The following is a 144,179-nucleotide window of genomic DNA, read 5'->3' as shown; positions in this document are numbered from 1 at the left end:
CTGAGTCTGGTCCCTTCAGAACAAGCCTTCACCTCCCTGGGACCACCAAGAGAGTGGCGGCACACCACATCTGTTCACTCTGGCTAGAGCCTCCCAGAGCAGACAGCAGGGGCAGGCAGGGCTGGGTGTGCCTTCAGTCCTCACTCAGGGTCCCTATCTTAAATCCTGGCAGTAACGGGGTCACCTCCCTCTGCTGACCTGACGTGGCTCCTCCTCAGAGCAACGCTCTCACCTCCCTGAGAAGCCCTGCACAAGAATGAAGAGGCAGCACCTCTTGCCGCCTTTGCTAGGTCCTTCCAGTGCTGACAGCAAGGGCTGGTCCCCATCTGTTCTGTGGTAAGGCTAACCTCAATCCTTCCTCATGGCATTCATCCCTACTCTTGGCATGGCCCGGACTACCTGCTGCTGACTTAACATCACTCCCTTAGACTATGACCTCGCCTCTCTGGGACACCTCCCTCACCTTGGAGAAAGTGAGGGCGTGCCATATCCAGGCAACCCTGCTTGGGTCATCCTAGGGCTGAGAATAGGAGAAAGCCAGACCGTATGGGATCTCTTCTTTCTGGGGTGGGAAGTACCTTTGTTCCTCACCAAAGGCCCTTACCTTAACTCCTAGCAGAGCTTGGGACTCCTCCCTCTTCTGATCTGATGTGGCTTCTTCAGTTCCCCTGCCTTCACACTCAGACTAAGGACCTCAGTTCCAAGTCCCTCAAAACAAAAGTGAAGAGACATCACAGCAAGCCACACCTTCCCAGGGTCTTGCTGACATCAGGGGCGAGGCCTCATCTGCCCCAGATGCAGGGGGTTTCCCTCTGTCTTTCCTCAGGGTGTTCTTTCTTCCTGGTAGGGCCTGGGCTCACTTCCTCTGAAATCACCCTCTCAGACCAAGGCCTCACTTTCCAGAGACCCCCTCCACCCACCCCATGCAGGAAGTGAGGGTATAACACATCTGGGCATTCCTACTCAGATCCTCCCAGAGTGGATAAGTGGTGACAAGGTAGAGTTTCCGTGAGGCTCTTTCTGTCTGGGTTGGGGGGCACTCTTAGTCTTCCTTCAAGATCCTTACCTTACCTTGACTCGTCACAGATCCTGGAACTCTTCCCTCTGCTGATGTCACCAGCTCAGGCCAAGCTCTTCACCTTCCTGGGATACTCCAAACAAAAGTAAAAAGACACCAAATCCAGCCACTCCTGCCCAGGGTCTATTCCAGTGTGGGGAATACACCCAATCCTCCCTCGAGGTATTCATCTGTACTCCCAGCAAGGCCTGTCCTACCCTCCGCTGACCTAAAGTCTCCCCCTCCAACCAAGACCTCACCTCTGTAAGACACTCTATCCCCTCGACTCCTGGTAGGGTCTGTGGCAGAAGTGAGAGTTCCTCCCACCTGGCTACTCCTGCTCAGATCATCCCAGGGCTGTGATTCTGTGGGTCCTTCTTTTCAAGGACAGGGGCTTTCAGGCTTCACACCAAGGATCCTTACATTGACTCCTGACAGGGCCTGGGAATCCTCCTCTTCTGAACTGCTGTGTCACCTCCTGAGACCAAGGTCCTCACCTCTGTAAGACACTCCCCCAGACAACGTAAGGAAATGCCACATCTGGCCAACCTTGCCTGTGGACTCCTGGGGTGGACACGAGGGGTGGGACAGGGCTGAGGCCTCCCCTCTCTTGGGGTATTTTGAAGGCAGGCCAAGACCCCATCTATCTGAGGTGGAGGGTCCTCTCCATCCTCCCTCATAGTCTTCTTCTTAATGACTGGCAGGGCCTGGGACTGTACCCTCTAGTAACCTGATGTTACAACCCTCAGAAAAAGCCTCACTTCCCTCAGACTTCCAAAGTGGAAATCAGGAAACGCTCCGTTTGGCAACCCTGCTGTGTGGCCTCCCACGGCTGACAGCAGGGCTGTTTCTGTGACACCTTTCTGCAGGATGAGAGATACTCTCAATCCTCCCTCCGAGTCCTCACCTTGATACCTGGCAAAGGGCAGTACTCCTCCTGCTGCCCTTGGGCTACACCCATCAGATCAAGGTCTTCGACCTCCCTGAGACCCCGCACCAGAAAATACGGAGGAGCGGCCACATCCAGTAGCCACCGCCCTGGTCCTCCTGTGTTGCCAGCAAGGGCAGAACAGCACTGGGTCCCGTCTGCTCTGGGGAAGGGGGTGCCCTGAGTCCTTGACCTGACTCCCGCTGGGCCCTGGGACTCCTCCCTCCGCGAAGTTGCCCTTGCCCCTTCAGGCCTAGCCTTCATTCCCCTGACAACCTCCAAGCAAAACTAAATAGAAGCCACAACCTGCCACCCCTGCCCTGGGTCTCCCAGGGCTCCCAGCAGGAGCCGAATCCCCTCTGCTCTGCAGGGGGGCCATCGCCTCTGTGCTCCCTCAAGCACTCAGAATGCTCCCACAGACAAGGCCTCACTTCCGTGACACAGGCCCCGCGACTTCCTGGAAGAAGGGAGGGGACACCCCATCTGACCACCGATGCCCGAGTCCTCCCTCTGCGGGGACTGAGTGGGGCCCATCACGAAGCCTGCAAATAGTCACATTTACTCCTGACAGGGTCCGCATCCCCTCCCTCCTGCTGACCTGGGGACAGTCCCTCAGCCCTGGCCACCGTCCCCTAGAGATGCCAGGGACGGCAGTGGGGGGGGGGGGGGGGCCGTAAAGGACCGCCACCTGGGCTCCACGGTCCAGCCCGGCTCCTCGGGGCTGACGGGAGGCGCAGGGGGTTCTGGGCCCCCTGCGCCCCTCCCCCCGCGTCCGCACTGGACGGTCCGATCACTTGCCCCCGGGTCTGCCCCTCGAAGCCCGCCAGGGGCCCGGGCTTCGCCCACTGCCGAGCCGCAGCTACCTCGGCACAAAGAGCCGCCCATCCCTCAGCCGCCCCACATCCGGGGCCCCGCGCGGGGCCTCGCGGGGCTGCGGCCAGGGGCGGCGCACGCGCTCCGTGGCGGGAGCGTCGTCCCCTCGCCGCCTGTCGGGCCTGTCGCCGCCTGTCCCCCTGCCCCGCGAACAGGCCCCCGGCGCGCAGACCCCTCGGGGGAAGGTGCGGGCCCCTCGCCCGCCCCGGGTCCTCACCCGCTGCCCGGCGGCCGGCCCTCTGCTGGCCCCTGAGTCGGGGGGCCCCGCACCCCCCAAATGCACATCACCGCCCGCCGTATCCGCCCATCCCGCTTTGGGGCTTCCCCAGGGCGGCTGGCTCGGAGGGCCCTGGGCCGTCTCCCCCTCCGTCGCCTCACTCCTCACCCTGCAGCCTCGCAGAGCCCAGGCCTCCTCCCCCTGTGCCCTAAGGCCGCAACCCTCAGGCCAAGCCTCGCGTCCCCCAGACGCCCAAGACCAAGGTCGCCAAACGCCACAGCCTACCACACGTGCTCGGGGCTTTCCAGAACTAACGGCACCGGCGGGGCCCAGCCTGGCCCCCCTCCCTACGCGGGGCGGGGGGGGGGGGGGGGAAGCCTCCCGCCTCTCCCTCAGGGTCCTCACCTCCGAGCTTGGCGCAGCCCGCGATTCCTCTCTCTTCTGACCGGAGTGGGCTCCGGTCAGGCGGAGCCTCACGCCCCTCACGCGCCCGAGACGCAAGGCCAGCCGCGACCCGTACGGGGACCCTGCCTGGGGTCTCCCCGGGATGACCGCAGGGGCGGGGCGTGGCTAGACGCTCCGTATGCGCGAGTGGGCGGTGCCTCCGCGCCTCACGCCTAACTGCTCTGAAGCCCCGCCCCTCAGGCTCCCCGGATACAAGTCGCGAAGCAGAACATCCGGGGACCTTGCCCCGTCTTTTCAGGGTTGATAGTAAGAGCCGGATGGGAGTGGGGGCCCCGTGATCTGTGGTGGGGTCTCGCCTCACTCCTCTCGCGGGGTCCGTATCCATCGCTGGCAAGGGCTGGCACTCGTCCCTCCCCGAACCTGAGTCGGGCCCCCCCAGACAAAGCCTCGCGTCCCCCAGACGCCCAAGACCAAGGTCGCCAAACGCCACAGCCCACCACACGTGCTCGGGGCTTTCCAGAACTAACGGCACCGGCGGGGCCCAGCCTGGCCCCCCTCCCTACGCGGGGCGGGGGGGGGGGGGGAAGCCTCCCGCCTCTCCCTCAGGGTCCTCACCTCCGAGCTTGGCGCAGCCCGCGATTCCTCTCTCTTCTGACCGGAGTGGGCTCCGGTCAGGCGGAGCCTCACGCCCCTCACGCGCCCGAGACGCAAGGCCAGCCGCGCCTCGTACGGGGACCCTGCCTGGGGTCTCCCCGGGATGACCGCAGGGGCGGGGCGTGGCTAGACGCTCCGTATGCGCGAGTGGGCGGTGCCTCCGCGCCTCACGCCTAACTGCTCTGAAGCCCCGCCCCTCAGGCTCCCCGGATACAAGTCGCGAAGCAGAACATCCGGGGACCTTGCCCCGTCTTTTCAGGGTTGATAGTAAGAGCCGGATGGGAGTGGGGGCCCCGTGATCTGTGGTGGGGTCTCGCCTCACTCCTCTCGCGGGGTCCGTATCCATCGCTGGCAAGGGCTGGCACTCGTCCCTCCCCGAACCTGAGTCGGGCCCCCCCAGACAAAGCCTCGCGTCCCCCAGACGCCCAAGACCAAGGTCGCCAAACGCCACAGCCCACCACACGTGCTCGGGGCTTTCCAGAACTAACGGCACCGGCGGGGCCCAGCCTGGCCCCCCTCCCTACGCGGGGCGGGGGGGGGGGGGGAAGCCTCCCGCCTCTCCCTCAGGGTCCTCACCTCCGAGCTTGGCGCAGCCCGCGATTCCTCTCTCTTCTGACCGGAGTGGGCTCCGGTCAGGCGGAGCCTCACGCCCCTCACGCGCCCGAGACGCAAGGCCAGCCGCGCCTCGTACGGGGACCCTGCCTGGGGTCTCCCCGGGATGACCGCAGGGGCGGGGCGTGGCTAGACGCTCCGTATGCGCGAGTGGGCGGTGCCTCCGCGCCTCACGCCTAACTGCTCTGAAGCCCCGCCCCTCAGGCTCCCCGGATACAAGTCGCGAAGCAGAACATCCGGGGACCTTGCCCCGTCTTTTCAGGGTTGATAGTAAGAGCCGGATGGGAGTGGGGGCCCCGTGATCTGTGGTGGGGTCTCGCCTCACTCCTCTCGCGGGGTCCGTATCCATCGCTGGCAAGGGCTGGCACTCGTCCCTCCCCGAACCTGAGTCGGGCCCCCCCAGACAAAGCCTCGCGTCCCCCAGACGCCCAAGACCAAGGTCGCCAAACGCCACAGCCCACCACACGTGCTCGGGGCTTTCCAGAACTAACGGCACCGGCGGGGCCCAGCCTGGCCCCCCTCCCTACGCGGGGCGGGGGGGGGGAGGGGGGGGGAAGCCTCCCGCCTCTCCCTCAGGGTCCTCACCTCCGAGCTTGGCGCAGCCCGCGATTCCTCTCTCTTCTGACCGGAGTGGGCTCCAGTCAGGCCGAGCCTCACGCCCCTCACGCGCCCAAGACGGAAGGCCAGCCGCGCCTGGTACGGGAACCCTGCCTGGGGTCTCCCCAGGATGACCGCACAGGTCGTCCGAGACCAGGACCCGATGTCTGGGGTGAAAAACCCCTCAGTCCTAGCTCGGGGTCCTCGCCTTGGCTCTGGGCTCTGGCTGAGCCGCTCTCCTCTCTGGAGCTGAGCTCATTGGCTGCAGCACAAGCCCCTCCCCTTCCCGAGAACTTCAAGGTGGACGTGAGGAAGCACCGATGGCCATCTGCTCCAGGGCGACGGAGGGTTGACACCGGGCGCAGGGCAAGCTCCCTGCCACCACCCTCCCATCTGAGGCTGTAGGCATACCCTGGGGCATGTCCAAGGTATTTACATTTACTACTGATTGGGCTTGCCTGTCAGCCTGTTTGCGGACCTGATGCGGCCTTCAGTCCAAGGCCATTTCCCTGAGACTCCCTCTCTCGAAAGAGGAAGTCAAGGAGGCAGCGCTTCTGCCTGCCCGACCTGCCTGGGACCTCCCATTCTGATACCATGGGCGGCTTTCTGTGTGTCGCCCTGGGTCTGGGGACGTAGTCTTCTCAGTCCTCCCTCCAGATCCTCGGGGTGCCTAGCAGAACCTGGGTCCCCTCCCTTCTCCTGACATGAAGCTGGGCCCCTCACATCAAGGTTCTCACTTTTCCCTGATGCCCTAGTAGGGGCGTCAGGAGACACCGCGTTTGGCCACCAAACTCTAGGGCCTCCCAGGGCTGAAAGCAGGTCAAGGACTAGATTCTGTGGCGCTTCCTCTATTTTGGGGCCAAGCTATATAGTCCTCCCTCAGGGTCCTCACCTTGATGTCTGGCGGAGACCAGCTGCTCCCTTCTGAGCACATCCAGTGACCATGCCCTGGAGCGTCCCAGGGCTAACCACAGAGACAGGGCAGGCTTCTTCTGGCCCTCAAATCCTCCTTCAGGACCTCACCTTGTCACCTGGCGAGATCTGGACTCCTGCCTTTGCTGACCTATGTCTGCCACCCTCAGACCAAGGCCTCCACCTTCCCGAGACCCTCAAGCTGGAAATGAGGGGGCTGCTCAGCCTGGGACTCCTGCTCGGAGTCTCCCAGGACTCACATCAGCAGTAAAGCAGAATTCTGTGGGATACCCTCTGTTCTGGAATGGGTGGGCCCCTTAGTTCTCTCTTAAGGGTCCTCACCTTGTGTCCTGGCTTCTCAGTTAAATACCATGAGGGAAATTAGAAATCGTCCCTGCCTGCCAGCAACTCTTTGAGAATGGTTTCAGGTTCCAGGCTATTGCATTGTCCAGTGCAGTGATTTTCTTTTTTATAACTGTCATTCATAGCGAGAAATATATTATACATTGTGCATCTATCCAAAGTGTTTATGTAATATTTTTTTCATGAAAAAATACTTATCCTTACTATGGGTGATTCATTGTGATACTGACTATTCCGTTTTTAGTTCATACTTTATATTCTGCTAAACTAATTTTTTTGAAGATGAGTCCTTACTCATTAGCATGGTTTCAGATGATTATTAGGAGACTGGAGTCATAGTGCCTCAGTGAACCCCATCTTCCCTGCCATCTTGACATTGCCCCCCCCCGGGGGGCCACTGGCATTTGTGCCCTGAGGCACGGTCTCAGATTTCTGCAATGAAGCAGGAGCAGAAGTTGAAAAGGTTTGCTCCTCCCTGTCCTGCCATCTGCCTTCTGTTATTACAAGCTACGAAGTCTCCCCAGCTTAGGCCCAGAACTTCCTCACCCCAAACATAAGTACCTATTCAACACAGTCCTCAGTCTCCCCCAGGGGTTTCTCATGTTTGGTTGTTTCGATTTTATTGTTGATATTTGTTTTTATCCTCCCTTCCGTAGTTTTCTGGGCTTCATGCTGGGAGAAGACAGCAGCCCAAGCTCTGTAGTCATCTTGACATCTACAGGTAAGACGCTAAGTCTGTAAATACGAATTGACATCTTTACTATGATGTGTATTCCACCAATGAATATGCTATACTGCTCTGTTTGTTTGGGACTTATTTTACCGGAATCTATCAGTAAACTTTTATAGTTGTTTCCGTAAAGATCTCATACATTTTTGTGATGATTCGTTTAAGGTAATTTTTGGATCCTGTGGCTGTTGGGATGTCTTCTATCGCGTGTTCTAATTAGTTACTGTTTTTGTGTGACAAGGCTCTGGCTGTTTGTTAGAGTGAATTTATACTATCTTTCTGAGGTTTCGTATTCGTTTGAATATTCCACATGCTTATTCCTTAGAATTTTCTACATAAGTGATCATATCGCCAAATAGTATCTTTCTTATATATCCACAGCTCACTTATGTATCCACAGCTATGGTTTTGCATTTCAGTGTAGTTTTGAACAGTAGAGGTGATAGCATATACCTCTATCTTTTCTCAGACCTTACTGGAAATGCTTCTAACATTTCACACGAAAGCATGTTTGCTGTAGATTTTAGGAAAGGGAAATTCCCTTGTAATCTTAGCTTGCTAAAAGATTTAAAAAAAAATTCCCATGAACTTGTGCTGAATTTCTAAGTTTTTTATTTCTGTACCCACTGATGTAATAATGTTTTCTTTTCTCCTGTTACGGACTGAATTACGTACCCCAAAATTCGTACGTTGAGTTCCTAAATCCTAGTAACTCAGCATTTGACTGAATTTGGAGATCTCGCCTTTAAAGAGGTAATTAAGGTAAAAACAAGGTCATATGGGTGGGCCCAAATCCAGCATGACTGGTGTCCTCATGAGAAGAAGTTAGGTCATCCTTTAGATGACGCATAAAGGAAAGATTATTTGAAGGCACAGGGAGAAGACAGCCAACTGCAAGCCAAGAAAAGAGGCCTCAGAAGCAACCAACCCTGCCATCACATTGATCTTGGACTTTTAGGCTCCAGAATTATAAGGAAATGAAGTCCTATTGTTTAAGCCACCCAGCCTGTGGTAATTTGTTATGACAGCCCTAGCAAACGAATATACTCCTTTAATTTGTTAATGTAGGGAATTACAATGGAAAGTATTTTCTAATGTTAAATCATGTTTTCGCTCCTAAGACACAGTTTATTCATTTAATTCACTGCTATGCTGAATATGCTATTAATCTGTTTAAGATATTTACTGCTATGTGAGCGAGCTTAGCTCACGTGTTATGTTCATGGGGAGCCCTCATCTGGCTTTTGAATCAAGGAGAGCTAGCCTGGGAGAAGTAGTTGAATAATTGCCCATCATTTTGGGTGCTTTAGAAGAGATTGCATGAGATAGTGAATTACTTCTCCCTGACCATTTGCTAGAACTGGCCTTCAAGACTGCCTGACCTGGAGTATGTAAGGGTTGCCTGGTCTTTGAATAGTTTCAGTCTGTAGCACTTGTTAGAATTCTCTGTTTCTTGGTGAACCAATTTGGCCATTGTTTCCCTAAAAAGCAGTCTATTTCACTAAGGTTTCAAATTGAATGGCATATTTATAATAAAACCTTTCTTACAGAAGTCCTAAAACCTACACATCAGTAAAGAGAATAGTATACTGTACCCAATATGCCAGATACTCAACATCGACAGTCACCAATGCATGGCCAATCTGGTCCTAAATTATACCCCCACCTACCCCAACCCCCACCCCCAATTGTCTGTTGCTAGAATAATGTAAAGCAAATCCAAGACATCATACCATTCCTTCTCTAAGTTTTTCAGGATGCATTTTTAAAAGATAAGGACTCTTTTATAAAATATAAACCCAATACAATACCCCAAAATTAAACAAGTCATTGATATCAAACACCCAGTTGTCTCTCACACTTAACTGAAGGCCTTACATACTTTTTTAAAAATCTGTTTCCTTGAATTGGTGCCCCAATAGGATCATTTTTCCCCTAAATCATTTTAGTCTATAGGCCTATATATCACCTACACATCACCTCTTTTTTGCTGCAATTTTTATTGTTACACAGTAACAATACAGGTCTTCTGTTTTGTCCTGGTTCCCGTAGTCTGGATTTTGCAGACTCTAACACTTCGGTGTCCTTTGAGACTGTGTTCCTCTGCGCCCTGTATTTCTTTACATTGCTAATTAGAAGCAGAAGCTTGAGCAGATGTTTTTTGAATTTTTGTCTTTCGTTTTGCAAGACTACTCCATAGGTGATGCTGTTCACTTCCATTAGGAGGTACATGATGCTGTTTGTCCTTGTGCTGATGCTGGGTCATCAATGGTCATCGTGTTTATCCATTAATCCTTAGGGGTTGAAAAATGATCATTCTCTCATTCTTTCGTAGCTTAATTAACTGAAATACCTCTATATGTAGAAACTGTCCCTTGTCCACCATTTGGTTATCCTGAGGGAAAGATATTTGCTGTGTTCTTTTATAATATTTAAATCTCCTCTGCATCTATATTTTGTACAATTTAAGTTCTATTGTTTATTTCTGCCTTTCTCTTCAGTAACTGATATTTACAAAACTTGTCTAATTTTATAAGTGTTTCCAAAGAACTGGCTTTGTTTTGGGGCTCTATTTTCTATTCTGTTATTTATGCATTTATCGTCACTATTTCCTACCCTTTATTTCTTTTGCTTTAATGCTATTGATTCCCTAGCTTCTTGAATGGTTTACATGTTTTAAATATTTTTTTTCTAAGACGTTTATTTCAATTCTATAATATTTCCCTCTGAGGAGCACTTGGGCTGCATCACACAGGTAAGTTAAATATATCACCCTATTGCATTATTGGAATTTTTTCAATATATACAAAAAGTAGGCAGTGTAAAAACTTTTTGAGTAGGATATGAAAAGGATGAGAGACATAGAATGGTATTTAGAGCAGGTTTCAATATCCAAGGGTATTTTGGGTTTTGTTTTCTTTTAGGTATTAATTATAGGAGAAACTGAAACCTATTTAATGGCAGGTAAAAGAATTGACCTTGTCCCAGGAATGTGATGAAGTTTAATACTAGAAAATCTATCATCATAATTGGCCACACATGTAACAGTCAAGAATCATTCAGGAAAACAGAAACCATAGTAGACATTTAACACAGAAATGATTTAATTCAGGGAATTAGTTACATAAGTGATGACGAAGCTAAACAGGGGCAATCCAAGGAATCCAATAACCGGCAACATAAAGAAGTCATTCCCACTTCTAGGCTGGAAGAACAATGAGAAGAGGAGATAGTGTTTCTGGAGCCTTGGCGTTGGGTTCAACAGGATCTGGAGCCATGGGGCTCCTGACGGGGCTGGAGCCATGGAAAATATGTAGCCATTAAAGAGGAAACCAGCTGATGCAGAGGAAGGAGGAGAAAACTCTGGCTGCTCCATCCTCCTACCTTCTAATCTTCTGTTGGTCTGCCTTTGGCAGAACCCAGATAGCATTTGTTGACCAGCCCAAGGATTCAGCCTGTGTATACTGTAAGGCAGAGGACAAGTGAGGGATGGATGTAAGGGCAGATAAGTCTAGAACAAGCATGCCGCATTGACAGATTAAATGAGAAAAATCATACCCAAACCGATACGGAAAAGCATTCAATAAGATATCCTGTCCCCATCCCACACCTTCTCAAGTCCAGGCTAGTTTAGGCACCCATCTCTATGCTCCCGTACCCCTTTCGTGCCCCCCTCTCATCATAGCATTGATTTCCAAGCTGTAATTGATAGTTTACTCATCTAGCTCCTCCACTGGACTATAAGCTCTATGAGTGTAAAGACCATGCCACGTCTCCCACTATATCCAGTGTCTGCAATTGCTTGGATCAGAGTATGCACTGTAAAATATTTCTTGTTGAATCATTTGATTTGTTGATGCCTTTTAATTGTTAAATAAAATGTGTAATTATTTTACTTTATAATTTTTCCTAAGTTGAGTATCCCACAAAAGACATGATTGTACAAACGTAAACATAGAAATTGATCATGGTAACTGCTTCCATCTAGTCAGATTACACTCTTACTTCAAGTAATTCGCATCAACTATTATCTAACCTAGGAATTGCATCGTTCTTAATGTTTACCTGTCAATGTTTTAGAGACATAATCTTAGATACCCTTAGATACCTACGAAGACTGGGAAGTTAAGGAATCATGGAATGTATATGTTGATAGCCTCAAGGAAAAGGTCTTGAAAAGTTAGTTCTTTTTCCCCACAAATTACTTTAGTAATGGAATTTTCTCAAAAACAGTGAGTAGAAAATAGAACTATTAATCTCAGAGATTGACAGAATATATTTCACCCAGAATTTAATAGAAAAATAGACAAGGCCACCTAGTCTGGGTGTCCTAAATGACCTTAGTATTACATGGATATCTGGCTGGAAAGAAATTCTCTCCATAATACATCATTCCCAACCTTTAGATCTTATAATCATTGATTCACAGCATAGGAAAGGGACCTTGAAGGGGGCATCTAGTCTACTCACCCATTAAAGTTTTTAGACACACTGGTTGTTAGAAAGTTCTTTATATAATGTCAGTAACTGGTCCCTGTGTAACCATTTATTCATGAGTCCTATTTCTGCTTTGTGAAATCACAATGAGGCTGCCCAAGCAACCACATGACAAACCTTCAGATGTTTGCAAATAGTCAACATGTTCTCCTCCAGTCTTTCTTATCCAAAGTAAACATTTATTTTTTTCAGGAGATTCCCATATATCATGGTGTCTAGACCTTTACTGTTCATTACATTAGCACTAGCCACCTGTAGCTATTGAAATTGAAATTTAAAATATTTACTTCATCCGTCATATTAGCCACATTTCAAGTGCTCGATAGCCACACTTGGCTAGTAGCTACTGTACTGGAAAGCACTGATAAAGAGAACATTTCCATCGTCATCATCTTTGCAAAAAGTACTGTTCTTCAGCACTGGTCCAGGCCTTTCGTTATCTTAGTATCTTCCCTCTGGAAACACTTACACTTTGTGGATTTTCGCCCTAGATCACTGTATTCCTCACTGTTCAGCCAGAGAAACCGAAACATTAAGATCCAAGTCTTCATAAGGAAATATTCTTTTCTGTGAAATATGTTCTATCAATTTGATTTCTATTTCCAAGCCTGTGGATATTTGCTTTGCAGTGTTGCAGTTTTCAAAACCAGAAATTCTAAACTCCTTGAAGAATTCTAATAAGTTCCCGAAATGGTTACTACAATACATATCTAACTGCTTTTATTCTATGATAATTTATTCACATGTGCTGCTTAAGCACAGGCAACTCCGGTCCTGGCATTCAGGCCAGAGAGTTAATATCTGTGCACATGCTACAGTGACAGGTTATGAGGACAGATAGGCAAATTGAGCTCCCACCTCTGGTCCCCACACTTCACCCCTGTAGAATACCTCTCTCCCTGATTCACATCTGCTGCCATCACCGTTACTGCTTCTGCTGCCGCCGCCACCATCACTGCCCCCAGTAGGAGCTCAGGTTCCAGCTGTCACCCTGCTGAGGATCCATGGCACCCTGGACTGCACTAGGCGGCCATGCCAACTGCTTGGCGAGCACGCTGCCTACCACCCACTGAGCCTGTAGTTCTGAGCTCACGCCTAGCACATCTCCCTTCCTCATGCACAAGCTTCATTGCCCCATCACCCTCCACGTACAGAAAACAAGATCAAAGATAAAATTAAGAATTTTAAGATATCAACAGCAGAGCATTAAACCAAGAACAAGGCCCTTCTAAGAATGAGGCTTTATGCGTCTGTACGGGACACACATCCATGAAGATAAACCTGCAATAAAATGAAATACAATTAAATATTCACCTTTTCAGTGAACATGGGGAGGCTTGGCAGGCAACTATTTTAACAGTAGAAACACGAGGTCGTAGGCATATTAACTGGGCAGTAGGAATGGAAAGGAGTGAACAGATTAAGAGTGTTTTCTTCTTCTGAGAGTGAGATTCTTCGTATAAATAACAAACTCAAGTCTAACATTATACAAAACGGGAATGTCAGTGGTTCACATAACCAAATGAGAGGGTATGTCTGGTGTCAGAACAGCTGGAACTGAGACCTCAACTGCCTCCTGACTGCCCTAATGTCCCTGTTCTCTCTTGTGTGCCTGCCTCTGTGACCAAGGACACTTGGATGCTCTACTAGGACTATTGGGTTTGACTGGGAGGAAGAAGCAGTTTCCTTCCAAGAAGATGGAGATGTTCCCGAGAAGGAAAGAGATGCTGAGACAATGAGCCAGGCAATAGAAACTGCAGAAACAGTCTCTAAACAAATGTCACACTTTTTCCAATGTTTTATAAATAGAAATGGAGGCTAGAGGGCAGTACCTTATTCCTCCTAGGGGGAAGAAGCCAAATTTACATCTTGCTTTTCCTGTGCTCAGGCTTTTCTTCTGATATGAGGAAGGGATATGTCAAGAATGATTCCCCAAATCAGAATAACAGATGTCTGTAATTATCTCTTTGGGTTGTCCACCCTTTGTTCACCTCCATTAAATCTAATAACAAAGAGCAAACCACAGATGCCAAAAAATGTCCAAATAAAGCGCAAACAAAAAACAGTAGGAACTCCACACCCAGAAAATCTACATGAGCTGTATTTTCAATAATTCTTTTGTACATTGTTAATGTATTTATAGATGAGGAAGATGAAGTCTAGAACCAGGAACTTTGATCTTCCTGATACTTTTTTTTAATATTACACGATTGTATCTTTCCTCTTGGACTCACAGGATCCAGGTAAATGAGAATCTGAAGAATGTTCTAATGTGAGCATCTAATCAAAAATCAGATGCTAGTTGGAACAGAGTCTAAGTGCTATGATTTTTTTACTTGTCCAGAAAGTAAGCCAAATGGAGGCATATTGGGATAGTGGGTATGATAGGATTGGAGGGTTAACAGAAAAAGATTTCTCCAGTCTTACCCTTTCCCCAGTGTACTTCACCTTCAAGAGCATTCTTCTTAAAGCATAGCTCTTAGCATCTCTGTGTCTCAAAAATCAAACTTCTTGCTCTGGTGAGATGATCAAGCCTCAGGAAGCCAAAATGCCAGATGAAATAGCATTGTCACCAGACCCTGAGTGACTCTCATCCTTGAAGGATGATCAGCTCGGATGCCACCACTACCCTCAGTTCTCCAAACGGTATTCTCTCTTTACCCACATGTGCCGGCAGTACTCTGCCTTCTGTTGCCAATCACAGTTTGCCTGGGTTTGGCACGATTTTGTAGATGTGAGTCTTCCCTTCTAGAATTCCAGAATTAAGTGCACAGGTTGACACATAACTAGTCAGGGGTAGAAATAAACTGTGATGGGGGCACCGAAGATTGCTTTCGGCATCAGAATACCCATGCCTCTTCTTGCCAAAGGAATCATTGTGCTAGAAGTCTGAATTGCATGGTGGTAGCCAAAGGTGACTACCTCTGGTAGCTGGCTAGGACAAGCCAACTGAGGACAAGGCAACTTGGGAAAGACTGCATCCTAGCTCCACTCTGGCACTAACTGGTATTTTATTAGAAACAAGTAGATTCGTAAAAGGTGCACCCGTTGGTTGTTACAGCTTTTGAACACTCTACGCCAGATTTTCTCTATATACTAAAAAGTAACGTTTTCTGGTTCCCTTGGAGCATCTTGTGAAAAATCTGCTCTTTTCTCTCCCAAGTTCAGTTTCTGTAGTACACTTACATAATTATGCTCAATACATTTCACTTGAGTGTATTCCTTTCTCCTCTTATTTATTTCTGATATTTTATGGAAAATCACTTAAGTGATGAAACACTCTATTTCCAAGTGTATCTTCAGGCAAAAGAGGAAGGAGCAGATTTACAGACAGTGCATAAACCCAACATTATGAATATCTCCCAACAAACTGGTATTTACAACAAGCAGGCAATTTTTGCCATACTTACAAGAAGACATAAAATTTTCTAGAATCCATAACACATCATATGGACATCAGAAAGGAACTCCAGGCAGCTATTTCCTCATGGCAAAAGGACAAATCAACAAACCAAAAACCTGCTGGGATATCAAAGTAGTTACACCAGGACAGGATATTAATTTCAAATATAGCTTAAATGTTAGAACTGTTAGAATAATAGAAAGATTCTTGAGGTCAATGCTAAAGAATAACCCTGTAGTCGAGGCTACTTTTACTCTTCCATGTCATTTTCAATATTTTTAAGATAACCTTCTAGTTACAAATATTTATAGGAAATATGAAACAGGAAAAAACATGTAATGAAAAAAATGAAAAAATAAAAATTCACCTATAATATACCACTCAGGGATAAGGGTCTTGAAAATACTGATATATTTTGGGGCACCTGGGTGGTTCAGTCAATTAAGCATCCAACTCTTGATTTCGGCTCAGGTCATGATCCCAGGGTCGTGGGATCAGACCCCAGGTCGGGCTCTGTGCTGAACATGGAGCCTGTTTGTGATTCTCTCTCTGTGTGTGTCTCTCTCCCTCTCTCTTTCTCTCCCCCTCCCTCCCTGCCTCCCTCAACCCTTCTCCCCTGCACTCTCTCTTAAATAAATAAATAAATAAATAAATAAATAAATAAAATGTAAAAATATCGATATATTTCCTCTCAGTCTTTTATTCAATGTAAATATAGAAGACCTTATTTAATGTAAACAGTCTAAAGAGTCAGTTGAAACAAGAATCAAAAATTATACTAAATATTTTTAGTAGGCTTTATTTTTTAGAGCATATAGTAGGTAGCCTTTTCAAATTGGCTTCTTTCACTTAGTAATATGCACTTAAGATTCCTCCATAACGTTTCCTGGCTTGAGAGCTCATTTCTTTTTAGCTCTACATAATAGTCCATTGTCTGCAAGTATCACAGTTTATCTACCTATCCATTCACTTCCTGAGGGACATCTTGGTTAATCCCAAGTTTTGACAATTATGAATAGAGCTGCTATAAACATCCATGTACAGTTTTTGTGTGGACATAAATTTTCAACTCTATTGGGTAAATACCAAGGAGCATGATTCCTGGATCATAGGATGAGGGTCTATTTTGTTGTGTAAGAAACTGCCAAACCATCTTCCAATGTGGCTGTACCATTTTGTGTTCCCACCAGCAGTGAATGAACATTCCTGTTGTTCCACATCCTTATCAACATTTGGTGTTGTCAGCATTCTGGATTTTGGCTAATACTTGTGCAGTTCTGTCTCATTGCTTTAACTTGAAATTCCCTAGTGATATATGGTGTTGAGCATCTTTTCATATATTTATTTATTTATTTGCCATATGTACCTTTTCCCATGAGGTATCTGTTTAGATCTTTTATCCATTTTTTTTAATTGGGTTATTATTTTCTTCTTATTGAGTTTTAAGAGTTGTGGCATATTTTGGATTGTAGTTCCTTATCAGATACACCTTTTGCAAATATTTCCTGCCAGTCTGGTTTGCCTTTGCATTCTCTTGACAGCATCTTCTACAGAAGTTTATAATTTTAATGCAATCCAGGTTATCAGTTATTTCTTTTATGGATCATGCCTTTGTTGTTATATCTAAAAAGTTACTGCCATACCCAAAGTCATCTAGGATTTCTCCTACGTTATCTTCTAAACTTTATAGTTTTGCATATTATATTTAGGTCTGTGATCCATTTTGAGTTAATTTTTGTGTAAGATCTATTATCTAGATTCTTTTTTTTACATGTGGATGCCAGTTGTTCCATCACTTTTTTCTTAGTTTTTATTTAAATTCGTTAGTTTATCATATATAGTGTAATATTATTTTCAGGTATATAATATACTCATTCCACACTTCCACAAAACACCTGGTGGTCCACATGACAAATGCACTCCTTAATCCCCATCGCTTATTTAGCCCATCACCCCACGCACCTCCCCTCGGGTAGCTATCAATTTGTTCTCTACAGTTAAGAGACTGTTTCTTGGTTTTCCTCTCTCTTTTTTCCCCCTGTGATCATTTGTTTTGTTTCTTAAATTCTACATATGAGTGAAATCACCTGGTATTTGTCTTTCTCTGACTTATTTCACTTAGCATAACATTCTCTAGCTCCGTCTACGTCATTGCAAATGGTAAGATTTCATTCTTTTTCGTGGCCAAGTAATATTCCATTGTCTGTATATACCACCTCTTCTTTATCCATTCATCAATCGATGGACATTTGGGCTCTTTCCATCATGTAGCTATTGTTGATAATGCTGCTATAAACATCGAGGTGCATGTATCACTTTCTGTTGGAACTTTTCTCCATCATATGACCTTTGCTCCTTTGTCAAAGATCAGTTGACTCTATTTAACGGAGTCTGTTTCTGGGCTCTTTATTTTGTTCCACTGATACATTTTCTACTCACTTACCAATACCATGCTGTCTTAATTCCTGTAGCTTTATAGTACATCTTGAAATTGGGTAGTGGCAGAACTCCAATTTTGTTCTTCTCTTTCAGTATTGTGTTAGTATTCTGGGTTTTTGACTTTCCACGTAAACTTTATAATGACTTTGCTGATGTCTACAAAATAACTCCCTGGGATTTTAGTTGGGACTGCATTGACTCTATAGATGAAATTGGAAAGAACTGACATCTTGACAATATGGAGTTTTCTTATTCATGCACGTGAAATAGCTCCACTTAGATCTTTTTAAAATTTTTTCATCAGAGTTTTATAGCTGTCTTCATATTTTTAACATAAAACATGAAAGTGTACATTCTTTTATCAGTCCTTTGATGTGAAGCCAAGGTCTTCTCTTTGAGATGCAACCAGTGATTGGAGTTCTGTTCATTTTTTCTTGTGAAATGCATGCTCATAGCAAATACACTGTAATTTCTAGTTACATTTTATTTGAATTGGAGCAGTAACTTGGAAAATTACTTGCCAAGCAATCTGTGAGAAGGCTTCTATTGTTTATATTTTTTTTCCAAATCTATTCGTTATCTTGCTCACACTTAATTAATACAGATTGATTTTAAAGGCTCACCTTTATTGTGTCTGTCCAAGGCTTTTATCTGAGACTTCCTATACGAAAAAAAAAAAAAAACCCTTTCTTTTTACAGGTATATCTCATTGGTTTTCATGATATTTAATTAACCAATGAAGATATAAAGCTTAATTAACATATAAAAGGATTTGTGAACACATACAAATGATTCTTGGTAAGCATACAACTCAACTGGTAGGAAAAGGGCCATTTAGATACACAGGGATATGCCTATCAGCCATGAGCTCTACATGTGCTACAAGTATTACATGTTTCATAGAGTAACCAGAAGCCTCGCAGAGGCTACCTAATAGAACTTGTGCTGGAGATTTTTTTTTTATGAGACTGAGAGAAATCACAAAGGAAAAATGAACAAAAATCAAATTTGATCACTATGCTGCAGAAACTGTCAATAGAACAATCTTTATCTTAATAAAAGAGGCATTTTAAAGGGTTTGGGGGGGTTGCGATGTTTAAAGTGTTTTGACATAATTTCTGGTTTGTTTTTAATTATGAACTATTTTGTACATACAAAAAGCAGAGACTATTATAATGAACATCTATGTACCTATAACTTAGCATATTAATATGTGCTGTATACGCCTTAGGAAATATATATTACAGATATAAGTGAAACCTCCTCTTTATCCTTATGTGTCCATCTGGGTCCCAACAAGAAACATGGTGATAACACTCACTATAAGGTCATTCCAGGAGCATTCGATGGAGAGGGGACTATTTACAAAGGTGTGGGGAGTAAGAGAAGCACAGTGGATCGTATAGAAAGCTGGATCTGGTAGCAACCAAGCTGTTACCACCCCTAGGCTGTTACTACCCCCAGGCCCAGAGGGATAAGGAAGGGAGAGGTACCTAGAACCCAAAGAATAATCACGTAACATTGGCCACTTTTGAGAGTAGCAGAAACCTCTGGTCAAGGACACAGTATGAGGTGACCTCACAGAAAGAGAAAGGAGCCAGGAGATTACTCTCCTCCCTCTTTCTGATCTCCTACTGGCTTTCCCACTGTCTAAGCCCAACCTGACGCCAGAGAACTTGGAGAATCCATTGATGCAGTTCATATAGGTCAGCCCCTCCAGGCGGAGAGCAGAGTCAAGGAGGCTAGAGAGTTAACTGGGGTGGTGCACACCAGTTACCCAGCTTTCTCGTCCCATCCCACTTCCCTCCTCCCTTCCTCCCATGGAGGTATCACTAATCTACATGTGGTGTTCAATACTGCCATTCAAACCTGTATACTTTTACTATACTTGCATATATCCATATGCATTATAGAGTATTATTTAGTTTGGTAGTTATTAGAGTTATTCACCAAATATTTGGGGTGATTTTCTCCTCAAAGCACATGGTAAGATTAGACTTCCCAGTCCCTTTAAAGTTCAACGAGGCTATGTGACTTACTTTGGGCAATGAAAGATGAGTGAAAATGAAATGTATCGTTTACAGACAGGACCTTTAAGAACTACCACGCAAGGCACGTTATTTGCTTCCCATCCGTGAAGTGATCGTTGAAGCATTGATAAGATGAAGCTTATATCAGCCTGGGATTCTGAGTTACTCATGAACAGAGGCCCCAGATAAGCTGTGCTAGACATATGATGGCTATAAGCCATGGAGATTTGGAAATGTTTGTTAAAGCACCATAACCTAGCTTATCCAAATACGTTTTGCATGCTTTTAAACTTTGTAAAAATGGTATCCTATCATATTTATCATTCAACAGTTTTTTGCTGGACAGTTTTGAAATTTACCAATGCTGATGGACGTAGCTGTAGTTCATCACATATACAAATATATGTCATTTATGTATCTGTTCTCCCATTGAGAGATCATTTAAGATACTTAAAATTTTTTTTTTTTTGCTATTGCTAATAATGCTAAAATGAACATTCTGGTACATGTCTTCTGTGCAGATGTGCAATAGTTTCTCTAGGGGATACGCTCAGGAGGAACAACGTGCTTTTAACTTTTCAAAGAAAGTAACAGATTGGGAGGAGACTTTGATCATTGTGAACCATAGTTTCCATCAAAAGAGTTTTCAGAAATCTTTGCCCCTCAGGAGTGTGAATCCTTGCCTCTCTCAGAACACTAAAATATATTATGCAGGAAAACTGTATTTTAAAACTGGCCTGACCTCGAAAAGACCAAAGGCATCCTTAAAACTTAAAGAGACCCACCTTAGAGAACAAGGACTACACAAAATAACACCAATTACTCCTTTAAAAATCTCTCAGGAGAGAAGGCAAATTGAGATAAAAAAAAAAAAAAGAAGAAGAAGAAGAAGAAGAGTAAAACTTGGAGGAGCTTCTTGAAGAATTTTCTTTTCATAGATGTGATGAAAAACTGCATAATCAGTCACTAAGTGATTTGAAGGTATTATCAATGAGACAATTTGTGAGTAAACAGTGAGCTGCCAGTCATAGGTCAGAGACTAATGATATAGAATTATCCATATTATTTTTTCCATTTTCAGTCTGGATGACTAATCTCAAACAATCACCATATAAAAGAGCAATCTGAAAAAATGGGATTGGGTATCCCACCCCACCCCACTCTTGCCCAAAGGTGCTGAGAAATAGAAAAGCATTCTGGAAATACTTGAATGAGAAAGGAAAATGCCTCAGAATAGGTCACATACATTTCTTTGGAACCCACCATAGGAATTTCCATAGTACAGTTTGGTATTTGTGTAAATAACAAGTATTCTAGACTGTAATATCAAGGACGTAGGTGTAGTATGTATCCCTATGGCACTCAAGGCCCTCGGGTACGGTTATAAAGATGATCAGGAAGGTTTCCTCAAATGGGAAAAGCAGAGTATAAAATGCTGTAGCGATAGCCTAATTGTGTTTTTTTTTTTATCTGGACATTGAAAAAGTCTGGAACAATATACACAAAAATATTGAGAATTGTTGTCTAAGTACTGGGATTGTGGATGTTTTTATTTTTTGTCTTTTACATATATGATTTTTCTACAAAATGAAAGACGCGTTATATATTACATTTAAATCACGTTGAAAATTTGTCAATTCCTGGAGAAAAAGGAAGAAAGGAAGTATTTTCTTTGCCTCCGCATCAGCATTTCTCAGCTACCAGTTTCTCGGCTCTCAGTGCAGGGCTTTCTCCTGGTCTTCATTCCTTCAGATCCAGACCATTAGGCTATGCTCACCTGCAGAGGCTACTGTGCTAATAAGAGGAAAAGCCAAAGCAGAGCCTTCTCTCCTCATGGCCAGATACCCTTCTCCCTTCCTTTAGGGCTTTCTAAAGCCCGGGACAAAGAAGGCTAGTGAGAAAGGTACAGACTGACTCAAAGTAGAGGAGGGGCTCCCATCACAGAGTAAGAGTGCCCGTCCACCTTCTACGTTCCTGTGTAGCCTGCACACCCTTTTCGCACCAGCTCCCCCATTTCTCCACAAAACTTTACCCCATTCAAGAGTCTACCTACCTAGTTTTTCTTAAAAGACTTTAGATGGAGATAGGAAAACCCACAGTCAAGTCCCTCATTTTACAGATGGAGAAATTCTCAGAGGGGGGAGGTATCTTCTCCAGGGTCACACAGCAGAAAATGTTAGATCTGCCTGAAGAGTCATGTCGTAGGCGAAGAGTTAGAAAACTGGGCTCTGGAATGTAATAGCCATGGGTTCAGATAATCCCAGCTTTTCACTCCCTGAGCCTTTGTTTGCTCAGTAGTCAATGGAGCAACTTCACAAGGTTGAGCTGAGGACAAATGTGATAATACAGGTCAGACTTTAGAGGAAAGTGCCTGGCACATAGTATGCACGAAACAAATGGCCGTTGCTTTATTATGACTTAACACCATTGTGATAAAATTTGGCTGCTTTTTAAACTATATCAGCTTCCTTCTAGACTCCTGTTTTAACTAGCTCTTTTCTAAGGTGAGCTCACATCTTTGCAGTTTCCTGGTTACTCCAGCAAAATGAAATATCACTCATTAACCTTAAGTACCTTGTGTAAGACCTGTCACTTTGCAGCTGACATATTGACAGTTGCTCTCATTTCAGTTGTGATGCACCCACTGCAGTTCTCCTTTTTCAAGGCATTTCATTTGTAGTCACTTCAGTACATTCTGACACTCGGTGATTTTTAAAGTCAAATAAATAATTGCTCAATTTCCTCCTGAGCTTTGATGAAATGTCAAAATCATTACAGAAATTGATGAGAATTGTGTGAAGGACTTGTCAGTAGCCTATTGGATCACTACTGTGCTCATCCCTAGTCAAACTCCAGGGTGATTTAAGGAGCAGATTTTGACCTAAATTCAGATTCTAATCACAATAATTAGGATACAGTGTTTTCTAATGACTGTTTACTTTTGTTTGGGATTAATTTGGATGGCACAATCAGTACTAAATTAGGACCAGGCAAATGTGTAGGGAAAAAACTTCCAGACAATGTAAAAATGCATTCTTGGGACACCTAGGAGGCTCAGTCCCTTAAGTGTCTGACTCTTGATTTCGGCTCAGGATATGATCTCACAGTTCATGAGTTTGAGCCCCAAATCAGGCTCTGTGCTGACAGGCAGAACCTGCTTGGGATTCTCTCTCCCCCCTCTCTCTCGGCCCCTACCCAGCTTGCTCTTTCTTTCAAAATAATTAAATAAGCTTAATAAAAAAATTTTTTAACATTTTTTATGTCTTTATTTTATTTTGAGAGAGAGACGAGTGCGAGCAGGGGGAGGGGCAGAGAGGGAGGGAGACGCAGAATCTGAAGCAGGCTCCAGGCTCCGAGGTGTCAGCATAGAGCCCGACGCGGGGCTTGAACTCACAGACTGTGAGTGAGATCATGACCTGAACTGAAGTCGGTTGCTTAACTGACCGAGTCACCCAGGTGCCCCAATAAAAAAGTTTCTTAAGAAAATAAATAAAAATGCATTCTTGTCTGATAACTTTAAAAAATTTTTTTAAATGTATGTTTATTTTTGAGAGAGAGAGAGGGAGAGAGAGAGCAAGTGGGGGATAGGGGGAGACACAGAATCCAAAGCAGCCTCCAGGCTCCCAGCTGTCAGCACAGAGCCCAACGTGGGGCTTGAACTCACAAACCACAAGATCATGACCTGAGCCAAAGTCGGATGCTTAACCAACTGAGCCACCCAGGCGGGCACCCCTAACTTCTTCTTTTATTTTTTTTTTTTTAATTTTTTTTCAACGTTTATTTATTTTTGGGACAGAGAGAGACAGAGCATGAATGGGGGAGGGGCAGAGAGAGAGGGAGACACAGAATCGGAAACAGGCTCCAGGCTGTGAGCCATCAGCCCAGAGCCTGACGCGGGGCTCAAACTCACGGACCGTGAGATCGTGACCTGGCTGAAGTCGGACGCTTAACCGACTGCGCCACCCAGGCGCCCCTACTAACTTCTTCTTTTAAAAAAATTTTTTTAACTTCTTCTTTTAAAAAAATGTTTTTAATGTTTATTTTTGAGAGAGATAGAGCACGAGCAGGGGAGGGCAGAGAGAGAGGGAGACACAGAATCTGAAGCAGGCTCCAGGCTGTGAGCTGTCAGCATAGAGTCTGATGCAGGGCTTGAACTCACAAACCATGAGATCATGACCTAAGCTGAAGTCAGATGCTTAACTGACTAAGCTGCCCAGGAGCCCCCAATAATTTCTTCTTTAAAAAATTTTGTGTAGGGTGGTGGAAAAAGATCACGTTTTGGACTGAAATCAGTCACCCTCCCTCATCCTTACTTGGTTACCTTCTGATTGGAATTGAAGCTCACACTGTACAAACAGTGGGCAGCAGAAGAAAAAAAACAGCCCAGTAGAGGCCTTGGAAAATCCACAATCTCAAAAATTAAGAATTGGCTGCGTTGAAATGGAGAAGCCCCAAACCATGCATCACTCTGTTCATGTGCCATGCACTAACTACCCTTGCTGTTATAATGAAAGAAAGTAAAGCTCAAAGGCACTGGTGCAGCCAGCTGTAGAGAATCAATGTCACTCCCAGAGGATTTACATGGTTTACAAAGTTAAGTTCCTTCCATAACGAGAACTTCATGAGCTACCTAGAATAAAGTACCTCTTTGGTAGTAGCCAGGTACAAAAGGTCTAATCCTACAGTGAAAAGAGCCACAGACTACAAATCTGCAGGCCTGTGTGACAGTTCCAGGAACTCTAACTGTGTGGCCTTGGGAAAGTCACTGTGACTTCTGAAATCTAAGTCTTCTGACATATAAAAATGGAGGTACACCATAGGTTATAATGTATGTGAAAATGCTTTGGCAACTGGGAAGCACTATTTATGTGTATGTGATAACTGTAAAAACAAATGCTCTAAACATTTGTTATATATACAGCACTATAAAGACATAAAGAAAAACATTAAAGTTGATCTCTATCCTCAAGGTGCTTACAATCATGTCAGACAGATAAAACTGCTAACATCAATAAAAAAAACTAAACTTCAACACTAGAGTTTCCAAAATGTTTGTAAGAATCCTATTTGTCCCTCACGATGGCCTGATGAGGCAGGTAGAATTATTAGTACCATGCTCATCTAACAGATGGGAATCAGAATAACTGAGTTATTTGCCCAATGGGGGCACATGGACACAAACCAAAATCTGTGTCTTCTAACACTTAATAAAGGACACTTTCTTTATCATACTGTTTGGTCTACTCATTCAGCTATGTTAAATGGTATGGGCTCAGAAGTTCTGTAGAAGTTCAGAGAAGGGATGAATGATCGATGAAAAGGAATGAGAAGGGTCAGGGGCACCTGGGTGGCTCAGTCAGTTAAGCATCCGACTTCGGCTCAGGTCATGATCTCATGGTTCGTGGGTTCGAGCCCTGCGTTGGGCTCTGTGCTGACAGCTCAGAGCCTGGAGCCTGCTTCGGATTCTGTGTCTCCCTCTCTCTCTCTCTCTCTGCCCCTCCTCTGCTCTCTCTCTCTCTCTCTCAAAAATAATAAACATAAAAAAAAAAAACTTAAAAATAAAAGAATGAGAAAGGTCAGAGAAATCTTTATGGAGGCACACTCTCCAGAAAGCTAGGTAGGATTCCAGAAGGCTGAGAAACAATGAGAGAACATTCATATTAAAATTCCCTGGGGAGGTGTGGGGCGGGGGCTTTTGGAGCTACACACAGAAGGCCCTTCAGAATTTGCTCTGGCCCCATTCCCACTCTGAGAATTACTGCAGTGTGAACCACCCTTACTGAGGGAAGTGTTGTACCTCAGGTCTGTTGAAGCAGGAAAAGGCAAGCCACCTAATTACAGTTCAGCTCCTTTGTGTGTCTATCTCCCTCACACATTCACCCTTCCCCACGAAATAGGTGTGACTGTCTTTACTTGTAAACCTGAACTTGTACGTTCCACAACAGTAGAAACAGCTTTATTTTATTGAAAAAAAATGTCACTATAAAGGCGAATAAGCATTAGTGACAAATCTTTCTGAGAAATTATGTATGCAACATTAAGTTAATGAAACCAAATGACCTCATTTGATCCCATAGCCTTCAACTCTGAAATCCCAGAATATCTCTTTACAAATCGATGATAAACTGACTAGAAAGGGAAATAGTAACAACACTATAAAAATTCAAATATTCCTTCAGTTCCCCCAACTAAATTTTTATACACAGAGCAATTCTATTTCAACTGGAGAACAAAAGGCTATTGCTTTGTTTCTAGGGGGCTGTGCTTGAGACAGTAGGCCAAATGCACATCTGTGCCTTGAACACCACGGGAAAATTCCCATGAACACCCCATTGCTAGTGCTAGCCTGACCATATCTTCCTATCCACCACAAAGTCAGCCTAACGAAGTTTGCAGCAGCTTAGAGTAAAGAATACTGCTGTCGGGCCTGGATTACAGAGTTCTCTAGAACTCCTGGACCACCTTGAAGTGCTTCAAGGGTGCAAATATATTGGATTGAATTTAATTTTAGAAAAACACTCTAAACTCTTTGTTAAAACTATAGTAAACATAATATGCTCACACAAATGCACCATGTGTGAGCACAATGAAAGCCATAGGTGTATTTCTTTATGTAGTGCAGAACAGGTTTGGGGCAGATCTCAAAATATAGTTCTTCCTGTCAGATCCAACATGGATTTGAACTTCTTGGACATACGTCACTGACTGGAGGAACTCTAGGTTTTCACTCACGTTTTTGATTTAGGCCCGTACTGGTCCACTCCTATAAAATTGTGCACGAGAAGAGGGTCACAGAGTACAAATATTGGGCCCAGTGAAATGCAAGATAAGGCACAGTCATCACATGATCACCACTTCTGCCTAATTTCTGCATGATAGTTGTAGGATTACAAAGGTACATATAATATGTGGCATTATGAGGATATTATCACACTCTAAAGTATTTCAGCAGGCTTTCTGTAGGGGCTTCTTGTCAGACCCCATTAACGATGCGGCATGGGAGTTAACAGAGTTTGTTAGTGATTCAGATTTTAAATAAAGATGTTCTCTCCTAATCCTCTTTTGTGTTTCAGGATCAGTCAAGTGTAAGTGTCCTGAGATTGTTGGCATGCTATTTAACACCTGTTACCATTTGCAACTACTACACTTCCTATGATTCATCTGGATTTTCATGTGGGCATTCAACACAAAATCCATTAATAAAAGTAGACAATAAGACTTTTATATGAATGCCACGGTCATCCAGATGCCTAGCTACCTAATTTCTATGTCCATCAAAACAACTTTCATCATTCTCAGTGAGGGATGTAATGAATGGTAGGACATTGAATTTATAAAAATATACATAATGCATTTATAACAGGTTTTTGTCTGTTTTTCACATCATGAATGAAATTTTAAGAACATAGGGTTCTGCTACTTGAAGGAAAAAGGAAGGAAGGAAAAGAGGAAAAGAAGAAGAGGAAAGGAGGAGAGAAAGAAGAGAAAGAAGGGAGATTTGGACATCACTGGCCAAGTTATAACACTGGCCTGGGAAACCAGAGCCATGAATTCTAGTTGATTCTTTCTCGGACATGCTGTGTTCCCTTGAACATTTAAGTCCTTCCCCCTCAAGGCGTTGAGTCTCCAATCTGTGAAATGCATGCATTTAACAAAGATTTCCTGAGCACTTCTCTTAACTCGGAGCTGTGCCTGGTGTGGGGGTACAATGGTAGAACAGGCATGGCCCCTGCCCTCATGAGGCTTATCATCAGAGGGAAGAGAGAGAATAAACAGGTTGATTGAGCACAGCAGCAGTAATTCTCTCTGCCATCAGGGAGATGCCATCAGGCTATCACGAGGGTCCAGTCAGAAGATTCATGCAGACGTGATTCGGAAATTCAAAGCATTGGCCAACTGCAGGCTGTCTCAGGTTGAAGTTTGGTTGTTTTGTTGACATTAGCAGTTTTGTCTCCCCGATACAAGCTCCTTGAAGATAGAGATCAACTTCAATGCTTTTTCTTTAGCTCTTTGTAGAGATGGTACATAATAAATATTTAGGGCATTTATTGTTTTACTATAAATTTGCCCCCTCCCCCACTGCTATATTCCACATTTGGTCTCCCTTCATTTCCCGGGAAACACCAGGCTTATTTGTGCCTCTGAGTTTCTGGCCATGGTGCTGCCAAAGCCTGGACTTCTGTTTCCCCACCCTCTCCAGCCGTCCCAGGTCTTCTCCCTCCTCACCCTGTGGATTTCAGAGAATGGGAATCTCGCCCCATGTCATGAAATCCTAGGCTTAACACCCTGAGCCACCCAGGCACCCGCCCCCCCCAAGGTGATTCTTTTAAATGCAAATCAGGTCAAGAAACACCTCTACTCAAGACCATGCAAGAGCTCCCCATATCATTCCCAATAAAAGCCAAGGGACTCACATAACGCTCTGTCATCTGGCCCTATTACTACTCTGCCTCCATTTCCATTTACTCTCCCCTTTATTCACCCCATTTCATCCTCACTCATCTTGTCATTCCTTTGCTTTATCAGGCATTTCTCTACTTCCCCCACCTCTCCCCACACCCCACTTGTAGCAGTTACCCCAGATATGGAGATGGCATACTCTCCCTACTTTAAATCTCAGCTCACAGGTCACCTTTTCATTACAACTTTCCACCCCACCCCACCCCCGTTCCCCTTACCCTTGCCTTTCTTTTGCTTTGTTTGAAGCACATATCACCTTCTGACATATTCTGTATTATTGACTTGTTATGTTTATTGCCTATTGTCTGTCTCTGCTCTCTTGGCTGTAAGTTACATGAAGGCAGAAGCTTTTTTTCTTTTGGCTTACTCCTACACCCCCAGCCTCCATATAGGACCTACCTGGAGAGTAGGGATGGGTATACACTTTTCTCAAATGACTAAGTGGATGAATAAATAAATACTACACATTTCTTATATGAGGAAGCTACACACATCAGGGAAGCAGCCATTGCACAAAATATTTGGGGGTGGGGAGAAAAATGAAAAAACACATTTTGGGGGAGATCTTAATTAGGATTGTCTTCAGATACTAGGGACATGGTCTGAAGGTCTTTGTCCTTAAGGATGAATTTACCTTTTGGAGACTACCAGAAGTCTCTCAGAGCCAAGGATAGTCAAAACAGAAGGTGAACAAATTGGACATTATCATTTTACATTGAAAAATAAATTTTGATATTACAAGATCATGTTTAATTCTTTGGCTCACAGGCCTGTCATAAAGCCGTTCTCGGGAAGGAGTTCCAAAAACATTTCATCTGCCTGCTGCAAAGTTTAAATTGGTATGTGGTTTTCTAATGGAACATTTTTGAAGTTAAGGGTTCGGATTTTTTTTAAGCACCGCATTCATCCTTTGCAACATTGCCAAGATAATGACATCCACTGAATTTAGATAGTCTAGCAAAATTCAGCTCTTGATTCCTATCAGATGTCAGTATAGAGAGTTTTCTCCCTTCAGAAAGTGTGGGCTGTTAAGTCTGGTGGAGCTGGAAAAGACACCTGGGTCTGAAGGGTCTTGATTCCATTGATACTGATGGTTAGTGCCATCGTTGCTGTAGTTTAGTAAGGGGAGAAGAAAGTTTAGTTAGGGTTGACATTAAAGGAAATTGTTGAGTTGTTTTTCTTTTGGCTTCTAGTATTCTTTTTTTTTTTTAATTTTTTTTTTTAACATTTATTTATTTTTGAGACAGAGAGAGACAGAGCATGAACGGGGGAGGGGCAGAGAGAGAGGGAGACACAGAATCGGAAGCAGGCTCCAGGCTCTGAGCCATCAGCCCAGAGCCCGACGCGGGGCTCGAACTCACGGACCACGAGATCGTGACCTGAGCCGAAGTCGGACGCTCAACCGACTGAGCCACCCAGGCGCCCCTTGGCTTCTAGTATTCTTAATAGTGTATTTTTATTATTAGTTGTTTGTATTATAATCCCATAGTATAATTGAACTACTTTCTAAGTATGCTTTAGTAGGTTTTCTTTTATGCTTATAATCACCCTACCTCTTCTCTGGGTGATGAGTGTCCATACAGGTCCTAGTACTTTTTAATTGGTCACTGATATCAAATGAGTAATAAGCTATGATTTAACATCATGGTTGCTTTTTAAGCAATCCTTCCTCATACTGGGTCCTTATTTAGTTAATGGCTGATTTCGCTCTCTGCTCTATTGCTCTGACTCCACAGGTTTTTCTTTGGTCTCCTAGCATCAGACTATATAGACACGACTGTTTGTCCTTATACTTTTAACTGTCAGCATACAAAGAAGCCCGTGAGCAGGTGATCAGGCCTTCCTATAGTTGTTTCTGATTCTTTGTCCTGATACTATAGACCCAAGACATCACATAGGTTTCATCTCAAGTTCTAAGGCAAACAATTTACATCTGTTGGAGCACTGTGTTGAGGAGTGTGTAGCCAGTCTAGCTGGATGGGAAAGCATATCATAATTGATTAGTGATGTCTGCCATGAGCTTATGATAGGAGAGCTTCTCTGTCCCACCATGTTGCAGCTCCCTTATTCTCCTATATAAGGTCAATCATCCCCCCCCCAAAATAGCCTAATTTTTTGTCCCACTGGTTGCCTAGTGGGCCCCAAATTCCCAGGTGTCATCCTCCAGCCACTGAAGGCACAAGTTGCGTGAACAGAGTGGTAACAGTCTTATTTTTTAATGTTTATTCATTTATTTTGAGTGAGCACGAGCAGGGGAAGGGCAGAGAGAGAGACGGAGACACAGAATCCCAAGCAGGCTCACGGGGGCTCAGTCCCATGAACCACAAGATCATGACCTGAGCCGAAATCAAGAGCTGGATACTTAACTGAATGAGCTGCCCAGGTGCCCCAGAGTGGTAATGGTCTTGATCTCCCTCCTATCATACTGCTAGGTTTCCCTCAACCTACACCTATGATCTCATGGGGATGTTTCTGTGACCAGGTGAATAAAGGGAAGATTTAAGCCCAAGATGCACATGCTGGCCCCAAAGTGGTCTCTTACAGTATAACAACTTCTCTTAGACCTGCCCCCCTTCTTCCTGAGACCTCTCTGTTATTATTTACATCTGGTATTAGTTGCCTCTGCCACTGGATTTTAGCCTCCCATTGGATTGCTGTTCTCAAGACCTGGTTTTTGTTGTTGTTGTTGTTTTCATTTTTCTTCTGTCTCTGATCCCAACTCTCACCCCTTCCCGGCTTGATTCTTTGTAGATCATTGAAACTTGATTGGAATCCTCTTACCCCTGATCCTGCTGTAACCAACAGTGCACTCTAAAATTGAACCACAAGGTTGGAAAGGCTCCTTGCTATACTCTCCTGGTTCCTGAAAACTATATCACAACTCATTTGATAAACTGTTTAATGATATCATGGATTATCTTTCATTTTCTGCTAACCACTCATCATTTAGGAAGAGAACTCAGGTTCCCGGACACTGAATATTATTCCACATCTATTATCAGTGAGTAATTTACTCTCAAGATGATTTGTTAAGGTCCCAGACTAACTATGGAACCAAGCCTGCAAAGAATTTCTATGTTAAGAAGTCTAAAAGTGTTCTTGTTCTCTTTCCAAATATAGAGATAAACATTCTTGATAATATGAGCATACATTCTAATTAATTAGTCAAAAGTTGTATAGAAATAGCAATACTTTGTATTCCAGAAAAAGTACTGGTGGTAGTTAATAAATAATAATTATATCCTCATTTTCAGTAATCTGAAAAATAGTGTGAATAGAACAGATGAGTGGTTTCCCACAGCTGAATAAAAATCAAAATAATTAGCATAGTATCATAAAAGTTCACTTTAGAGACAATCTATTTTTAGGACTCTATCCTTGCAAATATCCTAAGATACCCTACACAAAATAAATAAAAGAAGAAAGAAGGAAAACTGCCATGAACAGCTCCAGTGACTTATTCTGAATAAGAATGAAAGATGCTTGGACTTGGAAAAACAAAGTGAGAAACAGACCAAAATGTCGTCCACATAAAACACACCAGCAAAGGGCGCCTGGGTGGCTCAGTCAGTTAAGCGTCCAACTCTTGGTTTTGGCTCAGGTCATGATCCCACACAGTTCGTGAGTTCGAGCCCCATTGAGCTCCGTGCTGTCATTGTGGACCCTGCTTGGAACTTTCTCTCTCTCCCTTTCTCTCTGGCCCTCCTCCACTTGTTCATTCTCTCTCTCTCTCTCTCTCTCTCTCTCTCTCTCTCTCTGTGTGTGTCTCTCTCTCTCTTTCTCTCTCAAAATAAATAAAAACTTTAAAAACAAAACACCAGCAAAGTGGACAAACTACAGACCCATGTCCTGAAGAGCAGGGATCCACTACCTGGTGCTGAAAACATAGTCAGGAAGTCCTGGCTAATTGAAAAAGGTACAAGAATTGCTCACAACAATTTGAAAATAACTGAGTAAAATCTGTTGTCACAGAAAGGACAAAGTTCATTAATTTCCCATCTCCTGAAGGTAGAAGTTAATTGACTGTAAACAGGCCATTCAAGCTTAGAGATTTATTATTTACCTACTTCTTCTAAATAGTTTAGCATCTTTAAACAGAGTAACAAGGCAAAAAATTCAAGACTAAATTAAGTCATATAAATAGTGTCCTCCTGGATATTGGTTCAAATACACTCGATTCCCAAAATATGGGTACTACCCTGAATCTATTGATGAAGTAACATTTTTTTAAATACCATCACCAACCAACAAGAGAGCAGAATGTCCAAGGTCAGAATAGCAGCTCTAATGCTGAAATTTATTTTGGACACATTGCACATTACAGGTTTCTTTTGTGAAATATGGCCATAGTAGAAAGCCTCCAAAAGCACAGGTTGTAATTGTGTTGCCATGGGAAGTTCTGGATTCTACAGCCATAGTTGGATGATCGAGAAATGCATTTCCAGCTGTTTGCTGACCATATCCACCGTGTGCCCCATATGTATCTTCGATTCAGTATGCCCAGATTAGACTCTTCCCTACCTTGCCAAAAACAAAAAAGCAAAGCAAACAAAAACTTAAAGCAAACTACTCTTCTCCTCCTCATTTTCTTATCTAAGAATGGTGTCCGTGTTCATCCAGTCACTCCCACCAGACACCTGCGAGCCATGCTTAACACCTCCCTCTCGCTGCCTGTATTCAGTCCATCATGTCCGATTGATTCTGCCTACAAAATAGATTAAGTTTGACCTGTTTCTCCATCAACATCAGCCAAGTTTATCATCATCTCTCAGTTCCTTTACTGCAAAAGCCTCCTAAGTGGTCTCTGTCATTCACTTCAAACCTTTCCTATTTATTCTCTGTGCAGCAACCAGACTGATTTTTCCCCCCAAAGACAAAAATCTGGCCATGTCACCCTGTTGCTTAAACTCCTTGATGGCTCCCCATTGCTCTTAGCGGGGGGGAAAAGAGCCAAATTATTCCAATGGCTTCTAAGGTCTTAAGGTCTTTGGGACAGAGTGTGTCTGAGTAGTACAGAATTCCATCGCTTCAAATCATATGACTCCATCAACTCAAATGATATTAAATGTTTGACCCGAGTACAATAAAAATTAGGTAATGACAAAACCTAGAAGGTATCCAAATAATCCATGATATCCAGGGATGCAGAACTATATCCCAGGTAAAATGCATGGGCTTAGGGCCACCAGTGACCTAGCAGGTCAAACTGAGGTAATTAGAGTTAATTAGCATGTTAAGCTGTGACTTAGGTAGAATCATCCATGAAGTAGCACCCAGTTCTCTAACTTTTGACGAAGATCCCTAATCTGTAACCATACTGTGGTCACAAGTCTTTGACCCTCTAACAATATTATGGCCACAAATCTTTGAGCAAACAAGTAGAGCCCATCAAAGATGGTGACTCAGCTCTCCTAGTTGGATAAGTGATTTTGCAAACTCAGGAGAGTTGCCAGATCGAATACAGGGTGCCCGGTTGAATTTCAGTTTCTAAAATGTTATTCGTTGTTCATCTGAAATTCAAACTTAACTAGGTATCTTATGTTTTATCAGCTACATCTGGCGACCCAGGTAGTAAAATCTAGCAGTAAGTATATGTAAGTATTGAAGCAAATCAAACGCTCAGTAAATAACTTATTTTAGGAATACATTTTGTTATTATGATAATCTGTGTATGTGCTTGTAATTTAAGGTACTGTATTTGAAACATTTGATATAAGTGGACCTGTTAAAGATTCTAAAGTGGTAGCTTTAATTTGAAATGTTTAATTATCATTAAACTATTGAAAGGGTAAGATTTTGTTACGTGTATATACAAAACTCAAGAAAGCTTAGCAGAATGTGACTTATTACCATTATAATTGTGACTAATTAAATTTGTAAGCATTGTTATAGGACTTAGAAACATTTTGCTTATGAGGTATGTAAGATTACCCTGTCAAGCATTGGGAAGGTTTATGGGAATCGAATTTATTCAATTTCTAAATGTATTTAGGGTAGACATTTAAGGGAAAGTCTATTGAGAGTTACTCAGAGAACAAGTGAAGTGATTTTTTGAATTTTTGTACAGAAATACTAGATTTATGTCTAGAATGTTGAACTTAAAGGCTTAAAGACAAATTTGATTTTCAGTTTAGAGCTCTGATTAGTGAACATTAATGTGATCACAACTGAATGCAGCTTCACCCTCACCACACCCCAGTCACGCTAGACTTTTTCCAGGCCTCTCTAGGCTGCTTCCCACCACAGGTGTTTGCCCCAAGTTGTTCCTTCTTCCTTGAGGCCATCTATACTCCCACCCCACTGGCCCCTGATTAACTCCTCTCCCTTCAGATCTCAGCCATAACTTCAGAACTCCCTAAGTAGGTCAAATCTCAGCACATGCTCGGCAGTATAGGGACTAAGAGGCTATTAGTGGTTATGGTTATTATTGCTGGATTTTTTACCTCTTCCTTTTCTTTCTTGGCACTTGTCTTAGTTATAATTAGGGTCACTTTGTTTATAAGCTCCACAAGGGCAAAGACTACATTTGTCTTTATTCATCATTTTATTCTAGGTGGATGGTGGCATCTGTAACATACCAGCCACTCAATAAACACGTGTGGAAACAAGAGGCAGAGGTCAGCAAAGACAGATTCCGTTCTTTTTCAGGAGGTGAACTTTGGGGCTGAAAACCTGCATAAGCACCTACGCTCACAGATCTCCCTTCCCTCCTTGCAAATCCAGGCTCTCTCCCCTCTGTGTAGACACAAGGGAAGTTTATATTTATACTTTTGAGGAAGTCAACTTAGGGACACCAGGCTGAAAACAAAGGACGTACATGAAAGTCTAAATGCCGAATGGCAAGGAGCCTCAGTAGTCCCCTTTCCCTGCTTGGCTCCCAAAATTCTGTTAGCCAAGTTCCTATCACCCAGGAAGAATGGAGCATTTCTCTCCAGAGTAAGAGAGAGAGATACTGACAGCTAGTCCCTTATTAATTGCCCTCCAAGGCTACCAATCAAAAACACTACTCATAAACAGAAGCTTATCGGTTTGTTTGTGCATGGCCATTAAATACAATGGAGAGCAAATCTAAAGAAAGCCTCCAACATGAAAGAAAAAACCAAAATGAAACAACTCAGTGGAACTAGACAATCCATAAAGTAGAAAAACTTCAAAATATTTATAACTAGTTGTTTTAAGATTAGAAATGTCAAACCTATGAAAATATTAAATCGAGGATATTTTTCAAAAGAAAAACAATCATATTTAGAATAAGAAAGAGCTCTTGAAAATTTAAAGCATACTGGCCAAATTTTAAAATCCATTAGAGGTGGTAGGGGATAAAGTTGAGACCATTTCCCAAAAGTAGAGCTAAAGACAAAGAGAATAAAGTGATTAAATGTAAGAAAATCAAAGACTCAATTGAGGAGAACCCATGCCCAAATAAGAGAGGTTTCAGAAATAGAGAACAAGGAAAGCAAAGGGGTAGAATCAAAGAAATAAAACAAGAAGACTTCCTGAAACAGAAGGGTATGTTTGCATATTAAGAGGGCACACTCGTGCTCAGCACAAAGCATCATTACCAAGTGTTAAAGCAGAATAAAAGACTTTTTCAAGATTCAGGGTATTGCAAACACCTATCGCCCAGGTTGGAGAACCTCAGTCTCTTCCCTCCTGTGTTTCTCGGTTACTCTCCCACTACTGCCACACTCACAACACTTTGGACACCACATGTGTGCGTTTTCCCCACACCACCAAGCAATTCTCCTATGTGGGCTGGGTGTCCTACAATTCAACCCAATTCTGATACTATCCACCTGAGATAGCGTCAGACCCTGCAGGTTAGTGGCTCAGTCCCCCAACACTGCCCTCCATCCCCTACTTCAGATGCCAGTTTCCAAGTCCAGGTTGTCACCTGTGCCTCTGGCTGCCTAGCTATAGATCAGAGGTCCCAACGACCAGGGGTTGAATTAACTTGCTACAGGGGTTCACAGAACTCAGAGACACATTTTACTTATTAGATTACTGCTTTATTACAAAGGATATTAGAAGATATGAATCAACAGCCAAATGAAGACATACATTGGGCGAGGTCCTGAACAAAGGAGCTTCTGTCCCTGTGGAGGTTGGGGCCCCACTGGGCGGCACGTGGATGCATCCTGGTTCAGTAACCCAGAAACGCTACGGAACTGTCCTTTTGGGTTTTTAGGGAGGCTTCGTTACACAGTTGTGATTGATTAAATCATTGGCCGTAGGTGATTGAACTCAATCTTCACCCCCTTTCCCCTCCCCGGAGGTCAGGGGGTGGGACTGAAAATTCCAACCCAGGGTTTGCTGGGTTGGTTCCCCTGGCTACCAGCCCCCAAAGTTACATTACCTAGGGGCTCTTCCAAAAGCTACATCATTAACATAACAAAAGACACCTTTGTTGCTCTCATCACTTAGGAAATTACAAGGGTTCTAAGAGTTCCGTGCTTGGGACCAGACCAAATACACATTTCTTATTATACATCGCAATATCACACCTTTTTAGCAAGCTCTTTGCGGTTGGTCTGCACCAAAACAAAAAAGTAAGCCAAGAATGAATAAGGTGGAGCCCAGGAAACTGGGGATCGACAGAAGAAAGAAGGGAAGAGGATTCCCCCAGGCAATGGTGAAGGAGAGCCCCCAGGATGGCAGTTGTGGAACTGGCTTAGAGAGCAAGCAGTCCAGATTGGAGTGGGGAAGGTCAGGGTGAAGGACCGGAAGAGGTGGGGGGGAAGAGTGAAGGAAGGGAGGAAGGGATGGAAGAACACCTGATGTGTGTGATTGTAACAAGTGGTTTTTGCGGTCTAAGGAAATTGTAGGGAGCAGTATATAAATAAAACAAAGAAACAGCAAACAAGGGAATTGTTATTCTATGGAGAGTAAACTGGCAGCTATGTACAGTATTTACATAATCAAAATAATGTTTGCACAGATAATACTGATTTTTAATTCATTATTTTTTCAACGTTTATTTATTTTTGAGAAAGAGAGACCGAGTGTGAACAGGGGAGGGGCAGAGAGAGGGAGACTGTTTCCATTTAACAAATTTTACACATCATCCTTTAAGTTGCAACTTATGGAACAAATAAATCAAGTTCCATAAGTTGCAACTTAACGGATGATGTGTAAAATGTCAAAAACAAGTAATAACTGTAGAAGCATATTACTAAGCAATGTGGAAATATTCCATACTCCAGACCAAGAAAAAAGCTGAAAAAGGTTAATGTGGTTGCTTCTGGAGAACAGGACTGGAGTAAGGTTGAGGGTAGGGGACTCCTGTTGTTCTTGTCAAGACATGTAACACAATTTACCTTTTTAAACTGTGTGATCTGATTTCTAAAAAAAAAAATTCATGGGGGCGTGTGGGTGGCTCAGTCAGTTGAGCCTGGGACTCTCGATTTTGGCTCAGGTGATGATCCCAGGGTCATGGGATCGAGCTCCACGTTGGGCTCTGTGCTGAGTATAGAGCCTGCTTAAAATTCTCTCTCTCCTTCCGCCCCTCTCCCCCACTTTCTCTCTAATATTAAAAAAAAAAAATTATGAAACAAACGGGAGCACCTAACATTGTACACAACAACCTTTTACTACCGGATGAATGACGGACGTGTTTCCCACTGTAGCGAGTGAGCAGCACCCACATCGCCTGTTACCTCTACCACTGAAAGAACCACCTAATGACCTCGCTTAGGAACTTGAGTTCGAATTCTGACTGTCAGGCACCAGCTACAAGATTAGGACCTCAAAACAACTCTCTGAGCCTCCGTTTCCTCAGCTGTAAAATGCAGGTAATACTATCATTCTTAACAGGTTGTGAGGAAGGAAGGAGTTACTAGTGAAAGCAAAGGTAACAATGCGATGCTCTGCCATAAAGGACCTCAAAGGCTCCCATTACCTTTAAAATGGAGTCGGGCTCCTTTGGCGTTTCTGCCAGGCTCAGTCAGTAGAACAAAGAACTCTTGATCTCAGGGTCGTGGTCTCGAGCCCCACGTTGCCAGTGGAGCTTACTTAAAAAAATTTTTTTAAACATTTGTCATAAATAAATAAAATGAAGTCAGACTCCTTCAAAGAACTCCACAGTCTATACTCGGCCCTCTTTATTGTACCCTGCACCTCAATCCTACAGGCATCTTACAATCCAGCTTTATCAGACTGTGCCATTCCCCACGCGCTTTCACATGCCTACCTTTTTGCTCCCTAACCTTCCACCTGGAATGCCTCCTCTCACCTCCTGATTCTCCCCGCCCCCACCTCACTATATCCACCTGCAGCCGTCCTGTCCGTTCCTCATTGCCCAGCTCAAATCACACTTCCTTTTGCAGACTTCCCTAGATTTTACCAGTCACGTGCCATCTACCCATCCCCTATACTCCCACTGGGCTCTGTATTCCATTTTACCACAGTTCTCTGTACACACCTGCTGTTCCTTCCAGACCACTGCTTTTTAGAGTGTAGATCAGCATCACCTGGAGTTCTTGGTCGCAATTCAGACTCCGGGGGTCCACTTCAACCCTGTGGAATCAAAAGCTCTGCCATTGAGTGCCAAAAATCTGCATTTTCACAAGCTCTGCAGGCAATTCTTAGGCCTAATAAAGTTCTGGAACATTTGCCCAAGACTGAGACACCCCTCCAAAAGAATCACGCCTCACTCTTCTGTGGATTCGTTCTCCCTTCATATCTGTTGCCCATGATATAGGAATCCTTCAGTAAAGGCTTTAAACCTAATTTAATGTGGGCACCAGGGCATCTTGGAACGGAAGCCATGGCTGCAATTTTCAAGAGTTCCACAACACCTTCTACAGGTTTGCTTTCAGTGAATTTTACTTTGAAGACAAGGGAAAGCACTCAAAGATCTCAAGGATTTCAAAATGCATCATTCTCCTTTCTCTCCACATTTCCAAATCCACTCTTGAGTTTCCAGAAATGTATAATAAAAGGTATAGCTTTTAATAACTACTACACTAGAAAAAGAACTGTCTGTAGCAGTTCTTAATCAGAGTGAGAATAATGTTCTTACGCTTCATCCCTGCAGCTTTTAATATCTGTACACTATATTTAATCATCTGGGCCCCTTAATTTACTGACATTTAAATGATCTCAAATTAGATTTCCCGGAGCACTGTTCCAAATAAGTAACTTTTTAAGATAATGCAGGGTCTTATTAGTTGCGAATCGTGCCACGGGTTGCCAAACTGGTTGCATTTTCTACACCTTCCTGAAAAATTACCCGTTTCTATGTAAAGAATGTTGTCAGTGTGGTCAGAGTGTGTAAGTACGTAACCATCTGAGTTTCTACATTTTAGCCAGAATAACATGAAAAAAGTATAACAATAGATAAGAGGCTTCTTTCTCATCCTTTGTGCAAAGCAGGTTCAACCTTTAAACACTTTAAATTATAATATTTTTCTATCCCTACTGTATTACTTGCACGTGTGTCATTGCATTTGGTCCTCAAAACATCCTGCGAAGCTTCATAGAGTTGCTATTATTTATTCAGCTTTACAGATGAAGAAAACGGTTTTCAGGGAAGTCGTGCAATTTCGCCCAAAGCATACCATTAGAGCTTAAACCCAAATCTTCTGACAGTAAAAAGCATGTTCATTTGACTGTATCAGAGTTTCTGAAACCTTTTGGACTGCCACAGTTAGGACATATATCCCTAAGCTCTAACTACTCACTTCTCCTCACCGCTCAAGACACCACTGATTATGTAACTGACAAGCTGTAGCCACTCCAGCTCCCTACACGTGCCTTTAAGAGATGGTGAGATCACACAGTACAGGCAGCCTCTACTTCATACACATACAAAGCCAGGACTTCCTAGACTCCCAATTGGAAATGGATGGCAGAGTACAAGTGCCCTCTTTGTGACATGCGAAGCCTCTAGCCTTATCGCCGTCCCTAGCATACACGAGGCCTGGCCTGCGTAGGAGGTACCTCCAGTGGCGATGGTGCTCAATTATTTAAGGAATGCACTAGAGATTACACGTTCCCTCAAAACTTGGGGATTTGGCTGAATTGAAAGCTCATCGGGATTGAATGCATTAACTACTCAAAAAGAAGCCCCGTGTCACCCTATATTACTCCAAGCACAGTGACCAGAACCAAGGACATAGTAGTCACAAGCCAAGTACAAAGACTTCAAGAAAACCACCTGGAGGTCGTGACGTGTATCTCCTGGAGAACATAGGAGCTGGTTCCTCCTGTCACCTGGAAGTCTAAAGATGAAAGACAGGGTAGTGTGGGCTCTAGGGGGATCTGCTGGCATGGCCAGAGTTTAATGGGAAAAGGTGTTTTCCACAGTGAACAAGAAACACTGGGGAAGGTCGATGGGTGTGAGCCACCCTGAAACAACCCAACCCAAGAGATCTGGCTACCAAGGCAGGGGTATCTCCAAAGAAAATGAGCATTGGGTGTACTGCCAGAAGCAGAAGGAGAGTGGTGGGAGGAGTCAAAAGTAGTCAATTCTGAGGATGTGTCACCCAGGTAAAGATGGTGCAGTGCAATGTCACCGTGGCGGGTAACTCCAGAGAGTCCTTAAAAGCACTTCACAAGCAAAAGAGGCAGCACTGGGAGCGTGCACCAGACCCAGAGCGTGCCAATGCCGGATTCACACTGCACCACTCAAGTAGGATCTCATCCATTTCCTTCCATCCATCAGATCTAGAGGCCCAAGTGAAGCCAGAAACAGCATCATGGGTGGAAGAGTAGGAGGGCAAGAGCTGAAAGGCATGGAAGAAAGACTGTGCCCGTTTGGTGGACTCCATGACATGCTGCCCATCTCCTCATGCGGGAATGCAGGACCCACCCCCCTACCCCTGCAGTGCCGCCACTTGACAGCCCTCAGCTCTCAGCCCCTTTAGGAGAGGGCCTCAGCTGAAAAAAAGCCACCTTGCCTCAGGTCACGTGCTCTTTCAAGGGTGGCCCTCGTGCCATGGCTGATCAAGGCAGGGTATAAAGGCCTGGTGCCCTCACCCAACTCAGGACAACTCTGAAGGGTCATCTCCGCTTCAGAGCTCCCCAGAACGTTGGCCAAAACCACTGCAATGCATTGCAGCTCAACTTTTTCCCCTACCCAATCCTGCATCTCTCCCCTCCTTCCCTATCCACAGGTGCTGATCCCAAGAGCACCCTCGCAGACTCTGCTTCCCAGGAACACAACCTGCGACAGCTCCAACTTCGCTATTTGGAAGCTTCTGAGGCCAGAGAGCAGCTTCAAATTGAAAGAGACTCAAGTTCTGATTTTTATCCGACTGAGCTTTTTAATCCCTAAGATTGAGATTGTTCATTAAAAACTATACATGACTGAAAAAGTGATGGAATCTGCCAGAGATTCTGTACAAGAGCAAGAAGGGAGAACTTATGGAATGGATTTGAAAGTCACTCGTGACAGGGGCGCCCGGGTGGCTCAGTCAGTTGAGCCACCGATTCTTGATTTCGGCTCAAGTCATGATCCCAGGGTCTTGGGATCAAGCCCCTGCTTAATATTCTCTCTTTCTCCCTCTGCCCCTCTCCCCTGCCTGTATGTTCTCTCTCTCTCTCTCCCTCTCTGAAAAATAAATTAAGAAGAAAGAAAGTCACTTGCGACAAATTAATTTCATAATTTCACCCCACTGAGTCCAGCCTGGTTAATAAGCTAGTTATATAAATCTCATACCACAGTTTTCCTGGTGTCAGAGCTTCGTTCTCCCCTAGTATCCAGTTTGGGACGTGATTGCTGTTACCTCTAAATCTGTCTGTCTCCTAGGAGGCCATACAGTGATTCCAGTGATGCTTCCAGAACTCCAAATGTGTTTGCCACTCATTTGGATGAACTTTCACAGGGTTTGTTGGTTAGTTCATTTGTTTCTCCTCAATGGTGGGAACTCTTTATTCTGTGAACCCATTTTTGATTTGGGGGTATATGTAAAAGTGACCCAACCAAACCACTGAACCAGGTAGGTAATAATGTCCTCAGCCCAAGATATTTTTTATTTTATTTTTTTAAAATTTTTTAATGTTTATTTTTGAAGGAGAGACAGAGTGTGAGTGGGGGAGGGGCAGAGAGCACGAGACACAGAATCTGAAGCAGGCTCCAGGCTCTGAGCTGTCAGCACAGAGCTTGATGTGGGGCTCAAACTCACAAACCACAAGATCATGACCTGAGCCACAGTTGGACGCTTAACCGACTGAGGCACCCAGGCACCCCTATTTTAAAGTAAAGTTATAAGAAAAATGTCTTCATTCAGCTGGATGACTGCCTCTACAAGCAAAAAGAATTCTGGACATATTTTGAGCAATGGCAGGATCTTTAGGATGAAGTGAATATTTGTATATGTCTAAGTTCTGCTATGTTTATTTTCTGGGCGTCATGTATCTTGAATTGTCGATTGCACTACTATTTGTAGATAACTCATGAAGGCTCTGAAGATGAGAGGGGATCCCCTGGTGCTGGGTACTGGCAGTGATGCCAGAAGAATAGCAAAGTATTCAAGGCAAAGAGCCTCACACCAGGTTCTATATCAGGTAGCCTCTGTTAGTTATGAAATTGCCAAAACCAGACATTCGGAAAACTGTTATACTTATGCTATTGGAACACATAAAATATCACCCCGTTCCCACCCCCATCACATATACTTGTATTTCAAAATACAGAAAAACTTCATAGAAAGCACAACTGACATTTGATTCACTAATTAACAAAATGGGATTTAGGCTGGAAATCATTTTTAGCAAGCGTAGAGCATAAGCCTCAGCAAACCAGCCGCCTTGTGCTCTGAGGGCCAGAAGGAGCGGGAAGAATTTGATGAGCTGACAGCTGGTTGCTTTCACCAGTCTTTCCCATGGAGGACCTAGAAGATCTAAACATGATCCATCTTATTATGGCCTTCAAATATCAGCCCAATATATACACAAGTTAAAAACATATACAAGCGTGCACCTCTACCCTGACTACATAAAGTTTACATTAGGGTGGATCCAATAGCTGAGATCCAGGGTATGCATCTACTAGAAAAAGAAAATAGGCATGGGGGAAAGAAGACAGTACAAATTTTTAATATCTCAGTCTTAGTTTGGAGCTTGGGGTATGAAAACTCTGACATCACAATAAGAAAAATCAATACAGAGGCAGCAAGATGGACACAGGATTCTGGAACAAGTGCAGAAAAGGACAGTCGGTTCAGCAACAAACAGAAGAAGCTACTGAAGCAGCTGAAATTTGCAGCATGCCTGGAAAAAAAGGTAGATATGAGCAAAGTAAATTTGGAGGTTATAAAGCCTTGGGTAACAAAACGAGTAATAGAAATCCGTGGGTTTGAGGATGATGTTGTGATTGAGTTTATATTCAATGATCTGGAAGTGAAGAATCCAGTCTCAAAAATAATGCAAATCAACCTGACTGGGCTTTTGAATGGAAAAAATGCCAGAGAATTTATGGGAGAACTGTGGCCCCAGCTCTTAAGTGCACAAGAAAACATTGCTGGAATCCCTTCTGCTTCTCTAGAACTGAAGAAAGAAGAAATAAGACAGAGACAAATTAAAGAAGAAACGTTGGCATCTTTGAAAAAGCAAGATGAATACAAGGATAAGAGGGATAAGGAAGAAAAAGAAAGCAGCAGAGAAAAAAAGGGAGAGGTCTGGAAGCCCAAGAAGATGCAAATTCAGGTCTCCTTCCCCTAGAATATGAGTTTCCCCTGTCAGGAGAGAGAGAAAGTGCAGTTATTCTCAGTGTGCCCACCACAGAACCAAGAGCCAGAGTCCTTCCCCTGCTCCAGAAAAGAAGGAAAAAACTCCAGAGCTCCCAGAACCATCAGTGAAAGTAAAAAGACCTTCAGTACAAGAGGCCATTTCTACCAGTAACATCCTGAAAGTTCCCAAACCTGAACCTGTACCAGAGTCTAAAGAATCTTCTCTGGAGAAAAACTCCAAAAAAGAAAGAGAAGGAGAAACCTGACCAAGATCTCAGTCACATTCAAAATCAAGATCCCAGACACCGTCCGCTCTCCTTCTCATACTCAACCTAGATGGTGTCATAGATCCCGATCAGGATCAAACTCACCTCGAAGGTGGCCATCTCCTCGAAGAAGAACTCCACCAAGAGGAATGCCGCCTCCACCCAGGTATAGGAGGAGTAGATCTCCAGTGAGGCGAAGGCGTTCGTTCATCAGCGTCCTTGTCTGGAAGTAGTTCATCATACTCTTCATCTGGTTTCTGGTCACCGCCAAAGAATCCTCCTGAGAGGACATCCAGCCCCCCTCAAAAAGTGGTAGGCTATCTCCTTCAGCAAGTCCTCTGAGGTGAAGGCATAGGCCATCACCTCCAGCAACTCCACCGCCTAAAACTCATCATTCCCAAACACCTCAGCAGTCAAACCGTACAAGAAAAAGTCCTGGTTCTGTCTCTCCAGGGAGAACTTCAGCGACAAAACACAAAGGTACCAAGAAAAAAGACTCCCCTTCAGCAACACCTAAGCCTAGAAAAGTAGAGTTACCTGAATTGGAAGAAAATAAATGTGGCAAAATAGCTGTAGCAGATTCTGTGCAGCAGAAACATCAGTACAGATGACAGAACCAGCAGTATTCATCTGATTCTCGTTCCTCTTCTTCCTCAGAAGATGAGTGACCCAAGAGGGCCCATGTGAAGAATAGTGAGGTAGGCAGGTGGTGGAGACATTCCCCTTCTGGGAGTACCTCTCCATCACCTTGAAAGCACCAGAAAGAGACTTCTCCTCGTGGTAGATGGAGGGGGAGCCCCTTCCCACCATCCACCAGAAGGCTCCGTTCTCCTTCTTCTGCCCCTCCTCTTCATAGGCGCAGGTCTCCCATGCTGCCACCTCGATGAAGGACTCCTTTTCTCCACCCCCCCTCCCACCATCAGCACTCACCTTCCCCAAGAAGATACTCTCCTCCAGTACAGCAGAGATACTCTCCTTCTCTGCCTCCAAAGGGAAAAATGGCTTCTCCCCCTCCCCTCCTAAATGCAGGAAATTGCCATCTTCACCACCAAACTGTCAGGTCTCCCATTCTCCACCTCCCGAAGAAGCTCCCCAGTCACCAAGAGACATTCGCCTTCATTATCATAAAAGCATAGGAAAGTGTCTTCCCTGAGCTAATCTACCTCGGAGCCCCAGTCACCACAACCAAACAAACGGCATTCGTCCTCACCATGGCCTCGAACTCCTCAGACTTCCTCAAGTCCTCCACCCATTCAAAGAGGAGCATCATCATCAGCCCAAAGAAGGCAGTCCCCGTCTCCACATATGAGGCCCATTAGGAGCGTCTCCAGAACTCTGAAAAACCAAAAAGACAAAAAAGGCTCCCTCACCAAGCCCTCAGTCTGTAAGGAAGGTCTCACCCTCCTGATTTGTCTCAAGATCTCCTGAGCCAGCAGTTAAAAAACCCCAGCACCTCAGTCTCCAGTCTGTCACCCTCTACCAACTGGTCACCAGCAGTACCGGTCAAAAAGGCTAAAAGGCCAACACCAAGCCCATCTCTGGCGAGGAACTCGGACCCCAAAGGAGGTGGAAAGAAAAAGAAGAAAAAGAGGGACAAGAAACACAAGAAGGATAAACACAAGAAGCACAAAACACAGGAAGGAAAAGGCCGTGGCCTCAGCCACTGCAGCTGCGGCTGCTGTAACCCCTGCAGCCATTGCTGCTCCCACAACCACAACAGCACAGCAGGAATCAGAGGCAGAGCCTGAGCCTAAGAAGGAGACCAAAAGTGAGCCCAAAGACAACCTCAACGACTTAGAAAACCACCTGCGCGAAAAGGTGCTAGGTCGATGCGGAAGGCTCAAGTGTCCCCACAGTCTTAGGTGAGAATGTGTGTCACGATGTACATTTTATTCGGTTTGTATGCAATTCAATTTCAAAATTGCTAGAGTGTGTTTGAGCTTTAAACTATATAACATTTGTTGTAATAATTGCTAGATTGAAGTTCACTGTATAAAAAAAGGGCACGGATTTACACTGTGAAAAGTGCCCACAGTGTGTTAGTGACATTCTTTCGTTGACAGCTGACATAAATTCATTTACAGTGAAATATTTTAGCCAAAAAAAATCCCCTTTTTTAAAAATGGGGTTTAAATATTGTTGGCATTCTTATGGTTAAAGGCCTTGCCTATTCCCAGAGGTTTTTCTTTCTTTTCATTTTTTTTCTTTATTTTTTCTTATTTGAATCTTAGCACCCATTTAAGTTATAATGCTTCCAACCTTATATGGTTTGCAAGCTAGCCCAGACCACTGTTGAACTACCACAGAAGTATAAATGACTATTTTAATGCCACAATCTTTCCTGTTGCCTGTGGAGTCCCTGGTGAAATGAATCCGGATTTGAGCTCTAGGATGAGACAGAAAATGAAAGCATGTTGTTTGCCAGGACACTGTGGGTTTATATGGATGTGTTACAAGTTGGTTTGGAACACTGCAATTTCATTCTATTCTGTTGTGGGTTTTTTTTGTCAAGGCAATTAACTAGTTCCAGGAAGGATCCTTCAGTTATATAAAAGTTTGTTTTATGAAATGTCACAGCTCCATTCATAATTTTGTCTTGGTCTTCCAACTGGTATATACAACTTTCAGAGCTCTCATACTTGGAAGGCTGGAAGGGCCCAGACTTTGAAATAGTGTGCTGTTTTCACTGTTTCTGTTTTGTTTTGTTTTGTTGTTGTTTTTAAACTAAAGCTATATAAAGCTTGTGGATTAAACAGAGTAAATTTCTAAATTAAAAAAAGAAGAAAAATCGATACAGTTCTATTTTCTTTTACAAAGCAAACAGCAAGCAACAGAGCAACTGTGTTTGGCCTGGCACAGAGTTGAACACTGCAGGGAATAGAGAGAGAAATGAATGAGACATGGACTGTGGCCCTGAAAAACTCACACTGCAGAGAGGGAAGTAGACACATAAATAATTACAGAATAGTGTGATACATGGACGAATGGCCCCATAATAGCAGTTGTCACTACTATATTTAGTAAGGAATTAGTGGGGCCATGTTGTAGATACACCATTGACATCACCATCTCATAACTAAGATTGTTCTATTTTGTGTCTATCCATTCCTTTCCTGAATTACTCCTCAATGAACCACTCCTAGACTCTCAAAGTGTTCAGTTTCATTAGAGGACCACATCGTTTTATAAAGCAAAGTATGATATAATATTAATTTTTAAATATCCATATGTAATATATAATATTAATTTTTAAATCTCCACATGTAATACAAAGCTTCACAAGAGACTTCAAAGCTACTCTTACATTAGCTAGATATAGAAACTTCTGAAACAAACTACCGTGGAAATGAATAGATTTTGGTACAGAAATAACTGGAGGAAGCTGTTTGTTTCTACCAAAAATGTGACATTGTTACATCAACCCACCCAGTCTCCCAGGGATTCCAAAAAGTGGCTAAAGTGTCAGAGTATGTATGCCATTACCTCTTACTATTTCTGTATCAAAGAAATGAGTTCGGTATTTCAATTATATTCTTCCCTGTGGGGCAGGATAGCTAATGTATTATTTATTTAACAAAGGAATTAAAATTAAAATGCTAGCACTTCAATAATTTTGCCTAATTTCTCATCAATGAAAATAAAAAATAAAATTTGCAGGAAGTGAAACACATGTAGGTCTTAACCATTTAACTCTCCCAATTCAGCTATCTATCAAACTTTTGATCAAAAAATGTCCCTTTGGATGGCCAGTTCTAAATAACAAATTAATTTGATTGCACCTAAAGAAAATCACAATCTTAATCAAAAACTTATTGCGTGACATTTCTGAAAGGTAATTCTTATTGGAGACTTCAACAGAAACATTTGGAGGGGAGTGAACATTCCTGTATGTAGTTGCACATAAATCTGAGTGAATATTTTTAACAGAAACTCACTAGGGTAGAAGTAATGGGCACTTGTTGCAAACTCACCTAAGTGCTTTTTTTGATATGGTATGTAATGACGGTAAAAAATACATGAACCTGTATAGAGTTGTTGGATAACTATACCTGCAACTAATGTAACAGTGTGTGTCAATTATACTCAAATTAAAAAGGGGGTGGGGCATAGATGGCTCAGTCGGTTGAGTGTCCCCCTTCAGCTCAGGTCATGATCTCATAGTTTGTGGGTTCAAACCCCATGTAAGGCTCTGTGCTGACAGCTCAGAGCCTGGAGCCTGCTTGGATTCTGTCTCTCCCTCTCTCTCTGTCCCTCCCCTGCTCATGCTCTGTTTCTCTCTCAAAAATAAATAATAATAATAATAATAAACATTTAAAAAAACGCAGGAGCCTTATTTCCAAGCCCTCGTCATGAAGAGAAACTGACAGAATCCCCTTATACCTTACCCCACAATTCTAGAGCCCAGTCTGAACAAGATGCTAACATAGTTAACCTAGGAACCTCCAGGGCAACACTACTGTTCCATAGCTCCCAACGTGGTTGTGAAAGCTGCTTACAAGTTTGCTCTAACCGCTGTAGCATGTAAGCAATCCATTTGCTACCCAACTCTACACACACCTGGCTTAAACAGACAATACAAGGGAGTGTGGAAGGATGATGGATCCAATCCTTCCCAAGATTTCATAGAGCATGCGTTGAATACAGTTGACATCTAGCCCTGCAAAGCTCCTTTGAAAATCACATCCACAGCATGGATTCAGGCCACCTCCACCTTCACCCACAATGTAGGGGCACCCTTACTTTTATCTTCAATCTCTGTTCTGATATGCTTCACAACCTACCTTTTATTCAGTGTCCTAAGCAATCCTTTTCATCCTAACATTGACCCTTATGACTTGTTATGCTATTTACAGCCTCACCTCACATCTTGGACCTAAAACTTCATACTGTTTTTCCATCACTGAAGTCTTGGTTGTGCTTTTCTCAGCTATGATTTGGCTATACCCTCTGATTCTACTTCAGAAGCTCTGGGTACCAACCTGGTTTATCTTGGCCCAAACTGTCACATGTGGAAGCCCCACAAGTGAAACATGGGAGAGACAACAAACACTGAGGGCCAAGAAAAAGTGGACAATTTGTATGTAACATGCATACATTTGTGCGAACAAAATACACTTGTATCATGCATTGGCTCACACTCTATTACAGTGTGGCTTTATGTAACAAAGAACGTTTGCTAGAAAGCAATACCAAAACATTATTTTCCAAAGCCTTCTTAGGATGAACAAAGAACACTGTGGCCTGCCAACCTTACTTATTCTGCTTTTCCAATGGAAGAGAAATTCAATAATAATTAAGCAAGCTCTGTTAAATGGGGAATAGTTTTTCCCCACTTCTGATTTCAGTGTGGAAGGATTTTCCCTAAGTACATTCCTGGTCACCTGGTCTTTTTCCATTCCTTTACTCAGTCTACCTTGGAGAGGAAGAGTGATTTATCCAATTGGTCAATTTGGAAAGATCAAACATAGCTCTGGCCTCCTTCTCTTTGCTTCTATCTTCTGTCTGCTACTCCAGGAAGTCTGCCTCTATGAGAGCCTTAGGGGAGCTTTTCCAGCTTTGTGTTGCTGCGACTGGGTGAGCAGACTTGCCTACTTCAGGGTTCTGTATTAGCAAGCCCAGTTAGCTAACAGACCTAAGGCCACATGCTCCAAGCCTCTAAAGGTTCAAAAGATGATGATCTGAGTCCACATGTCATTTCTTTGCTTTCTCGAGTTGTTCCAAACCTGGTTGGGAAGAAGGGTGTCCCCTCAGTAATTCCAGTAAACACCACTACATAAGACTAAGGATTTTGCTTGTTTTCTCAGCTATGTGTATCTAGCAGAGTAGGTCAGTCAATAAGTTTATTGGCCAGTGAAATGCGAGGGGAAAGGTTCTGGGAGGCTTCTGAGAAAGACTTCCTCGCCCTTGAAAAGAGACACAAGAAAGGGAAGTTGTCTCCTCAGACTTTTGGGTAGTGCCTTGTGAGGCTGCTTTTTGTAGAGCCACTGAAGCCACCTTTCCACCATGAGAAGGTAAGTCTGAGGCTGACGATGGTCAAATGTACATAAGTGGAAAGAACCCGGGTCCTTGACAGTATTGCTAAATCACTGATTTAACCAATGCTATAACCACTCTGCTTCTGGACCCTGTGTAATATGCAATAAGAAATCTCCTTATGGGGTGCCTGGGTGGCTCAGTCGGTTAAGCATCCAACTTCGGCTCAGGTCATGATCTTGCAGTTCATGAGTTCGAGCCTCGCTTCAGGCTTTGTGCTGGTGGCTCAGAGCCTGGAGCCTGCTTCAGATTCTGTGTCTCCCTCTCTCTCTGCCCCTCCCCTGCTTGTGCTGTGTTTTTTTCTCTCTCTCTCTATCTGTCTCAAAAATAAATAAACATTAAAAAAATTATTAAAAAAATATATCTCCTTATGGTTTAAGGTAGTTCGAATCAGGCCTTCTGTTGCTTGATTTAAAAGCCTCCTAACTTATAGAGCCGTGAAAAGGACAGTTGCTGCTTAGACTCCATTGAGGAGAGACAGGAATACACATGTGTACATGAAGAGATTAGACAAATTCGGGTATTGATGCATGCTCTGAGGAAAACAAAAATGGGGTGCTGTGGAGAGTGACTGGAAGGGCTGCTTTAACTTACGTGGTCAGGGAAGGCTTGTCTAAGGAGGGGGAAATGCTTGTCTTGAGACGTGAATGATGAGGAGTCACCCATATGAAAAAATGAAGAATAATGCATACCAAGTAGAAAGAACAGCAAGTTGAAAGGCCCTGAGGTAGAAATATTGGCATGTTGGACAGTGAAGGAGAAAGCTAGTGTGGCTGGAACAAAGCAAATGGGGGGGGGGGGCAGCAGAAGATGAGGTGAGCATGTTAGGCAGAGGTCGGACCATGGAGAGCCTTTGGAAGAAAGGCCAGAAAGAGAGAATGGACACTCCTTTGGTTGTGAATGAGATATGCTTAAAAGATTTTAAGTGGTAGAGTGGTATATCTGATTTATGTTTTAAGACATTCATTTTGCTATGTGTAGGATGAACTTCATGGGAGGGAAGGTCATGTGAGGAGACAAGGACACTAATTTTGAGGCTATTGCAATAACTCAGGCAAGAGACCTGATGGCTTGGACTATGGGAGTGAGAGTGAAGATAATGAGAAGCAATTGAATTTAGAATATATTTTGCAGATAGAGAGAAGTCACAAGACTTATATAGATGGGTTGAATGTGATATATAAGGAGAAAAGGGGAATTCAAGGCTGATTCCTAAGTTTTTAGCCTGAGCAATTGAGTAGATTGTGAAGTCATTTTGTAGGATGAAAAGCCTTGTTGGGGTGCATTTGTGGTGAGGGGATCAATAGTAGGGTTTCAGTAAATATTTACAGGATGAAAGATTAAATATTTTAATAATGAAGCTTTATTATATAAACACATTTGGGAGGAAGTTACGTACATACCTACTATAACCCTTAGAGTATGAGTAATCATATTTGGATTGTATCACATGCATATTTTAAAGCCTAGTTATTGCAAAACGTTGGCACAAACACTTAATGCAACCATGTACCATTAATACTTCAAAGATTAACAAAAACATGCACAACAAATTAAATAGATAATAATGGGGCTAAACCAATAGCATTTTAAAATTAAAAAGCAAGAAAACAACCATAGAAAACTAGAATCAACTCAGACAATAATGAAAATGCAGATGGTTTGCCGACCAGGCATACTCCTGAGAGCCGAGGGCACTCCAACATCTTCTTGTGAGCATGCCCAGTGGGGGCTCTACAGTGTTGCTCAACACCTACCAGACTTCTTGGTAGAATCCCAAAGTTAAGTCCTCAGGACACATCAGCAATGCACTCATTTTAGTTTATGAATATCAAGCTTTGATAATCTTTTAACATCTCACTTAGGAAGTTAGCATAGGTTGCCTCTGGTTATACATAAAATGAAAGTTTTGGAATTTGCTATCATTTGTCTATAGCAACCAAAGGGAGGATTTGTAATGAGAATTCATTCAGATCCTATGAGAAGGATCCTTATGGCCCAGTGTTGGTCTGGGGATCCTACTAGCAGAACTCCTACCCTAATATGGCACTTTCCATAGGTTTAGGTAGGAGAAGCAGGAAAAATTCTGCATCTGGTTCAAGGGTTACCTCCTCCTCATGATCATTGTCAAGCACCCCATCCCCAACAACCAGTCACTCCTCTGAATTCCTTTATCACTTACTGCTTGCGTCACTGCTCTGGACCCCTGGTATCTCGGACTTGCTTCATATATATATCCTCTTTTCCCAACTGGATGGCACCTCCTTGGCCCTCAAGGGCTGATGTGGCATACTGTAGGTATGACTGCCTACAGTAGGGGCATACATAAGCAAATTAATCTATGGGTATATTTTTGTTAGTGATAAGACCAATGACCTAATTTCCTTATGAGTTACTAGAGTGTAAGCCCTGACAATTATGTTTTTCTTTTTTGTAATGCAAGTGCCTGACTTAAGCTTAACTGCCGAGGCATCCACTTCAAAGATGGCTATCTCCCATCCAAGCACTAATTAAAGGATAAAGAAGATGTGGTGTGTGTGTGTGTGTGTGTGTGCACATATATAATAGAATACTACTCGGCAATCAAAAAGAATGAAATCTTGCCATTTGCAGCAATGTGGATGGCACTAGAGTGTATTATGCTAAGTGAAATAAGTCAGTCAGAGAAAGATATCACATGATTTCATTCATGTGTGGAATTTAAGAAACACCACAGATGAACATAGGGGAAGGGAAGGAAAAATAAGATAAAAACAGAGAGGGAGGCAAACCATAAGAGACTCTTAAATACAGAGAACAGACTAGGGGGTTGCTAGAGGGGACGTGGGTGGGGGGATGGGCTAAATGGGTGATGGGCATTAAGGAGGGCACTTGTTGGGATGAGTACTGGGTATTATGCGCAAGTGATGAATCACTCGGTTCTACTACTGAAACCAATACTAAACTGTGTGTTAACTAACTTGGATTCAAATAAATAAATAAATAACAAGATGACTGTCCTGAATAAAACACATTGACAGCCACAGGACTAGATGAAGAGCCAGTCCTCCCATTTCCCCGCAGGCTCCTTTGTTTTAGAGAACTTGGTTGATTTCAGTGGCTGACCATTTGGGTCTCTTGTGCTTTCTCTCCCCAAATTTAAATTCCTGCTCTTATGTTTTAAATTCACCAATAAAGAATGAAACAGCAAAATCCTAGCCCCCACCCTCAACCCCGATAAAGTAGAATTCCACTCCCCAATTCTCAACACCCCTCAGCATCATCATGTGGCCCCCACTGTGCCATGTAATTTCTAGGACTTGTAATTAGTCTTTTTTCTTCAAAGTTTCATAATGGTTATTGCTGAGGATGTCACAAAGGCCGGTCCAGCCACGACACTGGTTACCAATAGGCTGAGACGGGCACGCAACAGTTATTTTATGGTCAAGCAATAGCAGTGTTTTGTTATATCTAAAAATACCAGCATGTGATACCATAATTGAAACATATGACATCTCATACACAAAATAATACACTGGGAGCCAAACAACAGAATGTTGATTCTGTATTTGAACTGTGCAAATGTTTTATTAAAGAAGACTGAATAAGTTGTCATGGCAATTGTTCTAATTTGAGACTTACTAGATACATCAATATTTCATTTCTGTACCTGCCACATGTCCCTAAATCTAAGACATGTGGCTTCATAGGAGCTACAAATTTTGTTGTAGAAAGTCATAGATTTGGTGAAGACCTTTATAATGGCTAGAGACCCCAAAAGCATAAACTGAACCGTATTTCTTTTTCTATCACTAAAATGAGAACCTGAATTTTCAAATAGCAACCCGCACTGTTTCTTGAGCAGTAAAAATATGGCACCGTATAGTAGTTTACCTCCTCAGCCTACCTTACGCTCCACGGGGTCTTCCTAAAATTGCCTACAAGTCACTGGAGGAATAAATTGAAGCTGGAAAAATTACACCTCCCCCATCCTCCTAACTCTGCCAATACAGGACCTCACGGGAATGAGAGCACTAAACTGAGCCCTTACAAGAAGTGAGTAACCTCAAAGCTTTAACAGTCTTCGATAGCTGAGAGAGAGGTCATCAAGACCTATATGGCTCAGTAGTGGGCCTCTTTCTTCCTGTTGGTAAAGCCTAAAGAGGAATAATATGAAAGCTAAGAACGGAGGAAGGCACACTCCTTATGAAAATATTTACCGCAAAACACCAATGGTAATTTAAAATTAAAATGCAAAGAAACGGCCCTGGTAAATACAAACCACTCAAGACAGCTTTGAAAATGGGCTGCTGTTTAAATATCCTTCCAGCAACCACGAGGACTCCAGCAGCAAGCTGTTGTGTGAGCATGCACTGTGGGAGACTTAGAATCCTAAATTTGAGTTTTCATTAACTTAAGCAGTGTGCTGATTTTAGCTTATGAATATCAAGCTTTACAAACCTTTAATCACTCTCTTCATGAGTTAGTTGTACATGATAATGTTCGAGAGTATGGACTCTGGAGCCAGATTGTCTAGATTTGAATCCCAACCCTGCAACTTACTAGCAGCATGTCCTTGAGCAAATTACCCAACTTTTTTGCACCTCAGTTTTCCACCCATAAATTGGGGACAATAAAAGCATCATCAACCCACAGTGTTGTTATGAGGATTAAACACACTTAACCAGTATTTAAAAATTTCTTAAAACAGGGGCACCTGCGTGGCTCAGTCGGTTGAGGATCTGACTCTTGATTTCGGCTCAGGTCATGATCTCACAGTTCGTGGGTTCCAGACCCGTGTTGGGCTCTGAGCTGTGTCAGCAAGGAACCTGCTTGGAATTCTGTCTCCCTCTCTCTCTGCCCCTCCCCACTCACGTGTTCTCTCTCTGTCTCTCTCTCTTTCAAAAATAAATTTTAAAAAATGTCTTAGGGCAGTGCCAGATACAGAGGAAGCTCTGTGAGTATTAAACAAGAAAGTTCTCATTGAACATAAAATGGTAGTCTCTGGAACTATGTGCCTATTGTCAGCAATATGCAGGGAAAGGACTCATACTTTTAGATTCATTTATAACCCATCAGGTGAAAACTTATTGCCCAGCAGTAAGTCTGGGACCATATTTTGAGAATCCTTTAAGGGCCTCCAGTCTAACCTACTCATGTTACAAATGAGGTAATGAAGGACCACGGCAGGGATAGCATTTGACCAAAGGAACAATTCTGAAAATGTGGCAGAGTTAGAAATGGAAGCCAAGTCACTGCTGTTCTTACCAGCTGCCTCTCTGCCTTCCTAAGGTTGAGTTTCAAATAGATCTTCTGAGAGATACTTATTATTGATCAAAATAATAATACTAGTAAAGATGGTATTTGCAGTAACATTCAAAATAAATTGTGTGCTTGCCATACAAGAGTCACACGTTATGTGTGACACTGTGGTTCTCAGCGTCATTGATATTGCTTATTTCACAAATCTTTTCCCAATATGGTTCTCTCTGTCATGTGACTAAATTAAGTACCAAGATTAATATTTCCTTCTGTTACTGCCTTAATCCGTTCAGGCTGCTGTAACGAAATGCCATAGACTAGGTAACTTATAAACAACAGACATTGATTTCTCACAGTTTTGGAGGCCCAGAGGTCCAAGGTCAGGGTACCAGCAGATTCAGGGTCACTCACTTCCTGGTTCGTGGACTGCGATCTTTTCAAGGTATCCTCACATGGCAGAAGAGGCAAGGGAGCTCTCTGGGGCATTACTACCATGCAGGAGGGCTACACCCTCACGACCTCATCACCTCCCAAAGACCCCACCTCCAAATACCTTCACATCGGGGATTAGGTTTCAACATGGGAGCTTTGAGGGGACACAAATATTCAGTTAAAAGCAATTACACATTCCAAACCAATGCCTTTGTAGTCAAATAAACCGAACCTGTTGCAAGAAAACCCCTAAGGCAATTTTATTACTTACAATAACACTTCAAAAGATCTCTCCCTAATGAGTGACTCAGACGATAGTTTAATTGCAATTTTGATTCCCCATATCAGGATGTCTGCATCTTTTTAGCTTTATTATACTTCAAATATTAAATTATTAAGAATGTATACAGCACAGGAATTAAACAGGAAAGCCAGCTCAGAGGCAATGAAGTATAAAACCAGAAATTGCTTCTTAATTCCTTTGTCAATTAAAACAAAATAAAAATAAGTGAAGAGCTTGGCCTTACAGTTTTTAAAAAGACATTGCTTAAAAGTCAGGATTTTGAATCCATATACTGTATTCCTAATACCCAGAGAGCTCTTACAAGACTCATTTGTTGAAAAGCAAAGCAGAGATTTGGAGATGCCTCCTAAAGTGAAAACCTAGCACTTTTCAAATTCACATTTACTTTTATATTTATCACTGATAAAAACCCAGGGAGCTAACATCTGTAAACATGAAATGTTTAATAACAAACTCATTAATTGGAGTCTTTACATAATTTCATTACAGACCGTGATTCTCTGGACTAAAGTCCTATTAGTTTGTCACAGCCATTATTGCTTCCTAGGAAGCAGTGACTGAGATTTACCCAAGCATGTGAATTGCACAAATCGTGCATTTCCTTCTATGGGTCTTGTAATCCTCAATATTTGACACTATTAGAACAATAAACAACTACAGTTCAACAAGGAGATATCAGTAGGACATTATGTAATGAATATGTTACTGTTCTAAAGAATTATTAGAAAAAAACAAGTTAATGAACCATGGTACATTATGTAAGTCTTAGATTCAGTGTGTCAGAATTGGAAAATGTGTTAGAAACCGAGTAGTTGAACCCCCACAAAGGCAAGGAAATGGTTCAGGTCAGTGAGTTAGTCTTAGAGTCAGGAGGCTTCTGGATCCTTGTCTAGTACTCTTCTAAGGTTAGGATTTTGTGTGTGTGCGTGCGTGCGCGCACACACTTCAGTATATACTGTCCCTGTTTGAGGTCGGTTAATTCCAAGGCTTTTCTCTGAAGCAAATCATAATCTAACCAGGTTTCATTGCAAGAATTTCCCACTTATGAATATTAACTTATGTTAGGTCTTCAGCCATGACATTCATATTTGCAAGAAAAATACAATCAGGGAGAACTTCCACGTGATAGGCATTTTCCATGATTTATAAACTTAATTTTTCACATGTGGCTTCTTAGATTTATATTACAATATTATATATTAAGAAATTATCTATAGACTCATTCTTGCGTTCTAAAGATAATTGGACCAGTTAATTTATTTTAGGCAAACTAAGAAACTAGGTAAATGGAGAAATCATCTCGAAATGGAATTTCTTTTTTTTTTTTTAATTTTTTTTTTTCAACGTTTATTTATTTTTGGGACAGAGAGAGACAGAGCATGAATGGGGGAGGGGCAGAGAGAGAGGGAGACACAGAATCGGAAACAGGCTCCAGGCTCTGTGCCATCAGCCCAGAGCCCGACGCGGGGCTCGAACTCACGGACCGCGAGATCGTGACCTGGCTGAAGTCGGACGCTTAACCGACTGCGCCACCCAGGCGCCCCTCGAAATGGAATTTCAAAGCAATAAAGGCGTGGGTCTTTTTAGTGACTTCATAGATGCCCATTGCTACAATATATCCTCCTAAACCCTCAAAAGCAGATAATATAATCCTATAATAACCATTTAAACTTTTTCTCTGATTTGGGCTCAAAAGCTATTCTGACATAATGCTTCCTTAAAACTTTACATGATGCTCCATAAACTGAGACCAAACTCCTCACCCACATCATCAGGGCATTTTGCCTCTTAGCCTTACCAGCTAAACCTGAAGTTGTTGCTATTTCTTCGCTTACATCTCCCACTTACTCTAATGAGCTTGACTCGCCCACTCACCAGGTTTTATCTAGAGAGTAGAGATTAGCCGCAGGCTATAAACACGTCCTGGCTATGGTGTTGTGTTGGCCGCTCAGCAACAAGGTACCCCACTACTCATATTGTCTGTTATCTGGCCCTTTTTATTTCAGGGTCCCCCTGTGGGACAAGTGACATGGGTAGCTGACAGGATAAAGATCTTGCTTTTGCTGTCTATGTAAGTAATACACTGTTCACATCTGTCTGGGCTAATTGTTTTTTTACCTGCTGAATCTGTCAAGCTGTTTGACATAGTGTATATCAGTAAACACTTACTTAAGGACAGCTTTGTGCTAGGCATTCTAGACAATACAGTGACTTTTAAGACATGAACCTTCTTTCAGGAAACCACTTACGTGGGAATACTGAAGTAAAGGACATGTGCATAGTGAGTAATATGCTCAATAAACCTTCCGAGAGTTCAGAAGAGAGACCTGGGGCCAGAGTGTGGACCTATATATTGTCTCCATTGAAGCCTCAATATGTTTTAGCAAAGCCACAGTTGTCTTCCCTAACGATACCAGAAATACACCAGCCATTCCTTATTTAAATGATTTTAGGCACCAACATTATAGTGATAAAAACTCATGACTTACGTTGTATAATCATAATACATAAATCCTATGTGTTTGTTCATCTAGTGAAATTTACTTTTGTTCAACTGTTTTCTGCTTAAGAAACACTACATATTCAGTAAAGAAATTTGAAGAATACAGAAAATACTTTAAAAACCATCCATAACCTCAGGATAACCACCAATAACATTTTGGCATTCTTTTCTGCTATTTTTTTCTATGCATTTTTACATTGTTGAGCTAATATTGCATAATTTGCTTTTTAAGTAATTTTTTCCTCTTAGTTTAAAATGTATAAGGAAGGAGCTCTGTGTTGACGGCTGGAATCCTGGAGCCGGCTTCCGATTCTGTGTCTCCCTCTCTCTCTGCCCTTCCCCCCTCATGCTCTCTCTCTCTGTCAAAAATAAACATTAAAAAAATTTTTTTGAATGTATAAGGAAGGAAACAAAAATTCCATGTAACCCTACTACCGGTTAACTCCAGATGACATTTTTTAAAACCTTATACATGGTTAGAAAATTCAAACAGTGTAATGGTGCACCATATAGCCAAATGATTTTCAAATAGGTTTTCAATTACTTGCAGTTATAACCAATGCAGTGCCGAGTATTTATCAACACATATCACTATCACATGAAAATGGCTGAATGAATTTTCACCGAATTTGTAAGGTGTGTTTACAATAGTCTGGCTCAAAAAAAAAAAAGTGGTCTTTTTGAAATACAGGAGCTTCACTTTGGGGACCAGGAGGGAAACCTTCACAAAAATCTGCTTCAAAGCACTGTAGCAGGGGTTCAGTGAGAGCCCTTTAAGACTGCTAATCAGGAAAGCCCTCCCATATGCATTAAGATGCCAAGGAGACACAAATCACACAGCGCTTGAGCAGAAACCCCTTTCTGAAAGTCACAAGAGCAGATACTCCAAATTACAATAACGGATTTTCTACTGAATTGTTTCTCTAATAGATAACTCAACATTATGTGATCCAGAGTAACAACAGAGACAGTATTCACATTAGGATCATTAATAATTAACTTGAACAGCTCAGAAGAGGGCCGCTGAAAAATAATTGCCCATTACCTGAAGATGATGAACAGCATGAAAAAGTGATGCAAGGCTGAACAGAGGAACTGACTCCAGAGGCTGAACGCAGGAAACAGAAGAAAACTTTGGAAAATGTCCTCAAGAGACAGATTCAAGAGGATTTTGAAAACGAACAACACAGGAAACAACGGATATTGGCCAGGATACAGAGAAAGGAGAACCCTCTTACTTACACTGTTGGTGGGAATGCAAATTGGTGCAGCCACTCTGGAAAACAGTATGGAGGTTCCTCAAAAAAAGGTAAAGAAACAAAAACAAACAAACAAAATCTACCCTGTGATCCAGCAATTGCACTATTTGGTGTTTACCCAAAGGATACAAACATACTGATTCAAAGGGATACATGCACCTATAGCAGCATTATCAACAATAGCTAAATAAAGAGCCCAAATGTTCATCGGCTGATGAATGGATAAAGATGTGGTATTCCATCATATATATATATGATGGAATAGTATTCAGCCACCAAAAAGAATGAAATCTTGCTATTTGCAATGGCATGGGTGGAGCTAGAGTGTATTATGCTAAGTAAAATAAGTCAGAGAAAGACAAATACCGTATGATTTCACTCATATGTGGAATTTAAGAAACAAAACAAATGTGGGGCCCCTGGCTGGCTCAGTCAGTTAAGCGTCCAACTTTGGCTCAGGTCAAGATCTTGTACTTTGTGGGTTTGAGCCCTGCATTGGGCTCCGTACTGACAGCTCGGAGCCTGGAGCCTCCTTCGTATTCAGTATCTCCCTCTCTCTCTGCCCTTCCCCTGCTCTCTCTCTCTCTCTCTCTCTCTCTCTGTCTCTCTCAAAAATAAATAAACATTAAAAAAGAAAACAAATGAACATAGGGGAAAAAAGAGAGAGACAAATCATAAAACACACTCATAACTGTAGAGAACAAACTGAGCGTTGCTGGAGGGGAGGCGGGCAAGGGATGGGCTGTACGGCTGATGGGTACTAGGAAGGGCACTTGTGATGAGCACCGGCTGTTGTACCTAAGTGGTGAATCACTAAACTCTACACCCGAAACTAATATTATACTGTATGTTAACAAACTGGAGTTTAAATACAAACTTCAAAACCAAAAAAAAAAAAAGTGGGGGGGGGATTTGTATCCGTAAAGGAATAGAACAAGCGACCATGAAAAAAAAAAAGTATATTGGAAAGGAAACAGTTTGTGAACATTATAAATATAATTGCCAGATTAAAAAAGAAAATATTCCCTCAAACGAAAGTCTAAGTAGCAGAAGGAACACAGCAGGAAAGCAAATTAGAGGTCTGGAAGATGACAAAGTACACTTTCAGAACGTACTGGGGATGGGTGTTGGGAGAGAGAGCAAAGCTAGGAAAGAAACGTTGTGAGGTATGGAGAACACATAAAGGCGAGTCAATGTCTGTCTGATAGAACTTCCAAATGATAGAGAAGAGAAAGGAGACATGGGCAAACATAATTGCGGGAGTAATGAAAGATACACTCCTTTAAGCTGGAGACTATTGTTTTGAAGAAAAATACAGAAAATGGCACATTACGGTGCACTGCTTGCCAGAATGGCTACATTTATTCCCCTCCCTGCATTCCTGCCCCTTTGCAATGTGACTCTGAAGCTCCTCCCGTTAAGGAGTGGAATCTATTTCCTCAACTCTTGAGTCTGATAATGTGGCCTTCTGACTTGCTTTGGCCAACAGAATGCGATGGAAGTAACATTGTGTTAGTTCCAAGCTAAGTCTCTAGAGGCCTTGACGGTGCTTCTACACTGTCATGGAACCAACCCTATGATTAATATGTGAACAAGCCCAGTCTTGTTTGCTGGTGGGTGAGAAGTAATGCAGAGCAGACCCAAGCCATTAGAGCTGAAGGCTTCCTAGCACCCTGCTGACCTACCAGATCATCACAGACACATGAGGGATCTCAGCCAAGAACAGAAAAATTGCCCGGCTGGGTCCAGGCCAAATTGCCAACCCAGTAGCCTGAAGGAGCCAAAGGAACTAGCTATATGGATATCTGATGGAAGGATATTTTGGGTAAGATCAGCATATGCAAAGGTCCTGAGGTGAGAGCATGTCTGCCATTTCTGAGGAAAGGGGAAGAGGTTGGTTTGTCTGGAGTAGAGTAAGCGATGAAGGGAGAGGGATAGGGGATGAAATGAGAGGAGTGTGGCGATTGTACAAATGTGACCACATCTCATTTCCCTTTCTGCATGCTTGCTCTTGCAGTGGGATACCACAGACCCTCCCATCAAGAAGTGGACTCTGTCCTTCCACTCCTTGCATCCGGGTTGGCCATGTTGTTTGCTTTGACCAATGGGACGTCAGCAAATATTAGCAGAGGCTTGAAAAGCACTTGCACATCAAGGCTTGCTCTCTTGCTATTCCTGAAACCCCTGACTGCCACGCAGGTCCAGGTTATTCTGCTGGATTGAGACCCGTCACACTCATCATCAACACAACACCTAGCCACCCCCTCCCCGCCCCCGCCATGTGGTATACAGTGTTGTCCAAGCCAGCTGTTTCTCTATTGGCTTTCTGTCTGGGTTTTCTAAGTGCGGGTATTGAAGTCCTTTACTATTATTTATTGCTGTCAATTTCTGCCTTCAGCTGTGTTTTGCATATTTATATGGATAATTAACTAATTAATTAATTCAGGTGCTCTGATGTTGGGTGTTTATATATTTATAATTGTTACATCTTCCTTTTGAATTGACACTTTTATCATTATATAATGACCTTCTTTGTCTCTAGAGACCGACCGTTTGGGACTTAAAGTCTATTTTGTATAACATAAATCTAGCCACCTCTGCTTTCTCATGGTTACCATTTGCATGAAAGGACTTGTTCTCTTAGCCTATGTATGTTTAATTCTAAAGTGAGTCTCTCTTAGTTGAAACTTTTTACAAATACGTTCACAAAAATGTGAGACAATGCCACTCTATTTTTTTTGTCTTGGAATTTATACTTACTATTTATAAAAATAAGTTTGAAAACATGTTTATTTAAACATGTATATTTATGTTGTTGCTTTTTTAAAAGAATCAAATGGATATTTTATTTATTTTCTTATTGTTTATTTTTGAGAGAGAGTGAGAGAGTGTGTGTGAGGAGGGGAGGAGCAGAGAGAGCAGAGAGAGAGGGAGACACAGAATCCGTAGCAGGCTCCAGGCTCTGAGCTGTCAGCACCGAGCCTGATGCAGGGCTCAAACTCATGAACCATGAGATCATGACCTGAGCCAAAGTCAGAGGCTTAACTGACTGAGCCACCCAGGTGCCCCCAAATGGATATTTTAAAAATTTGTCGGGGGTACCTGGGTGGCTCAGTCATTTGGGCATCTGACTCTTGGTTTGGGCTCAGGTCATGGTCCCAGAGTCATGGGATCGAGCTCCATGTCGGGCTCTGTGCTGAGCACAGAGCCTACTTGGGACTCTGTCTCTCTCTCCCTCTGACCCTGTCCCACACTCGTGCTCCCTATCCCTCTAAAAATAAAAAATAAAAATAAATACAGATTCTCTTGCAGATAGCATATCACTAGACCATGTTTATTTATCCATTCTATGCCTTTTAATTGGTAAGTTTAATGTGTTTACATTCAAAGTAATTAGTGAGAAGTGAGAACTTACTGCTGCCATTTTGTTCACTGCTTTGTTTGTCTTGTAGTTGTTTTCTTCCTCTTTTTCAGCTTCTTTATTGCACTTCTCTATTGTACACTGGAGCTCTCTTAGAGCTAGTCTTACTGCCATATAGATGTTTATTCATTGTTTTTGTTGGTTTTGTGGGAGAGATGAGCATTGGGACTTCCTACTTTGCCATCTTGCTAACATGAGAATAGAGACAATTATCATTAACTTAGAGACTATTGAAAATAGAAGGAATGGAAATATTCATGAGGGCTCCACCCTCATGACCTAATCACTTCCTAAATGCCCCACCTCCGAATACCCTCACACTGGGGATCTGGTTTCAACATAGGACTTTTGGGGGAAAGTTTCATTCCTTACACGCTATAACTTTGGCCAACAGAATGTGGCGGAAGTGATGATGTGCCAGCTCCATCTCTAGGCTGCAAGATCATGGTCCTTTCTAAATCTTCTCTTCAATTCCTGCTGTGTGGGAAGAATAAGGCTGCTGGGAAGCAAGAGAACATGTGGAACAGACCCCACTTGTCCCAGCTGGGGCTGTCCAAGGGCAGCATAGTGCTAGTGTCCCCCAAATATGTGAGAGATCACAGTCAAGAGCAGCACAGTTATGTGCGTGACCCACAGCTAATGGCCACCATTAATGGATGCCCTATCTCCATACCTGTTGCAATGTACCTTTGTAGCTCTTCCCATTAAAAGATGAAGGGCTTTTTCCCCCCACGTCTTGAATCCACCATCGATAGGCCTTGAGTGGCTTTGCACACTTCTCTCCCTCTTGGAACTCTGCCATGCAATGAGAACGTGCCTGGGCTAGTCTGATGGAAGATGAAAGGCCATGTGATTGGGAGCCAGTTTATCCCAGCAACCCCCCAAATATGTGAGAGAGCCCTGCCAAGATCAACAGAGCTTTCTAATTTACCCACTGCTGACCACAGACACATAAGGGAGTCTAGCAAAAAATGAGAAGAAATGTCCAGCTAACTCATAGGCTCACGAAAATGAAAGGTTATTGACTTAGACCAGTGAATTTTGAAGCGGTTTGATACAGCACAATAGGGAAGCAGCACAGACCCTATCAACAAAGTAACCTGGAAGGAAGTGACTTTTGTGTATCTTTTCTGGGCAGGCATTAAATTACTATGAAATTCAAAATTGGTCTTCCAGAGATGGGACATCTTAATCCATGTTGATCTTTGACTTAAAATTTTAAATGGCTTTTTTAAATAAGAAAACATGCAAATAATGTCAGCCCCTGGATGAGAGTGGGAGAGCAGGAAGGAGGGTGAGAAAAAGAACAGTAAATAAGTGTAACTTGAACATAAAATTGCAATTGAAGTTTGTTATCTTAGTTTTCTGGTGTTTTGTGTTGATGCCTATGGTAAAAAAAATATATTAATTATACATGTGTACAGAAATAAACCCACTGAACTTCCTGAATAAAAATTTAAGTCTGACGATTTTTGACACTGGCTACACTTTCTGATATTCTTAATTGCTATTTCCAAAGGTAAACTGGCATAGTACTAAGATAATAAATATCCATATTTATGTAAAGGTCTTTAATAAACTGGGATTCAACATTAAAGTTGTCCTCAACAGTAGGAAAAAAACACTAGCTCCCATAACAATAAAGCATTCATGGTAATTTTGAGATAACTTCCCAATATTCTATTCGAACTACTTATGTCCTGCACTTTTGAATTCCATGGATGGAGAGTTTTCTTTGCAGATAGCTGGGCTTTGAGGAATAGTGATGGAGATTGGAGCTATACAGTTTGCAGCCATTTTAAGAAATATATGCTAATAGAAAAACAAAGGCTGCTCAATTGGGAGACTAGGATATGGTTTCATAACACATAACATGGTTTAATAAAGTCATTAGAAAAGGAGAAAAAAATTGGCTGCACAAAAACACAAAAGAAAAATTGGATTAATAAAGCCCTCATTAAACCAGGTAAAAAGAAACAGTGACTTAAAAGCAATAATGTGAACTTGCAGTATGTTTTGAAAAGAGGAATCCTTTTGATTCTTCATGAAAGTGGATATAGCAACCACCGTGTTAACCTGCTTCACCTCAAGCACTCATGTGAAATCATTTCCACTTGCAGCTTCCTGGGATGGCTCTCTCAACTTTTCACTAAAAAGAAATTGGGGTCCTTACAGAGTAGCATACTTTAAAATCAGCCTGGAACCTTCTGTTTTTGGGAGGAAGCCGCCTGGGCTGTGACATAAGAGTTGGCGTAAAATCATTCCTAACGGTCCGTGAAAATTTGAACATTAAAAAAGTGGTTACATCAAAACATATCAAAATTGTACACCTTCAATATGTGCAATTGTGTGTCACTTTTACCTCAAAACTATTTTAAGTTAAAAAAAAAAGTGATCATGGTTCCCTAGAACCAGTAGAGTCTATGAAAGGCCAAATGTCTGTGATGATGCTCAGAGGGACAACATGAAGTGAGCAAGATACAAGTTGTGTAAAACGCACGCGTGACTCCCATCCTGAGACAAACTCTGGAGCAGGACCACCTGAGTCTGGGTGTTAGATCTGTGAGTTTTCTCACCTAGGAACTTGGGCGCAGATATTGCATGAGCATCTGGTTTCACCCTTGCTGACGAGGACAGGACCTTTTTGAGGCTGAGTTTGGCTCAAAAGAGAGGCATGTGTTTTGGTGAGTTTTTCCGGAATGACGTAACACCCATATCTAAATAGGGTGCCGTGGTACTCCTGGTGGTACCACGAGTTCAGATGCGCCAGGACCCCATCCTGTAGTGGATTTTTGCAGTTACATGTTCCCAAGGACCCTACATATGCAAGAGAAGCTGTGCTGAGATATGGAAAAGAACTCTATTCCTCATTTTAGGAGGAGAAAACATGTTTTATTCAGTAAAAATAAGAAATGCATACAGGAAAGGAGAAGACTTGGTGCCATGAAACCAGAAAAACATATTGTCTCCATAATTACTGGTAATGTGCTTATGTCCTAAAAATAGAAATATAGGCATAGTGTAAGCAACCAAAAATATTTTGAAGTCTAGACAAGGGGCAGGGGTTCGTCAAGAATTCAGCTTTGTTGATCCAACGGAACTCTATCTCATGAGGCAAATATTGCTTGCAGCTGTACTCCCTTCTAGGCACTCTGGGGGCAGAGTTATCTGGAAGAAATGGTAGGGGAAATAAAAGTAAAAAGTATGCTAAAGACCTTGTCTTGTTGGGGTAGGAGTGCAATAGAGAACTGATTATTTTTTGGCATCGAGGCGAAAATATACTTCCTCAGTGCCTAGAATTCTTACATCCCATTCTTAGCTTCCACTCTAGGGTAGGAAGGGCCACACTGACTGAAATGCAAGCACAGGTTCTGCTGAGGCATCAGGCCCAGAGCAGTTCATGGAAACTTCCAGAGAAGCTCAAGTCACCGACTAAATTCTGATAGGCCCCAAACAATTCTCAAGGAAATAGAAGATTGACTATCCTCTGCTAGAGAGGATTCAGAAACCGGGGAAAGGTTTGAATCGAGGTGATGTTAACCGGCATCGTCATTGAGGAAACAGCGTAAAGAAACCTTTGGTTTGGGGTGAGGGGTTAATATCAGTCTCAAAGTTAAGTCATTTTAGGACATGGTCCAAATGTCCCTTTTCAATAAACATCAAATGCTTTAAGGCTTCATGGTCAAAAATGAAGTCTTTTCCCACAGTTCTGTGACCAGAATATTCCTGCTCCCTGAAGAGGCATGTCTTCCCATAATGGAAAACTATTAGGACAGAAGAATAACCTATCTTCTGAGACAGGTTATCTAGACTCTTTGTGGTTGGGCAGGACTCTGAACATATAGAGGGAAAGTCGAGGACAAAATAAGCAAAAGCAAAAGAAGGAACCAATGCTGACAAATGAGGGGGCGAGGGAAGCAGTGTGGCTGTAGTAGGTCCACGGGCAAGTGGAGAACGGGAATGGCTCCATGGGGGAGTCATGGCGCAGAGGTTCAGCTTTCATTAGGAATTGAGTTCTAGGAAGGAAATGGTATTTTAAGTCAATAATCTGGCAGCAATTAACAGGATGGACAGGAGTAGTGAGGGGTCGTGAGGTCAGTGGAAGGATATATATAATCTCGATGATGACAGCCTGAGCAAGGGACGGGAGACCGGTAAAGAATGAACAAATATATTCTAGGCACACTTAAAAGCAGTGTTGTTTTATTTTTTCATTACAAAGGTATTACGTGCTCACTTTAGAAGTTTTAATGATACAAAAGTACACGAGGTAAAAAGAATACATATACGCACATATATGTATATATGCAACCACTATTAGAAGTGATATTTCTAACTCCTAAGCCACTATAGGAAAGGAGGACATGCGCCTTGACAAGCTTAGCAAAAAGAGAAACAAATTCAAATAATGACAGAATTATAAATAAAGGTTACATAATTGTAATAAATGTGAAAATTTTAATTATGAATTAAAAGGCAAACATTCCAGATGGAGTCAAAGAAAAAATCATCATGTACCGTTTTGAAAAGATAAAGACACACCTAAAACAAAACAGTGCAGAACAACTGCAGATCCTGAAATGGATAAAGTTACACTGGACAAGTGCTAACAAAAATCAAGTAAAGGTGGCCAAGAAACATCACGGCAAAAAGCATCAAATGGGTCAAAGAAGGTACCTTTATGTTGTGAACTAACACAATCCAATGAAGATAATCATGAAATTTAATGCACTGAAAAAGAATTTCAAATTTGCAAAGCAGAAAAGGCTAGAAATAGAAGACTATGATAAAATAAGTGGGAGATTTTACATACTCTCATCAAAAATTTAGATTGAGCACATCAAAAGGGAAAATCTGAGTAACAATTCAATTTAATATGTAGAAATATGATATAATATTACCCAAACAAAAAGGAAACATACATTTGCTTCAATTGCCCATGGAATATTTATAAAAGTTTATTACATTAGGACACAAAAAATTTCCAAAACGTATAATCCACACAGGAAACATTCTCCATCCATGAGACAGTAGGATTAGTAATAAGAGGGGAAAAAGGGTAGAAAAACAAAATGTCAACTAAAATGTAACCATGCTGAAATAGATGAATACTTCTAAATAACTCTTGGACTAAAAAGGAAAACAAAACTAACTACAGATGAAGTGACCCCCCCCCCCAAAAAAAGGTCACACCGTTTTGGCTACTGCTGTTTATGGTAACACTGTTTATGTGGAAACTGGGGGCACGGTCAAAGACATCCAGAGGAAAATTTCTCATTTAAATGCATTAAGTATAAAATAAGAAAGACTGAAAAATAAACTAAGCATTCACTTAATTATTCTAGAAAGAGACCAAACAGAACCAAAGAATATAGAAAGAAGTATTAACAAAAGCAGAAAGTGATATTAAGGAACCACTTTTAAAAATAGTTAAACTGAAAATAAAATACACAAATCTATGAACAGTTCTATTAAAGAAAAAAAGGATATCGCCACATATATGCAAGTTAAGACACATTAGACGATTATGTACAACTTCTAATCAATACATCTGAAAATCTAAATGAAATGGGAGAGTTTCACAAATTGCCCCAAGGAGAAGTGGAAAACTTGCATAAACTGATCCTCAGAGCAGGAAAAAGACTTCTAAATACAGAGAACAGATCGGTTGCCAGATGGGTGGGGGGTGGGGGGATGGGTGAAATAAAGGAAATTAAGAATACACTTATCTCAATGAGCACTGAGAAATGTATAGAATTGTTGAATCCTTCTATTGTCCACCTGAAACTAATATAAACCGCATGTTAATTCAATAAAAAAATATAAATGAATTTTTAAAACTAAAAATTCACACACATAAGGAAGAAACTGAGAGATTTGCATTTCTACCCTCCCACTTCCCATATAAGCACCAGGACGAAATGGTTTTGTGGGTATTAGCAACTTTTCAAGGGAACAGCTTGTGTCTAAGGCACACTGCAAAATAAGAAAAAAATTCCAGTTCATTCACAAGTACACACAATCATGATATTAAAGCAGGAAAAGGACATCACACAAAGGAAAACAATAAATGAGAGTTTCCCAACAAGCGTGTGTGTAATTTACCTTCTAAGGCCTTGGGGGCAAACAGGCAGAGCCTGAGGAGCCAGCTGCCTCCGCCGTGAGCAGTCCTGTCCATCTGCCCCAGTGTGCCAACATGTGAAAAAGGTAAGGAGGCTGCGCTGCAGGCACTTGTTAATATCGAGCTTTACATCCGAAATCAAATACTGACAGAACCAAAACACCACTACTAAGTCAATTGGATTCCAAGAATGCAAGAATATCTCAACATTAGGAAACCTATCAGTGTAATTAACTACATTAAGGGATTAAAGAGAACAACCATATTATCGCCCTGGCAGATGCAGAAGAGACTTTATACCCTTCTTTGTCTGTTCCTGACAGAACTAGAAGTCAATCAGGAATCAAGACTAGAAGAGTATTCCCATAACTGGAAAAAAGGTTATCTATCAGAAACAACGGCAACCATCATGTTTTAAAGTGAAAAAAGGTATTTGTGTTCAAGTCAAAAACAAGAGAAGGATGCTTGCTCTTTATGAATCAGTATAAATCTGCATTGTCCTAGAAGTCATAAGATCTTTATCGATGTTGTACAAGGGGAAAAAAATGAGATACAAACGTTAGCAAAGAAAAGACAAACGTGCCATTGTTTACAACTGACGTGCTCCTGTACCTAGGAATTCAAGATAATTAACTGGAAAAATAACATAGGGCTAAGAACAGAGTTTAATATGATGCCTGGATACAGGATAAATGCAAAACTTGGTGTCATAAAGGTATCAGTTCTTGACACATTACTCAAAAGGCCTGAGGCAATTCAAGGGATTTTTTTTTTCTTAACAGAAGTTGATGAGCTGATTCTAAAATTCATCTGAAGAAAATGTACAAGAATAGCTAAGTAAATCCTGAAAAATCAAACAGAATAATGGAGGAAGAAAAGCAGCCCCATCAGTTTTCAAAACATATTATAGTGCTATAGTAATTAAAGCAGAAAGGAACCAGCTCAGTAAAAGACAAAACTGGACAGAAAAGAAGCATAAGTATACCCATATACTTCCTGATAAAAAAAAAAGAATTCCAAATTAGTGCAGACGTAATTCCATAAATAACATAGGAAAAAATAAACATAGGTCCCTTACTTTCCACCATACACACACACAAAATCAATTCCATATGAACATATGGATTAAGGCACTACATAATAAAAAATAAATAACGTATTAGAAGAAAACATAAGATAATACTTTTATAATGTTGAGATACAGACACTTACCTAAGTATGAGACAAAACCAAGAAACTATAAAAGAAAGATTAATATGTTTGCCCATTTCTATAGTGAGATTGTTAGGGCAATACCACCATAAATAAACGTTGAAAAAGACAAATGAAAGACATTTGTGGTACACGGCAGACAAAAGGATACCAGCTCTGATATCCAGAGACCTCGTACAAATCAACAAGGAAAAAGACAAATGATTCAACAGAAAAATAAGGCAAAGGATATGAACGAGCAATCTCCAACAGGAGAAATACAAATAACTAATAAAAATATTAAAAAGTGCTTAACTTTACTAGTGATCAGGGGAAAATAACTTAATGGAATGAGATTGGATTTTTCATCCAAAATGCTGACAAAAATTAAAAAGAATGACAGGGTCCAGCATGCCAGGGGTCAAGTTAGCTCACACCCTTTGATCTAGCCATCATACTTCTAAGGTACCAGCCTGTAAAAATACTTGTAAATGTGCAAAAGATAGATTAAAAAGAATGTTTTTATAGCATTATCTGTAATGGTAAAGAAAAAAAAAACAACTGTTAACAATCTCAAGACATATGTGGGAAGAGTTGAATAAATTATATAGTATACCTTACTATGGAATTCCCTCAGCTATTACAACAAAATGACTTCTATTGGGGCGCATGGGTGGCTCAGTCGGTTGGGGTTCTGACTTCGGCTCAGGTCATGATCTCACAGTTCATGAGTTCGAGCCCTGCATCGGGCTCTGTGCTGACAGCGTGGAGCCTGGAGTGGGCTTTGAGCTCTGGGTCTCCCTCGCTGTGCCCCTCCCCCACCCCTGCTCACCCTCTGTCTCTCTCTCTCTCTCTCTCTCAAAAATAAATAAACATTAAAAAAATATTTTAATGACTTTCTATTGAGCGCGGCTGGGGAGGGCAAGTTGTAGAATAATACGTACAGGATGACTTCATTTTGTGAAACATCAAGAACACATGCACATACAGAGAAAAAGTAATCATGGCTGTCTCTGGACAGTGGAACTGTCACTTGTTACTCTATATACTACTGCATTTACAGTAAGCATATATTACTTTTGTAGCAACAAAAAAATAAGCTCACTCTGTAACATTTGGGTTAAAAAAACAACTGTAAGGAAACAGAAAAAAATGATGCGAAATGTCACTAGACAAAGGCAATTATTATTAACCCGTCAACACTTTTTCAGTCTCTGGTATGCACATTAAACATATCTGAGATCTTCCTCTATGTAGTTTGGGGCTTGTCTTTCAATTATTGTTAAATTGTATTTTCCCTATAGGAAATTTAGAGAATAAAGAACTACAAGAGAATAAAAAGCCCATGTATTCCAGCCACCCAGAGATAACTGCTTAAGAAATACCATGCAATTTGAATTCACCGAATTGTATTATGAGTAATCAACGCACAGTGTCTCATCGATCTATGCATGGCCCGCTTTTATTTTTATCCATTAACTTATTGGATTTAATTTTCATAATCGTACAATTCTTAGTCAATGGTATGCTTTTAATTATATAAGGAACACCCACCCACCCATTGAACCTGAGTGCTAGAGTACGGACGATAACTTCAATCCACTTCTATGATCTTCTGCTATTCCAGCCCCTTTCCTCAGTCCCAATGACCATTATCCCGAAGTTTTTATTGATTCTCCTTTGCTTTTTAATAAAATATTTTAAATCCCAAATATATATGTGTACCTAAATAACACAGTGTTTAGTTTCACTTGTTTTTGAATAATATAGGAAGGACATCCGATTATATGTGCTCTTCCGGGACTTGATACCTTAACATTATAGAAGTACAATCTACCCATATTATTATGTTCAGCAGTAGTTCATTTCTCTGCTGTATAATATTACACTGTGTAAATATACCACAATTTACCCATTTTCCTTTTGGGACTTTTACCACCGACATAGTAGTGTATATTCTTCTGGTCATTTTTCAGAGGACATTTATATAGTTTGCTTTCTAAACATTTGACTGTTATACATACTTCCATGTGACCTGTTCCTCTCACTAATGAGATCTTGTCAACATATTCCTATTTCAGTGAATATTCTTCTGTGGTAGAAACTTAAATGGCTGCATAGTACTCCGTCATAGAGTTACCATATAATTTTATTTAACCACCCCCGATTCTTGGACATCTTGACTGCTTATGGGTTTTTTGCTCTGATAAACATTATGATGTACATATCCCTTAACTCGGCAACTCTCCTTTAAGAATTTATCCTAAGTGATACCTGAACAAATTTGCACACAAGCATGTACAGGGCCACCATGGAAGATGACACAGTTTGTGTTCTGCACAACTTGTGTAATGTATGTGCTCATCACAGCAGTTTTTAGAATACAAAACAACTAGAAAGAACCTGATGCCCGCCAATAGGAGATATTAAAGTTACATATTAAAATTAGAACATAGACTCACAGTCACTGACATGGGAAGACGTTTATAATTTATTGTTAAGGGGAAAACTGGGTTAAATATAAGTATGATTCCATTTTGTAAAAGAGAATAAACATACCTGTGAAAGAGGGTGGAAAAATATACACCAAAAACCTTATAGAAATTATCTCTAAGTATTGAGTTTATTTGAGATCTTAATTTTTTTCAATTTGGTCTCTTTCATTTTGAAGTGTTTTCAACAGTAAAACTTGATTACATGTATAATAAGATGAATAAATAATGAACGTTTATGCACAATCATTTAAATATTTTTCCTGAATATAAAATACTTTCACACTGTAAGAACTTTGGGAGAAAAAAAAAAAAAGAACACCAAGAAGTACACACAAGTCACACATAAACGTACCCACCTAGAGATAATTAGTTCACAATCTCCAATATGTTTATTTCTAGTCATTTGTCTCTGATTATATATACTCAAGATAAATGCAGTCACACTTTATATAATCTTGTGTGCTGATTTTTCACTTAACATTATATAATATCAACATACCACAAATATTTTAATGAAAGAATATTCCATCACATGGAAATAGCACATTTACCTAATCATGCCCTTAAAGTGAGACCCTTAGGTTTTTCTGTTTTTCACTATGCCAAGTACTACGTGAGGAACATCTTTGTGCATGAATTATCCGCATTTCAATGAAATAATTTTAAATGAAATCTTGAATAGATTCACTGAGATGAGAATATGAAGTCAAAGAGTACCAACATTTTTATATCCCTTGATATATAGTGCCAAAACTATACTTACTATACATACATTTTTTAAGGCAGCATGGAGTAGTAGGGGAAAAAAGAAGCCAAACTACATGGATCCCATGCCCATCTTTAGTACTTGCTGTTTAACCTGATTAGGGAAAACTGATATAAAACATCCATCTTACTAATCAAATGAGAAAATAGATCCTTCAGTCACCATAAGTGTTACTTCCTCAGGAATGCTTTCCTTAACTTTCCAGACTCTCACAACATCCTATACTTACTTTTCCTTCATGGTCTTGCAACAACTGATAGATAATTGTTCAATTATTTGTACGCTGTCAGTTTCCCCTAGGTGATTTTGAGCTCCATTAAACTATTCCTGGCACACAGTTGACGCTCAATAAACATTTGTTGAACGAATGAAGACATGGATGATGGATGAAATGATAGCACTTTGCAAAATAAATCATTAGACATTTGGAAGGTATTTCAATTTTAATAATAATTATTATTCATTTGTATTACCATGTAGACAATTCTAGATCTTTAGGGATCCCTTGACCAACCATAATTTCATTATGTAGCTTTAATGCTTGTCATGCCACCCAGAGGCATGGTAGCAATATTGCTGGAAGCACCTGTTAGGAGGTGAGACTTGGAGAACCAAGTAGTTAGTTCTCTAGGTCAGCATGCTGGGGGTTAGGGAGTTGTAGTTACCATTAGTTGAACACAAGACAGTAGTCAGGAATCCAGGAGGTCAATGATATGTGAAGAAACAGGTAAATCCTGGAGGTCAGAAACAAACTAATGATAAGTGGTCTATATAGTAAGGTAAAACTGGAGAATGGTCAGTGGTAAGAGATTGAAGTTGATGGGAGGGCCAAATTCCAAGCACCAGGAGTCAAAGCATGGACTTATGAATATGATTCTAAAGCAAACGGCTCTTGAACTCAGTGCTTCCTTATTTCTGCCCAAATTGAAAACGGTATCAGGAAGTGTTTGTGCCTAGTTCCATACACATGGGCAAGGGAATAATAGTAAATAGTTGAGGAATGAGATCTGTGGATACAAATATGTTCTGATAGTGACAGGAAAAAGTGAGACCATTTGGACATAAGATCTGATAATAGTCTGCACATAAAACGGAAGCAATCACGCTTTGGATCCCATAATTCTCATCTTGACTTTCAGCAGCAGATATTATAGCATAGCGGTTAGGATCATGGGCTCTGGTCACAAGCTAGCTGAGTCCAAATCCCAGCTTTCTCATTTCACTTATTAGTTGTGTCCTTTGGACAAGTTACTTCACTTCTGTGTGTCAGTTTCCTCATCTGTAAAACGGAGATGACAGCACCTACCTCAATGGGTTCTTGGGAAGATTAAATGAGTTGATGCATGTTACAACCTTAGAACAGTGCCTGGACGTAGCAAATGCTATGTCAAGTGTTATTATTATGATTACTATTATTATTAATTGGTCACATAAGACCAAACAAAAACTGGTGTTAAAAGAAATGGATAAATACGCTGTATGTTAACTCTAATAAACAGTCTCTAAACAGGATTTTTTTTCATTAAATAAGAATTTCACTTGCACCTAAACATAGTTGGCTATATGAAACCTATAAGCATTAGGGAAGTAGCAAAATTTCTCACAGCAATCCCATCAGTGTGTTTATTTTCCAGAGGCTGTTTTATGAACACTATCTTAAAAAGTTGTAAAGCATAAATACATATTTACTAATAGCAGAAAACACTATTAAGCTGCAATACAGTTAATCCATAAAATCTGGTCTGTAAGAAGGAACACCTTATTACATTTTTTGAGGCTAAATCTACTGTAGGCAGGATTACTTGTGTTGGAGGGCCTGTCTGTAGAAAGATCTGAACACAGAAAGGCTTGGACTTGGGAAGATTAATTTTAAAAAGGTCTGGACCTGGGGAAAGGTCAGAAGACCTGGACTATGGAACATGTTAGAATACCTGGATATTGTAGACACTGGAAGACCCAATGTTAGAAGACCGGCACTCTGGAGACGTTGGAAGATGTGGATATTGAGCCCCCTGTTGGAAGACTGGGTAGTTGTCGGAAGACGTGGAGATGCTGGAAGACGTGGAGTTGCTGGAAGACGCAGAGATGCTGGAAGACGAGCAGATGCTGGAAGCCCTGGAGATGCTGGAAGCCCTGGAGATGCAGGAAGACGTGGATTTTCTGGAAGACGCGGCTTAGTTGGAAGACGTGGATTTTCTGGAAGACAAATTTGTTGGAAGACGTGGGTAGGCCGGAAGACATGAATTTGATGGAAGACACAGCCTTGTTGGAAGACGTGGATTTGCTGGAAGACATCGATTTTCTGGAAGACGTCGATTTTCTGGAAGACCTGGAGGTCATTGGAAGACGTGGATTTCCTGGAAGACATGGATTTTCAGGAAGACCCGAGTTGTCTGGAAGACCTGGATTGTTTGGAAGACGTAGATTTGCTGGAAGACCTGGAGGTTCCTGGAAGACATGGATTTTTTTCCGGAAGACGTGGATCTCTAGGAAGACATATATTTGTTGGAAGACCTGGATCTAGTGGAAGACATAAATTTTCTGGAAGACGTGGCTTTATTAGAAGACCTGGATTTATTTAGCGGAAGACATAAATTTTGTTTGGAAGACGTCGATTGACTAGAAGACTGGATTTGGTGGAAGACATGGATTGGTTGGAAGATCTGGACTTTTCTGGAAGATACGGATTTGGTGGAAGACGTATATTTTTCTGGAAGACATGGAGTGAGTGGAAGACCTGGATTTCTTTCTGGAAGACATCAATTGACTGGAAGACCTGGATTTTCCGTTAGACATAAGTCAGCTGGAAGACTTGGATTGATTGGAAGACTTGGATTTGGTGGAAGACAGTTTTTTTTCTGGAAGACATGGATTGGCTGGAAGACCTTGAAATTGCTGGAAGATGTGGATTGTCTGGAAGACCTTGAAACCATTGGAAGACATGGATTTTCTGGAAGACGTGGATTTTCCTGGAAGACGTGGATTTTCCTGGAAGATACGGGTTTTATGGAAGACCTATAATTACTGGAAGACGTGGATTATCTGGAAGACATGGATTATCTGGAAGACCTTGATGTTGTTGGAAGACTTAGAATTTGTTGGAAGACTTGGAGTTGCTGGAAGACCTGGAGTTGTTGGAAGACCTTGACACTGGCACCATTGGAAACCCTGGACATTGGAGACATTGGAAGCACAGGATATTGGAGACATTGGAAACCTTAGATTTTGTGGACATTGGTTATTCTGGACGTTGGAGACTTTGGAGACCCTAAATGTTTGGAACTCATGGGTATTGGAAGCCCTGAATACTTAGAGGCATTGTAAGTCCTGCACCTTGGAAGCCCTAAACATTGGAAGATACAGACAATGGAAGATCTAGACATTTAGAAATCCTAAAATTGGAAGCCCTGGGTATCGGGAGATATTTGGGAAACCTGGATATTGACACATTCATGTTAAGACACAGAATTTGGAAGCTATAATTTTCATGATGCTGGAAGTCAAGGACGTTGGCAGCCCTAGACATTAAGAGACTTGGACAGTAAGATGTCAGGATGTCAAAAGACCAAGTCATCCAGACATTGGGGATGTTGGAACACCTAACCATTGGAAAACCTGGTTCTTAAGAGATATTGAAAGACTTGGGCAGTGGAAGAACTGGTGACAATGAGACATTGTAGAATCGGAATTTAGGAGACACTAAAAATTGTAGGAACCAAATGATGTGAGAGCTAGAAGATATTAGAAGAGCTGCACTAGGACACAATAAAACGTGGACTCTAGAAGACGTGCATATATGGGACACTGGAGGATTGGGAACATAGAGAAATTGGAACTTAGAACTCTGGACCCTGAGACAAGACCTGGAACTTGATGATTGATTATTGGAGAAAGGAGAAGACCTAGAGTTTTAATGTCCCCGATGATGAGGAGATTAGAAAACCCCGGCATTGGAGATGCTTCAGGCCAGAGAGTGGAAGATGTGGGCATTGTAACATTTAGAAGATCTGGCAATTGGAGATGTTGGAAGCTGTGAAGCTCAGAAAACCTGATGTTAGAGATACTAACGAATCAAAAGGCCTACTCTTAGAGATACTAGAAGGTCATGTTGAAAGATATTGGCAACGTTGAAAGACTTTCACATATGGACCTGATGTGACATTTAAAGACATATGATAAGGCTACTCTAGTAGTCTTTATAACTATGGCATCTCTCACTAAAAAGCAAAACACAGAGAAAGGACATCTTAGGAAGATGACAAAGAGGAAGCAGGGAAATTCAAGCGAAAGCGAGTAGTTTGAATGGGTTGGAACCTATTTTCATAGTCCCAGTGAACTAGCCTTGTATTGTTTGACAGGATGTGAATGAGGAATTATCAAAGATGAAGGAATATCCAGCTTGGAGAACTACTTGACTTTAAATAGGAGTCAGCCAGCCAATGTTTTCTGTAAATAGTTAAGATTTTGTGGGCCATATGGTTTCTATTGCAACTACTCATTTCTATCATTATAATGTAGCCATAGGCGATACATAAATGAGTGGGCATGGTTGTGTTGCAATAAAACTTTTATTTAAAAAAAGTTGGGCCAGTTTTGACCCAAAGGCCTTAGTTTGCCAGTTCCTGCTCTAGATGCCAAATCTAGGGTATAGTAAGTATATTAAGTACATCCCAGGCTAGCATTCACATGCAAAAGAGTGTGTAGAGCAATTTGAAGCCCGGTGGTAAATAAAGATACCATGTATGTGATGATGCTCAGGATAGGCGGCTAGCAAGAACCTGAGAATGGAGTTTAGATCTCCACTTAATTATTCCAGGGGCACAACAAGAATATTTGTATTTAGAGCCAAAATTGAATGGGTAGCATTCAGGACCCCAGGCAAACGGGGCTGGGGTTCAGTGAGGATACCCTAACTCGATAGGCTGGAAGCTTAAAAAGAATATTAAAGAAGAACGTCACTTTTACACACCGGGGTTATCCTTCCAGGACTAAGCACCGTTCATCCAAAGAGAGGGAGCCCCCAGCCCAGGGCAGAGAATAAGTGGCAAAGCCTTCACTCTGTGTCCCATATTCTTCTCATTAGGACACTCATCATGCCACCGCCAATTAATCAAGAGCCAAGTCTAGGTGTTCGTAATAATGGAGGAGAAGAGGAAGGAGACTACAGCTTTGAAGTCTCATCTCAGGCACTCTGGCTTCAGGTAATAAGTCTAATTTCTGCTCTTACCCACCAGAGCTTAAGCAACAAACGTAAGAGATCAGGGTTGAGTTGTAAAGCTGAAGATCTTTAGTACTTAGGCAGGGCTGAGGAAGACACGGGTGATCACAGACACTGTAGGAAAGAGAACACTGGCCGGCAAAACTGGTTACAATACGCTGGGACCAGGTCATGATTTAAAGGTTAAGTAGTGGAATATAGAGACAATGGGCAGCCACTGAAGATTTTTGGACAAGGAAGTACCAGCATCCGAATTGTACACGAGGAAAATTTGTCAAGCAGCCAAGTGCCGAAGACTACCAGACATAATATACTAGAACATCAAAGACTCCCAGGTTCAAACACTAAAAGAGTTGGGATGTGAGTTATGAAGCCACTATAATCATCCAGGCTAAGTGGTAACGGGGGCTTGAACTGAGGCAGTGACAGCTCTGTTACCCAACAGATCCAGCATTTGGATGATGATGAATACTCAGCATTCTGGAAAGCATGATGCTAAGTTTCTTGAATGCCATCACAGAATGCATGAAATAGCAAAGATGTTCAGAAGCGAGTTATGCGGAATTGTCGTCCCCTCGTAAGAGTACTTAGATATCCAATTTTCTCTCAAAGGCAGCTGAGCTAATAATTTGGTGGTTTAAGCAAAGTAGGTCCTATAGAGCTTTATTGTTAGCTCCTATTAACACAGAGTGACTTAATTATCTTAAAAGTGGAACCAAGTGGATGGATTATTTTCTAGAGAATAGGAATATATCCATGTGAAAAAAGTCATTAAGAGTCATCCGTATATGAATAAATATGCAAGGGTAACCACTTGATAAATAAAGCACATATAAATGGAGCTGCAGTCAAGGAGTACCACAGGGGCAAAGGAATTATCATTTCAGGTATCTTTCACAAGCAAAGAAAAATATTGAAAATCAATTTTTATTCCTTCTCTCTTCTTAAAACCATCATGCATACCATTTTTTGAAGGAAATTAGATAAAATATCAAAATATTAAAATCCTGCAAAAACATGAGTAAACCAGCATCTTTAGTTCTATAATGCTTGTTATAATAATAATAGCAACAATTTATTGAGCGCTTACTATGTGCCAGGCACTGTACTAGGCATTTCATATAATCTCATAGCAATCCTATAATGGCAGGTATTTTTCGACCCCGTTTTACAGATTAGAAACTCAAGTCTGAAATGGTTAAAAAGCATGCCCACAGTCACGTAGCTGGTAATTGGCAGGGACAGGATTGAAAGCAACTCTGATCCCCAAACCTAGGCCCCACGCTGGCTTGCCGCACCCCAATAGCTCAAGGGTGATCCTGCGGGGACCAAGTGCCACTCACGCAAAGAGAGGGAGTCCCCACCCCAGGCAGACAAGAAGCCAATGGCAAGGCCCTCATTTATCTATGTCCCGTGTTCTTCTCATCACGGCCTTCCTCATGCCCCTGCCAGGAAATCAGGAGTTAATTCTAGGTGTTGGCAAAAATGGGTTAATTATATCACGGGCTTTATGCAGTAATGCAAGAAAGATGAAGTGCAATGTCTCAAGCACACTAGATTCCTATTTAATTTCCCAACGTTTGTTGTTCGCGCTAGTGAAATGTCCTATCTGGGCTTTCATCTATTTTCTATGTGATTTTATGGCTCCCAAGAACATATACACTCTGTTCATGCCACAATTTATTTCTGAATTCTTAGATAAACAACCATAGCACATTGACATCAAGACCATTAAAAGGTAACTCTATGTAAAGTTCAGTGATCAATATATTCCATAGCACAAACGTGGTTCGCACACTCTTCGGCTATACACGCCGTAGAAGCCCTTTATTAGCATTCAGGTGGTGGCAGCTGTGTAATCCAAATGTGTGGTTTAAAGAGCCTTGTCTGCATTTTGAACGGAAAAGATTTTAAACAAACAAAGGGCTCTTTTTAAATGTAATACCAGTTTTCTAATATTCTCTACAAGTTTCATCAACCTGGGCTGCCCTTTCTCCCCACCTCCTTTTCCTTTTCTTTTCTTTTTCCAGTGGTTAAATATGTCTGTAAAGAAGGAAAACTCCATGCATTTCATAATAGTGAACACAACAATTTACCTGAACCATTTGACAAGAGGAAGATTCTTTTCACCCAAACTGTGCATACAACCTTCTAAAAGAAATTTCAGCTTGTCAATTTTGGGGACTATTCTTAATTTTAAAAAGAAAAAAGAGGGGCGCCTGGGTGGCGCAGTCGGTTAAGCGTCCGACTTCAGCCAGGTCACGATCTCGCGGTCCGTGAGTTCGAGCCCCGCGTCGGGCTCTGGGCTGATGGCTCAGAGCCTGGAGCCTGTTTCTGATTCTGTGTTTCCCTCTCTCTCTGCCCCTCCCCCGTTCATGCTCTGTCTCTCTCTGTCCCAAAAATAAATAAAAAACGTTGAAAAAAAAAAAAAGAAAAAAGAAACACCCATTTGCATGGCAATGTTGTCATTCATTTCTATTTCTACCGCCTAGGTCTATACCAACTTTCAAATCCACCTGTAAGTTCTGCTGACTTGTTAAACTCAGCCATATTGAAATGTTCTAGATTTTATCGTCATCAATGAAACTTCTTAGATTATTTTAACTGGATATTGCATTAAACAAGAATTAGATTTATCTCAATTATTTTATTTCAAATGGCCTGGTCCCTAGACAAACATTTGCACCTCTCAAGCCAAAGTCTAGGCATTTCTGTGACAACTAAAATGATATAATAGTTGGTTTCCCATTGCATTATTTTTATATTAATGGTTCCTGGTTGATGCTGTTCAACTTAAATTTGATTTCTCTAACTCTGGTCAAATTTAAGAGAAATAAAATGGCAAGGCAGTAATCTCAAGAAATGGTAAAATTCTCAGGAAACCACATTCTCTAAAGGCATATGGAACCACTGATTATACGGGTAAAATAGTCATCGACTTAAAAATATTTACCTCTAGATATGACTAAGAATGTACCAATTATCCATGGAACCTTGAAACAGTAACCATACAGAGTTCTCTGCTTTGGTTTATGAAAACAATAGATACAACATGTTAAGATGTTTTACTCATAATATCTATGCATTATTATTTTCCCCAAGCCCTGTAACTCAAGAAGAAAAATCGCCATTAACACAAATAAGAAACTCATAGGAGGTCCTCTCTTTCTTTTCAGGAAGTTGATGCCATGTTAGTTTCTCGTTTTTCTATGCCTAACTCTCTTTTCTGGAAGGCACTAAAACATGGTAAAAGTTGAACCAGAAGCACGATTTTTAAAATAACAGGAACACAGTACAGTGATGCTGCTACTTACCTTGGTCTCTATGAAAGGGCTCAGGCACACTCACAATCAACCAATGAGGTTGATGCACCTTTCTTTCAAGGTGCAGAGAGAGAGGGACCTTAGAGACCAAGTGGTCCTATTCTTTCACGACAGATAAGGGAAAAGTAGGGTGATTTGAATAAGACCATCCACTGAGTTAGTGGTGGAGCCGAAATTTAGAATCAGGGTTTCCTAGCTGCTGGGCCCACTAGCATTTGTATTACATTTTCTACTAGAATTCTGTTCAGACTGAGAGCAGCAGTTAACAACCATGGCTGTATAAAACATCGGTTGCGGAGCTTTCAAAATATACAGGTGCTGACCCCGTCCCTGATTCAGTACATCCAGGGGCAGGTCCCAGAAATCTGTGTTTTTCAAAGCCCCCCAACGTGATTTTGATGTGTCGAGAACTACTGTAAGGCAAGGGAGTGAGCTCCTCTGGCACTGTGGCGGGCCGCTAGACCCACAGCACCTGAAAATGAGTTTTCAACTCTCATCTGCGTCTTTTGAACCTGTTGGGGAATGCCTGCTATCTCAACTGTACCTATGCAAGCAAGCCCTTTTAACTCTTGGATTTTCTTCCCTTTCCTCTGACCACTTCAAACTCAGATATAGGTAAGCTATCATTCAAACCTTCAGCCGCCGAGGGTGGTGTGGATCATTGGATTTCTACCACCTTTCGGGAAGAAGTTTCGATATCCCTTTCCCAGAGGGTATTTAAATATGCAAATCGCTGGGAAGACCAGATAGGACAACAGAGAGGATCAATGGAGATGAACTCTGGCAGCTTTCACTCCTTGAGTAGATACCAAGAGTAAATCCCAGAATGCATTTTAAACGCACTGCCTTAAAGACTGACCAATGGCTACATCTACAACTGCTGGAAAACAAATTAACTGATACCAAACGAATGAGTCTAGATTCTTTCTGTCAAAATGGCAAGTTAGGCTTAAGTAAGATTAAAATAAATGTCAGTATCAAGAGTACAAAATCAAGTTGTCCACCCACATAGAGTAACCCCCCTCCCTACGTATTAGAGTTGACTTCCTGGAACCCTCACTGTAGAGGAATCTGTGTTGGGGGGACTTATGAGCCTCGGCGGGGGGGGGATTGCAGCAGGGAAGTGGGTGTTATGACAGCCCAGACACTTGGTCTGTTCGCTGAAGTAAGACACTAAGTAAAGTGAATCTTGTTGGTATTTTACTAATTTCACATCAGTAACAGTGATGACTGGGCAACCGATTTCTGTTTCTCTCTGATCTCAAAGTCAGGACAATCATGCGTCAGTGAAAATGCTGGTCATCAGAGTAGTGATAGGGAAAGAATCAAGACAATTGGGTTTTGTCTGGAGAGAAGTAAGCTCAACCTTCCGTTCTACTTTCCTCTTCCAGCACTTGGATCACCACATCATCAGAGCTGTTGGAGTCTGAATCCCAAGGGTCAACTATCTGTGTGTGGCCTTTCTGCCTGCTGTTTGTAGAATGGGTTTGAATGACATGGCCCGAAGGTCCAGCCTCTTCTTCCCTGTTGAAGCAAACAGAGAGAAAGACTTATTGGCCTTCGTTTGAAGGTTTCTTATTACTGCTTTATAGGGTTGTGGGTAATCGTTTAAATCTTGCCTTCAGGTCAATAAATATTCCATCGAAAGATCTCTCTCCTCTGAATCATCACAGCAATTTGACTTGTGGAACAGCTGCTCCTACATTCTTTGAGTTCTGGATGTTAACCTATGCTGACCTGCGGTATCAACTTTTGATGTGATCCCATCTCTGAAAAAGTTCTCAACTATCTTCTGAGGGTGAGAATCTAACACTTCAGCAAAATGTCACTTAAATCAATGTCTTCAAATCCTTCACCACCCAAATGTTTTGCAGATGCTACAACCTTTTCAATTTCGTCTACCACTGGGAGAAAACTTTCAGAGTCCATTACAACCTCATTCCCAAGTTTGTGCCAGGCTCCATTAAGGGTCGCCTGTGTTATTTCTCACATTGATCCTTCCACTATTGTTAAAGCATTACAAATGGGGAAATTTTGTCAAGCTACTTTCACAGTCAGTTCTGGCGTCTCTCTCATACGATCTGCAAGGTAATCAAATATACGCCAAGTACAGTACCTCACAAACAATTTTCAGCACTCCCAGATGCTTGGGTTGAAGGAGTGGAGTTGTACTGGGGGGTAGAGGTGACTGGAACACAAGGATCAGCATTTACTATCGCACTTTTGGCAGTAGGAGCAGGTGTCCAAAAGCAGCAACTTTGAGTTCAAGGTTTTTTGTTTTTGTTTTTGTTTTTTTGGTTTAAATATTGTCTAACCTCAGGAATGAAGACTTCAAAAACTGGCCCAAAAAGAGTTTCTCAGTGATCCCTACTTTATGGTTTCCCTTCATGTAAACAGAAAAGTGCTTCTAGCATTCTCTTTTAAGAGGGCAAGGACTTCGCAATCTGTGAAGCAATGTGGGTTTAATCAATCACCAGAACCGTTGGAACAAAACAGAACTTTGAGCTTGTCCTTTCCAGGCTTGAAGCCTCTGGTCTTTTTCTCATCCTCTGCAAAAGGTGTGCAAGTAGGCATGTACTTCCTGAACAGGGCCATTTCGTCAGCACTGAAGAAATAGCCATTTCCCTCGATCCATTCCCTCAGGTATTCAGGGTAGCCAGCAGCAGCCTCACGATCTGCTTCCTCTGCCGACCATTTCTTTTCAGACAGACCACAGCATTTCTTAAACCTAGCCAACCACCCTTTACTCACAGTGAATGTTGTAACCTTTTGTCCAGATGAAAATTGAAACTTGCGTTTTTGTGATGCTCGCTGGCAGATTACGCATACAGGAGGAGGCCTATGCAGCTCTCTCTGGGTTAGAAGCCACACGTGCACATCTTTTCCATGGTCTCTGTGTTGGCATTTCACGTTACGTATGATGTTCTTGATGATTCTAGTGTGCCCCTCGATTGATTGGCCCTAATAGCTTCTTATTTTTATTGTGCAAATCATAGATTTATTCATGCCAAAAAAAGGAAAAAAAGGGCCCCAGAGAGGTCTTGGTTTCACCATTATTGAGCATTTCGAGAACTTTCATTTCGTTTGCTGCAAACATCACTTTTCTTGCCCTCTTTGCTCTTCTAGCATCTGCACTCTTGCTTTTCTGCTTGGGTGCCATTCCTACCCAGACTCAACGCAAATTTCTAATTAGTGACAGTTTTAGATGACTGAGCAGTACACGACACTAATTCGTGATACGCACGAAGCAAATGACAACATTCACAAGACAAATAAAAACAGCAAAACGGCTTTTGCGTGACAACACGTGCGTGTGCTCAATGGCTGCAGAGGGGACAACAGGCAGAAGAACAAGGGCAGAAGCAAGCGACCCGGGTGTCGGTCTCGTCACATGAGACAGTCAGCAGGATAACGTGATGGCGACGTGAACTTGCATGCTGTTCCAAAACTCTCAAAGGCGCAGAGTAGACAAACTCCAGTTTTGCAGGAAAATGACTTGCAGTTGTGAAGGGATCGCGGAAGTCAGGAGTGAAGGTCAAGTCTGCCTGGCTGGGATGAGAAGCACATATAGCACCAGCTAGAAGAGAGCAGACACAAAAATAGGAAATGAAGTCAGGAACAGAGGCAGATTGCCTAAGTAGCTTTTACATTAGCGAGGAGAACATGAACTTGGGGTAATAATAATATACGCCAACCTGCCCTTACAGAGGCTGGACCAATTTGTATGCTTACCAACAGTGGAGGAGAGCCCTCTTCTCCCATATGTTCACCAACATGAAATATTACCAATCTTTGTCATTTGCACCAAACAGAAGGTGAATAGCAAGGTATCTCAGTTTGGTTTTAATTTTCATTTCTTTAATCATCTTTCCATATGGTGAGCCCTTTCTACTCCATCTTTAAATTGTCCGTTTATATCCTTTGCCCACTCAAAAATTTTTCTCCTACTGATTTGTAGGCACTATTAGCATATTAGAGAACTCTCCTTTTCTTTTTCGTTTTTTTAAAAGTTTATTTATTTTGAGAGAGAGAGAGGATGTGTGTGTGTGTGTGTGTGTGTGTGAGCAGGGGAGGGGCAGAGAGAGAGAGAGAGAGAGAGAGAGAGAGAGGGAGAAGCTCCAGCAGGCTCCAGACCGTCAGTACTCAGCCTGACACAGGGCTCAAACCCATGAACCATGAGGTCATGACCTGAGCCAAAATCAAGAGTCAGATGCTTAACCGACTGAGCCACCCAGGCGCCCCTACAGAACTCTTATTTTAAAGTCTATGCTGCAAACATTTTCTTTAAGCCTGCCATTTACTTTTTAATTTTGTCTTTTGCCATAAAGACGTTCAGATATTTATGTAATCAAACGTTTCATGCCTTGCTTTGAAAAGCCTTTGCCTCCCTAAGATGATAAAAATATGTTCACGTATTTTCTTCCAATATTTTTATAGTTCTGTGGTATCATTTCAAGGTATTGAGGAAAGGAAGGACTCCTTGACGAATGATGGCGGAATGACTGACCATCCAGCTACAAGAGTGTCAGGCCTCTCTCGATGGCACTTCCCCTCTGTACGGGAGACAGGAGTTCTGGTAGACTCCGAGCCCCACGCTGATTCCCAGTTGATGGCTCAGCTTTCTCCGGAGGTCACTATAGCTCAAGGAGGGGAGAGTAATGAATAATTAATTACTCTATATTTTTCTGGCTTAAGTTCTGTTCTGCTACCGGTCTATACTCCTGACTTCTGTCAGCTGAGGGACAGTACCAAGTTCTCAGATCTCTGATCTGCCAATAATCGCGTCACTCATAATTCACAGTCAATCACAGTTTGGGCACGACTGGAGGAATCTGGATATGAGTAGGCTGTCAGGCAGAATAGGTGACTGCCGTTGACTTTATTAGGTATAATAACGGAACCGCGGTAAGATAGGCCAATACTCACTTTTGAGGGTGGAGAACTGAAGCAAATACACATATAAACTAGTCACTCATTTTATCAAAAATGTTAACAATTGTTAAATCCACGTGCTTGGCAAGTGGGCATTCACTTCACTACTTTATTTCTCTGTAGATTTGAACACTCTCATAATAAAAAGTGTGTGTGTGTGCATGCACGTGTGTGCATGAGGTAATAATCTCGTATTTCATGGCTACATTTTAGGTACCATCACGTCTCTGTCAGTGACTTTTCAGGTTAAATATAAGATTAAGAATTACAACTAAAGAGAAGCGCCTGGGTGGCTCAGGTTAAGCGTCCGACTCCTGATTTCAGCTCAGGTCACGATCTCATGGTCGTGGGATCAAGCCCCGCGTCAGGCTCTGCATTGACAGCACGGAGCCTGCTTGGGATTCTCTCCCTCTCTCCACCACTCGTACTCTCTCTCAAAATTAAATAAACTTTTTAAAAAATACAACTGGGGCGCCTGGGTGGCGCAGTCGGTTAAGCGTCCGACTTCGGCCAGGTCACGATCTCGCGGTCCGGGAGTTCGAGCCCCGCGTCGGGCTCTGGGCTGATGGCTCGGGGCCTGGAGCCTGTTTCCCATTCTGTGTCTCCCTCTCTCTCTGCCCCTCCCCCGTTCATGCTCTGTCTCTCTCTGTCCCCAAAATAAATAAACGTTGAAAAAAAAATTAAAAAAAAAATACAACTAAAGAACAACTGATCACTGGAGGGGAATCACTTTAATGAAGTATTTTCCCCCCGTTAAATCAATAGATTAAATACTAAGGCATCACACAGCCTGAATCCCAGTATCAATTTAAAGGTATGAGACCAATTTCCAGGTCTCCTTTTTCCCTACCAAACTGGAACAGAAGATTTATGGCAATTTTATCCAAAAGGAGATTATCTGAACCTGGGGACAGCTCAGCTTCATAATACTAATAGCAACTCTTTTCCACACCGTACAAGAGATGGAGATTTATGAAAGGAAATCAGGAGCAAACAAGAGGATAAAAACTGATAACCCAGGGTAGGGAGACTGACTACTTATGTGCGTAACCGAATCACTGGGTAAAACTTCATTCGACCAACTTTCAAATGAGAAAATACATTTCTACCCACAAAATTCACTTCGGGTCAGCCTTTCACCCTGTGTCCTTTGACCTTTGGCTAAGGGACATGTCACTTTTGTAAGACGCTGGCACCAGGCCAGTGTGAAGAATAAAGCGTCTGAAATAAACGTCCTCCGTCACCTTTCAGTTCTGCGAGTTGTGCAGAGCTTCGAGGCGGTTAGGACGCTATCAAATAACGGTATAACCAAGTGTTCCTCTTCTCAAGGTATTATTCCAGAGTACATTTATCTAAAGGGTTGAGAGCTTACCATCATGCTTCCGGCCCCTGTGAGTCCAAGGAGGCCTGATATGCTGTCGAACGAGAAATAAAGCCCGATTGAGCTTTGAGTTGAGGCTCACGACGTTCAAGTGCCCGAAAGGGCAGGAGCGTCTCAGGATGTTGATTCTGTCAGCATTTCAACAACGGGGAAGAATAAAGGATTTCTAAAAGTGCCACACCCTGTGAGGATTTGAACAGCCAAACAGGATTGAGCTCCTTTGAAGCTTCTGTTATGAAGGGACATTTGGTCTCGGTGGCGGGGGGGGGGGGGGGGGGGGGGGGGGGGGGGGGGGGGGGGGGGGGGGGGGCTGCTTTCAAACAAGCTGTGCAGAACTATCATCTTCCCCCTTCAAAAATCTTAAAACACACACACTCAAGTGGTGAACTCAAAAAGTACAGAGCCCCGGAAGCATTTCACCTTTTAATACCCATAAATGGCAACCGATGGGGAGATTTCCATGAGAAATCTTATTTTCTTCCAAAATTGATAAACTACCCACAACATGTTTACCAGGGGGATAAACCAAGCTGTCATGCAACTGACTTTTGAGACCGAAGAACCCTAAGAGAGCGTTTCAAAAGTAAACCCTTATGATAACAAGTTTCTGACATGCATTCTCCTCAGACAGCTCGTGCTTGTCACGTACCAGGGCCACGTGGTATGAAGAATCCAGAAATGAACGGAGAAAAAACCTTGATCTCAAGAAACTTAAGTGTTCCGGGGAAGGTGAAGATAACGCGCGATGAGGTAGAAAGTCACACATTCCCTAAGAGTTACAAACAATGTGTTATTGAGGCCTAATCCTGTTTTGTCCATTTCTACTTTATGTACCCTGCTTCGGGCCCTTCTCTTTCCTCATCTGAAGAAAGATGTGACTTCCTAAGTCATCCGCCTGCCATTCAAACCTACTGACCGCACTGCCTCCAGAGTAACCTTTCCTTTTTTTTTTTTTTTTTTTTGAAGTTTCTTTATTTTGAGGGGAGGAGCAGAGAGAGAGAGGGAGAGAGAGAGAGAATCCCAGGCAGGCTCCACACTGTCAGCACAGAGCCCGATGCGAGGCTCGAACACGTGAACCACGAGATTGCGCCCTGAGCTGAGACCGAGAGTTGGGTGCCTAACTGACTGAGCCACCCAGGCGCCCCAGAGAGCAACGTTTCTAAAATAAGTGTCTAAGCCAGTGCTGCCGCCACTTGAAATCATTCCGTGAGTCTCCATGGCGTATGGAATAAAGTCCAACCTCCCTGTGTGTGGTGCTGTCTGCCTACTTTCCCAGGCTCATCTTTCACTGCCTCTCCGTTTCTGCCTCTGTAATCTCCGCGGTAGCCATTAAGGGGCTATTTCAATCACCCGGATTCCCTTAACCTTCAACGCTAGGTCAAGAACCACCTCTCCCAGGAAGCTTTCCCTGATCTCTCCGGCTGTGTCTGAAGCACCGGCTGGCTCTGAAGTAGGGATCGGAGCTCTCAGAGCCTCCTTCCCAAATTTACTCCGATTGCAGCACTGATGACATTGCACCGTGCTGCCATCTGGTTCCCTGTGTGTGTCATCATCTGTGGATGCCTTGCAACGCACGCAAAAGTCAGTATTTGAATCGGACTTTGAAGAATGGGTAGGATCTCCAGCATGTGGAGAAGAGAGCAAGCGAGTGGGAAGTAAGAGGCAGGAAAAACGCTGGGGAAAATTAGACGAGGTTGAAAGACAGGGTAGCTGAAGTGGATGGTAAAACAGGGTTGAAAGTCTGTTGAGGCAAGTCATGGAGGGCCTCAGATGGCAGGTTTCTTTTGTGAGATGGAGTTACATTTAACTGTCTCGGTATTAACGAAAGGCTCTGTTTGCAATAAATAAAAAATTAAGGAGATGTTTAGGATGAAGCAGACCTGTTCTTTGTTACTATGTCCCAGCACACACATTCCCACAAGAAAAAGACCTATTTGTGTCCTAAATAATTTATGTGCACCGTGCTGATATTTATTATCACGTTGCTATTTTGTTCTCGCTATTTTAATGTTTGATAACGACAGTTAGGAAACATCTTCACTTTCCTTCCATGGCTTGATGGGTCATTAATCAAATAGACATCCACAAGTTATTAATAATAATCTATTTTTCACATTAATATTCCATGGAAAATCACGCATATTTCTTACTGGATCCAAGTATTTTTTATAGCTCTGAAAATTCTCCCCACCCCAAAAAAATCAAATGGAGTCCATGTGGCAACAGTGCCCTCTGCCGGCTACAGCGTGGAACAGCTACACCGAGACAGGGAAGAAACGCCAACACCCATCTGCGGTGCGCCCCCGCGGGACAAGGTTCCCCCCATGCCTGCCCTTTCTCAATTTCTTCCCCTTTTGTATTAAGCAGAATGTTGACTTAATAGCTCCTCAAAGTAAGCAAACTCGTCTTAACAGGCCAGGAATCTGGCAAGTGATGGGACAAATTCCCCCTTTTCCCTGATCTTTTGAGGGGCTGGACACACCCAAAGCTTCGAAAAATTTCTTTTCTTTTTCTTGTTTTTTAGGAAAAGGCACATAAATGTGAACAACGGTTTCCTGATCTCTTTCATTCGCTCTTCCCCTTTACCTCATTTTCACCGGCCTGCGTGAGACGAAAGGGAGCATTTAGTTCGGGAACCCAGCAAGGAATCCGGCAGTCACCGACCTAGTGGCCAGCCACGTCCCAACCTGAAATACAACTGGGCCGTCCCCTAGGCCTGGGCTACGCGTGCCATTTGTCTCTCAGCCATAACGACCGCAAACCACACGAGCTCGGCAGAAACTGGTTCTAAGGGATAATGACAACTGAAAGCCACTTTGAGCCAGCGCCCAGCACTGTGTCTGGTTCCCGGCTGAGAAGAGTTATATGAGGTATGACAAGGGAGATGCACTGTAAATTATGGAGTGTCATCGTCATTCAAGGTGCCTGCATCATTGCAAATTCAGACTGAATCGCAATACCAGGAAAGGCTCCTGGCAGGCTTGAGCCGAACAAGGCGGCCCGGAGCATAGAAGCATCCCTCTTTCTGCAAATTAATTTCAAAAGCGCTTCCCAGTTACTCGTGGTTCCTTCAAAACACATATATTCGACCCAATTCCGCATGGGTTCCTACTTCTGCAGTGTTTTGGCGATTGGAAGGCAGAGCTTTGCGACCTGGGGGTCTCGCATAAGCTCTGGCCTTCAGTCTCCTCCAAACGTCGCACCGCCCCAATGGCCTCGGTGAGCCAAGAACTGGGCTTTGCTCCTTGAGGCACGAGGTGATGAAGCCGCAGTGTCTCCAAACCGAACTCACTGCAAAGAAAGCAAATGAGAAGTAGGACCGAGGTCCAGAATTGGGGACCACGGGGGGGGGGGGGATCACTTCGGAGTTGATTCGCAAAGCCCAGGATTCGGATGAGGCCAGCGTGGCTAAGTCGTGCCGAGTCGGGGTCAGATCGTGTCTTTATTTCACATGTTGATGTTTTGTTCATCATGGATTTTTCTTTTTGCATTAACTTTGAATTTTTAAAGATGTCGCATTAAAATTTTTATCTTAATTACCGTGTGTCTTGGTGCCCCCCCCCCCCCGCCTTAAATTTCGCGCCCGAGGTGCCTCCCCGGCTTTGCCCTTGGCCCGGGCCTGGTGACTGGAGTGCGGGATACGAGATGGCCTTAGTCGCAGCTGGGGAAGAGGTAAAGGGCCGCCCCGAGCAGGGGGTGGGAACGGAAGCCTGGGCCCCTGCAGTTTGGGCGTGGGGGAGGGGCGGAGGTGGGGCTGGAAGCCGAGGCCCGGGCTCGGGCACGTCGTGGCGGGGCCCCCCCCCCCCCCGGCCCCCCCCCCCCCCCCCCCCCCCCCCCCCCGGGGAATCGGCTAGGTTAAAGCGGAAGGCCGGAAGGCCGCTGCTATACCTGCTCTGGCTGCTTCGGCCCCGCCACCTCCTCTCCTAACGGCCAAGATCCGATCTGCTCCCCGGTGGGGACGGAGCGCCGGGTCCTCGCAGCAGTGCCGACCGAAGCAGTGCCCTGCGGCGCAGCCTTTGTCCACCTGCTGCTCCCAGGAGAAACCTGCCCTCCCCCGCGGCCGGCCGCCCGCCGCGCCGGTCGCTCGTCGCTGGTCGCCGCCGGAGGTCCTCTCGCTCCGCGCTGGGTGGGCTCATCCCCCGCGGGGATGGGAAGACTGCGTGCCGTCACTTCCCACCTGGTCGCTGGCTCCGGACGTTTCCTCGGTTACGCGGTTCAATCCGCTCCCATCCCCTTCCCCGCGTCCCAGTCCGTCCGCTCCGTCCCAGCAACAGCGGCGGCGGCCCAGACGCACTCTGGATTAACCATCTCGAGGCCAGTGATGACACTCCGCAGGGTTATTCCTTAGCGGTCAAAGTCGCTGGTCCGCCTGATCGTTGGGGCAAGCGGCAAATCCAAAAGAACTTCAGATTTGGGGTAGGATTTAGCAAGTGTCAGTTCACCAGGTTACTTCGGGTTTCTTCCGAAGCAATTAACATGGCTTGTTCAAGTGAGACCGGCGGCTAGAATGGAAACAAATACTCCTGGAAAAAGGATGCGAAAAATGGGTATGCCACACGGTTGTTTTAGTGTGGTAAATTACACTCAAAACAACCAGGAGGGTGGAAATGCACATTTCCCCCAGATCCCTAAAGACGTACTTCACTTCCGGAGTCCTGCCTTCAGATGTTTGGCTATTTTTAAGGCCTTAGTATATAAGTGATGGGCAAAGTCCGTAAGTACAAGGACAAATGCCAGATTTACCAATAAAAACACAAGTCACCCAGTTAAAACTAAATCTCAGGTAAACAACAAATACTTTGTTAATGTAACTATGTCCTATGCAATATACAAAACTTGGATGTTAAAAGCTATTCATTGTTTTTAAGTGAAATTCAAAGAAGTGAACTTCAAGTTAACTAGGTGTCCTGTTTGTTTGGGTTTTTTTCCTGGCAAGTCTGATAACAATGCATCAGCTACTTGAAGTCCTTTTTTTATAGTCAGTCTAACAAACAAGACACAAGCCTATATTGAGAAGTAGGCAAAAAAAAAAAAAAAAAAAAAAAAATCACAAGTTTTCTTAGTAATTTGTACACGCAAAAAAAAAAGCCACATTGAAACATTTATTATGAAAACAGTAAAAAGTTTATTTACGTTAACCAAGGAGACTGTCAATCTGATAGTTCAGATTATTAAGGGGCTACAAACTACTCCCCGGGGAATAAATCAGGCCTGTTGCCATGTTTTGTAATGGTCTTTGAGCTTTACATTTTTAAATGGTCAAAAAGAATCAAAAGAAGAACAATATTTTGTGGTAAGTAAAAGTTACAAGAATTTCAAAATTCAGTATCCATAATTAAAGCTTATTGTAACCCAGTCACGCCCCCTAATTTTCTTACTGTCTCAGTCTGTCTTCACGCTTGTAGCCTGTAAGAGCAAAGTCAAGTCAATGAACAGAAATGGATGGACCTGCAAAGCCGGAAATTTTTACTATCCGGCCCTCTTAGAGAAGCACTTTGTCAACTCCTGATATGGATGAAACCATTACCTGTAAAGCGGTGTTATAAATAATCATTAAGTCTGTTAGCTACAACTCTGAGCAGGCTAAACATTTCCCTATTTGTAGAAATTATTTGCTTAGCTGTCCTTTTTCTCGTAGTGAAAAGAAAAGGACCCTATTTCCATAGATCACAATTTTGGTGAACTGAAAACCAATGGCGTTGGAATGAGATTTGTTTTAACAATATAGGCTGTCTCCGCTTTTCACAATGTCTAATTCACCCTTTGTCCATTGCTTCACTGCCTCGCAAATCCGAATATTGCTGCGGTTCCTAGATCCCGAACCTGGACAGTATTTTACCAAGTGGCTCGCCTGCCATCTAGTGGGGGAAGACGTAAGTGAATTATGATTGATTGATTGATTGATTGACTGATTGATTGATTTAGACAAACGGACTGGCTAGCTATATAACCTCTAGGACCTTGAATGGTGATGATAAGAGCAATTCCTTACATTTGAATAGCAGTTTGCCATTTACAAAGCATTTCCCCGTAGAGTATTTTAATTAATCCTCCCTCGGAACAAGTGCTGTGTTATAAGCAGACCTTCTTTGCCCTATCTTTCAGATGAAAAAACTGAGTCTGAACATTAGCTTATACAGGGTCATACAGGTGGGCTCCAACCCAAGTGCCACATTCTTTTTGCTAAGCCTAACCCTTCCGAATTTAAGTTCCTTTGTTTCTACATTTCTAGCTCTACTCTATGAATGGTTTTGAAAGTCTCTATTTGCCACAAGTACATATATTTTAGGAGACTTCCACGGATAGTTTTTTAAAACGAACATGACCCATCCAAAATATCCCTTCTCAAGAAAAAAAAAAATTCAAAGAAGGCCAATGCAATTTTTTTCAGGCAAATTTGTAATTAGTATTTATCAAAAACAGGGTATGAGTTAAGATCCATTTTCTAATGGAAAATGGAAGGTGCCAAAAGTGGGCAGAAGACACTGGCCCCCTTTAAATCCTTAAGACATTAATATGTATAACATATAAGATATATAATATATATTAAGATACATAAGATATAGAAGATTATTATATAATAATAACTAAGATATAAGGTATATAATAATAATAACGCTTTCAGTGCAATACGATCCCCTTACTTTTAGGTCTACAGAATGTTGTTTGCATATGGCTTTGAGAGTGTAAGAAGGGAGATTTGTGGGCTCTTCCAGGAGCTACTAAAGTGCCTCTGTCTTAGAACAGCAGCCTGTGTGCTTAGTGATGACCAAGAACCAGATTAAATCACCAGAGGTCAGGGCAACCCGTAAGAAAGAGTCACGTTTGCGATGACACCCATCTGCTGGGTCTACAGCTGGGCACACAGTGCGAATGGACGGAATCATGGGCCGCCTGGTACACGCAGCTGTACGTGTTGAGTGTGTCCAAAAATGCCCAAAGCATCAACCCAAGAAAGAACAGTTTCCGCAACTTTGCAGATCACTGTTCTCAGGCCCTGCCTGTTTCTGGTGAGCCTGCCCCAGTGCGAACACTTTAGGATTACTTGCAAATAGCCACCCCTTCATACTGAACTTTCGGCTTCGGGTAGGAGTATGAAAACTAAGGCCCCTGGGACATAGGAATTAAATTCTCGTATCGCTAGACTTTCCACGCCACCTTCAGTTTAACCACCGGCAGTCCCTACCGTTTGCGAGCTTTGCGGGTAGTGTGATTTGTAGATAGAGGCGCTCTCCAACTCTGGCTCGGACGTGAGCCTGGAACCATTTTACTGGCTGTCCCCATCGGCCCGGAAGCCAACGTTCCACTTGGGCCATTTTAAGCTACAGAGGCCTGGTTATTTATGGGGCTAGTACGTGGCTGAACCCCGGTGTACCTTAACAGTTATGCCGAGAGGGTAGAATCGAACATTCTGAAATAGCCCCTGAGGTTCACTACTGGTTTTTTCAAGCCCATCAGGTCATCCTAGGTACGTCCCTACAAGTTCACAGCACGAGAACTCCCTAAAGTTGCTCCTATTTATATCACAACTATTATCATTATTATTACTACTGACCACACTGCTGCTACTGACGACGACGCACACCGTACGGGGTTCCCTCTTGTTAGACACTGTTGTAGGGGCTGCATATGCATGAACTAAACCAATCCTCACGGACTGTACCTGTGCGATGTTCACACCAAGGCCCAGAGAGGCGAAGAGACTCGCCCAATCTCAGTAGTGAGCCTGAACGCGCACGGTGCGGCAATGACAGAATCAAAGCAGTCCGATTCCAGAGCCCTAGCTTCTAATTAATATGGCCTCAAGCCCAAAGCACAGTCGGAAGAAGAAAGGACGCATCACCAACGCAATGAAGTCCAGTGACCAGCTTGCCCTTCACGACCTTCCGTGGTCTAGCTGCATCTCACATTTCCCTCGCCCTGGGCCACTTCCAGCCTAGTCCGCTGTGGCCGCTGCAAAGGGCTTACCAGTAACAGGCCAACCCTGGATTCACGTTGTTCCTTCTATATTATCCCCTCCCTCACCCCTTTCCCTGTTGAACTTCTCATCCATTAAGGCCCAGCTGCGATTCAACCTCTTTGGTGAATATTTACCTGGGGCCCCAGCTGGAACCAAACACACTCACCCTTCTACCCTCGCTCACTGCCCTCTGCCTGAGCTTCTCCTAGGGTGCTGAGTACCTTCTACCTGAAATTGGAATTATTTACATGCGTACCAGTCAGTCACACTCACCAGACTATAACCTCACTATAGAAAACCCAGCACAACCCCTGCCTCAACCATGGCTCCTTGGTTCCCCAAATGTATTAACTCACAGGTTCCCTTGGCACTTTGTTCTTACCTTGTGTATAATACTTAACCTTACTGCAGGGTGCAGTCATTAGTCTGGGTATGTGCCTTACCCAAGAAGGTAAACTCCATGAGGGGGACAGTGGTCATATGTGTGTGTGTGTGTGTGTGTGTATGTTTATAAAGTTTATTTATTTTGAGAGAGTGTGTGCGTGCACGCATGTGAGCAGAGGAGGGGAAGAGAGAGAGAGAGGGAGAGAGAGATTCTCAAGCATGCCCCACAATGCCAACGCAGAGCCCGACACTGGGCTCGGACCTATGAACAGTGGGATCATACCCGAGCCAAAACCAAGAGCCACACGCTTAACCGGCTGAGCCACCCAGGCGCCCAGGCAGACGGTGTTTCGCTTGTCTCTGTATCTTCAGCCTAGCACAATCTCCTGCTCATTTGCTTATTGAATGAATGAAGGAGGGAAGCCCTTCCTGAATCTCCCCCACTAGAAGTAATCACTCCCTTCTCCGAACACCAATAGCTCCTTGTTCTTCCATGTGCCTTTTTTTTTTTTTTTAATCTTTGTTAGCGTTATCCATGGGCAGGTCTTATCTCCTTGTTAGACTATAAGCATCTTAAGGTTGGAGCTATGCCTTAGGCATCTCCATGGTTCCATTACCTAGCAGAATTCCTGGTCTAGTAAATGGGCTCGATAAATGTTTTTATATGAGAGAGAGCATGTGCAACTGGGGGAGAGGGCCAGAGGGAAAGAGAATCTTAAACAGGTTCCGCACTCGCACTCAGCACAGAACCCGACGCGGGGCTCAATCCCACGACCCTGGGATCGTGACCTGAGCTGAAACCGAGAGTTGGACGCTCATCCCTGAGCTGAAACCAAGAGCTGGACGCTCAACCGACTGAGCCACCCAGGCACACTAAATATTTTCTGAATGAATGATTCATCACAAGGAATGGAGCCCCTTAATGATGGGCTCACCAGTGGTCTCAAGGAATAAATGGAAGAAGGCTGAACTGGGTGGGAATCAGCCATGAAGGCTGAGGTGAGCTGTGTGTGGTGGAAAAGCTGTGAGCTATGGGGCCTGTCACTCACACCTACACACACAGGCAGCCATCATTTGTCACTGTCAGTACTGACATGAGAGGCAATTCATTATTCTTTGCTTTGCTACTGGAGATATTAGGAAAACAAACATCAACATCCTCCAAGAGAATAGGACAAAGTGATGAAAACCCATAAAGAAAACTTATTTTCAGGTTCATACAATAGGTATATATACATTCTGGGAAAACACGATGCATCCGTTTGTCAGTGTGATAATATCCCAGTCCTAGCCTTCCTTTCACATTATTCAAAACATTATCTTAGCACCACAAGACAAATAATAAACTAAAAAGCTTGTATTATAATGCAATGGCAGGAAAGCTTTAAAATATCATAAAAATATATGGGTCTCCAGGTTAATAATGGGACATTCTTATGCCATCAACTGATAAATCAAAGAAGTAAAAATAAAATATCTTGGAATGAAGTAATCTTCAAAACTGAGTTCTTTATTGGAGCGCCTGGGTGGCGCAGTCGGTGAAGCGTCCGACTTCAGCCAGGTCACGATCTCGCGGTCCGGGAGTTCGAGCCCCGCGTCGGGCTCTGGGCTGATGGCTCGGAGCCTGGAGCCTGTTTCCGATTCTGTGTCTCCCTCTCTCTCTGCCCCTCCCCCATTCATGCTCTGTCTCTCCCTGTCCCAAAAATAAATAAACGTTGAAAAAAAAATTAAAAAAACTGAGTTCTTTATAGAATAACCCGACTCGTAAGATTTAAGAGAAGGAAGAATAAGGACACTGGCTGAGAATCTACCACGTGTCAAATACTATCTTCCGTGCTTTTACCCACATTATCTAATTTATCGGTCTGAAGAAATCATGGAAGGTTACAGGGCTCGTAAGCATCCAGATTGGAACTTGGTCACATGTCTTCTGTATGCTTACCTTTATTCTGCCCCTCCTATTAAGAATTTACTGCAAATATAACACTTACTGAAACTCCCCATCAGTACCATTTACCTTTATCCCTCCCCACCACAAACACCATTTCAGATGCTATCTGGGCCAGTTAACAGAATTTCTCAGAGATTCATTCAACACATCTAAGTCCAAGTGGTCAGGATTTCTCCCATTCATCTACCCTATCGTCGATAGGGTATTTCTCCCATTCATCTACCCTATCGTCGATGCCTGTATTTTTCCTTTAGAGAGTTTAAACCTGGTGAGTTACACAGACTACTAGTCTTTTTAATTTTTTTCATCTTCCCCAAACACACAGTTTTAGTAGCCTGACGACAGAAAGCCAATCCTGGCAATCCAAATGGGCTGAGTTCCAATGGATCAACAACTCACTTGGTAGCCTGCCACCAAGTGGCCAATCGCCATCAGAAAATATGGAGCCCAATCCTTCTCTAGTCTGCCGCCGATTAATTAAGTGGGTCATCTTTCCTTGGCGGTGGTGACAGTCCCTTCCAAGCAATCGTATGTGTGAGAGGAGTATGCAACTGGCTTGCAGACAGGGGACTTATTGCAAACATCCATAGACACTTTCAGACTAGGGAAAAGTTTGTGAGACCGTGTAACAACAAACTTAAGTAGTAGAGTATTCATGATCAGTCTTAAAAAAAACACTAAGCACTTGTCAAAATGGCACAGTTAATTTCTTTTAGAATTAAATGAAAATGAAGGAACAACAATTAAGCATGTAATTATCCACAAAAATGTTTTTAAGATTTGTAATTACAGTTAATTGCTATAAAATATCATGTTGACTTAAAAAGCTGTTACAAGATTGAAAATAAAGTAATGGCATGGTAAATGCATACTTCCTTCTGTTCGCCCAGGCACACGGGCTAGGGCACAGCCCCAGCTCCCTTTGTGACCCAGCTCCCTGTCGTCCTTCCTCAGCCGGCTACACATCCAGCCTCCCTTACTCTAGTTGTGCCTTTTTTTTTTTTTCCTCTTTCTCGCTTTGTCCCTGCCCACGTGACAGGTCTTCATATTCTCTGCTCTTGTCCCCCATCTGTGGTGGAGATGCCGAAAGAAAATGATCCATGGGATTAAGAAAAATTAAAACGAAGCCACGGAGGTGATCTGGCTTTAAAATTGGAGTTCTGATGAACTGCATCTGGGTTGACGTTCCCTAAACTGGACCTAACTTCAAAGCATGTCACTTTTATTCACTGTAGCCACAACCGTGTCTTAATCCAAAAGGTTTCCAAAGTTAATTTGCATTATGACTATAGCACGAAGATGAACGTTCAGAAAACCTGTCCTCAGTAAAAACAAGAAAACAGAAAAAAACATGGTGTTATCTTTTCAAACCACACCTGACATTTAAAAAATTTAAGTGCATGGCTCCATGTAATATCTCTTCGTTAATATCACTATCCTCTTACAGCTGTTCTTGAAAAAGTTGGGAGGGGCGCCTGGGTGGCTCAGTTAAGCGTCCGACTTTGGCTCAGGTCATGATCTCATGGTTCATGAGTTCAAGCCCCGTGTCGGGCTCTGTGCTGACAGCTCAGAGCCCGGAGCCTGCTTCGGATCCTGTGTCTCCCTCTCTCTCTGCCCGCCCCCCCCCCACCCCACCTCTCTCAAAAACAAATAAACGTTAAAAAAATTAAAGAGAGAAGAAAAATTTGGGTTACTAGTTACCCATCTGCTCTACTTGGGTGGGGGGAGAGGTTATATGGGTAGTTCAGAGAATCCTACTATTTTCTTCAAGCACTAAAATGTACATATTTCAATATAATATATAATTACTAATCTAACTCGTGCTTGTCCATTTTCACAGCTCCTTATTCGGTAGAATTTACTTATATGTGGCTATAAAGTATATTTATCATTGTTCACATGTGAGAACAATGTGATCCCCTAAAATATCTCTGCAACATAAAACGTGTACTCTGGCCAGTGTGAGCCTCAAAGCCAATAGTAGAAGATGTTTAGCTCTGCAACTATGTCTAGCATCTATTGTATGCAAATACCAGAGGAATGGAGATACATGGGGTCTAAATACTTGAGAGAGAAACTAATTACACTTCAGCAATTAGTTTAGCATACGAAACCCTGGTACTCGTAGACGGATCCAAACAGAGGGCATCTCTGTAAGCATGTGGTTCCACTGCTATATTAGTATTTGTGAATTCATTCATCTATTCACTCCACAAACCTTTCCTCAGCTGCTGTTCTGGGCATGTCACCATGCAGGGTGCTGGAGACACGTAGAGCAACTCGTTAAATCTCCACAAGAATATGAGGTAGGTACTGTTATGATTCCTATTTTCCAAGTGCAGCTTAGAGAAGTCATTTGCCCAACATCACATAGCTAGTAAAGTGGCAGAGTCACTCCAAAATAACTCAGACGACAGAGACACCTTTAACTTAATCGTAGGGAAGTGGCATTTAATCCAAAATCCTAGGCAGAGAGAGGACTGGTGAAGCCTCGGGGCACTATGGACACCCAGGATTATTTACTGGAACTTTTACTAACTCTCCAGTGTTCTGACGCGGTGTCACCATCACTGCAGGTGACACCGAATGTGGCCATTCAGGACGACTATGAAGAAGGGGGAACAGCTTCCTCCTCACCTAGGGCCCATGCCAGGGTCTAGCCACAAACAACGGTGACTCTGATGAGTACTCGGGGCTGGCAGACCAGGGAGGGCAGCTCCCCGAGTTTGAGGGTCAGGCTAGAAAATGCAGCCTATGCCACTAGGACTCAACATGAACTTGATGGCTGTTTGCCCCATTTGACAGGGCAGTCTGAGTCCAGTGAAACTGCCTTTTGTATGTTCCCTTCCTCAGACCCCTTAAGAGTCAAAAAAAAAAAAAAGTCTCCCCACTAAAACAAAAGTAAAACAAAATGACAAGAATGTGGCAGAAGGAATTCATGGTCCTACTCCTTGGGCCCCGTTTTCCTCTCTGAAAACAGACCAAGCAACGCCAAGCATCTCCCTGGGAGGCCGGCTGGAATGCCGTAAGCTGATTTTCAGAAACTCAAATAAGCGGCAGCGGCTAAGACAGAATTAATTCAAGTTACTGTTTTGTGTCTGTTTGCTTGATGTTTTGCAACTGAAGAGCTAAGGAGAAGGCTCTTTTGCTCTTAAGAACTAGCTGAGGGTCCGAGGGGCTAAGCCTGTTTGAGTGTTCTGTCCCCCGGCATCCGGCAGCTGTCCAGCCCAGGACGTGCTTCTGGCTTTCAACTAACAGACTCAATCTCTTTATGATGACGCCACCTACAGCCTTACGGAAGAAATTCTGAGCACAGGAGAGAGATCACTATGAGCTCTTATCAGGTGAATCAGAACCATAAGGAGAGGGGGGCTCTGTATTTTTTAAAAGATCCCCATGTGATTCTAAACTGCATCCAGGCTGAGGACCACAGGTTTAGATGGTTTCAACCTTGGGAGGTTTCTAAGTAACTGGAACTCAGGTCACATGGAGAAGGAGGAACCCTCTAGGCCAGAGCTGCCCAAGAGAAATGTAATAGTATGAGTCATGGATATAATTTTAAATTGTTTACATAATCCAAAGAAGAAAATAGAAAGTACCAGGTAAATCAATATGATAACATATTGTATATCACCAAATATATCCAAGACATTATCATTTCAACGTGTAATCAATATAAAAACTCATGGAATGATCTTTTCCATTCTAAGTCTTCGAAGTGTGATGTGTATTTTACGCATACAATATATACTCTGCACCGGACAGCACAGCTGTATGTCTGAGTGAATACCCGCCAAATGGGTATGGCTTTTACCTCCCTATGGGCTGCCACTCCAGAATGGTGCTCTGGAAAGTAATTAAGTAATTTCATCTGCAGAGTCACTGAAAGGGCCAGAGCTGGAAGAGCCAGTCGATATTTGGTCCAACTCCATCACCTATGAACAGCGATCAAGGCCCAAGGGGGGAAGGCTTGTACCAGATTGTGCTCATGATTAGCTACAGCGCAAAGGCTTTGGAATCTTAGGTCGTTCTCTCTATCCTGAAAAAGACCGTCATTGAAAAGGTGGTGTCTGTGCTAAGTCTCCCTTTTCTTGATTAGCAAAGAAGTATTTTCTGTAATGCTGAATAAAAACAGAAATTGATTAAAAGGCTATTCGTTTTATGTTAGAAATTAAAATACCAAATTTCCACTTTGTTGGGATTTTTTATTTTAGCACAGCAGGCTTTGGACACCTTATCTGATGCCTCGTCAACTGTCAATTTCAGCGCATACAGGGCCAAATTCACTCAAGAGATCCCCAACTGAACAGAGTGATTTCTGGAACAATCCACACATCTGGCTGGAGTAATCAGAAGCTTCATTAACAGACCTGAATTAAACAAAAGGTTTATCAAGGCTGTTAAGGACCACTGGTTGGTTACACAGATCTCTTTAGTCTTTCATCTGTTTTTTTTTTTTTAAGATTTTTAATGTTTATTTATTTTTGAGAGACAGAGATGTGGCACAAGTTGGGGAGGGGCAGAGAGAGAGGGAGACACAGAATCCCAAGCGGGCTCCAGGCTCTGAGCGGTCAGCACAGAGCCTGACACGGGGCTCGAACTCACGAGCTGTGAGATCATGACCTGAGCCGAAGTCGGACGCTCAGCCGACTGAGCCACCTAGGCGGCCCTCTTTCATCTGTTTTTGAACGAAACGGACAAAACGGTAAGGGTTACTTAGATACTAATTGCAAACTGCCCAATACTCAGGAGTGTGTGGTAACTAAAAAGTGTTTCCCTGAGGGAAGGAAAAATGGGATAAAAACAGAGAAGGAGGCAAACCACAAGAGACTCTTAATACAGAGAACAGACTAGGGGGTTGCTAGAGGGGAGGTGGGGGTGTGATGGGCTAAATGGGCGACGGGCATTAAGGAGAGCACTTGTTGGATAACAACTGGGTGTCATATGTAAGAGATGAATCACTGGGTTCTGTCCCTGTAGGCCAAGACTACACTGTATGTCAACTAACTTGAGAATTAAAAAAAAAAAAAAGTGTTTCCTCCCCGCAAAAAAGATGCCTAAGTAACTATCAACATGTGTTTCCCTAATATGCAGTTGTGTACTAGAGAAAGTTATGGGCCAATGTGTTTGGGTCCTTTTTTGTTCCTTTACTTATCGTCTTCAGTGGTTTCCATCAGGGTTAACCTGGAGACAGTTCTGCCCCACTCAGTACTGGCTTTTCTGTGGCTTGTCAGCATTACATCACATAACTGAGCAAAGAGCCGACACGGAGATACAAACAGCCACATACACGCTGGTTCTGTCCTTCATGCATTCAATCATTCACTGAGCACCCGTATACAAGGCACTGTGCCAGGCCCTGCAAAGGACACAGACGTAAAGGAAATATAACTGCTACTTTCAACATGCTTCCATGTATGGGAAAGGAATATACAAATGGCTGAACTATCTGAAAACTCTACGTGTTCAAGGGCATGCATATGCAATATTATGGGAGACACATCTTTTTATAGATATATATCTTAATAATTTTTTAGATCATTTCGACTGAAAATGAGAAAAGGACACACAGATGGGGTGGGATGAAGGGACAGGCCGTTTGGATAAACTCCAACACTTGAAATCGGGGCTTAAGGAGGAGAGCTATGGCTTTAGCTTCCACAGCCAGGGGTTGTTTTCCTTTCTTTCGCGTTACAGAGTGGTAACAAAATCCCCATTTACCCTGAAGAGTAATGCATTCTTGCTTGTCCAATTTTACGGTACCCTCTGAGAGTTGGGCGTGAATTTTGACCAAAAAATGCGAAAGGCAGCCTTCCTTGCCAGTCCATCGTACGTTTACAAGACATTCAAATATCTGCACAGAGTAAGCAAGAAAATCCTCATTATGGGGCTTGGCCGGGGTCCCATTCCTCTGGCAGGATTCATGAGCCATCTGAAGGCGACACACACAGATGACACTGAGGGGCTGTGGATGTTAGGGGCAGAGAAGCCTTTCCCCACAAGAAAGTCTGGCACCTTCGCTCTCCGCTTCCTCCTCCTCTTGGAACTGAGATTTTTAAGTTTTGCCGCTGAGTGGGCAGAGCTGGGGACACCAGAGACCGCTGAAGATTTTGTTTCTTGACTATGCTGGGAGGGACGGTAAGGGTGCATTTGAGATGAGCCTTGAAGGATGGGATGAGTTTGAACAGCCAAGTGAAGGAAGAGGAGCCTTCTTAGGCGAAGGCAGTGACATGCAAAGGGAGGGCAGGAGAGAAGCTTCAGGACCCCGGGTGGGGGGGCAGACTCGCTCGAGAGGCCGAGCCACACTTCTCCTTCGGGGCTAAACACCATGCCCTGTCCCTAGAATAATCATCAGCCAGGAATCCGAGAGGGGATGAGAGGATGGGATGGGGAAGGTGAAGGAACAACCGTAAAGGTCTCTCTTCCCCTGGCCAAGTTCCTCTGCCAAAGCTGTTCCAGCTCCCCTTTGGCTTTCCTAAGCATCACCCCCCTCCCCCCCCCCCCCCCCCCCCCCCCCCCCCCGCCACCTCCGGGGCAATAATGACTGGGTGTGGGGGGTAAACTCCAAGAGGGCTTTCTGAGCCCCTGCAGAGAGCCGAATAATAGGGCTTTGCAAACGAGGGACTTTAAGAGTCCTTAATCCCAAGAAGTTTAATAATATTCACAAACACAAGTTTAAATGAAAAACTTGAAAAGAAAAAAAAAATGTCTGCTACATTAATAAAGCCTTAGTGGACCGTAATCAGGTTTTGATTTAATCTCTTTAGGAAGCCCTCTAATACTCTGCATCAAATACAAAGCTAATCTTCTTGTTTCCTCTGAAACTCCACCTCAGCAAATTGTTCATCCCGCCACGGAAAGAAACAAGCCTCTCCAGAATGTATTCTGTGGTTTGGACTCACAGTGATTGTGTTGCAGATTAAACAGTCCTCTGTCAATAGTCATTTTTAAGTTTTGTAGCTTTGCAGTTTCTAAGATGCAAAGATTAAAATATTTTCCAAGTCGTTACCCACAGATATTATCTCTCTGCCTTGTCCAGTCACCCCCGTTCCTCCTTTCCTAAGCCTTCCTGTAATTTACAGACACTCGGGGTCCGCTTCTGGTCCGCCGGGGCACAAGCTGAACACTCTTGTGTCTGGGTCATTCACTCGGCCTCAAATTGCGCTTGTACTCTGGTTCCGGAAGCCTTCCCTAGGGGAACTGATCTCAAACTCCAGGGACTGGTACCTGTGTGCTGAGAATCAACCCATTTTCCTCTGCGAGCTGCAATACCTCCTTCCCTAGTTTTCATTATTTTACAAAGTGTGCCAATTTGCTTCTCTTGGGGCTGGGGGTAAATAAAATGCGTCACAAAAACTCTCCCATCCCCCTGTGACCCAAGATAATTAGAGAATTTTAGAAAACGCTCAATGACCCCAAAGTTTTCTATTCCTGCTCTCAGTGAAGGCAGTAGGTCTACTTGGGATGTATCACGCGGAGCACTGCCTCATGTTTGATAGGTTACAGAGTCGTCATCTAAAAGCAATTTCCAGGGGCGCCTGGGTGGCTCAGTCAGTTGAGCATCCGACTTCGGTTCGGGTCATGATCTCACAGCTTGTGAGTTCAAGCCCCGTGTTGGGCTCTGTGCTGACCGCTCAGAGCCTGGAGCCTGCTTTGGATTCTGTGTCTCCCTCTGTCTCTGCCCCTAACCCGCTTGCATCTTGTCTCTGTCTCTCTCAAAAATAAATAAAACATTAAAAAAATTTTTTAAAAAATTAAAAAAATTAAAAAAAAATAAAAGCAATTTCCAAATTGTGGAAACCACCCCTTTTCACATATCCATGAAAACCGACCAGTTCTACGAAAAAGGTTGGGATCTAACTCAGCTGAATTATCTTTACCTTTATAAAATACATCAAAAGATGTCTGCAAATTCTAAGAAACAGAAGTACACGCTAAAATCTCCAGCATTCATAACTTTACTGGGGCAGCAAAAGCCGCCCATGTTCAATATGTTAGGTATTGTTTCCCACATCTGAAAAGTTACTTAGGCTTATTATTACAATTAACAATACTTCACAACTGTGTATCACATTAAATTTTATGTGTTCATACGTATTTTCTCACTTGTCTTCACAATAACCCTGTGATATAATAAGCAGAGCAACTATTATTGTTCTTCCCATTTTAAAGATGAGGAAACTGGTGATGAGGTAAAGATTTTACCCAACTAGTCAGTAGTGCAGTGACATGACGAATCCGTGTTTTCTGCCTTCCTGTTCAACATGTTCAACTGGGGTAAACTATAACTTTCTGGCATTCGATACCAAAGACGTCCATTGTCTGGATAAACCAGAAGGGATTACATCAGAGAACTGACCTTGAACGGACAGGCTGAGGGAAGAGAACTGAGGAACTCCCAGATCAAAGGCTCACCTACCTGCTGCCATTAAATGGCAGCGAAATGAAATACTTTTGCCGCCTCATGGCTTCACTTCCTCTACACAAGAAACATCGTTTCCTGGGGGCACCTGGGTGGTTCGGCAGGTTGAGCGTCCGGCTGTTGATTTCGGCTTGGGTCATGATCTCGAGTTTTGTGGGTCCGAGCCCTGCATGGGGCTCTCACGCTGACTTGCTTGGGATTCTCTCTCTCCCTCTTTCTCTGCCTCTCCCCTGATGGCTCACTCGCACACGCTCTCTCTCCCGCAAAATAAATAAATAAATAAATAAATAAATAAGAAAATATAGTTTCCTGAATATTTAAATTAAACCTGAAGCTCATAACTTTAAAAAAGTTTCATTCAAATGAAAAGTCAGGTAGTATCTTTAGGACTGGAAGTTCTACTTTTCATTCTTCTATCTCGGCTTTCTATCTGGGAAGGAGCATGGAGTGGCCCTTTAACCACATGAGGCATTGACACCTGTCTATACTGTCTCCCTACTGACAGGCTATTGGCCACAGAAGGGGAGGAAGAATCCAGGGCAGGGATGGGCCAGGGCACCAGAGGAACTTTGCTGCCTGTGCCCCATCCTGCCCCTTCCAAAAGGTCTGCTCCCAGTGAAGGCAGCTGGGCATGGCTGTCCCTTCCCACCGCCAGCTGAGACGACTCCAGTCAAAGCCAGTACACCCGGTTTCACAGGCTCACAGGGCCCGTGCTGCTGTGCGTGACAAGTCAGGCCAAGATCCAACACATTCCGACGTAATTCTTCGTTCACTGGTCCAGAGATGTCCAAACTTTGAAAAAAGACAATATCCCAGCTCAGCGCACCCTTGACCTAAGTAAAGCCTGCTTATTGTATTTATCATTTCTCTTACTAAGAAAACTCCCATGCAGGAAAAATGTATTTCTCTTTCCTTTTCTAAATGAACTCAGTTTTGTATTTGAAGCTTACACACTGTTTTCCTCAGGACACTTCGGGTGGGGCAGAGGCGAGGAACGAGGTTCGAAACTAGGAAAACTCCAGCCCCAAGATCGAAGGTGGAAAGAGCAGTCAGTGGAGTAGATGGCAAGGAGGGGGGGGGGGGCAGAATATGTAATTGTGAATATGGTACGATGCAAGCAAAGTCTGCATCCATATGGCTCTTCTTTCCGGAACACTCCCAGTACTAAATAGTGTGGTCCGCTCTGTGCATAAATACATGTGTAGCTATCACCTCTCTTGTTGTAAAATAACCCTTGCATAGAGTGTTAATTACATGATCTTAAGCGAGTGATTACTATGATGTGCGCTATGTAAATGAGCCAGGAATGGGAACATTCTCAAGAAGGAGTATCACACTGGATCCTGCTCCCCCTCATTTGTCTGAAGCGTGAATCCACCATATAACATGTTCTTTACCTTCTACTGGGGATTAGTGTTGAGTTATTTAGATACAGGACATAGCACACTTTTCAGCCCATCTAGTGAGCAAACTTACTAGCGAAATTCTAGAGGAAGAAAAAAAATCGCCTCGCTGTATTCTTTAGTGACTGAGCCCTCTTTCCCTCTACTCGCAGGTAATGTTGTTCATTCCTAAGACTGTGTCAGGGGAGGGGGACATAAAGAGAGAAAGGAAGTTCCAAGCTCACTCCTGCTGCATCATGAGCGATGTGTGTGATTAATACAGCTCCTCAACCCCATTTAAGGTTTATTTTTCCATGTTTTCTCGGGCTCCCAGACTCCATATGAAATGATATGTAAATAAATTAGGGATACGTTGAGGAAAAACAGATAGTAAAGCTCTTAACAAAAGACAACATGCCACATAACTTTCTACCCTCCATTTCGTTCCTCCCTGTACCACCATGACCTAACTTTCAGTGGGGAAACTACTTTTGGTCAGAAGCGTCGGCTACCCCTTTGTTCTTACCGAGGCATGTTTCAGGCATCTTCAAGCTCAGTTTAGACTTCTGGAAACTCTGAGAGAGTCAACAATCTGACCGTAAATGCCATGCGCTCAGTAGAGAGATGATATTCGGCTTAAGGAACAGGCGGTCAGACTGTGTAAGACTCTAGTACCCTGGTGAGAGGGTACCTGACTTTTGTACCCTGTCGAGAAGGAGAAAACAAGGGGAACAGGGGCCAAAATTGTCAAATGGGGAATGGCAGAGAGAGGCTAAGCTAGGCAAAGAGAAGAGTTCAATGAGACAGGAACTGTCTTCAATGATCAAAAGGGTCATGTGTCGGGGCGCCTGAGTGGCTCAGTCGGTTAAGCGTCTGACTTCGGCTCAGGTCACAACCTCAGGGTTCGTGGGTTTGAGCCCCGCGTCGGGCTCTGGGCTGACAGCTCGGAGCCTGGAGCCTGCTTCGGATTGTATCTTTCCCTCTCTCTGCCTCTCACCACTCGTGCTCTCTCTCTCTCTTAAAAATAAATAAACATTAAAAAAATTTTTTTGAAAAGGGTCATGTGTCAGCAGGAAGTGACTTGCCCCAGGTTCAGAATGTGCATCCCAGGGAGACAGATTTCAGTCCGACGAGAGGCCAGAGACTGAATGGGCCACCTCAGAAGACACGGAGATGTTCACACCAAGGTAGAAGAAACTACTTATTGCAGGTTTCAAAATGCAGATACAGAGACTGCACTAAATGGTCTTTAAGGGTTCTTTGCAACTTGAGACTATGTTATCATCTTCTCTTCTCTGGTCCTCAGCCTCAACTGGGGTCCTAAGAGAAACACTGGAAATCTTCCTATATTACAAATGAGAACTTTACCGAACTCGCAACCTACCTTCACCAATGGGCACGGCCTCTCTCTGCTGGTCTGGGAACACGGTAGGGATTTCAGGCAGAGCCACACGTAGCTCAAAACAGCTCCTATCCCGACCCGAGCGGAGCTTAACTAAGTCAGTTACAGATACCCGCACAGTCAACTCCCCATCCAACTCGTTCACGAAGCCCCCCAACGGCACCCTCCCAGCTCCTTACCCCCTCACATGCACGGATCTCTCTGCCTGCACCCAGATCTCTATGTGCTACAGCCAACTCCCTTTTGCAGGTCCTCTCGTGAGGAAAACCTCTCAGAATGAACCCGCTCAATGACGCGCTCACGCAGTCGCCCAATCAGCACACTTGCCCCTTGTCTCCATTCCCGATCTGGTCTCTCATGCATCCTCCTCAAGTCAAGGTGCTAGGTAGCTGTAAGTCTCAGATCTGAACCACTCACAGACCAGATACTGGCCCTTTGCTATTGGCTTACCAGGTCCTCAGCCCTTGCACTGACTGGGCCTAGTGGGCAAACTCAGGTGCAAAAAAAAAAAAATCAAAATAGTGCAAACACATACAAGCCGTTCCACCCCTTCATTCTGGCACAACGCAGCCACCCCTTATTTCCCAACAGAGACATGCGACCAAATACGCTGCATCGTCCTGGCCAGAAAACGGTCCTCTCCTGGACACTCAGTCCTAAAAAGCTACATCCCTACCCTTGCTTGCGTCACCCACGAGAGACAAAGTCTTCAGAGATCTCTGATGTATGAAACGATGCAAACCATCGATCTCCATGTCCCATCAGCGACAAGGAGACATTGCCAAGATATTTTGAATGGCATCTCCTGTGACCTCATTTGAAGTGCTACGTTCATCTCTCCGTTGTACTGTTAAAAGCAAAAGCTTTTAACAAAGGCCGGGAGGACTCACCGTGGAAATCACTGGCAGGCTTTCTTGCGTCCTGACCTCCTCAAGGTCTCTGTTGTGCCACTTTCCCTCTTTACTTCTGAGAAAATGAGTTCCTTCCCACAATGGGGACAAAAGTTTCCTTTTCTTACGCAAGTAACGGCAACTCTAAATACACTTCCATTCTAGGCAATAAGAAAACTGTGGTAGTCTGAGGTGGCTGGCATCCTTGGCCATTTCCTCCCCAACCCTGGATGTAGCTGCAGGTGCCCTAGCAAAAGCCCTGCGGCATTGCCGCGGGGGCTCAGAGGCGCTTTCCCAGCTACCCTTCCTCTCTTTACTCAACCCTCTAACCGTGTGGCGTATTTGTGATTTCCATCCAGGTGCCTCGACCCAGCCCTTTCGACAGTAAGGAGATGCACTGCTTGGGCTCTTGAAATTTCAGAGGCACTGATTTTCTGGCTTTAGAACCCTCTGGGTTCTACAGTCATGGGCCAGAGCAACCTCACCGGTGAGCCCAACTCAGGCCCCCAGGACCCCTAGGCAGGTGGCTGCTGCCCAGACTCTATGCTCTTACATCTGTTTTAGCCTTTACAGTTCACAAGTCCTTCCCTGGGCATTTCAATCTGATTCTAAATTAGCCTCATCTAGGGTTAAGGAGGGTATGTGTAATGGCAATGCCATTTTATAGGTAAGAAAAATAGAGACGCATAGAACAAATAGCCCTAAAATTTGTATGGAACCACAAAAGACCCCAAATAGCCAAAGCAATCTCGAAAAAGTAAAGCAAGGCTGGAGGCATCACAATTTCCGACTTCAAGTTATACTACAAAGCTGTAGTCATCAAAAGATTATGGTACTGGCACAAAAGCAGACACACAGATCTACAGAACAGGATAGAAAACCCAGAAATAAACTTACAGTTAACATGGTCAGTTAACCTTTGACAAAACAAGAAAGTTTATGCAGTGGGAAAAAGACAGTCTCTTCAGCAAGTTGTACTGAGAAAACGGGTCAGCTACATGCAAAAGAATGAAACTGGACCACTTTCTTATACTGTACACAAAAATAAACTCAAAATGGATCGAAGATTTAAACGTGAGACAGGAAACCACCAAAATCCTAGAAGAGGGCACAGGCAGTAATGTCTAACATTGGCCATAGCAACATTTTTGAAGATATGTTCCCGAGGCAAAGGAAATTAAAGCAAAAATAAACTACTGGGACTACATCAAAATAAAAATCTTCTCTAGAGCGAAGGAAATAATCAACAAAACTAAAAGGCAACCTACTGAACGGGAGAAGAATATGCAAATGACATACCCAACAAAGGGTTATTATCTAAAATATATAAAGAACTTAGACAACTCAACACCCCCAAACCAAATCATCTAATTAAAAAATGGGCAGAAGACATGAACAGACATTTCTCCAAAGAAGACATCCAGATGGCCAACAGACACATGAAAATATGCTCAACATCACTCATCATCAGGTGTAATCCCATCTCGACTACAATGAGATATCACCTCATTCCTGTCAAATGGCCAAAATCAAAAACGCAAGAAACAAGTGATGGTGAGGATGTGGGAAAAAAGGAACCCCGTCACACTGTTGGTGGGAATGCAAACTGGGGCAGCCACTGTGGAAAACAGTATGGAGTTTCCCCCCAAATTTAAAAATAGATCTACTCTATGATCCAGTAATCACATTATTGGGTATTTACCCCGAAAATACAAAAACACGAATTCAAAGGGCTACATGCACCCCTGTGTTTATGGCAGCGTTATTTACAATAGCCAAATTATGGAAGTGTCCATCCACAGATGAATGGATAAAGAAGAGGGGGCATATATATATATATATATATAGAGAGAGAGAGAGAGAGAGGGGTAGATAGAGATATATAGATAGATATAGATATACAGAAGGGAATATTACTCAGCAATAAAAAGGATGCAACATTTGCAACAACATGGATGGAGCTAGAGGGTATAATGCTAAGCAAAATAAGTCATTATGCTAACGTGGATGTAAATTAAAAAATAAAATATGGGGCATCTGGGTGGCTCAGTCAGTTAAGAGTCCAACTTCAGCTCAGGTCATGATCTCGTGGTTCGTGAGTTCAAGCCTCGCGTCGGGCTCTGTGCTGACAGCTCAGAGCCTGGAGCCTGCCTTGGATTCTGTGTCTCCCTCTCTCTCTGTTCCTCCCCTACTTGCTCTCTCTCTCTCTCTCTCTCAAAAATAAATAAAGACTAAAAAAATTTTTTTAAAGTAAATAGAATTTTAAAAATACATTAAAAAGTAACTCATTCAGAGAAAGACAAATACCATACGATCCACTCATATGCGGAATTTAAGAAACAGAACAAATGAGCAAAGGAAAAAAGAGAGAGAGGGAGAGAGAGAGACAAAGCAAGAAACAGACTCTTGCCTACAGAGAATAAACTGATGGTAGCCAGAGGGGAGTGGGGTGGGGGATGGGTGAAATAGGTGACAGGGACTAAGGAGGGCACTTGTCATGAGGAGCCCCAGGTGTTGTATGGAGGTGTTCAATCACTATTTTGTACACCTGCAACTAATATTACATTGTATGTCCACTGTACTGGAATTAAAATAAAATGAAATAAAATAAAAACTTTAAAATTTAAAGAAAGAAAGTAGAGACGCAGAAGATGCCCCAGGTCACATGCATAAATGAGGGAGTCAAAATAAGGGACTGTTGAGTAATACTATTCCTGTTACTACTTTGACAACTATTACACCTAACAACAACAACAACAGCAACGGTAGGTTATGAATACTATGTTTATGAGTACTGACATAAAGAATTCAGTTTCGGTGCATAACATTAGAGAAGCAACACTTCTAATTTAACTTCGCAACTTGAGTTCATTATTCTCTCTCTCGCAAGTGTCTCCTTTTGAACAGGATCAACTACGTAATTGGTGGGGCCCAGTGCAAAATGAAAACGTGGGGCCCCTTTTACCAAACTTATTAATAAGAATGTCAAGACCAGGACAGCAGAGCCTTAAACCAAGCATGGAGCCCTATGAGACACACAAGTCACAAGTCCGTGAAGCTGGCCCTGCTTCTGAACCCTTAAGAGATATGTAAATCTTAGAATAATGCTTCACTGTAGGGGCAATGAAGGAAACATGCTATTGGTTCTCTTATTCTTCTCATTTCATGATAACTTTTGTTTCTGTTACCTCTTGTAAATCTCTTCTATTGTCAAGAGTATCATTAGAATCAGAGATGTGTCACAATTCCTGGATAGCAAATCTAGGGTTGTTTTCATTGATTCTTGAGATAATGTACTTCCTGTGGAGTTCTGATTCATCTTGCTGACCCTCTTGAATACTATATAAAACAAAAACTCAAAAAGCCGCTCGATCTCCATTCGTCCCTCTTCTCAAGCCCTTCAGTCAAGAAAGGATACAATGAATATGTTAAAATTAAACTAAACTACCACAAGGAGAAAGGCCCCCTCTGTTAGCCCACTTACGAAGAACAAACAGTGCCATTGAAGGCACAGCCTCACACAAGACTGTGCTAAGTGGTTCTCACAACAGAGATGCTAGACCTTTTCAGTCTGGAGAGATCCAGTCTCCCCAGCCATACTCCACCTACCACGATTCCCACTCCCGAGCCAGGAAACAAATAAAAGAATGCTAAGAAAACCAGGAAACGACAACTAAGATGAAATGCATAATGCAATGTCATTTAAGTGTGCTGGGATAAATTTTTAGATAAGAGCCACATTTTGTTTTCTGCAAACACAGCACAGGTGTTTTCGCTAGGGGGATGTCTTAGGGTTTGCTTTCTGTCCTCCACGGTCCTTTTTTCTGAAGAAATGACTTACCATATTTACCCGATTCCAACATGTATTTTTTCTTGCCTTTATACATCTCTGAAATCAGAATGCACCTTATAATCAATGGCATTTTACCATCGCTGTCAGCCAGGAGGCAGTTGAAAGGGAGCTGTCATTGCCTGTGTATATACTGAAATCTGGTCATGGCTATTGTAGTATCATGACATATGATAAACATGTATCCAAACAAGCCAAAAAGAGCTCTCTCGGTAAATATAAAATTAAAATTCTATGGATATGAAAGCATTACATCATAGTTTATTTAGGGGTGTTTGTTTTCTTTCTTGGTGTTACATAAAAACTTAATTCCATAAAAAAGCATCTCAAATGTGATGAAATACTTCATATCTTCAATAGAATGCCATATCTGCCACTGGCATTTTGGAAGAGTTTGAAAAGCTGCCCATGCACTCGCTGAGAAGCCACCCAAAGTTCGTACTGGGAAAATTCCTAGGTGCTATAAAAGACTACTTTTTAAATATCCTTGGTGGAATATTGAGGGTTTTTTTACTTTCTCCTGCTTACAACTAGAAACCCCCCAACCTGAAAACCCAAACACTGGTAAAAGGGACTAGCTTCACAAGAGTTACCAATATACCGAACCAGATTCGTGGACAGATCAGTTGTTCCTGTGGTCATGCTTTTAGAGGAAGTTCGAGAACACCAACGTAAGGTCTAGAGCAGCACCATCACGTACAATACATATGATGCAAGCTACAGATAAAATTTTAAATTTCATGCGCAACGTTTTTAAAAGTTTACAAAGTAGGTAAGATTCATTTTAATAATATGTGTTATTGAACTCAATATATCCAGAAGATTGCCATTTCAACATGTGATCAGTATAAAAATATATATGAAATATTGTGTTTCTCTTTGCCCTGTCTTTGAAATCTGGCGTAGACTGTATTCTGCACTTATAATATATCATAGTTCGCACCAGCCACATTTCAAACGCTCAATAGCCACATGTGGCTCCTGTATGGGACAATGCAGGTCAAATCAACACATACGTTTATCGGCAAAATAACATAATCCCTTCCAGAACATTCAGCAGAAATTCAACAGTGGCAGCTATTTCCACGGCACTCTGGTGAATGTCAATTACAATGAACTGAGTACCTCAATGATGACAACAATATATGCTCTAGAGCAATTCGCTGAAAACAGTCTAGGGCAGTGGTCTTCAAACTAGGCTACTGGTACATGAAATCTTTTCCAGAAGTATGCGAGCAGGGATAGTTTGCATGGGATCCGCTCTCAGATTCTCAGCTCCCGTGGATCTTCTCTACTAAAATTTATCTGCCTAATAACAACTTTTTTTTCCCCGCGTGCTTAAAATTAAGCATTAGTCTGCAACTATTCTCAATACCGCTTGCTTAAATGCATCATTAACTGGAAAGAAATGCACGTCTTGACTGACAGCAAGATAGACTGCTGATGCTGATTCTGCAAATATAACTAGAGTGTTTTCCTATATTGCAAAATGGTGACACTTTAAAAACCGATGCATAGAAATTGTATGTGATTTCTTTCTTAGAAGGTCCGTCATTCAATTAAATGAGTGAAAACCTGTTTTCTCAGGTTGAATCTTGAAATATCTTTTCCAATCAAAGTCAACCCTCATTTCATTTTATAAGTATTTTCTACCTCCCATTTTCAAAAACAAAATATGGTATTTTCCAGACCAATTATTCTTTACCTATGTATACTTTTCTCCTAATAAAATATGGTTGAAACGTTTGATTCTGTGGTCTAATAAAATTAATGGAATTTTAAAATTTTTGTACATGATTCCTAGTTAATTATTCCAGAAACCCGACACCAGAGTTGTAAAAACATATGCATAAGTGTTTACCAAAGGAAACTACGTCTGCCATCGGATTTCTTGTTTCATACATGAATTATGTTAGCTACATATTACATTCTCTAATTTAAAATCACATGAGAAACAAAATTATTAATTTCTTAATTTATTTTGAAGTAGATAAAAATGTCATTATAATTTTAGTCTATTTAATCTACTAATATTTAATCTATTTACTCCTCAAAGTGCATATCAGTTCCTTTTTTCCACTGCGAAATGAAGTAGAACACTTTTTCTGAAGGTACAGCTGATATGGCTGATTATTTTGATATGGACATTGCCTTTGCCAATTAAGTTATATTATAAATATTTTCTATGAAATCATGACCCGAAGTTACAGCCTCCAAGTTTTATATTTAAAGGGTATAACAAATTCAAGGCACTTTGTCAAAATTATTGTATCGGCTAAGGCATATTCATCTAAGTATTTTGATTTTTCCAACCTTTTGTAAGCACATTGGATTAAAAATAATGCCTCAAAATGAAAGTATGACCGATATAATAGTCATTTGCTAAAGCATGGTAAAGTCATTTTGGTAAACTTACCAGAAAACTCAGAAATAAATGATTCGGCAACAAATCCTTTTGTAAAATTGGGGCTTCTTTGCTTTCGTGGAACTAAGGATAGGCCTAATCAAAAGTTCTCTGTTAAGATTTTTAAATTTTAATTAAAACATTTAAATCACTAAAAATTATTTTTGGTGACAGATCACTGTGATTTTTGACTTATGACTTGGCCATTCATTCCATTCCCTTCTACCTATTTATGGGAACAAAGTTTTCTGAGTTCTTAGAGTTCTATATGTGAAAAATAGGAATAAAATTTATACTGTACTGTCTCATTAGAAGTAACAGTCATCCTTAGAGTCATGAACTAATTTGGGGGAAATAACAACTATAGGCACTCAAAGGATGTATTTCCAACCAAATTTGAGTTTTCATTTTTAGTAAGTACTTGTAAATATATGTAAAATTTCATATTGTTTTGAGAAACTGTATACTACTAATAATTCAATGATAAAAAGTTTAATAGTTAATAAACTTAGCATTAGAGGAAAATTTATTTCAACCCATATGTAAAACATAGAGATGTACAGTAGGATGACCAGTAAAAGGCTTTTAAACACAAAAATATATTACATTAGGATAAATTATTGAGGGGAGTTACATAGAATGGGGATTTCAGGGAGATAATATCATGAAAGTTTCTGACCATGTTTTTTTCCCCTTTGTTTGCTTTTAAATCAACAATGACAAGTATCAAGATATTATGGTAGTTTTAGTTCACTGAATGAATATAAAAATGTGATTAAATCACTTTATTTAAAAGTCTAAGTATTTATAATATGCTAGAATAGAAATAATAACTACAAATAATTAAACACGCGATAAGAAATTTCAGATGCCAGCTTCAAGAAGGATGATGGAGTTGAGATTTCTCAAAATTATTTTAGCAGGCCTATACTTGGAAAGTTTGAAAACCACTGCTATAGAACACAGTCTCAGTGAAGCCCAGAGGAAAACTAAGTGGGGGAAAGGAAATTTAGAGAGATTTCTTTTATTTTGTTGTCATTTTTAATTTCTGAATATAGCAGAAACCACTATAAGTTAAAGTATACCAGCTTATTTGCCAGGCCGGTAATGCAACCTTGCAATGGGTGAAATTGTAGGGATATTCTGAGCAATCCACAAACACTGCACTTACTCACTATGGTCACTAGATGGCAAATATGCACTGGGCATGCAGCCCTCTTCCCCTCTTCCAAGGGCTCTCTCAATTATCCAATCTCCTCCTGCAAAAAGGAAAAGGATATGACTAACAGCGACAATCACAACAAATAATTACAGGAAATATTTGTTCCCATTTTCCAGGGACAGTAATGAGCCTTTATCATCTCTGAAAATTTCATAAATGGCCTTGTTTATGAAGGTAGCCTACCCTTCATTAATACCATCTACAAATAACATTAATACATTCTATTATAGAACCATGCACTTTGATCATAAAACCCAAACCTTATGCAGCTAAGAACTTCAGTTCCAGCAAACCCCAAAAGCAGCGTCTATGATATTCCAAGCAGAAGGCTAAAACCTTCATTTCACTGAACCTTTAAACAACTCTAAGAGATAGGTGTTAATATTACCCCATATTACAGGTAAGAAAGCAGGAAAATGGCCCCAAACCATTCAGTTAGTAGGAAAATGCACGTTTTGTTTTGTTTTGTTTTGTTTTTCCTAATTCAGTAGCCATGCCCTTAAATAGTATACTGTGTGATGTTTCAGTGGGACGTGTGTGTGTGTGTGTGCGTGCACCTGTCTATGTGTCTTTCTGCATTTGGTTATGCATATTTGTCTTTCTGTGCTTCTGTGTGGTTCTGTGCATGTGGAAGTGTGTGTGTGTGTGTGTGTGTGTGTGTGCGTGCGCGCACAAACACCTGTGCACTCCGGATCTTTTAGATCTCTTTCTGGTAATCTTTTCATCTGCTTTTATCCTGTATAGTCATTGGAGGGAGCTCAATAATTTCCATTTTCTCTTGAAGAGGCTAAGAAAAAGGTACATTAAAAGTCATAGTGTCCTTTGAAAAAGTGTTATTTGTGTGTCTTTTTGTAAGTATTTGAGTCTCTTTTTTCACATGTATAAATCTGCATATGTCTCCATACCTGTGCACGTGTCTGTGTTTGTTTGCAGCATGACTGAGTCCATGTATGCATCTATATGTGTATGTTGGCACATGTATGTGTGTGCATCCATATATCTGATGCACGTCTAGGACTGAGTGCCACGTGGGCACGGGAGTACATTTGTAGATTATTTGTGTGTATGTACACATGTGACAATGTGTATCCATGTTGACATGTGAAGGTGCATGTCTCTGCATTTGTGTGCCTGCGGATGTGTATTTTATACCATGTTTAGGTCCGTGTTGTCTGCAAATATATGTGTGAACGTCTCTTTTATATGCCGAGGGCGTGTATTTCTGGGTGGGTACAGCTGGCATCTGAGTGGACATGTGCATGTGCATTTATGTGCCCGTATGTTGCACACACATATGCTCTTATAGAGTTGTGTGCGCATGTGCCTATAAGGGGGGTTGGGAGTGTGTCACCATCTGAGTAGATGAAATCTTGTTTTTTTTGGAGGCAGTGCCCATGTCTACGTGTACATATGTAAGTCTGTAGACCTGTACCTATACTCTCATGTATATATCTCTGCATGAGTCCATGTGTATCAATGGCATCTATGTCTGTGTGGAAATGTTTTGTCCTCATGTTCACCGCTTGCAATTATTCATCTGTGTGAGTAGGGGCATGTGTCTAGGTCTGTGTGTACATAATGTCTGTTCCTGTGTCTGAGTGTGAGTCAATGGATCTGGACCTGTACATCCTCGCCTGGAAGCCTCTTTGTGACGAGGTGCTTCTACCTCCACAGGTGCGTGCCTCAGTGCTCATCCATCTGTTCAGCCACCTCTGCGTGTGTCTGTGTGTGTGACCATCTGCATGTCCATGGGGACGGGCGTGAGTGTGTCTACATCAATCTGTCTACGCGAGAAGGAATTTCTTTGGCTGGCTCTCCAGGTGAATGGATCTGTGCGTCCCTGTGCAGATGTTCGTGTTGCTGCATGATAGAGGGACTCTGTATGCATGGGAATTTTGCATGTCCGTGTGTACATGTCTGGCTGTGTTTGTGCACGCTTCTGTGGTGTGCACACTCATCTATGTTTGCATGCACACACAAGGCGGTACATACAAGTGTCTGCACAACTGTATGTCTGAAGGGTATCCTGGATTCTGCCCGTGTGCGCATGCATTTCTAAGACTAGGTGCACAGATCAACAGACACGCGTGCTTCTGTGTGCCTCTGTGTTTGCTCCGCTGGATGTCTGTGGGTCTCCATGTCTATCTGCACATCCGTGTGGAATACCTGCATGTGTGGAAATCTGTATATGTGTCTCTGCGTGTATCTGCTCAAACTTCCGTATCCATCTCTTCGTGATTCTATATGGGTGTGAGTCCGCTGCCTCTGTGCACATGCCTGCATCTCTGTGAATGTACGTGCGCTCCTGCACGTGTATGTGACTTTACATGCTCCTCTCGTGCATCTGAGTGAGTCTCTGTGAGTGCAGAAGTGTTTGCCCATGTATATCTTTGTGTGGGTCTTTAGGCCCATGTCTGTAAGTGTGGGTATATGTTTCTGCATATAAAAGCATTTCTGCCCAATTGTTTTCTCTCTCTCTCTCTCTCTCTCTCTCTGGATCTATATATAATACATCTCTCTCTAGACAGACAAGCATCTCTCTAAATGTATATGCCACTATCTCTCTGTGTATATGCAAGTCAAAATCTCTGTTTTGTATCTGTGTGCATGTATACGTCTCCACATACAAATGTATTTATATGTGTACACCTGCGTGCTTGTGTATTTCCATATGTACACCCACATGCACGAACATTCCTTTCTGTACTTCCATATGCATTTTCATGCATGTGCACGTGTGCACACTAAATTTTCATGGTGTGTATGTGGACAAACTTGTTTATACACGTGTGCTACAATAACAACTATGCTGCTGTGTATACACGTATGTGACTCTATAAGCATGACAACACCGGTAAGTACATGTTTAAAACACACGTGTCTAACCGCAAATGACTCTTTATGTTTCAATGTTTGCATTCATGTCTCCGTGTCTGCATCTCAGTAAATACACATGCACCCGTGTCCACGTATGGATGACTTTATGCATCTGTCTATACGCATGCACACACGCAAACATGTGTGTCTGTGTGGGTTCACATATGCCTGTCTACATCTCTGCATAAATGTCGAGGGGTGTCTGAGCATGTGTCTATGGCTCATGAGCCTCTAGAGGCTTCTACGTGTTTTTGGAAGTGCATATATGCGTGTGCATCTGTGATTTTGCATCTTTGAGGCTACGAATCAGTAAACACGTCCTCTGGATGCTGGCCAGGTCAGCATATACGCCTCTGCCCGCTTCCCTGGGTCTGTGTGAGTGTGGATTGTGTGTTTGTGAGTGTATGTTGCTCTGCACCTACACACAGAGCTGTGGGCATTTGTGTGTACCTGTGTGTATGCATATATGTATCTGTGTATGTAGGAGATGACCCCTGTTGGGACTCCGAATTTTATGTTCATACTTGGGAAAACATAGGTCTTTGGCTGTGGCTGTAAGAATATATGGTGTGTGGGATTATGACACACCTGTAGGTCTGGGCCAGTGTGAATATCTGTGGCACTGTGTGTGTGTGTGTGCGCGTGTGTGTGCATTCTAGCGTGTACTTATCTCTGATGAATATGTGTGCACAGATGCGAGCACTTCCTTCCCGAAAAACTTTTCTGGTCATTTCCACACCTGCTTGTCTATGACTCAGCCAGCAGAAGGAGCTCAAGCTTTTCTTCCTACTCTTGAAGCAGCCAAGAAAATAAACATTACAATATGGACTCTTTGGAAAAATGTGGATTATGGAAGCTGGTGACTATGGTCTAAGAACACAGGTTTTTTATAATCTGAAGACAAAAAGTGGGTGGCTCCTCAGTTCTTCAAATCCCGCCACCGTTGCAGGCATCTATGTGGGGACCCTGGCGCACACCCACCTTCCTCCTCCTCTCCGGCCCCAGGCAGAGCCCGCATGCCGCCGCCTGGCCGTCCAAAGCCCACCCATCACAGAGCCTCCGTCCCACCTTCCGCTTCCCCAGGCTTGCCTATTACAGAGGGCTCCAGAGTCACCCCCACTTTCTTGCTCATCCTACTTGTCTTTGCCTCGACATTCAGATGAAGAGGCCTGGTGTCATTTCATGCTTATCACGGACTAAGAGGCCGGAGCCGGCGTCACCCCCAGTTTACACGTGAGGGCTGAAGATCGGAGAGTCCGAGTGCGTCCTGTAGGTCATTTGGCCAACAAGTGGCAGAGGCAGAATTCAAACACGGGCCTGATGGACACCAAAGCCACGTTCCTTCTGTTCTACCACTGACCATTTCTACCATCGAATGTGCCCAGGTTCCAGCGCCAGTAAACAGGCATGTTTGCCTCCAAAGACCGTGCTCTAAACCTTGGTTCTTTCTTGAAATTATCTTACTGAATTCTCGGGATGACCTCAAAGGAAGCACTCTGTCCATGTTTACAAATGGGCGTCCAGACTCAGAAAAGTCAAGTCATTTGTCAAAGTTCTGCACGAGCGTGGAGGTCCTCCGTTCGTACCCTGTGGGGCAACGTGTTGTTGAGGAGGAAGTGTGATAGAGTGAGCATGGGCCTCGTGAAGGGAAGCCGCATAGTCCAGGGTGAGCATGCATACTGTGCTGTGCTTTTTGGTGGATGAAGCCTCCTGAGACTTGTGTGATGAGACTGTGCAGTTGGGGGCAAGTGTGGGTCTTCTGGGGTGAATGTGCGTGTTGTGGTTACGTCTCCGTGTGTGGATCTTGTCTGTGCCGTGGTATGAGTCTCTGAGGACTGTGGGGCAAGTCTGAGTGTTCCAGATCTAGTTCCTGGGTTAGGCGGCACGTCTCTGTGTAGCCCTGTGACGCTAGATGCCACGTGGTGAATGTGTCTTGAGTTAGGTCTCTGGTTGTATAGCTATGATCTCTGTGCTATCTTGCTGAGATGAGCACTGGATGTTGTACGGAAACCAATTTGACAATAAATTATGTTTAAAAAACAATCCCTGTGCTACGGTGGGACGCTAAGTGTTGTGGGGTGAGTCTGGTAAGGCAAGGTGAGTCTGACGGCGGTGGAGAAAATCTGTTACGGCAAAATCCCTTTGTACCGTGCCTTGATGTTACACGTTTTGGGGTGATAAGTTTTACATTGTGGGGTGAGCCTGTCTGAGGGTAGGTGGGTCTGGGTGTCGTGGGGCATGTATGCGGGTTTTGTGGTGTATCAGGAAACTGTTGGTCTGGTGAGTGCGTTTCTTGTGACGTCAGTCTGTGACTCGCATGATTCATATGTGTCCTGCGAGGCTGTTCTCGGTGCACATTAAGGGAAGCGTAGCAAGGTGGGGATGAGGTGAAGCCGTGGATTCTGGGTTGTCTCTATGAAATATGGGTCCTGTGAGTCCTGAGCTTCTGATTTGGAGTCACTTGCTTTGTGGGAGTGATTCTGGGTGTTGTGACTTTCGTGGCTGTGATTCTTTGGAGGTACTATCAGGAAAATCTGGGGATGGTGGAACACGTCCTCACGTTGTAGGGCATGTCTAGGTGTGGAGTATGCATTGCAATCTGCACACTGTGGGATATATATTGGAGTAATGGGGTGAGACTACGTGTCATGGGTTGTTTCTAGAGATTGTATAGCAAAGTGTTTTGTCATAGAGCCAGTGTGCATGGTAGGGTATGTCTGTGCCTCGTGGGGTATCTATGTGGGTTTTTTAAAGCAGGGAGAGTCTCTCAGGTATGGGACTGTGTCTGTACATGATACGGAATTTCTAGAAGTTGTGGTCCAATGCTATGTATTGTGGGGCAAGTGTGTAGGATATAGGCTGATCGCGAATATGGTGTTGGACAAAGTCTGAGCGTGGTGTGGCCAGCCCGGGATTGTGGTGGAGGGCCTGTGTGTTTTCAAGGTACTTTGTACATTGTTGGACGCATCTTCTCGTTGGAGGTTTTGCCAAGGTGTCGTGGGGGTGTGTGCACTATAGATCGTGTCTGGGTTGTGGAGATCAGGGTTGCCTTGTGGGGCAAGGCTCACTTATAAAGAATGTCTGGTGAGGTGAAAACTGTGAAAGATGTCTTCATCCTGTGAGGCAAGTCTGTGTGCCATAGGACAATTCTGGGTTTGGGGGATACATGTTTTTCTTTGTGGGGGTATATGTCTTGTGCAATGACTGTGTGTGTGCGTGTGTGCGTGTGTGTGTGTGCGTGTGTTGAATCTTTGCATCCGAATGCAGCTTTGTGCTTGTGGGAGAAACCTATGTGCTATAAGGCACCTCTGCCTATAGCAAGTTAGCTGTATCTGGGTACCATGGAGCTATTTTGTGCATGGTAAGACCTGTCTTCGTATTGTGTGGCCAGACTGAATTCGGGGGTGCGGCTGGATGTGTGCGGTCTATTCTTACCACAGTGGGGTAACTTTATGTGGTGGAGTGACACTGTACATTATAGGGAGATGATGCATTGTGGAACTTAACTGTGGGTGACAGGGCACGTCTTGATGTTATGGGGTGAGTCTGGGCATTGCGGGGCAAGTCTGTTCGTTGTAACTTCATTGTAGGTATGGGGAGGCATTTCTGTAGTGTTACGGTGAAAAACTGAGTTTTGAGGCAAATCTGGGTCTTATGGTAATATTGGATGGCTTACGGGGTAGGTCTCGGCGTTTTTTTTGGAAAATGTTTGCATCGTGAGGTCAATTTGTGCATTGTGATGGGATTCCACGGGCTGTGGTGGGGATCTCGCGTCATGGAGCATGTGTGACATCATAAGTTGGCCTCAGTGTTGAGGGGTGAGCGTGGGGGTTATGGGCATGTCGTGGTGTGCGTCTGTGTGTTTGGGCAGATATCTGGTAGTTGTGGTAGGTGACGGGTTCGTTATTTGCTTTGTGTTTGAGTCTCTGCGGTGTGGGATAGCACCGTGTATAGGGGTGAAAGTCTGTGCACTGGAGAAGGAGTTTGAGAGTTGTGTAAATGTCCATGCATTGGGGGGGCAAGTCTGTTTTCTGTGGTGTGGTTTAGACCTCCTGGACAAGAATGCTGGTGGCGGTGGGTGGGGTCGGATAGGCCTTTGAGGATGCGACTGGATGTTTTAGGGGAGTCCACTGATCCCGGGGTGTATGTTCTGAGAAACGTCTCTAAGTTGTTACGCGGTATTGTGTGTTTCGGGGTGGGTCCTGTATCTTATTTGACACATCTATGTATTGCAGGATGTCTGCAGCTGTGGGAGAAGCTGTCCATTTTGGAACAAGTGTGGATGTTCGTGCGATTTGGGACGCTGTGGAGTGAATATCACAGAGACAGCTCTGCGCTGTTACTGGAATCTGGGCACTGTTCAGGGAGTATCTAAGCCGTGATCGTTGTCGGCACGTTGTAGCGTACGTCTGGGCATTGTGCGATGAATGTGGGTTCTCAGCTGATTCTAAGTGAGGACCAATCTATGTGCTATGCTGTGTCTGATGCAGGCTGGGTTTGCACGCTCGGGGCCGAGCGTGTCTAGCCCAACGTTGGGAATTTTGCGTTCAGTGTGCAGTGGGGGAGCCTTTGTTCTCTGGGGCAGGTCTGTGAGTCGTTGGTCTGTGAGTCGTTGGTCTGTGAGTTGTTGGTCATGGTTGTGCACATTGTAAAGCAACTCAAAAACCTGTGAGCTGAGTTTGAAAGCCATTGTTCCTTTCTATCCATTACAGGGCAAGCATGGGTTCGGTGAGGGTTTCCATGGGGGCACGTTTTTGTGTTTTAATATGACTTGGCAGCGATTTTTAGAGTCTGTGTGTCGTACTGTGAGTTTGAGATGCCGTGGGTCAAATCTGTGCAAGTTAGGGTTTGGGGACAAGTTTGGGATTTGTGGAGTTAGTGTGGCGTGAGGCAAAAGTGTGTTGGGCTTATCTACATCTTGAATTGTGAGCTGATGTGCTGTGATGTAATCCTGTGTGTTGCAGAAGTGTGCATCTGGGGGCACAACCCTACGTTGTAGGGTGTGCTTACGAGTTGCAGTACATGTGCGTGCAGCGCTTGGGCAAATCTTTGCACCATGAGGTAAGTGTGGGATTAATTAATTAATTGTTAATTGTGGGATTGTTCTACATGTTGTAGGATGGATTGTGCCTTGTGATGCTGTTCCATACCTTGCTGGGACAGGAGATCGCGTGTTGTCACGGACCCCACGTGTTTCTGGCTCCATCTTTTGCTGAGGCATGTATGTAAAAGTTGTGTGTGTGTGTGTATGTGTCTGAACTCTGAATATTGTGTGGTACATCTATGTGCCATGAGTTGACCCTATACAACTCATGGAAAATCTGCACACTCTCGTGCGGTTTTGTGTGGGTCTGCGAATGGTGGGCAGAGTCTTGGCATTCGACCTAGGAATTGTAGAGAATGTCCGAATGACTGTGTTGCGGAAGAGATGCATGTTGGGGCATGTTTCTGATTTGCGGGAAGTCTTGTGGCATGAGAGTCATGTCCCCACTGTAACTTGATACTGTGCATTGTGGGGGGCATATCAGTGCTTTGCAATATGATTGTGTACTTTATGGGAAACGTCTGAGTTGTGCATTTGTGTCCATGCTTTGGGTTTTTTACAATTCTGTGGGCTGTGCAAGGAGCTAGGGGTATCGTAGAGTGACTCTGGGTATGGGTGGTTCTGGACGCTGTGACACATGTCTGTGCATCTCAGGATAGGCCTTTGTGTGCGGGGACAAGTCTAGGGGTTGTGGTATTAGATCAAACTCAGTAGGGCGGACCTGTGTGTCGTGGGATCAGTCCACTGTGGACTACGTGTTACATGAGGCATGTCCGTGTTGAGCGTGAGACGCTCCGACATTTGTCCACGCACTGTATGGTGTGTCCAGGTGTGAAGGGGCAAGTCTGGGAGTTGAGAGGCATATCTATGCATTATAGGGCCTCCGCGTGGTAGAGAAATGGGGGGGAGAACGCTTTGTGGTGAGCCTGGGTGCCGTGGCTCTCGTATTTTCACTGTGGCGTGACTGCATATGTTGTGGAGCAAATCAGCTTTAGAGAGTGAGTCTGTGTGTTGTGATTCCGACCTGTGCATGGAGAGGCTGTGTTGTGGGGCACGCCTGCGTTAGGAGGCAGGCCTGTGCACCGTGGGGTTTACCTGTGCTTTGTTGGGGGGCATACGGGGCACTGTGGCACGTGACTATGCTACGCAACGACTGTGTGTGTTGTGCGACGGTGCGGGCCTTGTGGGGCCTACCCTGGCATCGTGTTGTTATTACTCTGCGCACTATGGGGCGAGCTTGTGGGTTAGGGTCAGGTCCATACTTCGAGAGGCACGTGTGTACGTTGTGGGCCAAGCTTGTGGGTTATAATCTGTGGGCAGCGAGGTGACCCTGAATGTTCCGATGTGAGCGTGGGTGATGCAGGCACACGTGGGCATTGTGGGAGATGCCTGTGTATGACGGGACATGTCTGCAGGTTGCGGGATGAGTCTGTGGTTACAGCTTGTATCTGAATTCTCTGCACCTGCATATCTTTCGGGGGACTACGTGGAGACAACCGAAGGTGTTTGGGGCCTTTGCGTTGTGATATCATTCTGTTCCCTTGGGCAGCTGGGCGCTGTGGGAGTGCCTGTGCATTAGAGGATATGTCCAGGTGTTGTGAGGCTACGGTGCACGGTGGGGCAGGACGGCGTGCTGTGTGGCCTGTCTCTGCTGCGTGGGAGAAGTGTGCACCGTGGTGCTGAGTGCGTGGTCGGGCGAGGCGCCGAGGTACCGTGGATCGGGTCTGGGCGTTGCAGGACAGGCGTCGGTGTTGTGAAACGAAGGTATTTACCGGAGCCGGCGTGCGCGTCATGTGCCTGATACGGGCACTGCGGGGTAGGTCTGCTTTGTCCCATGATTCTGTGCGCTCTAGATCTGCTTGGAGGGAAGGGGGCAATCCACGCGCTGAGGGACAAGCCTGGCATGGTGGGCAAGCGTGGGCCCTGTGGAAAGAGAGCAACTTGGGGTGTACGAGTGAGATGTGTGGGCTGTGACGGCGACAGTGGGATGTGACTTTGTGTGGTGGTCAAGGCTACGTGTCGTGGACTGTTTCCAGGGATTTTGAAGCGAGGCTCCTCTGTGCACGGAGAACACTCGGGATTACACATTTTATCCAAGCACTGTGGGGCTCATCCGTTCCTTACGTCACGCCGGCCAGCGTGTTCCGTGCTGAGCGTGTGTGTTGTAAGGGCACGTGTGTATAGGAGAGGCTGCGTTTAGTTGGTGAATCCGACATGGTGAATCCTCGCATGGATGGGTGAATCTGTATCGTGGGTGTGTTGTGTGCAGTCATTTGGGAATCGTAAGCAAACGGTGGTGAGAGTGGGAGCCATGGTGGGATTCTGGGCTTCGTGTAGGTGGATTCCGTGTGTCATGGGCTGATTCGAATTTTTTCCAATTAAGTCTTACCAGCACAGTCCAGTTCCATGTGTAGAAACAACAACAATAACAGTAACAACAAGATTAGCTAACGTCGATAACGCTAACTCCGTGTCAAGCACTGTTCTCAACACTTTATAGGCGTTCACTCATTTGTTCCTCTGTAGTTTTAACAGCCCTACTAAGTAGGTACTATTATTATTCCAACTTGTACCTGACAAAACTAAGGCCCAGAGCAGTTAGGAGACCTTTCCAACGTCACACAATTAGTCAACAGTCCCTGTGGTCCTGGAACCCAGGCAGTCTGAATCCTAAGTGTCAGCTTCTAACCGCAATCTACACTGCCCCTTTGTTTTGGGGTGTGCTGTGCTTCTGGAATGTCTCTGGGCCTTGCGGAGCACGCACAGCTGTGGCGGCGTATCTTGTGTCACACGACACCTAGGGATTATATGTTTGATCCAAGTAATGTGGGGCTCATGTGTGCACTGTCAGCGTGGGCAGGCTTTTTATCGTGGGCCAACTGTGTGAGTGGCATGAAGTCTCTGCTTTAAGGGAAAGTCATGTGGTTATGCGATTCTGTGAGCAATCAAAGAAATTGGCACATTTGTGTGAGTACCTATTTTGAAAGGTGTGTTTCCTTGAGAGTCTACTGCCTGGATTACGGCACATACCTGTGCCTTGTGGAGTCAGTCTAGCTGATCAAGTCTTTGCTTTAGAGGGTAGGTTTGTACACCGTGACGCAGTTCCGCGAGTCATGGGGGAACCACGCGTGCTGTGCGAGGCGTGCGTGTGCCGTGGGGGCTCCAGGTATGCTGGGGCTAACGGCTACCTTCCCGAGGGGGGCCGTCTGTGCATTGTGCGCTGCCTCTGGGCGTTGTAATGTGTGTGTGGGGGCACGTGCACATGGGCGCGTTCGTGAGGAATGTGTCTGTGCATTTTAAGGTTGGTCCATATCCATGGGAAGCGTCTTCGTGTTGTGGGACATGTTTGTTTGTACGATAGAGGTGAGTGGGCGTTTTGCGGGGGGATGAGTTTGTGCGTTGTGGAGTTCGGCTGTGGCGCATGGTGCACCGTGCAATGGAGAGCATGGCGAGGCTTCTCCGTCCATCCTGAAGTACCCCTAGGTGTCCCGGGATATGTAATAGGTATTATAGAGTGTTCTCCGTATTCATGAGGCAAGCCTTACTTTATAGGAGAGGACTTACGTTGGGGGTTTACTCTGAATGTTATAATGCAATTCCGTGTATCGTACAGGGTCTATCTGGACATGCTAAGCTGTTTTGGAGCACATCTACGTACTGTAGCGTGTCTGGGTGTCTTTGGATGAGTCTGTGTATTATCATGAGTCTCCCTCCTGGGGAACCCCCGAATTGTTGGGTGAGTCTGTGTGTCGCAGGATGAGTCTCAGTATCATGGTGCAAGTCTTGTACGTTCGTGAGCATGTTTGTGAATAGAAAATATATGTACACGTTATACAACAAAAATGTGAGCCTGGGAGGATGTGGTGGTGTGCTACGGGGCATATTGCTGAGTTGTAGGGTGCATGGATGCGTGTTTGTGTGTGTGTACGTGGGTGTGTGTTGTGTTGTGGGTCTGTGCCTCGTGGGGTGAGGCCGGGCTTTATGCATCCAGTCTGAATACTGTGGTGTGAGCCTGCGTATAATAGAGCAAGCCTGTGCACGGAATAGCAAACTTGTTGATTGCGATACAGTTGTGTCTATTGTGAGTGGCATCTGGTTTAGGGTTCTGTGTGTGCTCGGGGGGGGGGGGGTTGTGGGGGCATATCTGTGTGCTGTAGCGTGTTTTTACATATTCTCAAGCCAGCCCGTGTATCACGCAGCCAATCTTTGTGTTGCCGGATGATTCTAGGTATTTGGGGTAGGCCTTTTTCACTTTAACAGTAAGGCTTCGGTGGGGGGAGTGACGGTCATATGAACGAACAGCTGCATAGTTTCTAGGTGCCTGTACTAAGCACTTCACGTATCTTAATTCATTTACTACTCACGACGACCCTTCTGAGTAGGTACTACTGTTACCTTTGTTTTACAGACGAGCAAACTAAAGAACAGAGACATGTACTTACCCGAGGTGATACAATTAGAAAGGGGTGGAATCTGGATTTCAACCCAGGTTGTCTGGGTCCAGAGGCCTTGCTCTTAACCACTACACAAGCTATGTCTGTGCTGCAGGTCAGAGCTGGAGCTCAGTAATGTGGTGAGCTATGTCCGCGATCCGTGATGGAAACATTCGCCTCGCAGGCGTAATACGCATTTTGCGTGTCTACGAACTGGGGACTGTGCATGTGACGTGTAGGTATGCTGTGTTAGAATGAGTCCACGCTATGACCAGATGCGTGCACGGCAGAAGAAATCTATGTGTTTACAGGCAGCCCATGAATTGTAAGTTGTGTGAGTGTGATTACACGGCGGGGCTCGTCCGTGCACTCAGGGTGAGTTTCGGGGCTCGGTCGTGTTTGCGTGTGTTGCATAGCAAGTATGTCTGCTAATGTGCTGGGACACGTTCATGTGCGCTGTGGGGCGGGGGGGGGGGTGCCGTGTTGTGGGATGGGTCTGTGTGTTGTGGGTGGCCTCCGTGTTGCGAAATGAGTGAGGGTAGTCTGGATCACGTCTGCGACTGCGCCCTGAGGGGTGGCTGTGTGAGCCCTGAGGAGTGGCTCCGGACACCTTGGAGACAGATTAGGTGGTGCCGCGGCACGAGTGTGTCTGTTGTGGAGCCAATCTGTCCGTTGTCGGGCTCGCGTGCATGCTGCGACGCGGTGCTGTGCACTGGGGAAGAGGGATGGCTATTTATTGCAGCATGTCTAAGGAACGTGGGGCACGTACGTTGACGGAGGGACACGGCACGCCTCGTCTCGCAAGTGTGCGTGGCCGGCGAAGGCCTAGATGCGGGGCAAACGAGCACACCGTGAGGCAAGGGTTGGCGTCGTGTGGTAACTGTATTTGTTGTGGAGCGAACTGGGCCTGGCGGTGTGCATGCGTTCCGCGGTGCCTCTCTTTGTGCCATGGAGCAAGTGTAGGTACCGTGGGGGAGCGTGCCTTCCCGCGTGGGTCTCTGAGCTGCGTCAGGAACTGTGTTCTGGGGCGACATCTGTGTTCTGTGGACGGTCTGCGTGCTCTAGGGCGCATCTGTGTTACGGAGTAAGGCCACGTGGCCTGAAGTGGGGCGCCTGCGTGCTCTAGGGAGTGTCTTCGGGACGCGAGGGGAGTCTGTGCCCTCGGGAGAATCTCAGCTCTGGATTTAGTCAGCGGGGCACCGGGAGAAATCTGTGGGCTGTGGGCAGAGGCCACGTTCTGTGGTGTGTGTCCTGTAGGACATGTCTGTGTCCTATGGAGTAAGTCCGTATTTGCTAGAGAGCCTGGGCCACACCAAGGGCTCGCGTGCTATTGGGACAGTCTGTGATGTCGGGACTGTGGGTGGGTCACGGGAAAGTCTTTACGGAAGGGCGAGTCGCGTCATGTAGGGCAGGTCTATGTCCCTGACGTGAGACTTTCTGCCTCGCAGACAATATGTGTGTCTTTGGGGGAGTCTGAGTGACGTGGGAGATGACTGTGTACCTGTCCGTGTGCCGTGCACAGAGTGTGGGTGCTGCAAGGGTAAATGTGTTAAGTGACCGGTGGGCCTTAGAGGGTAAGTTTGTACATTGCAGCCCAAGTCTATTTCAGGGCAAATTGTCCTTTACTATCTACAAATAATAATGCCAACACTCATACAAACGTTACTATGTAACAGACACTGTTCTAAAGGTGCCATTATTAATCTACATTTTACATCTGAGAGCGCCGAAGCACAGAGACATTAAGCAATCGTCCTATGGCCACGCAACTAGCAAGAGGTGGAGGTCTGAAAGCAAGCAGCCGGTTTCCTGCGCCCACACTACCATGAATCCCCTTAGGGCCTGGGGGGCATCAGTGGCCTCAAACACTGGGAATACTTTGTGGTCACTGCTGGACACAGCGAAGGCAGGTAATTTGAAAGGAAAAGGGAGCAGCTCAAAGCCTTCCAAGTATTACAAGATAACACAACGCTCGATATGCAATAGCGACGGCAGCTTAGCCCAGAGAAACTGACATCATGACTGCACAAGCGCGCCTTCAGTGACTGCGGCCCCCACAGCCGCATTCTGCCACTGCAGAGGAGTCAACACGCATGCCCTGACGAGCTGCTGTTGCCAGGGAAACCAGCCTCCAGTCACAAACAAATCACAGCCTAATGCGGCAAGTCAAGAAGTGACCGGGCCGTGGCTGTGAGCCAAAAGAGCCCCTTGCAATGAAGGCACGCAAGGCATCCTCCCACCCAATGCCCCCTGTGTTTCTTCCTGAATCAGCAAAGGCTAGAGGCCAGACTCCGAAGTCAAGAGACAAAGAAGGCTGTGTTAGACGTGGGGATGGGGGGTGGGGTGGAGGGGGAGGTGTCAGCAGTGGGTGGCAGGTGATTTTAATAATCAAATATTTCTGTGAGCAACACTTAACTCTTCTCCCACTAAGACTAAGAGTCTGTTTCATGCCTGAGCCTTCCGCCTGCAGTGAAAAGAGGTGAAGCACTGGGGTGTGTCCTTACCTACAAGAGACGGTTGCAGTCTACCTCCTTTAAATCCCTAGATCAGACTACTGCCAGCAACAGGCTGGCGAGCGTTATTTATTTCTGCTCCTCTCACAGCTCTTACATTTCCTTCTTATACCATTCTAGAAAACTCCAGGAACTGAGTCCAGACAGCTTTAATTCTCCGAGCACCTGAGGAGTAGAAAAAGAGGTTGAAGGAGGAACCTTACCAGTAACACTAACCCCGGGGCGTGGGGGATATGTTTTGAACCCACAATTAGGATGCCAACTGTGTCCAAGGGGAATAGGACATCTGGGACAGTGGTTTTATATATTCACTTCCCTCAGTTTTAATTTGTAAAAAGCATCTGATAAAAGTACAGTTTGGGAGTATTTAAAATTTAAAAATCCTGTCTGAAAACCACTGAGCTATACTGCATGTGTCTAGAATCCTTGAAAGGCATAAGCACGAACGTGATGCTTTAGAATGCTACCAGAAGCTGCAAGAAGGTACAAATACTATTGCGGAAAGGGACCACCTGGGGCAGAAAGAAAATGGCCGACCCGTGGACACTATTGCCCTAGCTAAAGGGAGAGAAGTTGTTGCCATTTGAAATCAGTGGAAGGAGGTTGGATTATTCAATAAATGATGCTGAAACAATTGGTGACCTATTTGGAAAAAAAACAACATTAGATCCTCCTTCAAATTCATACCATACACCAAAATGAATTCCAGATGAATCAGAGTTAACTGTAAAAAATGAAGCAACGGAATGGAAAACAAGACAGGTGAGTGTACTCATCAATGAAAAGAAATAAATCCCCAAATCAGAAAATTGATAGCTGTGGATATCTAAAACTATAAGGCCGCAACATGGGGGAAAAAAAAAAAGCTGCATGAATGGTATAAAATCAATAGGCAAACAACAACTGGGAAATAATGTTGTCACCACATATGATAAATAAATTAGGCGATAGTGTTTAAGGAGGCGGTGGAGGGCAAATCTTAAACTGGTTCATACCATTTGATCCGGAAATTCCACGTCTACAAATTTATCCTAGGGAAACAAAAACCAGAAAAGCACACAGAGATTTATATGGAAAGATATTCTTTAAATGATAACAGCAAAAATTGCACCTATAAACATTCGATAACTAGACATTTAGTGGGACACTTAAGTGATCAGAAATTATGCATCCATAGAACCCTGCATTCTTATGGAATGTTTAGAAAATGACGAATCGCTCTCCATATGTTGTTTAATGATGATTAAAGCAAGTTGCAAAACTGTATGCACATATGATTTTCATTTCCTATACAAATATACATTTCTACACATTCATTTGTACATATTCAGGAAAGAGGAACTGAGGGTTAATTTTTGCAAATGTTAAACAATTAATATGCAAAATTTTTATCATAAAGGGGAAAGACAGTATTTTCATGACTGCTATAAAAGCAGTGGGAGCACAGAAAAGAAAGTCTAGGGATAAAGACAAGCAAAACAAAGCCTAAATGTACCTACGGGCCAGGGGGAGATCCAGGAAAACAAACTCAGTGTGAGTTACAAGAAGATTACAGTATTATTTTCAGGTTAGCAGGTGTAGAATTTCTTATACAAGATGGACTCCTGGAAAATTTTCTTCACTACACCAGAGAACGGTCACATGTCCCAGGATGCGTCAGTCATTCTCTCTGCCGCAGTGCTCAGTTCAATGCCCCCCTCCCTCTGCCTTCGGCACGCTCTCCCCTACTCCCCGTGCAAAATATGCCACCAGCGGACATTTTCAGCTTGGAAAAATGGCCCATCTTGTGGGTTTTCTTTAAAGCTTTTCTTTCTTATGTGTCCTCCTTGATCGCTGTTTGTCATCTAACTCATAAATCTACGTTTGCTTTTTTTTCCTCCTTCCTTCCTGCTGAAGTGTCAAAAGAGTCTGAATTTCAAAAGAAATAAACTGCTCCAGTTTTTTTTTTTTTTTGGTTTGTTTTCTTGCAGAAATGGATCTACAAATGCAATTTCTAGGTAAAAGGGGGCACAACATCTTACACGTTTTCAGACACTTTTCAGAAACAAACATAAAAGCTTTTTTGATAAGAATCTCTGGTCTCCTTCTTCCATCCCTTGTGAGATAAAGAGGCGCTGAGAATATTCTGCCTTTACGGTACAAATTGATGTCCACAAGTACAAATAGATGATTTTCAAAATAAAGGTATAGCCATGATATTCATTATTTCATTTTCACGATTTTTCAGCCTAAAACCAACTTTTAATCTTTCCCCTTCAACACATGTTCGTCTCTCACATGAAGCAATTAAGCCGAACGTTACAGGCTGCCCTCCTCACTTTCTCTCCTGTACAGACATCCAGTCACATGATTTTCTTAATTAAAAAAAAAAATGAGGCATGGTATCCTTCCCATTGCCAAGTAACAGTTTTCTCATACTCTTCCCACACTGGGACAGGAACTCAGATCTGAGAACATCTTGAATCGTAACCCATTTTCTCAAGCCTCATCCAAACATCATAAAGCTGAGATACTGTTCCGAACACAATTTCTCATCTTGGTAACAACTTCATCAAGTCATATGTTGGGAAATATCTTACCAGAATCACAAGGGGACATTTCTAGATTTCCCTCCGGCGGCCCACTTGCCATGTAAGACACCAGCTTTAAACTAGTAACGTGACTGTGGAATATTTAGAATTTAATTAATCCATTTTCCAAATACTGGTGATTAGAATCAGGGATTCCTAGATCGTTCTGTATTATTCTACTCCTTCAAAACATGTTGTTCACTTTGCAAAGCGTATTTTGGGGATCTATTTTACAAAAGATTTCTCAGCTACTTACCAGCTGCCTGCGCTCTGCCTTTCCACCAGCTCTGAGGCTGTCGCACTGAAGGGGTGGGGGAAAAACAGCAGCAGCCACTTGAAAATGAGCTGTGTTCTGAAGAAGGGATTAGCTCTATGGAAAGAAATGAAATGCCTTGGGATTATCGTCAAATTCCTCCAAAAACGTAAAACCATATTAAACATCACATGTCAAAAAGCACATGCGCATCAAGGAACAGATTTTAATAGCTAAACCTCTGATCTAAACCACACTTAAATTGCCTTGGTTTCCCGTGGAACCCCTACAATGCCATGGGCTTTTGGCTCTCCCGTCTCCTAGCAACAGTCTCATTAATATTGGTTTCTGCAGTGGTCCTACTAGGCATCAGAGAACACCGACAAGGTCTAGTCTCTGGTAGCATTTTGTTGCTCAGTATGTGTTTTCCCCAGGTCAGTAACAAGGAGGGTCAGGCATTCAATGACAAGTTCTCCAGAGGAAGATTTTGGATTGGAGTGACATTCCATTCTAAGGACAGATTGTTCTTCTGCCCTCCCTTGGTGCAATGCTGTCATTAGACCCTTGACCTAAACATGGGCCTCAGCAAAAAGATGCCTAATGCCTTCTGCAATCCTCAAATTACACACAGAAGTTCAGGCCCCATACCAGTGTTGTTATTATACACCATACGCAGAGAAAAACAAATAATGCACAGAATTCATCTGTGTCCTTACCCCCACTCATCAGCATGGCTCCTGGAGGTATATGTCAGAAAAACAGTGGACGACCTACAACCAGATCAAAAACAACCCTTATCTGTAAATATTAACACTAATATGACAAAATATTGACTCCATGTTAAGGAAATAAGAGCAGGTTGTTGTACAATATGTATAATGCGATCACTTGTATAACTTATGTGGACAGGAATGAATGTACACAAAGAAACCTGGAAGGCTATACGTCAACGTGTTAAGAGTGATTACGTCTGGGCTTTCTATGGATGGTAGAATTGGATGGGGGGTTCGGTCGTGTTTCTTTCTGATGATATAATAACTTTTCTGCAATTAACATACATCCCTTAGGTTAGTAAAACAAAACCATGCCCAACAATGCCAATGTACTTAATGCCACTGAACTATACACTTAAAATAGTTACAAAGTTAAATTTTATGTTATGTATGTTTTGCTACAATAAAAAGAACCATTCGTTCACTCCCCAAACATGTACTGAGTCTCACCACATTCAGTATACTGTATGCTGGGCAGACATTATAAAAATGAATAAAACACAGTCTGTTCCCTTCTAAAAGCTCATAATCTAACGAATGAGTACCCCCAAAACTTCTATGCGGGTTTTTATTATACATGACACGTAGAACTGCTGCATTTAGAAAGAGATATTTCATTAACATACTTTTTACATTTCATCAATTTTGGGTAACATTTATAATTAGAGTTGTTACATCGTTTGCCTAAACATACTGGACTCCTGGTATGTGGAGGAAGTAAAGGAATACATAGTAAATATTTTAATTGTTATTAAGTATTTTAATATGTAAGTAATATATATATTTGTATATGTGTATAAAATTGTCATATTTTTAAAAGGAAGGGAAGGGAAACTGTTCTAGATTAAAGAAGATTAAAGAGATAGGACCCCCCCCCCAAAAAAAGAAAGAAAAAGAAGTATTCCAAATGCAATGTGTGACCTCTGATTAGATCCTGGATAGAAAATAAAACAGCTATAAAAGACATTTTCGGGACAACTAAGACATCTGAATACAGACTAGATATTAGATAATATTAGGTCAACGTAAAAGTTGTTAGGTATGATAACACAGAATGATGGATTTGTTCTCATGAGATACATGTTAAGTACTGAGAGGCGAAGTGCCATAATGTCTGCACATTACTCTGAAGATGCTTTAGAAAAAAATCATAGTGAGAGACAGATAAAGCAAATGCAGCAAGATGTTAATAATTGGTAAATCTAGGCTAAGTATACACAAGTTTTTACCATATTCTTCTTTGGTCTAAAATCCAGAAAATAAAATATTTTTAAAATAATTATTGCAAAATACTTAAAGTTAAAATTCATATATAGTTTGGAATGAATGACAATTAGCTTTATAATCTCTCATTTAGAGAAAGCTTTCCGTACTGACCAATTGGACGAGGAGTTTTGTCACGCGCCATCTAGTGGTAAAATCCGGATTTACCATGACTGAATGATTTCTAAAGAACAAGCTGACCACTGGCCCCTTCAATATTACTATAATTTTATTGTAATCAGTAAATAAAAATCAAAGTATTTTTATTACCGTTTATCAATATAGTTTAAAAGTTTCCTTAATTTTCATTCTCTCTTTCTGGTTATGGGGAACGCCTCAGCTCAGGTATCTCCACGTAGGCCCCATAATGAAGCCTCAACTGCAAGCTGACCTAAGTTTTGGTGAAATGCCCTGGGATCGTCCGTGGAACACGGCAAGACAAGCAGTCTGGTGAAGACTGTTTCTTACTACGTCCTTATTCTGTGGGGAGGCATGGGACTTTCCATCGTGCTTCCTCCCTTAGAGTAAACCTTCAGGCTCTACACCCCAGCGGATGTCATATGGAAACAGCTCCTGCACGACAGAGTGACTCACTGCTCATGTCATCTGTCACCTTGTCCCTCTGGTTGTCGTTCTGTGGGATCAGGGATGTGGAGGGCTGACACCACGCTAACCTTCTAATCTTGCTTTTGCTGTACTCGTAAGTAACAGACTGTGCCCATTTGGCTCATTGTCTCCTCAACAACTGAATACGTGGCAGCGTAGCGAAACCCAGCAGCTCTTGCGGCTTAGAGCCTTCATCATGGCTTGTTAAAAAGTACCCACAAATGTAGGGGTGCCTGGTGGCTCAGTCGGTTAAGCAAGTGACTTTGGCTCAGGTCATGATCTCATAGTTGGTGGGTTCAAGTCCCGCGTTGGGCTCTGTGCTGGCAGCTCAGAGCCTGGAGCCTGCTTCAGATTCTGTGTCTCCCTCTGTCTCTGCCCCTCCCCACTCATGCACTCTCTCTCTCTCTCTCTCAAAAATAAATAAACATTTTTAAAAAGTATCTACGAATGTGCACAGGGGCGGTGCAGGGCAGGGTTGTTGGTGAGCGTCCGTAGAGAGAGTGCACAAATTTCACACATTCTGTTGAAACGCTGAAAGCTTTCTTCTGAAACCGGAAACATGGTGAGTGATGCCCACTTTTACCACTTCTTTTCAACATTGTGCCAGGGCAAGAGTAGGGTGTGGATAGTGCTCAGTGTAAAATTACGTAGAGAGGCAAAAGAAGACTAAATATGAGGAGATTAACATCGGTACCCAAGTAATCACTTAGTCCTAAATAACACAGTAACAAACATGAAGAAAGAACTATATGGCTTCACTGTGAGTCTGCATATTGCTTTAGGCCAGGTAACCAGAGGTGGCCCCTCAGCAACCACCCCTTTTCCCTCCCAGACATCCCACTGGAAGAGCTCTTGATCTGACCTGCCTATTTGGTCACCTGATGGAAACTTCCAGCTCCACTCAAAAGCCACCATGAAGGGGCTCCTAATAAACATCAAAATAATAATAGTAATAATGCCTAAAGTGACTATAATGCATCAAATATGTAAAAATCATAATTAACCGCCCAAATCAATAGTCATCACTGGTAGTTACTAAGGTAACACCCCCTTATTCTTAAAATTGATAAGCAAAGGGAACTAGTCAAGCATTTATCTTAACTCTCCTATGTGGACTGCATTTCAACATAAGTAGCTAACAAGGGGAAGCTCTTTTTTAAAGCAAATTTCCAGTGAATATATACAGAAAGGACGAGAAAGAGAAAAAAATCACCATTTTGCAACCCTCAACAAAACAATGGATCTAGGCAACGATCTTCAGCAGCTGCCAAAACCATTTAATGAATGATCGATGAGAAATTCTTTTTAAACAACAAAAGTAACTTCTCAAGTCCAGCCTCACGAATATCTGCTATTATGCTATTATAACCGTGATATCAACTCTGGGAAAGATTAGCAGGAGAAAGGAAAATTATAGTTTCATCTTGTATTTGAGACTGCTACCATTTCCAAGCAAGATACAAATACCTTCAGGTCAACTGGGTGCTCAGTCGGCTGGGCATCCGACTTCAGCTCAGGTCATGATCTCGTGATCCGTGAGTTCAAGCTGTGTTGACAGCTCAGAGCCTGGAGCCTGCTTCGGATTCTGTGTCTCCCCCTCTCTCTCTGCCCCTCCCCACTCATGCTCCCTCTCTCTCTCTCTCTCTCTCTCTCTCTCTCTCTCTCTCAAAAATAAACAAATATTTTTTTAAAAATTTAAAAAGATACAAATATCTTCATTGGAGAGTTCTGGAAAGAATATTTACACAACAGGAGTGACTCTATTCTGGGCCTGATCTAAATGACTTCCTGATTAAAATGCAATCCAATTTAAATAAAATATTTGAAATAAACTGTTTAGGAAGGATTCTCAAGAGTAACCATGGACCCTGGATCATTAAGCCAGGTCATCAATGGCACTGTGTGAGACACTTGTGTCTTTGGAGCTGATCCCTGGATCCCCACGTGGGACAAGGAGAACGGCACCGCTGAACAACAGCAGGCGCACTAACAGACTCAACAACAGAGCCACACTTACCACTCCTACAGCAAGGGAAGATTAGTCAGGACCTACTTCAGTGGAAAAATCGAACCAGTCTCTGCAGAGGGACTGGCAGAATCGGAACTACATTCCACTGAGGTTGTATCCTGTGCTGCTGATGTCCCCGTGTGTGGTACTGCTACAAAAATGGCTCTAATTTCTTTTTAAATCCGGAGAGAAAAGATGCTGCTGTTTGCAACCTAATGCCTAGGAAATCGGAGAATATAATACATTTAACTACTTTTCTTTGCATAAAAGGAAAGTCAATTGAATTTTCCAGCCATTTGCATCTATCAGAACATAGCCTCGAGCATGAGATCACACCAGTGCAAGTATAGCATAAATAAAACCACAGAAGGTCACATAAGAAGCTCCAATTTTCTGCTGAGAATTTAGACAAAAGTGCAATTTCCATCTGAATTCAAAGCTTTTCATTAGAAGGAGAAAAGAAGGCCCAGAATTAGAGTCTATTTTTAACCCAACTAGAAGCATTAATAACTAAAAACTGGGGAGAAAGCAAGACAGCACAAATGAGCAAGAGAATGATGAAAACCAGTGATGAACCTAAGAAGGCTCTCCTTAGCCTGCCTTGCTCCTTATTAAACACTGAAACGGCATGACCTGTTCCTCTTGAAGTTTCAAAATTCATCACCATTTTGCATATTCTTCTCTGGAGCTTCTCTGGTATGTCTTTCAGAAGATGGTACTACAAACTCATCAAAGTAGCCCAGATTTTGGCTAAAGAACACAGAGAAGACTAGCGTCGTGACTTCTGATGATCGGATATACTTCAGGACACTAGAGAACAAAGCACAGGGTAGTGGGGAAGGTCAACCATTGTACTAGGTGCTGTGGTACAACACAGATAAGACAGACAAGGTCCATGGCTTCAAAGAGCTTATAAGTTGTATAGAGAAGACAGATCAATACAAGGAATCATACAAATAATAAGAACATAAGATCATGATGAGTGCTACAAAGAAAATAAAACACAATAATATGACAGAGCATCCTTGGGTGGTCAGGAAAGGCCGCTCTGAGAGATTGACATTGAGGTGAGACCTGAATGACAAGGAAGAAAGCAAGAAATTATACGCAGAAGTGTTTCCTGGGCTGACAGAAGAGCTAATGCAAAGGTCCTGGGAATGAATGGGCCAGACGTGCCCAGGGACAAGAAGATGGAACGAGGTAGGAGATAAGGCCAAAAAGGTGGACAAGGGTCAGATCCCACAGTGCCCTACTGGAAACAGCAATAAACTCAGATATCTAATTGCAATGGGAAGCTGCTGCAGGGACTTGAGCCGGAAAATTGCCTGATATGATTTATGTTTTTAAATTACAATTGTGACTATTTTATTGAGAACAGACTATATCTTGGCAAGTTGTGAAGGCAGGGAGCTCTGTGACGAGTATCCTACAGAAGTCCAGGCAAAAGATGTTGATGGTTCGATTCAGGTGGAAGCAGAATGAGTGATGTGAAGAGTTCAAATTCAGGACGTATTTTGGAGGTAGAGTCAACAGGATGTTAGTTGGTGCTGTAGTAAGGGAAAATAAAATCTAGGTAAAGGAAAAAAGAAATCTAGGATAACTCTTAGTTATGGACATAAGTAACTGGGTGAATGGTGATGCCAGGTAATTGATGGGGAGACAGGAGGAGGAACAGATCTGAGGGAGGAAGGTATGAATCAAGAACTCTCTTTTGGGGAGCGCCTGGGTGGCTCAGTCGGTTAAGCATCTGACTTTGGCTCAAGTCACGATCTCCCGGTTCGCAGGTTCGAGCCCCACATCAGGCTCTGTGCTGGCAGCTCAGAACCTGGAGCCTACTTCAGAATCTGTATCTCCCTCTCTCTCTACCGCTTCCCTGCTCATGCTCTGTCTCCCCAAAATAAATGTTAAAAAAAAATTTTTTTTAAAGAACTCTCTTTTGGAAACACTGAATTTGTGATTCTATTGGAGATGTCGTGAAGGCTGGATAGAGTTTCACAGGAGAGGTGCAAACTAGAGATCTAAACCGGAAGTGACCAGCCTATAAGTGAAATGAAAACCACGGGAGTATGTGAGGATACCTTGCACGCCTTGTCCCATATTGAGTTGTTGTAAAGACGAAAGAAAACTGATGTAGCCTCGAATCATTAAACTATTTTTAGTAGCTGTGCTACTGTGCGTAGGTAAGTAGATCTGTGTTTAACTCAGATTTCCAGAGCTCTTCGTATGACACTCTCCTGTTAAAACAGATATCCTCCCCCATTTTGTACTAGTGTCACTGATTTATTTCATCAAGCCACCTCTCCTCTATCTCCAGCCTCAATCTTAGGCCAGATCCTGCTGTCTCTCCTTTCCTACGTGCCACATGCTGCCAGGAGGCACTGTCACGTTTTTTGTCTATGATCTCCCTACTCTGCATGCAGAATGGACCACATTTCAAAGAGACAACTGGACTACAGTAGGCTCAGCCACAGTTTGGCAAGGCACCAGTAACCTACGAGAGCTGGGCAAATAGCCAAACAATTCTAGACTAGAATGCTTATTTCATCTTCTCATAGCAATTTGGTGAGGCACAGGTATGAATTAATATTATCCCCCAATACAGCATAAGGCACAGAGATCACAAAAGAGTGATAGTGGCAAAAAGAGGGTGGGAGCCAGATTATAGAGACTGAACCAGCAGAAAGGAAAGGAAACAGGAAGGCAGCAAGGCTAAGAAGGAAAGAGTAGTGCTGAGGTCCAGCCATTAGAACTTTGGTTCACTGGCGGGGTGTTAGTTAAAGAAGAGTAACTTTCAGAAAAAGGCCAAACCCTGGTTCTGACGGCGGCAAAGCAAGGCAAGGGATGCTGTCAGCAGCACAGAGAACAAGGGAAGAGCTTGGTTAAAATAGCCAGGATTGATGCTCCAAAGTCAGATTGTAAGGAGGTGTTGCATACGGGTACAGAGGCCCTTCTAGTACCCTCTCTGCGGGCCAGACTGGTCTGATTTGGGAGTGCTGCTGAGCCTGTTTGTGGAAGGTTGTAGCGCAACTGGAGACAGTGAAGGAGAGGAGAACGCATAATTAATCTTACGGCAGAGAATCAACCCTAAAGGGAACCCTTTCCTAGAAATAAGAGAACTTTGAAAGACAGAATGTATAGGTTGCATAGATCAGCTGAAAGATTGTCATAAGAATTTCCTTGTCAGTCAGTCACACGAGGAGGCCAGACCATATCAGGAGTGTCCAAATCACCAGGAAAA

At 43.2% G+C, this 144,179-nt stretch overlaps 2 protein-coding genes, 2 long non-coding RNA genes and 1 pseudogene across 7 annotated transcripts in view; 3 read left to right on the top strand and 2 right to left on the bottom strand.

Moving 5' to 3' along the window:
- Nucleotides 1–3,581, bottom strand: part of LOC122477506 (melanoma-associated antigen 10-like) — a 6,032-nt gene extending 2,451 nt beyond the window's left edge. Inside the window, exons 1-4 of one of the 2 annotated variants that reach the window (XM_043570531.1) lie at nucleotides 3,481–3,581; nucleotides 1,481–1,556; nucleotides 1,067–1,143; nucleotides 605–708 (exon numbers count right to left, since the gene is read on the bottom strand). The gene's annotated coding sequence lies outside the window, so the exon portion shown is untranslated. The remainder of the gene's footprint in view (nucleotides 1–604; nucleotides 709–1,066; nucleotides 1,144–1,480; nucleotides 1,557–3,480) is intronic. The other variant, XM_043570530.1, reaches the window with a different exon arrangement.
- Nucleotides 3,582–43,272: 39,691 nt separating this feature from the next.
- On the top strand, nucleotides 43,273–45,976 carry LOC122476804 (annotated as a pseudogene).
- A 28,476-nt stretch (nucleotides 45,977–74,452) lies between these two features.
- LOC122477920 lies at nucleotides 74,453–75,884 on the top strand. Its single transcript, XR_006295791.1, has 3 exons — nucleotides 74,453–74,468; nucleotides 74,532–74,537; nucleotides 75,776–75,884. It is a non-coding gene; the product is annotated as an uncharacterized LOC122477920 (long non-coding RNA).
- Nucleotides 75,885–75,911: 27 nt separating this feature from the next.
- On the top strand, nucleotides 75,912–76,462 carry CDR1 (cerebellar degeneration related protein 1; the record flags this gene model as incomplete). The annotated part of the gene is given in 3 exon segments (XM_043570028.1): nucleotides 75,912–76,081; nucleotides 76,083–76,211; nucleotides 76,213–76,462. Coding segments are annotated over 3 exon segments (549 nt in total), but the record flags the coding sequence as incomplete, so codon positions are not given.
- A 7,142-nt stretch (nucleotides 76,463–83,604) lies between these two features.
- Nucleotides 83,605–136,463, bottom strand: LOC122477918. 3 transcript variants are annotated; one of them, XR_006295790.1, is made up of 6 exons: nucleotides 136,295–136,463; nucleotides 134,464–134,499; nucleotides 133,460–133,633; nucleotides 118,551–118,638; nucleotides 85,173–85,998; nucleotides 83,605–83,945 (listed from the first exon to the last, which is right to left on the bottom strand). It is a non-coding gene; the product is annotated as an uncharacterized LOC122477918 (long non-coding RNA). The 3 variants fall into 3 exon arrangements; XR_006295787.1 differs by having other exon boundaries at nucleotides 84,538–85,998; nucleotides 136,295–136,462; XR_006295788.1 differs by lacking the exon at nucleotides 83,605–83,945 and having other exon boundaries at nucleotides 84,548–85,998; nucleotides 118,555–118,638; nucleotides 136,295–136,460.
- Nucleotides 136,464–144,179: the final 7,716 nt, after the last annotated feature.

Source organism: Prionailurus bengalensis, chromosome X (genome assembly GCF_016509475.1).
Source record: "Prionailurus bengalensis isolate Pbe53 chromosome X, Fcat_Pben_1.1_paternal_pri, whole genome shotgun sequence".
Taxonomy (NCBI): Eukaryota; Metazoa; Chordata; class Mammalia; order Carnivora; family Felidae; genus Prionailurus; species Prionailurus bengalensis.
This window is presented reverse-complemented; position numbering and strand designations above follow the sequence as displayed.